Source organism: Chrysemys picta, chromosome 6, assembly GCF_011386835.1.
Source record: "Chrysemys picta bellii isolate R12L10 chromosome 6, ASM1138683v2, whole genome shotgun sequence".
In the NCBI taxonomy this organism is placed as follows: Eukaryota; Metazoa; Chordata; order Testudines; family Emydidae; genus Chrysemys; species Chrysemys picta.
In genome coordinates, this window is record NC_088796.1 from 95,928,929 (window position 1) to 96,036,185 (window position 107,257).

Below are 107,257 nucleotides of genomic sequence, written 5' to 3' on the forward strand. Positions count from 1 at the left end.
TAAAACTCAGACTGAACAAAGACTGCTGCCCAAGTTATGACAGTTTGTCATCAACTGCCTATGGCCAGCAACACTGCCCAGGATCTTTGCCGGCAAACATACCATATCCCTGCTTTTGTGAAGGGGGCCTCTGAAAAACAGCCTGCAGATGATCTTCCTCAGAAATCAGTGTCTCCTTTTAGAGTCAGTAGCCAGATAGTTATTTAGTAGATTGAAGTTTTTCAGAACAAAATAAAGAACAGCAAATTGTGTAATATTATTTACTGTTAGTTAACACATCTGAACCAAATCAGTCACAATATTTGATAATACATTTAATTACACAGTAGTCTTGGACAATCACAAAAACAAGCAGAACAAACTACATAAGGCCTTAAAATTAGAAGCACAGTGTGTATTTTGTTGGAATATTACTATGTTTACAAATTAGGCTACATATAATTAAGTTTCTCATTATTTTTCATAGTTTTTATTCAAGCAAAACTCATTCAAGGGAAAGGCAACTTACAAAATTTATTTCACTATGAGTTAATACAAAAAAGTGTCAACATTCTCTTTCTTCACTGTTCAGGAGCAGATTAGTAAAATTCTCATACAGTAATAAAAACAATAGGTTGCACACTAATAAAACACCCAAAAGTAAACCTGAACTGACAACTGCAAGCTTGCATTTGTTCATTACAAAGTTAGACAAACTTCCAGGATTTTTTCTATCCATATACTGCATCTCTATAGAATTGACATTTAAAACTAGCTCCTAGCTCTAAATACCTTACTGGTTTCAAATAAACCACTAAAATATTTAGTTACACCTCAGTAGTGAGCATATGAATGAAATTTGTTATAACAGTGGTATTTTAGGACTTCATTTTACAGAATAACCTGTTTAGCTAAAGAATAGATGAGTAGGCAGATTTAAACCTCATCTTCCAAGTTACAAAACAAAAACAACAAATTAACCACCAGACATAAGATATAATGCACAGTAGCAAAAAAAAAAAAAAAAAAAAAAAAAAAAAAAAAAGCTTGTTTTGACCCGCTCCCTATAAAACAGGGCCTGGGCCAATTCCAGTGAGTGTCTATGTTTTCATTACATATTTGCTTAAATCTCATGGCTATTGGTATTTTTACAAGTACAGCTGTTTAGAAGTCTGATTTTTAGTGTACACCTGTGCAACAGAATAAGTCACAGTACATTTTGAGATGTTTAAAAAATATTTATAAATTTGTTTCTGATATGCTAAAGCATTTGGCAACACTTTTACAGCATCTGATTTTACATAATTAAAATTTCATACAGTACTCCTTGTGATATTTTGTACATCTAAAAAGAAAACTCACACATAGTATATGAACTACAGAAGCTGAACTGCATGATCATGTTATTCCAGTTCATAATACTGGTATTAAAACCTTCATTAATTATGTTCACAAATCATTACCTGTACATTTATGAAGGCAACTGACATGATTTGAAAACAAAACCTTCAGGTTTTATGTTAGTATTTATCAAAGTGTGCAGTTCTGCAGTGAAATGAAAAAGCATGTAAATATATAAAGTACTTTACAAATTCACCAGTTCCTGTGATACAAACTGTTTTAATCGTTCAAGGTACTGTCCATAAAGCTCCACATCATTATGGCCTGCTCCTTCTACCCACAGTGGCTCTACAGGTCTCTGGCAACGCTCAAATAATGCTAAGCCATGCGAAAAGTCAATTACTTCATCTTCAGTCCCATGGATTATTAACACTGGCGATGTTATTTTAGAAATTTTGTCAATGCTGCAAGAAAAGAGATACAAACATGAACACAGAACAGTCAACTTTACACACGTAACCTTCAAGAATAAGAGACTCTTAGGCTATGTCTACACTTAAACAGGTACAGCAGAGCTGTAGCGCTTCAGTGTAACCTCCTGCTATAGCAAGGGGAAGAGTTCTCCCATTGCTGTAGTTAATCCACCACCAAGCAGTAGCTAGGTTGATACAAGAATTATTCCATTGACCTAGTGCTGTCTACATCAAGGGTTAGGTCAGCTTAACTATGTTGCTCAGGGGTGTGGATTTTTCACAACTCTGAATGACATAGCTGGGCCAACTTAACTTGTTAGTTTAGACCTGTCCTTAGGCTATGGCTGCGCTATGAACTAGAGGTACGATTCCTTTGCTTATGTACACATGCTCATTCTAATTCTCATCAAGCTAGCACAAGTATAAATAGCAGCGTAGCTACAGTAGCAAGGGCACAGTTTTTCCCAGTCCTTGCTGGTCTGAGCAACAGACTCAAAAAGACACTTTATTCAGAGCCATCAATACACCGGCCAGGACCACCCACTAGTTATATTTGGGACAGTTATATTTATCCCCTTACCTTTTAACCCAAAAGACACCTATAAAACTGATTAGCAATATAAAACATTCACAAATGTGTGAATCAAGCATTATAAAAACATTTTTAATTTTATAAATTACTGTTAATCTTTTTTCATTTATTCGGTCTTGATTCACTCTTTGTACATAAGAATGGCCATACTGAGTCAGACCAAAGGTCCATCTAACCCAGTGTCCTGTCTTCCAACAGTGGCCAATGCCAAGTGCCCCAGAGGGAATGAAGAGCACAGGTAATCATCAAGTGATCCATTTCCTGTTGCTCATTCCCAGCTTCTGGCAAACAAATTATGTAATGAGAGGATATTAGCATTTTTTAATATTACCTTAAAGGACAACTGCAAAGAATTTGCAAGATTACTTTCTTCCCTATTCGGAGAATGTTAGTGTGACGTCGCACTCTATAGGATTTTATAAATATATGCTGAGTGAATATAATGTAATTGGAATATGCTTCATGCAAAAGGTCTCTTGTAAGGTATCATTAACAAAGTTTATAATCTACTGAATGTGATCATCCTATTTGTATAAATGTACCACTCTTGTATCTGAAACTAGAAATATGAAATATAACTCTGAGGGCCTATTGTAATTATGCAAAGTGTGGGCCATTAATGGTGGTTTGGAATCTTGATGGTTCCCATCAACCAGGACAACTGACCGTGGATGGCTCTGTTTGCAGGGAAGCCTTCCTGCGAGTCAGGCTAGGAGGATTGAAGTCTTACAGTGACATGATCATGTCACCTGAACTGGAATCCATCTTTAACCTGGTGTCTTTCCATTGAGAAGGAGGGGGTGGGAACCCAGAGAGGGACAAAGGATTCCCACCCTATGCAAAAAGATATACAAATGGGTGGAACAGAACAAAGGGAGAGCCATCAAGAAGAATCACCTAGCTATTACCTGAGCTAGAACAAGAGCTGTACCAGGGGAAAGAATTGTGCCCAGGCCTGGAAGATGTCCAGTCTGAGGAAAAAACTTACTGAAGCATCTTTAAGGGCAAGATTATCTGTATTCAGTTTGATTAGACATTGATTTGCGTGTTTTATTTTATTTTGCTTGGTAACTTACTTTGTCTGTCACTACTTGGAACCACGTAAGTCCTACTTTTTGTATTTAATAAAAATCACTTTTTACTTATTAATTGACCCAGAGTATGTATTCATACCTGGGGGAGCAAACAGCTGTGCATACCTCTCTATCAGTATTATAGAGGGCTAACAACTCATGAGTTTATCCCGTATAAGCGTATACAGGTTAAAATGGATTTATTTGGGTTTAGACCCCACTGGGAGTTGGGCATCTGAGTGTTAAAGACAAAAACACTTCCGTTAGCTGCTTTCAGTTAAGTCTGCAGTTTTGGGGCAAGTAATTCAGACCCTGGGTCTTTGTTGGAGCAGATGGGAGTGTCTGGCTCAGCAAGACAGGGTGCTCGGGTCCCGAGCTGGAAGGGAAAGCAGGAGCAATGGTAGTCTTGGCTCATCAGTTGGCAGCTCCCAAGGGTGGGGGTTCTGTGATCTAACCCGTCACAGTAAGTAGCAACTTACTTTGGGAATGCATCAAAGCAGTAGGTCTTCTTCGTATCAGGAAAGGCTACTCGCATTCCCGAGGTCAAAGGAGAATGAAGAATTACAGCAGCACTCTCATACCGAGCAGCAAGATCCACAGAGGGTACCGTTCCTATACTTTGGCCATATATAATCACATTTTCAGGGCGGATTCCGTACCTACAAAATTAAGAGAGTGTTAAAAACTGGTATACACTAAAATAAATTGAATCGGTTTTGTTATACGAATTAGGCAGAAAAATGATATTTGTGGATCAAAATTTACGAAGTAGGATGAACAAAAGTGACTAGTAAGAGAACCAGATATTGTAGTTGTAATATTGCTTTCCCGTACTTCAATCTTCCACTTTTGTCTGACTTAAAATTTTGACAGTAAAGCTTTTCTACTACCAGTTTTGTATTTGGCAAATATTTGTCTTCTGTCTGGAAAGATACTGAAATATGGGTTTTTGTGTTTTTTGTTTAAACGATACATGTATGCAATAGCACCATGGATAAAGTCAGGAGAACTCTGGAATCAAGTCCACTAGTTATCCTGCTACAGAAAACAGAAGTGTTTGTTGTATTCCAAGATGACAAGGTATTTTTAAATCAAGGCAGCTTTCTACATCAGAGTTAACTAAGTTACGGACAGGCCAAATTTGGGACAATTTTTTTTTTTTTTTTTTTTAAACAAAGAACTTAAATATGTTTAACAATAAAGCCCAGTGACAACAAAAAAGGCTCATGCTGCTGTCACAGTCCATTTTCTTCCCCATTATACTTAAGTTATGGATAGGCCCCTACCAAATTCACGGTCCATTTTGGTCAATTTCATGGCCATGGGATTTAAAAAATAAATTTCATGATTTCAGCAATTTATGGTGTTGTAACTGTAGGGGTCCTGACCCAAAAAGGAGGGGTGTGTGTGTCCTCAAAGTTATTATAGAGGGGGTTCTGGTACTGCTAGCTACCCTTACTTCTGTGCTGCTGCTGGCGCTGCCATCAGAGCTGGGCAGCTAGACAGTGGCAACTGCTGGCTGGCATCCCAGCTTTGAAAGCAGAGCCGCCACCAGCAGTAGCGCAGACGTACGAGTGGCATGGTATGGTATTGCCTCCCTTACTTTTGTACTGCTGCTGGTGGGGCACTGCCTTCAGGGCTGGGCAGCCGAAGAAGGCAGTGAAGAAGTAAGGATGGCAATACTGTGACACCCCCCAAATAACCTTGCAACTCCCTTTTGAGTCAGGACCCCCAATTTGAGAAACACTGGTCTCCCCTGTGAAATCTGTATAGTATAGGGTAAAAGCACACAAAAGACCAGATTTAACAGGAAGAGACCAATTTCATGGGCCGTGACACGTTTTTTATGGCTTTGAATTTGGTAGGGCCCTAGTTATGGATAATGTCATCTTTTATTGGTGTAAACTTTATAGACACCTGATACGGACTTCAAAAATTTAGTAAATAATCTACTTGTTAAATGGTTGTATAGTCCTTTCCCACCCCTTTTATAAAATACCAAGGTAGAAGTTTCATTAAACGCTATTCCATTTGCCACAAACTTGTGTAATAAACACTGTACAAAAGAGCTGTTAATACTTGATATGTAGCAAACATGGGACGCTAAAGAAGACTGTCAGTTACAACATTACTCAGCCACTCTTAATTTTTAAAAATTTACTTACAAGTAAAATGAAGCATCACCTTGGTTAAACCACAAACCCAACTCTCAAATAAAATTCTCCTATATAGAGGCAATGTCAAATTTCAGCTCATCCAAATTAGTACCACAAAATTTTAAACTCGAGGAAAAAAAGGGCTTGTTAATTAGGACTTAAATTTTTTTTTACCAGATACCAACCAGCCAAAAAACAGTGAAAAATTATTCACGTTCCCTCAGGTCAGATCAAGAAACAAAGCCCTGGAGAGGTGCCCAGGACCCTCCCTGTTCGAAAAGAGGTTGGTGCTACAATTGCAAAATGGGTGCTGTTTCTGGATCCTGCTCAGTCCTATCTTCCATATTGGCTTTCCAGTCTCTCACCCGGACCATCATCAACCTCGGTCACTCCCGCTGGAAGAGAGAAAGCATTCTCTCTGCTATCCAAGAGCTTCTTCACTCAGTTTAGAATACAACCCATTTTATGGAATGACATGTTCAACTCTGGGTCACCCGGTCTCAAAAATATGTAGCAGAAATAGAAATGGTTCAGAGCCAGATGATGAAACAGTGGAATGGAAAACATTTCACATGGAGAGATGGCAAATACTGGAACTGTTCAGTTTAGAGAACAAATAATGGAGGGATATGATAGCTATATAAATAATGAATGGTACAGAGAAAGTGGACTTGGTACTCCTATTTAGCTGTTCTCATAATGCAACAATAATGAGACATTCAATGAAACTGACAGGCAACAAATTTAAAACTGATGCCAGGAAGTATTTTTGCAAACCACACTATTAGTCTGTTAATTCATCCTCATCAGATTCCACTGAGGCCAAGAGCTTAGCAAGATTAAAAAAAACACTGCAAGTTTATATGAATAGTAAGAACATCCAGCTATGTTAGATCGGATTTTAGAAAAACCTTAACATTTGGAAGGCATATAAAACCTTCATGCTTCATTCAAGGAATAAGCTAACCATTAACTGACTTCCTGTATGGACTGGTTACTCCATAATTGTTCAATTTGGGGTTTCTTGCATCTCTCTCTTTGAGAGATTAGGTAACTGGTCAGAGGCCGGATACGGTAACAGATTAACTACTGATCTAGAGAAGGAAGAGCTTGGATGCTTATTAAGGGGTTCCATCCTTCATACTGTCTCTGGTGTACACACACTCACAAAAATAAAGCCCCCCTCACTGAACCCTATTTAGCTGCTCTAAAGTAGAAGATCCTCCCTTTCTGTTCCTCCCATGCATCCCAGAGCCTCCTAGCCACTGTGATGAGAGTCCGTGTCTCAGCTACTCTATTTCGTGGTGGCTGTGAGCTGGTATCTCCATTTTAAGTTCTGTTCCCCAGTAAACTGCTTTAGTGTCTGCCTCTGCTGCAGCTCAGTTTTCCCTATGCAGAGTGGGGAAATTTTTGAGAGTTTCACTTCTGCATAACAAAACTGGCAAGACTAATTAGTTTTCACTCTGCTGCAGCTTTGCAAAGCTGTGAGCAGCAGCAGCAGGGGCACTGGAGCTTAGGAAGAAAGCACAGCATTTGTTTATGCTAGTTGCTACTAGCATACTCAACGGAGTGACAACCAGCTACTCTTGTTATATAGGGATGCGATAAATTATTCCTGTCGCCATCTTCTAGGAGCAAGAAGATGCCCATTTGTCTGTGATGACCAAAATCAGTGTGAGCTGGGCTCTGCTCATCCATAGATTTTTAAGCCCAGAAGTGACCATTATGATAATCTAATCTGTCAAACTGCATAATACACTATACAATTTCGTGCAATAGTTCATTTGACCAGAAATAAAGGCTTGATTAAACTGGAGATTATCTTTTATAGGAAGACATCTATTTTGATTCAAAGACTTGAAGTGATTGAGAATCTACTTTTGGTAAGTATAACACCCATTTTTCAAATGGGGAACAAGGGAAAAAGATTCAATGACCTGTCCAAAGCCACACAGGCAGACTGAAACAGAGCCAGAAACCAGATTTCTGCTGCCCAAACCAGAAGGCGTCCGGTGCAACAACCTTCTTCTACATCACTCACCTCCCATAAGAGCATGGCCACAGAAAAGCAATTAATGAACGGGTGCTTCGAAGCCTTAAAGGGGAAAGAACCAAATGAGCACTAATTGCCATGATCAGTACTCCTGCCATCCTCTGCCAGAGGTACATAGCTCTTTACAGTCTGACTGCTAGGAAGTTCATTGAAGAAACATCAGGACTTGGTAGAGAGAGAACATGTCAAACTGAAGAAAGGGGTTAACTGAAGCAGAATTAGAACAGATGGGTACAGAGCACAGAAGAAGCTAGTGGGAATAGATGGGAAGTAGTAGACAAAGTAATGGAGAAAAGGGAAATAAAAAAAATGGATTTGAAAATGAGAGTTGCCCTTTAGAAGAGAGGATGAGCAAATGTGCACAGGAAAAAGCTAAAGAGACGAACACAAAATAAAACCAAACAGCATAAATGGGGGAGGGTGGGGAGAAGAGGGAGTAGGACAAACAGAAGCTTTAAAGTAGTGAAATATTTTAGAATATATCAGAAGAAAACAAACGGTGAGAAAAAAATAGCTAAGGGTTTTTTTTTAAATAAAGGTTTTAATAAAACAGTATTTCACCATTTAATGCAATTTATGAAAAGCAGGGTCATTTTTACAACATGTTGAAATAGTGGTATCACATGTTTAGACATCCCTCCCACATTGTGTAACATTAATACGTTGAGAAAAATGCCTGCCAGTATGTTTTAAAGTAGTCCTGTCTGCCTTAGAAAAATAAAACTCAGAGCTCCTCTTGAAGATATGAGAAGCTGCGCCTTTAGGAACTCAGCTTTAATTTTTGTAACTAATACAGTAGTATGGTGTACATTTGCACTGGTATTTGTAAAACATTTTTATCATACCAATTCAATACATATGAAAGTTAGGCTAAGTATACATGACAAACTTTTGTCAGCATAGCTATGCTGGTCAGAAGTCTTTAGCCTAGCATAAATGCAGTAATACTGGCAAAACTGCTCTTTTAGTTGTATAGCTTATTTTATGGGGAAGGTGACAAGGGGGCTGTGTTTGCTGGTATAAAACTGTGTCCACACGAGGACCACTTTGCTGGTATAGTATACCAGCAAAGTGCTTCTAAAGGTAGACCTGGCCTTACTATCAGGCACTTGTGAACATATACCTAGCCAGATACTTTGGGGAGCTTATCTGGGAAGACAGGTATTTAAAGTAGAAGGTGAAGATACAGAGACAGATTCTCTATTACATTCAAGATCAACTTAGCACAGCAAAGAAAGGACATGCAGGTAGCTTGTTTTGGCTCCTTGATTCTGTCTAGGTTGATCCCAGTGTCAGCCAGAACAGCACAGGGACAACTTGAACATATGCCAACTGGCAACTTTCCTAAAAAGGACAGTCTACCAGCTGAGAAGAGCTGAAGCACTGGCCATGCCCCGCTCATACATTTATTTGGCCTATGGGGGAAGTAGAGGCATAGAAGCCTGCTACACTAGCTTTACACCAGCTGAGAACACTCATACCAGAGGAGTTCTCAGCTGAACAGACACAACTAGACTCACCCTTTTGTATCACTGAAGCCATCTATGCAAAGGGATCAGAAAGGGAAGGGAAGAATCTGGTCCATATTATACAAAATATGGCTAAAGAATTGTATGACGACTGGCTGGTATATGCAGTGATAGAATACTTAGTGTCAAAATCCATCCTGTATTAACAAACACACACTAGGAAACCTAAGTACTTCAAACATCGAGTGCCTTAAACAATTTCCCAATTATCCAAGCCAGAAAACATTGCATTTAAATACAGAAGCTAGTAGTCAAAATATAAAACAGAAAGCTAGCAAAATGGGTACAGAGCAACCAGGTATCAATTTAAAAATGACTACACATTGTAAAAATGAAACAGATTTCATCCGACTCCTCAGACTTCAGAAATTAGGGTGTAAATCCACTGTTCACAGCTGGCCATGTCAAAGAGGGAGTATATAAAGTATTGCCCTACTACAGCAAAGTATTGGCTAGAAATTCACCAAAAAATTAAAACATTAAGATACTGGGAAAATGCATCCTTAGAGCTCATCTATGTTTTTGATTATTCTGAACTGTGACCTCACAGGGAAATAGTAGTTACGATTATAGCCACATGTGTAATTTTTAAACACTGGGAAGAATAAGACACCTAGACATAAGGAATGGCTGAAGGACAAATCCATCCAGCTATAAAACAAAATGAGGAAATACATCCTGGAATCACTTCCCAAACGTCCATCATGCAGACAATACACAATTATGTATTTTGATGCACCAGTACAATTTATGCACACTAAAGACCCACCCTGTTATTTCTGTGTATATACGTGAACATCTAAGCACCTACCCATAATTTTCTCATTTCCTTATTCTGCAATTACATAATTGTTTAGATGTAAGGTAAGGCAATCTCAAAACCCCTGCCAACGTTTATTGCATCATTTGCCTGACATATGCTATACCAGTGGTTCTCAAACTTTTGTACTGGTGATCCCTTTCACACAGCAAGCCTCCGAGTGCAACCCACTTATAAATTAAAAACAAACACAATTATACATGCTGGAGGCAAAGCAGGGTTTGGGGTGAAGGTTGACAGCTCACAACCCTCCCATGTAATAACCTGAGGGGTTCTGAACCCAAGTTTGAGAACCCCTGTGCTATACAAACTCTCAAAGAACATATGGAATCCTCAAACAAATAACATGGACTGTGTTTAATTTATTGCATTCGGAAATTTCTCAAAATTATCTATTTTTGAAAAATGCAGGTCCTTCTACAAAAATTTAAATGAAAGCTCAAATTATTATACAGAATTCAATACTTTTTTGTGGGTAAATTCCCCACTTTTCCCTTGCTGTTCAAGTTTTTAACAATCCTTTCCTTCAGCCAAGGGATTTGGCCACAACTATAAGCTGGGAAAAGTAGTTCAAGAATAGTACAAAGTAATCTTTTCTCTGCAATGACTGGATGTAATGAAGTGGGACTATTAATGTTCTCTGACTATTGTGTGGGTGCCTCAGTTTCCCCCATGCATTTCTTAAGTATCTAGTTGGTGGGATAAGGGTGTGTGATTGTTGCAGAGCCTTAGAGCAGGGGTCTCCAAACTTTATGAGACGAGGGCCATATTAGATTTTTGAAGGGGCTTCGTGGGCCGAAGCGACTGTGAAAGAAATTAAATATTGCAAATATATGCAAAATTGTTAAAAAACACTACTCTACTGTGTCAGTGTTGCATTAAGTTCTAGATCAGGTATAAAAGTTAATTGATGCAGGTACTGTGAAATCACAAAATATTTGTCAATACATTAAAAATCATTTCACTTTTTTTATTTTATTTCTAAAAACCTCACATTTGTATCATACAAATACTGTTTGGTTCCATTAGTGATGTAGTTAAAATTTAATCATTATGAAACTGTTAATTTCCATCTTCTTTACTCCATTTATTGGAGATGTAATTAAGCATCTGGCTTGTATTTTTTACTCAAGGCAGGGGTCCATGCCTGTGCTCGGCTGCAGCAACCAGGGCCAGCTCTGGCTCTTTTGCTGCCCCAAGCAAAAACAAAAACAAAAACCACCTGTGGTGCGGCCGGAGCGGCAAAGCAGGGGAAAAAAAACAAAAAACGCCACCTCGCGGGCGGCCGGCGCCAGAGTGCAGGGGGACTCCCTGCGCTGCAGATGTGCCCCGGCTAGTGGGGAAGAGAGAGAGAGAGAGAGAGAAGGGGGCGGCCAGGGCTTCAGCGGGGCGCTCGCCGGCTGGGGTAGACTGAGCATGCAGCCCGCTTCCAGCAGGGCGCTCCCCTCCTCTGCGCCGCCGCCCCCTACAGGATGGCCGGATCAGCGAACAAAACAAAACAAAAATAAAGCGGCCGTGCTGCCCTAGGATTGGGCGGAATGCTACCCCGTAGAATCTGCCGCCCCAAGCATGAGCTTGCTTGGCTTGTGCCTGGAGCCGGCCCTGGCAGCAACGACTCTCCCTTAAGTTGGCTCCCCTTTTGGGGGGATACTGGCTCCCAGAAACACTCACCCTTCTGCACAGCTCAGCTGAGCTACCCAGCACCCTCCGCGCAAGCTGCTGCCGGCAGCCCCTCCCCCTGCCTGCTCGGAATGCCTACACAGCTGCCTACACCCTGCCTGTTTGCTTTTCCCTGTACCTGCTTTGCTGCAGCAGTGACTCTCCCGTAAGTTGGCTCCCAGAGGCACTCACCCCTCTGCACAACTCAGCTGTGCTGCTGCCCCGTGTGAGTTGCTGCCAGCGGCCCCTCCCCATCCCTGCTGTGCCTACTCAGCTGTTTGCTTCTCCCCTGTTGGTTGGAGGGTCAGACAAATGGAAGCCCCGGGCCGAATCCGGCCTGTGGGCCGTAGTTTGGAGACCCCCGTCTTAGAGGGCCAGTGCGAGGCTGTCTGGATAGAGAATGGCCGACACCCTGTCTCCTGGCAACTGATGGCCTGGGCCCCTCTTCTGCAAAGGTGCCAGCTGAAGGTGTTGAGAACAAAGATCAGGTTGCCTCTTGGCCCGGGAAAGAGACAAAGGCCAGAGGAGGGTCTGGAGAGTTTCAGTTTGGAGCTGGCTGGGGAAAGAGAGGGAGGCGCAGACCCGGAGTCTGGTCTCCCTGCCATCAAGGTGGACCTGACTTAAGGGTCCTGTTTCTGTACCTACAAGCTCTGTTTTAGACTGTGTTCCTATTGTCTAATAAACCTTCAGTTTTACTGGCTGGCTGAGAGTCACGTCTGACTGTGGAACTGGGGTGCAGGACCCTCTGGCTTCCCCAGGAGCCCCGCCTGTGCGGACTCACTTCCCACAGCGCACGGTGTGAGAAGGGGATGCTGAATGCTCCAAGGTCAGACCCCGTGTAAGCTTCTTGCCCTGGAGACAGTATGCTCATAGAGAGGAGGCATGTTTCCCTAGAGTCCTGACTGACTTCGTATGGAGTAGTTCCAGAGCATTGTCCGGTCACGCTGTGACACTGAACATACTGCTTCCTCAGCGTTCTCAGCTGCTACTGGCCTCAAAGTTTGCAAACTGAAATAGAGAAGCTACTAATCAGTAAGGTTAGCTCAAGAGCATTGCTGCCAGTGCACATTCCCACAGGTGATAAATGGGACAGACAAGCATGGAATTATACAAGCAGTGTCAGTTGGGGCCACATTTCCTTTCTACCTTCTCTTCTTGCTGTCCTTCAATGGCAATACTTAACACCAGACTCCAAAGATTTGAAGAGACTGTGGGTAGCGGACATAAACACTCTACCACAACTACAGTTACTGTAAGTAACTTTCTTCTTCAAGGTGGCCTCTACTTGCTCTGTTCCCACTTGTGGGCATTTAGTAAGCAGTACAATCTCCACTGAGGTTGGTGGAGAAGTTCTAGTTTAACAGAGTACAGAAATATCCTCCCAAATAGTGCATCAGTTTTGAGTGTCAAGTTGAGAGAGTAAGAAATGACTAATACTGTTCTCCCAAACTGGGTCTCAGATTTAGAGACCAAGTTGAGGGAAACATTGCCACTTAAAGAGCATACAGAGTTTCAATTAGCAGCTCTGAAAAATACTAAGATGATGACAGAGCAAGAACACACTATAGGAATTGCCATGTGTCTAGTTCTGCATAAACAGATATCTCCAAGAGGTTGAATACCTGCAACATCACAAGAGTAATACACAGTGTCAAACATTTGGACAACCTTTGGGCTGCGATTGACAGACCCCTGGTCTTCCCTCATCTGCCTGAGAAGCATGGGGAAACTAGAAGATAAATTGTCTATTTAGGATCAAACTTTGGGCCCTCCAAACATTTAGAGTACAGAGTTTGAGCTCCTTTAAATATCAATGAGGTTGGGGGGAAGATATAAACAAGCTAACTGCCCCATTTAAATGGAAATCAGGGGTCACCTTAGACAAGAATTATGAATAAAGACACAGAAACACCTTATTCTTGTGGAACACAACATTGGAGAAATAGAATCATATCACAAAACTTTGGGCTGGTGTGATGGCTATGAAGATTACTGTCCTCAAAGATAGATGGTACAGAGAACAGTTTGACTAAGGTTTGAACAGAGGCTGCGTCAGCTTTGTGAGAACAAGATTCAAGCCAATGGTGCAGGTGGTTCAATACTTTCATCCACATGGGGTTACTGTAGAGTGAGGGAATACTGTCAACCCTTGCAGGAGTCTGAAAAACAGATAGCAGTAAAGTGCATCCTGATTCTTTTGGGGATGGCCTAGGAGCAACATGGAATAAGGCTTTGATTTTGAAGAACAGGGACAGGTTCATTTTCACCCATTCATAGAAAAATCTAGGATAGCTACCTGCATTCCCTGACGCCTCCTCGGGCAGAAATTTGGGCTGTACGATTTTTTTAAATGAGTTGAGAGAGACCATACTTGCAATACCATCCACCCACGTTAGCATTGTTTGTGAAGGCATGCAAGGGCACTTAGGGTGTCAGATGACAGTTTTCTTTGGTTATTTACTTATTCCTGTAGGCCTGATGCCCTCGATAGTTTTCATGCCTGAAGGAAGGGGCTGAGGTAAAGCCTGCCTGGACTTCACTATATAGGCCCTTCACAGGCAATGAAAAGGCCACTCTTTCTGGTAAAAATATCTTCCCGTTAGATGCTACAAGTCCTTGACCACCAAGTAAAAAGGCATATTTATCTTCACTAGTGACATTAGGATAAATTTTGACTAGTGCACACCAACGCATCTTCTGACATTATAGAATGGAGACCACGGAATGTGTGGGGTAGAAGAAACACTCCTCCCCGCATAGGGTGGGGAAGAGCAAGCTGCCACTTGCTAGTCCCAGGGCTGCTGTTGTCATCTGTGCCAGGCCTGAGGGATTTTGCTAGTGAGGTGCTGCCTCTATTTCCTGGGGGCTCGCCTGTTTGAAGGAGGGCGTCTTCTGGAAACACTGCCCTTGTCTGAGCACTTGAGGAACCTGGGTCTCCACAGACCAAGCAGAGATCTCCATGCAGGTATTAATCAGCAGAACAGGTGCAGGCGACAATGCAGGTTTTTCCTCTTAGCCTTCTCTGCCATGCTTCAGTCTGCATGGGTGAGCAGGGAATGCAGAGAGTTTCAGCAACTGAGAAGAAAGGGAATCCTTTCTGCCAATAAAGGAAGATGCGATAGCGTAAAATCTCCAGGCTTTCTTTCTTCTTTAAATTTGCTCTGCAGTAGGGATGACCTGGTCTGCCTGCCTGCAACTGGAGAGGGAGACAAACACTGGGGGTTCTGAGATGTGGAGACACACTTCCCCTACCTCTGATTGACAGATTTCATCTGCCTCCAAGTGGAGTACACAATATCATGGATTTGTGGACCTCATTACAAACAAGAAAGCTTGTAGTGGTTTCTTAGCTACTAGTATCCATACTGTAATTTTATATTAAGATACAGAATTCTAATACTTTAAATAGCTATTTACTTAAACTTAATTTTCCAAAAATAGGCTGGAGAGAAGATTCCCTATCAGGCAACCAGCAAAGGGTGCCAAAAAGATCTTAAAAAGACTGCTTGTCACACTATGGGATGAAGCACCCACTTTTTTGGGGGGCGGGAGGGGCGGCAGCTAAGGAATGTGGAAGTCACTATTCACAACTCAAACACACCTAAACTTGGTCTCCTTTAAAGGGAGATTATCCATGAAAGGTTTCAGGTGGAAAGGAACTTTTCAGAAAGTTGTTGGGGCGGGGAAATCAAGCCTACACAGTATACTGTTTTCATAGTTCTTTGGTCATTGCATTTATAAACTCAGCATATGTTTCATAGTTTCCACTGAACACTATATACACCATACTACTAACTTAGGCCTTCCTGGACTCCCAGAATCTTAAATTTCACATGTTTCCAAGCACATTTTAAATGTAATTCTGTGCATTAGTTCCCATTAATGGGAAATGTATAAAACAAATCAGACTAAAATATTCAAAACATGCATGTTAAAAACAAGCCTTTGTTTTACAAACACTTCCACTTTTGAGAAACCCTATCTCTTTAGAGTACTTTACAGTGAAATAACTGCCCCCTCTGGCTAAAAATCAGACGAGGTAGTCTGAACAGAAAAAAATAAGAATTTTTTACCCCAGAAATTAACAAGATGTGGGGGAGAAAACCTTGAAGGAAACCTCTCAATCTTAGCTATGAAGTCCTTGTTAATTCCATCAAAAATATTATAAGAATTCAAATTGTACAGTGAAGCACCCAAAAAGGTTGAAATGTCAAAGTTAAAGTTGCCTGTGTAATTTTAACTCCTCTCCCTAAGGCATTATAGTAGCTGGGGTTTTCCAGGGCTACTGGAATCCCTGGGTATGCTCCTTATGCTGGCCAGAGCTAGGTAGCAGTTTGTAAGTCATAAAAAGGGAAATAAGGACAACCAGAGCGGGAAACTACAGACCAGTCAGCTTAACTTCTGTATCCGGAAAGATAATGGAGCAAATAATTAAGCAATCAATTTGCAAACACTTAGAAGATAATAAGGTGATAAGTAACAGTCAGCATGGATTTGTCAAGAACAAATAGCTGATAGCTTTCTTTGACAGAGTAACAAGCCTTGTGAAGGGCGGGGGGGGGGGGGGGGGGGGGGGGGGGGGAAGAAAAGAAGCGGTACATGTGGTATATCTTGATTTTAGTAAGGCTTTTGATACTGTCTCGCATGATCTTCTCATAAACAAACTAGGGAAATACAACCTAGATGGAGCTACTACAAGGTGTGCGCATAACTATGTAACCCCTTTGAGGTTTAGAGAGCCTGGCCCTTTAAAACTTCTTCCTGGGAGTGGGAGCAGGGAGAGAAAGGAGGGAAACTCGGGGGGTGTGGCTCTGGAGGAGAGCCCACAGGCCCTCACAAAGTGAAGCAGCAAAGAACCTGCCTAAAGCCTGGAAAGGACAGGACAGCCAATCGGGGACACCCCAGGACAGGAGCCAGGAGGAGCACTGTGCAAGGGAGGAATCGCTCAAGGAGGACAGGCTGGAGCTGGACCCAGTATCACTGCTGCCTAGAGCTGCATGGGGCTGTGAGTACTGGGGCTTCTGACTCTGCACTGGGAATAAGGAGGGAGGCTGCTAGCTAGTTAAGTGGGGAGGTAGTCGCTCTATGTGGCTTTGCAAAGAGCGGCAGAAGAGAGCACCAGAGGGGGTTGTTGGGGAAAGTTCACTGGCGCTGAAGATGACCAGGAGCACCCAAGACTCACCACTGGACGGGAACTTTGCTCAGGACTCCTGAACTCTGTGTGCAGACACATAGCACAGTCTGGAAGGGCAGACACTGAGGAACCACTGGGCCTGTGGGGCCTTGGTTTGGATGAAACCCTGTTCTACTGCTCCCCTTATATTTTCCCTTGTTGTTTTTCTCCTCTCATCCCTCTGTAAATACACCTCTACCTCGATATAACACTGTCCTCGGGAGCCCAAAAAACCCCTTACTGCATTATAGGTGAAACCGCATTATACTGAACTTGCTTTGATCCACTGGAGTGCTCAGCCCCGCCCCCCGGAGCGCTGCTTTACCGCGTTATATCCGAATTCGTGTTATATCGGGTCGCGTTATATTGAAATAGAGGTGTAAATATCTCCCTTTGTTATATCCATTGTACTTTTCCTGTGGGTGTGTGTGTTCACTCTGAGGGGCTTGGAACAGGTGCCCCTGGGGTGGAGGGGATTTTTCCTGTTGCATTCCTGCGCGCGCCATCTCTGGGCCAGAGCTGCCTGCAGAGCAGACTGTCTTGGTCACTAGGGCGCTAAATTTACAATTGGTTGGAAAATCATTCCCAGAGAGTAGTTATCAGTGGTTCACAGTCACGCTGGAAGGGCATAACGAGTTGGATCCCACAGGGATCGGTTCTGGTTCTGTTCAATATCTTCATCAATGATTTAGATAATGGCATGGAGAGTACACTTATAAAGTTTGCGGACGATATCAAGCTGGGAGGGGTTGCAAGCGCTTTGGAGGAGAGGATTAAAATTCAAAATGATCTGGATAAACTGGAGAAATGGTCTGAAGTAAATTAGGATGAAATTCAATAAGGACAAATACAAAGTACTCCACTTAGGAAGGAACAATCAGTTGAACACATACAAAAATGGGAAATGACTGCCGAGGAAGGAGTACTGCAGAAAGGGATCTGGGGGTCATAGTGGATCAAAAGCTAAATATGAGTCAACAGTGTAACACTGTTGCAAAAAAAGCAAACATCATTCTGGGATTTATTAGCAGGAATATTGTAAGCAAGACACGAGAAGTAATTCTTCCGCTCCACTCCGTGCTGATTAGGCCTCAACTGGAGTATTGTATCCAGTTTGGGCACCACATTTAAGGAAAGATATGGACAAAATGGAGAAAGTCCAGAGAAGAGCAACAAAAATTAAAGGTCTAGAAAGCATGACCTATGAGGGAAGGGAAAAATTGGATTTGTTTAGTCTGGAGAAGAGAAGATTGAGAGGGGACATGATAACAGTTTTCAAGTACATAAAAGGTTGTTACAAGGGAGGAGGGAGAAATTTTTTCTCCTTAATCTATGAGGATAGGAAACGAAGCAATGGACTTAAATTGCAGTAAGGGCGGTTTAGGTTGGACATTAGGAAAAACTTCCTGTCAGAGTGGTTAAGCACTGGAATAAATTTCCTAGGGAGATCTTGGAAATTCCAAGAATAGGTTGGACAAACATCGGGGATGGTCTAGATAATACTTAGTCCAGCCTTTAGTGCAGGGTACAGACTAGAGGACCTCTCAAGGTCCCTTTCAGTTCTATGATTCTACGACAGTGATACCACACCATCAGACGATCTCCTCATACAGCAGGCTATATTGGATTTAAGACTAGCTTTGCTCTGGGAGAGCACTGCAAAACACACCAAACCCAGGAGAAAATCTGACTAGTGTTTAAAACAATCACATACTATTTCTCAAGCACAATGCACTTTCTACAGTTTAGATGCACAACTAGCAATTTATACTATTCTGTTCTGTCTATGCAAGACAGAGTATTTTAAAAAACAAACATATGGACTAACACATACAAGATATAATTTACAAGGTTTTAGAAAAGGTTGTGCATGCCCCAAGGGGCAAAGTGCTCCCAATCTGCGTGCCCCAATCATTCAGTGACAGGGCCCTTCCTCCCCTCCCCCACAACATCAGGGTACCTCACAAGCCCCTTAAGCTACTTGTTCCTTGTTGCTGAAGCTACAGGTCTGAAGTGGATGAGATGGGAAAAGGACACTGCTGCAGGTTACCAGCATACCAACAAAGAACATTACAAGGAAAACAGCAGACAGCTTTCTCAGATCAAATGTGAGATCACTCCAGGAGCAGTGGGCTCGGTTGACATTGGTATCTGTTAATTCTCCAATGGAAGCGGGATACACACAGATTAGTTAAGTGGACTTCTCCAAAAGTATCTGCCTTTGGGCACTAGAATTTCAAGCCATCTATAATCATTTATGCCCTGATCCTGCAAGCTGATCCAATTTGCAGAACTGGAGCCTAGACAGATTTAACATATAGCAGAAATTTTGTAAGCAATTCACTTGAAATGTGGCAGTCTCACCACCCAGATCTGATATGAATCAGATAATTCTAGGATACAGTATTTTAAGATGGGAATAGACTCAATCTATGCTAGCATGAAGTAAACTTTTGTAAAGCACAGCAAAAAACAATTTGCAATTAACTCCTTCCTTACCTTGTCCTAAGAGCCACCCAAGCAGCATCAATGTCAGCATACAGGTTCTTCTCTGTTGGTTTCCCAGAACTTGCGCCATATCCAGAATAATCATATGAGAATATGTTGCAGTTAATCCGTGAACCCAGTCCTATGTAAAAACTGCTCATCTGACCTAGGTCAACAGCATTTCCATGTGAGAAGAGCAAAGTATATTTGGCGTTAGGCGAGCAACGCACAAACATACAGGCAATCCTGTTACCTTTGCTGGTTCTAGTCATGAAACACTCAATGGCATCTTTTTCTCTAGAGGAGTACTGCCAGTCTGCTCGTTCTGAAAGATGTAGAGTCCAGCGACTACCACTCTCATCACACATCAGTGTGTAAGTAGGATCTGGAGGTAAAAATGCCAGTTTGGAAGCAATTTTCCCTGGGCATGGTGGACAACAGAACAGGCAACAAAGTTCACTAAAGGAAAGATTATTCATCTTCTATTCTGAAATAGGAAAAGAGAAAAATATTAATTTCTAATTACAATTCCATACAAGAACATGGAGTAAAATTCACATCATTGTAATTATAGAATACGGGAGAACGTTGGAAGAACGTTTTACAAAGGTTAATCTTAAATTTAAAACTAAGGCTATAGAGAGTATCAACTTGTAACTAAGAAAATGTGTTTACAATGATTTTTAACATCTTAAAATATTTTAAATATAACTTTAGATCATTATTAGAGATGAAATTTGAAAACCAATAGAGGAAAATATATTCTTAATATGTCATTAATGAGACTTTATTTTTATTAAAAGAATAAAGATTATATTCCTTAAGACAAGTACAAAAATTTTGAAGTTGGAAATCAACAATTCATATGACTTATTTTGGCCCAGAAAGCATAGTACTGCTCCTTCCAAAAACTTCAAGTTAAAATGACAAGCACTGAAAAGCCAACAACATTAAACAGTACATCTCCAGTGCACTAAAGGAATAACGATCTCATTAGCCAAGAATCACTACCGTGTTGTCAACCGTTTCAAATTTATCATGAGTAACGTGATTTTGGCCCCTATTGCAGGGAATCTTGTGATGTGAAAAGTTCCAGCCTTCAGACTATTTTAAGGATGCAAAACTAGAGACAGGCTTCTCATACAGAGAGCACTGTAGCTTACCAGAAGTTACAAGTAAACTGTAAGCCCAGAGTTCCACCCTTAGAGATGTTCCTATAAGCTTCTTTCACAGACTAGACTCCTTCCTAGTATGGGCCCAATCCTTTTCCCTGGTCAGTCCTTGTCAGTTCCAGCGTAGGTGGTAACTAGGGGATTCCTCATGACTGGCCACCCCATTGTTCTGTTCCACCCTCTTTTATATCTTTGGCACAAGGTGAGAATCCTTTGTCTCTCTCTGGGTTCCCATCCTTCCTTCTAAATGGAAAAGTACCAGGATTAAGATGGATTTCAGTATTATGTGACACGTTCACATGTCCTGTGAGACTTCATTACCCATTGGCTGGCACACAGGTATACAAGAAGGCTTACAAGTAAACAGAGCCATTTACCACCAATTGTTCTAGTTAATGGGAGTCATCAAGATTCCAAGCCACCATTAATGGCCCACACCTTGCATAGTTACAATAGGACTGCAGAGTAATACTTCATATTTCTAGCTTCAGATACAAGAATGATGCATTCATACAAATAGGATGAACACACTGTAGATTTTAAGCTTTGTAATGATACCTTACAAGAGACCTTTTGCATAAAGCATATTCTAGTTACATTATATTTACATAACATATTGAGTGCATCATCACACCATTAATTTGTGCCCTTTACAAACTTTATTAGCAGCAAAGGCTTCATACCTTGTGCAGTGATAACTGTCAGATAAAATAAAAATGATAGTTTGCATGTGTCACTTCAGACAGAGTTAGGAACAGAACCAATCTACTCTGCCACAAAGACTTTCAACAGGAACATGACAAGTCAGATGCTTGTGTAACCCCCCCACTAACTCGGGTAACATATAGAGGGTTATGACATCGATGGTACTGCCATGCTAAGAGATTTGGTTCTTTAGCTCAAGCGATATACACCTTTAAAAACAAGCCAAACTCTGGGGTCCTGGGTTCAAACCCCTCAAATGACACAAACAGGAGCACTGTTGCAGTTTTCTATGCTATTTGTAACTAGACCACAATCTAATGACAGAGCCAGGAATAGAAAATAAGAATCCTGATACCCATCATTCCCATTGCTGTCTCACAAATACTTGTGTAACCCACTGGCAGTGTCCAAATTTACTTCTAAATATAATGCTTTGCAGTATAAAATTATTTCAACAGTTACTCCAGAATACTTACACTATCCATTATACATGTACATAGTTCTCACTCCCACAAAGGTTGTCAGTGGGATATCACTTCCCTCACCCCACTTTTGTAAAGCTTTAGATGTGACCACTGTAAGTGTGGTTGAATCCAATATACTAACCAGGTACCCTCATCTTGGACATGCGTATTCCCCACTCCAGGTCAAATATTTAGTGATGTATGTTACCACAAAACGTGTTGAAGGAGGTATCCTTCTCCTCAGGTGATCAATACAGGTGCCTTTAAAGCAGGTTGGGAGCACCACTATCAGTATCCAATAGTTTTTTCAGTATGTACTCCTGGGGTAATTCTGCTCCAAAATATTAAAAATTCTACAAACAGTATTTAAAATTCTGCATATTTTATCTGTCATAACACAGTATAATCATGCCAGTTTCAATTATCTTAGTAATTTATTTCAAAATACCTGTCAGAAAGTATGTCTGTATCAATACAGGCAACAAAAAAGATTCAGGAATTGTTTTATGACAAATAGATTCCTTACTAGGCATATTAATACAGAATTCTGAATAATAATTCATTTAAATTACAATACAAAAACGTATTTCCCACACCCCTCACAAGTAGTGCAAACACTTGGGGGAGTAAGAGGTAACAGAGGAGCGGAGAGAGAGGGAAGTAATTGCTGGGAAGAAGCCTGGGAGTGAACATGGAAGGTTGTTGGGTGTGGGAAGTATAGAACAGTTGGGGGGGGGGGGGGTTGGAGGGTGAGAGAGAGAGGGATTGTTAGTGAGTTGGGGAGCCTCCCCCATGCAGACCCTGGCTGACCCCCAACCTCTCCCATTCAGTCAGACACATCTACTGCTGTAACCATGTGTTCCTGTATTCCCGGTCCTGATTCTGTCAGGTATAGCTGCACATGTCCCCATGTGACCCTGCACCCCAACTCAGCTACCCCCTCCCCACGTCTCTGCATCCCACTCTTCCTCATCCCCATGTGGCCTGCACCCCCACTCCCATTCAGCCCCAGGCTCAAAGTCACCCCACTAGCTCCTCTGCCTCTCCCCCCTACTAGCCCTTCTGAACTCCAGTTTGTGTGACCCCAGCAGTCCTGTGTGACTCTCCATATCCCATGCCTCCTCACCTGTCTCTGCAGGCAGGGTGCTGTGAGGAAGGCAGCCTCTGCCCCCTCCCTCTCTGCAGCTGGCTGCTCCAGCTCATGAGCCAGCTACCCTCTCTTCTGGAACCTCATCAGTGCCTGGTGAACAAAAGGTGTAATTGCAATGTGACCCCTCTTACCTTCCCTTCACCTCCCAGTCAGAATAAATTATTCTGTGGGGGGTGGAAGATGTAAAAAAATCTGTGGGGGACATTGATTTTGTGCTTGCGCAGTGGCGCAGAATTCCCCCAGGAGTAAGTATGGATATTTAGCACAGGAGAAGCATTGTACTTGTCACAGGCAAGTTAAGATACAGAGCTCAAGGAAGTTCAACAAGGTACAAATACGTTTGCACTGTCAGCATTTCCATTTCTAAGATATGTGCTCAAAGTTCAGAGCAATAAGAAACAAAATATATTTAAAAATGAGAAAAATCTAAGATTTATGTTTCTTATTACAAAGTAGAAAAATTCTGAAGTATAGTTTAAAACTTCACTGCATAAGCTTGTATTATTGCACCAGGATAGGCTCAGAATCATAGAACCAACAATCCAATAGTTAAAATCCCTTTCTAGTTACATAATGCATTACTGTGGAACAAAAATATATGAATAAACATCCTTAAACTAATTTTACAAGAAAGGGGATAAGATATTTCAAAATGTAGTGAGAAATAACTATAGGAAATTAGTGCCTAATTAAAAAGATAAAGGACATTAGATCAACAGAGCTATAAAGAATGAACGAACACAATGGATCCAGAGAAGAACATGGAGGAAGAATGAAAACTAAAGTTAAAAATAAACAAATAAAATAAACAAAAAAATTATATATTATACACACACACAGTAGTTATTCTGTTATTTTCAAGTACTTCTGGAAGATATGAACAGCCTACACTAAAACTGATCACTATAAAGGATTAGACTAATTTTTTTTTTAACCTTTAAATAGAAGTATTCATGGAAAACTATTTAGTATCATCATAGCTAAAGAAGCACTCAAGGAAGACAAGGCCACTGTGAAGCTAAATGAATTATTTGTATCAGTCTTCACTGCAGAGAATGTGGGTAGATTCCCACACCTGAGCCATTCTCTTTAGGTGAAGAATCTGAGGAACTGTTCCAGATTGAAGTGTCAGTAGAGGTTTTGGAACAAATGATAAATTAACCACTAATAAGTCACTAGATGGTATTCACCCAAGTGTTCGGAAGGAAGTCAAATATGAAATTGCAGAACTATTAACTCTGGTATAAAATCTATCACTTAAATCAGCCTCCATACCAGATGAATTGCGGATAGCTAATATAACTCTGATTTTTTTTAAAAAAGGCTCCAGAGGCGAGTCAGGCAATTACATATCAGTGAGCCTAACTTCAGTACCAGGAAAATTGGTTGAAATTGTAGTAGAGAACAGAATGATCAGACACAGATATGAACATGGTATGTTGGGGAAGAGTCAACATAACTTTTGTAAACAGAAACCATGCCTACCAATTAGGATTATTTGAGGGAGTCAACAGCTGATGGACAATGAACCTTGGTATTAGGAAAGGGATAGATAAGACCGAATACATCATAGTATCACTATATAAATCCCTGGTGCGACCATACCTTGAATACTGCATATGGTTCTGGTCGCTCCATCTCAAAAAGATATTAGAATTGGAAAAGGTACAGGAAGGGCAACAAGAGAGACAGCTTCCATATAAAGGAGAGATTTAAAAGATTTAGAGAAAAAAAAATGACTAAGATGGAGGTATGTTAGGGGTCTATAAAATCATAAATGGCATGGAGAAAGTGTATAAGGAGGTATTATTTATGCCTTCACATAACACAAGAACTGGTGTCACCCAATGAAATGAATAGGCAGAAGTTTTAAAACTAACACAAAGAAGTACCTCTTCACACAACACACAGTCAACCTGTAGAACTCATTGCCAGGGAAGGCTGTAAAGGCTAAAACTTTAACTGGGCTTGAAACAGAATTAGATAAATTCATGAAGGACAGGTCCACCAACAGCTATGAGCCAAGATGGTCAGAGACACAACCACACACTCTGGGTGTCCCTAAAACTGTGACTGTCAGAAACTAGGATTGATCACTGGATAACTGCCCTGTTCTGTTCATTCCCCTCTGAAGCATCTGGCATTGGCCTGTAAGAATATAGGGGGCTAGATGGGCCTTTGGTTTGACCCAGTATGACCATTCTTATGTTCTTGTTGCTGTATGGTTTTACTATACTCACTAATATTAAAAAGTATTAGAAAAAGGCTAATAAAGAATTCCCTAACTGGCAGCAGCAGCCACTCTTGCTAGATATTTCATATGTTTTAAACAGCTCTAGGGGGTCTATTTTGAGGGGGGGAGGGGAGGAGAAAGAGTCAGAGGAAACAATAGACAGGAAAAAAAACCAGAAAAACAATCCCCAGAAGATCCCAGATATACACAAATGTGGGATTAAGTCAGATTACATAATGTTTGTGTTCTGTAAGCAAGACACTGCACTATAGTATTCTTCTACTTAAAACAATCTGCACATTGACTGCCACTGAAGTACTGCATTGTTGGTGATTCAGTGACTCAAACTGGTACCTCATTACACCATTTAAGGCACAAATAATAAAGAAAAATATAAATTTAAACACAAATCAGTTTTAAATAGTTATATTTTTTAAATATCATTCTGAAAGTAACTGAAATCTGTCTGCAAGATGGGTTATTTTGCCACAATTCTGTCCATACTAGTTTCCAAGCTAAAAACTGGTCAAATCAGGACAACCAAAAAGTGATCTTACATTTTCCAAACATCCAATTATTCGTTACTCCATAAAAACAGAAGACGACTTATATATACAAAAAGCTATTTGAACCTACTAAAAGACAAAAATCAGATATGCATTTTATGGTCATTCTCCCAATTCACGGATTTTAAAAATAAAGTATTTGACTTCTCTCCACGCATAGTAGCACGTTTCATAGCTCAATTTACTTAGAAATAAGGTACTAAAACAATACAGTACCCCCATCCCAAAACAGACACAGTTTAGAAATACCTCGCCCTGTGTTAGCTACATTTCATTCCCCCACCCACGAGCGTATGAGATAAGCAGCAGCTGCGATTCAAATATTGATTTAGAATCTTTCCGCATAACTGTCGGAGCTGCGGCTCACGCCAGAGGGTGGAGGCAGTCGGCTCCCCAGTTCCGCCGGCCAAAGAGAAGAAAGGGGGAGGTTGGGCCCCTTTGGATCGGCTCCATCCGCCCCCGGGGCCGCAGAGAGGAGACAACAGCCCGTGGAGCACCTAGGGATCGCATAGAGCTGCAAAGCCGGGCCCCCCTTCACCCTCGCCCGGGGCCTCTGCACCTCCCCGCAGAGCCCCATTCACCGTTCCCCCGAGACCCCCCGGCCGCAGGGAGACGAAACCAACTCGCCCACTCTACCGCCCGGCACGGGGCGCTAGCGACGCGCCACCAGCCCACCCCTTCGCTGTGCCCCGGCGGTGAGCCCGCTGCCCCACTTAGCCCAGAGACCAAACTCCCCCGCGGACACGGACCGCCCAGCCCGAGCCCCGCGCACAGAGCTCCCCCACCGCAGGGACCTGGGCCCCGCACTGCGGGAGCGATCAGTGAGTGGGGTCGGAGCACGCACCTGCCTCCGTCTCACGCTGGTCCCGAAGCGTGGCCGCGTCCGGCTCCCTCTGGGGGCTGCGGCCCCGTCAGGCCTCCCCCCAACCGCCGCCGTTCGAACGCCGGGGACGTGCTGAGTAACGGCTCCGCTTGGCTCTATCAGCGCGGCGGCCTGCAGCAGCGCGCGGAGCCCGAGTCGCTCGCACCCCCGGCGGGACACTAAGAGGACGAGGGCCGGGCTTCTAAGCGGCCCTCGCCAGATTCCGTCCCCTCCGCCTCCCTGACTGGACTGAATTAATCTAGATTTGGGCAGAGCAGAGGGCGGTTCAGCGGCCAAGGGGCGGTAGGCTGGGGACAGGCCCTCATTGACCGGCAGCCGGCCACAACGCACCAATGAGATTGCAGCCCGACTAGGGCCAATGAGGAAGCACAAGAAATCCAGAGGGGAGCAAATCCCGGCATACAAAGCAGCCGATTGACATTGAGCCCCGGCCAATGGGAGAGCTCGATAGCCTTTGGCACCGCAGCCAATCGGGATACGAGGACGGCAGTGGGGTGGGGCGAGAGGTTCCGGGTCAGGGGGCGGGCCAGGGAGCCACGTGCGGCGCCGTTGACTCCCGGTGCGGAAGGATGAGTTCCCAGAGGGGGAATGTTGCCCGCTCACGGCCCCAGAGACATCAGAACTCGCGAGTCTTCAAAAATGACAAGTATGACACAAGCGCCCAGCGCAAGGTACGGAGCGGCCCGGCCCGGCCCGGCCGGGCCGGGGGGAGGGGGCCGCTGCCAGAACCCCTGCGCCGAGGGCTTCCCCCGACAGAGCGCTGAAGTGCTGCGAGCAGCCGGACCTAGGGCCTCCGTGTGCCCGGGTCGTCTGCAGAGCCAGCCCCTGCGGGAGCTGTCGGGCCGGGCGGAAGTGGGGAACTTGAGCAGGGGTGCACGTGAGGTGCCGCGGTAAGCCCGTCACGTGCCCTGTCACTGGCCCGTGCTGAGCAATCGTCGTTAACGTGCGATAAACAGCAGTTAAACCTCTAACCTGAGCAGGGCGCGATCGGGGTGAGCGGGGAAGCGCGTGTTTGTGCTGGCCGGCTGGGAGCCCCTGAGCTGGGTAATGGGGGGCCGGGGAGGTGGCGCACTGTTTGTACAAGGGAGGTTTGGGTTATGGGGCAGCTGCCTGACAAGCTGAAATGACTAATAACCTCAACTGGCATCATTGAAAACCAGGCATGGAAGCCACATCTGGGGATGAACGCTCTCTCCAGCCCGCTAATGGGAGAAAGGGAGGGTAGCTTCTGCTCCCAGCCTGTTGGCTCTTTGTAAACCTGCCTAAACTGGAATGTAAAGGGACCCTTTGTCAGCCTCGCTTAGGCTAAAAATGTAGGATTTGTGTAATAATACTGTTATAGTCTAAGGTCTCAGCAGTTTAGTAACATATGCCTTAATTTATTAACACCACCCCTGGAAGCTAGGTAAATATCCCCATTTTACAGCTGGGAAATCTTTGCCATTGAATCATTTACTGGTTTGTTACAGCCGCAAACCAAAGTCTTTGAATGGTTTATGAACTTTGCGAGTGGCTCTGGCTGACTTAAGTCTAATAAAACCATGCAGGATTCACAGGTTTGCTTAATGCTGAACTGACAAACTTCCTTTTTGGGATTTACTTTCAGTTTTAGGATTAATTCAAAACAAAAACTCCTGGTGTGTGTACACCTCTGAGACACAAAACTGAAACAAACATTTAGATGGACCCTGATCATTATAACCTGACAGTTTCACATAGCTCTAGTTCACCACCCTGCAATAAATGTTTAAATACTTATAACTAACTTCACTAAAATGTATATAGAAATTGGTCTCTCTTTTTTTGTAGTTACCAGTTATATACACATGTAATATTTCAATTGTTTATAGTAATTTTTAAGTTGTACAACACTGAGCACCTTAACTAGGACTGTTTATTATGATGATGATCTTCTGGATAAGGCATAGACTGAGAATCAACACTCTGAATTCTGGTCTTGACTCTGTCATTAACTTGTTTGTGCTAGTGCATCACAACCAAAATATGCTGGCTCAAAAACAAAACTGGCTACTGTAATTCTTTCTCTAAACCAGCAGTTCTCAGACTATGGGGTGGACCTCCTTAGAGAGACAAACTGTGCTTTTTTTTTTTTTTTTAAAGAGCTCTGGCTGTTAGCCCCAGATGGTTGTGGCTTGTGCAGAAAGGCTGTGCAAACCTGGGAGGCAGGGATAAAGGGGACAGCTGGAGCCCTGCCACCCCTGGCTCTTGTCCCTCCCAATCTCTCGCTGGAAGGCAGCCTGGGATCAGGCTTTCCTTCCCCTCACACTCATCCTTTGCCTGGAGGCAGGGGACTCCAGCTGTTAGCCCCAGGGTGGCAGCAGCAGCGTAGAAGAAGGATGGCAATGGGGTGCCAAGTTTGCTGTGAAAAGTGATATAGACAAATATCACTCTTCAAATTGCCACCCTTACTTCTGTGCTACTGCTGGCATTTTGCTGCCTTCAGAGCTGGGTGCCCAGCGAGCAGCTGCTGCTCTCCACTCTGCTTTCAGAGCTCTGTGGTGGTACTTTTGTGAGGAGAGGGGTGTAAATGACTACAGACACAAAGGGGGGGGCAGGCTGATCTAATAAGTTTGAGAACCACTGCTCTAAACTGAAGTTAATATAGAGTTGTAAAAAAAATCATGTTACTAATTTCTGGTGGCATTAAGAACAAAGGATTTATATTTCTTGTCAATATCTCTAAGGGTATGTCTACATTACAAAATTAGGTCTATTTAATAGAAGTCGATTTTTTAGAAATTGATTTGATACAGTCGATTGTGTGTTGTCCCCGTCCCCCCCCCACTAAGCGCATTAAGTCGGCAGAGTGCGTTCACAGTACCGAGGCTAGCATCGACTTTCGGAGTGTTGCAATGTGGTAGCTGTCCCACAGTTCCTGCAGTCTCCGCCACCCATTGGAATTTTGGGTTGAGCTCCCAATGCGTGATGGGGCAAAAACATAGTCATGGGTGGTTCTGGGTACATGTCATCAGCACCACACACCCCAAAGTGAGAGCAACGGCTGAGAATCTTTTCGCGCCTTTTTTACACGCAGACACCATACCACACAAGCATGGAGCCCGCTCAGATCGCCAGGGCAGTTATGAGCACTGTAAACACCACGCGCATTATCCTGCAGTGTATGCAACACCAGAACCTGCAAAAGCAGGCGAGGAGGCGACGGCAGCATGGTGACGAAAGTGATGAGGACATGGACACAGACTTCTCTCAAAGCGCACATGGGCCCTGGCAATTTGGACATCATGGTGGTAATGGGGCAGGTTTGTGCCGTGGAACGCTGATTCTGGGCCCGGGAAACAAGCACAGACTGTTGGGACCGCATAGTGTTGCAGGTCTGGGATGATTCTCAGTGGCTGCGAAACTTTTGCATGCGTAAGGGCACTTTCATGGAACTTTGTGACTTGCTTTCCCCTGCCCTGATGCGCAAGAATACTAAGATGAGATCAGCCTTCACAGTTTACAAGCGAGTGGCGATAGCCCTCTGGAAGCTTGCAACGCCAGACAGCTACCGGTCAGTCGGGAATCAGTTTGGAGTGGGCAATTCTACTGTGGGAGCTGCTGTGATCCAAGTAGCCAACGCGATCATTGAGCTGCTATCATCAAGGGTAGTGTCTCTGGGAAATGCTGCAATGGGATTCCCTAACTGTGGTGGGGCGATAGACGGAACGCATATCCCTATCTTGGGACCGGAGCACCAAGGCAGCCAGTAAATAAACCGAAAGGGGTACTTTTCAGTGGTGCCGCAAGCACTGGTGGATCACAAAGGACGTTTCACCAACATCAGCGTGGGATGGCCGGGAAAAGTACATGACACTCGCATTTTTAGGAACTCTGGTCTGTGTGGTCTACCCCTTAATGCCATGGCTCATGAAGCCATATACAGGCACCCTGGACAGTAGTCAGGAGCTGTTCAACTATAGGCTGAGCAAGTGCAGAATGGTGGTAGAATGTGCCTTTGGATGTTTAAAAATTCAGCGAAACCAATGTTCCCATTGTTATTACTGTTTGCTCCACAATATCTGTGAGTGTAAGGGGGAAGACATTTATGGCGGGGTGGGAGGTTGAGGCAAATCGCCTGGCTGCTGATTACGTATAGCCAGACACCAGGGCGGTTAGAAGAGCACAGCAGGGCACGCTGCGCATCAGAGAAGCTTTGAAAACCAGTTTCATGACTGGCCAGGCTATGGTGTGAAAGTCCTGTTTGTTTATCCTTGATGAAAACCCACCCCCTTGGTTCACTCTACTTCCCTGTAAGCCAACCGTCCTCCCCTCCTCCCTTTGATCACCGCTTGCAGAGGCAATAAAGTCATTGTTTTTTCAAATTCATGCATTCTTTATTACTTCATCACACAAATGGGGGGATAACTGCCAAGGTAGCCCAGGAGGGGTGGGGGAGAAGGGAAGGACAAGGCCACACTGCACTTCAGAACTTATTGAATGCCAGCCTTTTGTTGCTTAGCAGTCCTTTGGGGTGGAGTGGTTGGGTGCCCGGAGGCCCCCCCACCGCATTCTTGGGCGTCTGGGCGAGGAGGCTATGGAACTTGGGGAGGAGGGCAGTTCGTTACACAGGGGCTGCAGCGGCGCTCTGTGCTCCTGCTGCCTTTCCTGCAACTCAACAATACGCCAGAGAATATCAGTTTGATCTTCTCGTAGCCTCAGCATTGCATCCTGCCTCCTCTCATCCCGCTGATGCCACCTATCATCTTGATCCTGACACATGTCCTCGCGTTCATTTAGTGCTTTCCTGCACTCTGACAGTGTCTGCCTCCATGCATTCTGCTGGGCTCTTTCAGTGTGGGAGGACTGCATGAGCTCAGAGAACATTTCATCACGAGTGCGGTTTTTTCGCCTTCTAATCTTTGCTAGCCTCTGGGACACAGATGATACAGGGAGCATTGAAACATTTGCAGCTGCAGGAGGAAAAAAAGGGAGAGTAGTATTTAAAAAGACACATTTTAGAGAAGAATGGGTAGACTCTTTCACGGTGAACCAAGCTGTTAACATTATATGGTTTCAAAGAGCAGCGCCCTCATTTCCCATACCAAGCACCCGTTGGGTTGGCCATTTAAAAGGAGGGGCTGCGATTTTCAGGTTAATATGCAGCACAAACCCAACAAACCCCCTCCCCCCCCCACACCCTATTCTCTCCCTATTCTCTGGGATGATCGCTTCACCCCTCTTCTCTCCCTCCCCCACGTGGTGCACAGCGGAGATGATTTCTGTTCAGCCACAGGCAAACAGCCCAGCAGGAATGGCTGCCTCTGAATGTCCCCTTAATAAAATTCCCCTATTTCAACCAGGTGACCATAAATTGTATCACTCTCCTGAGGATAACACAGAGAGATAAAGAACGGATGTTGCTTGAATGCCAGCAAACACCGGGACCATACGCAGCCATGCTTTGTTATGCAATGATTCCAGACTACGTGCTACTGGCCTGGCGTGGTAAAGTGTCCTACTATGGAGGATGGAATAAGGCCGCCCTCCCCAGAAACCTTTTGCAAAGGCTTTGGAAGTACATTCAGGAGAGCTTCATTGAGATGTGGAGGATTTATGCTCCATCCCTATACACATTAACAGACTTTTCCAGTAGCTGTACTGGCCGCGAATGCATCCCAAATTTTCAGGACAAATTAATCATTACACGTGCTTGCTTTTAAACCATGTACAATATTTACAAAGGTATACTCACCCGAGGTCCCTTCTCCGCCTTCAAGGTCCGTGATCCCGCCTTGGGTGGGTTGGGAGGGTACTGGGTCCATGGTGATAAACAGTTCCTGGCTGTCAGGGAAAATGTTTTCTCTGCTTGCATGCTATGTGCTATCATCTTCCTCATCCCCAAAATCTGCATCCCTGTTGCATGAGAATCCATTGGAGTCCACGAAGGGGGTGGGATAATTGTAGGGGCACCCCCTAGAATGGCATGCAGCTCATCATAGAAGTGGCATGTCTGGGGCTCTGACCCGGAGTGGCTGTTTGCCTCTCTGGTTCTTTGGTAGGCTTGCCTGAGCTCCTTAAGTTTCACAAGGCACTGCTGTGGGTCCCTGTTATAGCCTCTGTCCTTCATGCCCTTGGACTTTTTTTTTCAAATATTTGGGTATTTTGTCTTTTGGAACAGAGTTCTGATAGCACGGATTCGTCTCCCCGTACAGCGATCAGATCCAGTACCTCCCGTTCAGTCCATGCTGGAGCTCTTTTGCGAGTCTGGGACTCCATGGTCACCTGTGCTGATCAGCTTGCCATGCTGGCCAAATAGGAAATGAAATTTAAAAGTTTGCGGGGCTTTTCCTGTCTACCTGGCCAGTGCATCAGAGTTCAGAGTGCTGTCCAGAGCGGTCATAATGGAGCAGTCTGGGATAGCTCCCGGAGGCCAATACCGTCGAATTGCAACTACCCCAAATTCGACCCAGCAAGGTCAATTTCAGCACTAATCCCCTCATCGGGGAGGAGTACCAAAATCAATTTTAAGAGCCCTTTAAGTCGACAAAAATGTCTTTGTCGTGTGGATGGGTGCAGGGTTAAATCGATCTAACGCTGCTAAATTCGACCTAAAACTTGTAGTGTAGACCAGGGCTAAGCCTACTTAAGTGAATGGATTTTGGAAAGGAAATAATTAAGAAAGGGAGAGAATTAAATTAATACAGAGGTGTTAGGTGTAGTAGGTTATAGAGAAAGCTCTCCTGGCGGATCAGGTGACTTTCTGGAGCATCCAACAGTTCTATGATGATTGTTGTGGGAGGGCGGGGGTCACTGCAGGAGTTGGGTGTACATTTTCCAGTTTGTCTAGGACACCAAAAATTCTAGACAGCCACGTGCAATGATGCTGGTTCTGGCGGGACCCAACTGAGAATGCCAATTTAGGACAAATTGCTTAAAACAGGGCCGTTACAGCCCAAGGCTGGGGTTTTTCCACCTCTAAGGCAAACCAAACCAGCAGACAAAGAGGACTTTGGTCTCACCCCACTGGCTAACCACAAGTCACACAAGCAATTCCCTTAGACACTCCAGTTTCCCAGTATCACCACCAGTCCCACTAGCTATGGGGGGAAATGGTTATGAAAACCAATACCCCAGTAAAAGAAAAATAGTTCTCTCGATCCCAAAGGACCAAGCCCCAGACCCAGGTCAATATACAAATCAGATCTTATCCACAAATCACTCTGTTGCCAATCCTTCAGAATCTAAAATCATACAGTAATGGCAAAGTTCTTGGTTCAGGATTGTAGCAGTGATGGAATAAACTGCAGGTTCAAATCAAGTCTCGGGAGTACATCCACAGCTGGGATGGGTCATTAGTGTAGAGCTTCCATTTGTAGCAAAGTCCCTCCAGCGATAAGAAGCAGGATTGAGGACAAGATGGAGATGAGGCCTTTTATAGTCTTTTCCAGGTGTAAGAACACCTCTTTGTTCTTACTGTGGAAACTTACAGCAAAATGGAGTCTGGAGTCACATGGGCAAGTTCCTGCATAGTTTGCTGAGTTACAAGGCGTATCTGCCTTCTCTCAATGGGTCAGTTGTATAGCTGATGGTCCTTAATGGGCCATCAAGCAGGCTAGGCAGAGCTGACATGAACTTGTCTGGTGTGTCACCCAGAAGCATAGCATAAGTTTGAAATACAGACAGTATAGAGCCAATATTCATAACTTCAACTACAAAAATGATACACACATATAGACAGCATAATCATAACTAGCAAACCATAACCTTGTCGTAGACACCTTATTTGACCCCCTTTATAAAAGATTTGGTGCCGCTACAAGACCTTGGTTGCAACAATGATCTATACGATACCAGTTCATGTCAATAACGTCACACCAGGCTTCAAGGAGTTCTGCAGTAAACACAGTTCTAGGATCATTAGGAAAATTTTCAATCAATGAAATATTCACTAAAGTTTGCTATGATACGATTAGGGATTATTTATTAACCTTCTTTCCTCTGCTAATTAACATAGTAGAAACATGACATGCATCTAGAATTGGCTACACAACACTACATATTCTTGAAAAGTTTGTTGATTGTGCCTATTGCTGAGTTCCAACTTGGGCATTCAGGTTATCTAAGTTGTAATACAAGCATTCCCACTTCTACTCTCCATTACTGCAGAGCACTTTTCCCCCCAGGCTTTTGGGGAGAAATTGCTGTATTGTTTTTATTAATAGTGTTTGAATGTATGTCAGACATCTTTTTAATGTTTTCTAAAATTAAACCATATTTTATTAATTTGGTAGGTTACCCTCATCACCAAAATCCCATTAACAAGGACTCACTCTTTCCAAAAACTTTTTTAAAAAATTGGGTTCTTATTCCTGTCCCATACAACCTCTGAGTCGTTCCTTAATCATGTAAATTTAGCCTATTATTATAGAACATTCATGTATTGCAATAATAATTAGGCTCTAGAATTGCTAAAGTCTTCTGAATAAAGCACATTTTTCAGATCTGATTAATGTTCCATTAATCATTTCTTGCTTCACCTTCCTTTGTTTTAGTGACAGAGGCCCCAATCCTACAATTTACAATGCATTGGTAGGTTTTCATGCCTGCATAGAGCCCTACTGAAGTCTTTGGGGGCGCTGCATACGAGTCAGTACATTGTGAATTGCAGGATTAGAGCTCTAGTTTAATTGCATAACTATTCTTAATCATTCTTAATAATAATATATTCCTTTAAAAGTCTTGTTTTGGGGAGAGGGTTTTCTAGGGATGACAGCTAGAGGTCTGCGGTCCATCCCTAATAGGAGCAATGCGCTATCATCAGGTTGGGGGGGGGGGTAGGGGGAAGGAAAATAACAGGAAGAAATGGTGGAGATATCAGCCCTCGTAGTCAAGGGAGTGGACCAGCTACTTTTTATTTATATAAAAAAAAAAAAAAAACCCAATTTGGGGATCAGTTGGATGCTCAGCTGAAGGCAAGACCATTTTTTTTTTCTAATCGGTGTGTGGTGAGAAGAGCCAGATTTTTTCTGATGGGGGCTCTGTTACAGTTATTCTGATCTTTTCACGTTGACCATTATAATGTGTTGTATATGGAACCGCATCTTAGAAGCATTTGGTAATTGAAGCTGTTGTGCAGTGCGACTGCCAATTAAGTCATGCTTCTTTCTTTCAACCGCTCCTTATCCCCCGTCCACACGTCTTCAGCATATACTGCATGGCCCATCTGTCCTATTAGTATGTGATTGAAGGTGGGATGTTACCTTGCTGTGTACTTATATTTTAGGAACTGAGGTTGATTTGAAATGGACAAGTGTGACATTACCCAGGGTACAATGTAGACTGATGGACAGCTGTCACCCCTCAATTTTCCAGCCTGGGGTGCCTTTTACACTGTGGCCTGCTCACACACAGCCTCTAGTTTGTAAATTACTCCCAGTTACAGCATAGGAGTACCGTAGCCAGCCACTCTTTAATTATATTGCAGAGTAACACCAGCAGGTTCCCAATCTCACGTTTGTCCCCAGAAATGTGGGTCTTACTGCACAGGACCCCTCCTGGACAACACAAGCTCATAGTTTGTCATTTCATTAATAGAAAATGATATGCACAAACCTTATCTCAAATGGAGCTTCCCAAACACTTCAATCCAAATGCACACTGAGTTAAATAAAATAATAAAACAAGTTTATTAATTACGGAAGATAAATTTTAAGTGTTAAGTAATGAGGCATGAAAGTCAGAATTGGTTACAAAGAAATAAAAAGGTAAAATGCAAATTAATGCCTAACTTAACAAGCTAAGTGAATTCAAAGCTAAAAGGTTTCTCACCCCACACTGCTTACAGCAGTCTGGCTGGATCCTGTCAGCCAGGACCCTTCCCCAAGTTCAGTGATGCTTTTTTTTGTCTTTCTCCCCTCATCTCGACTCATGGCATCGACAAATCACCTCTCAAATGCTGTTTGTCCTCTGTTCTCCCTTTTTATAGCATTTCTCTTCTTATATAAGAACATAATGGCCATATTGGATCAGACCAAAGGTCCATCTAGCCCAGTATCCCGTCTTCCGACAGTGGCCAATGCCAGCTGCCTCAGAGGGAATGAACAGAACAGGTAAACATCAAGTGATCCATGCCCTGTCGCCCATTCCTAGCTTCTGGCAAACAGAGGCCAGGGACACCGTCCCTGTCCATCCTGGCTAATAGCCATTGATGGACCTATTCTCCATGAATTTATCTAGTTCTTTTTTGAACCATTATAGTCTTGGCTTTCGCAGTGTCCTCTGGCAAAGAGTTCCACAGGTTGACTGCATTGTGTGAAGAAATTTCCTTTTGTTTTATACCGTCTGCCCATTAATTTTCATTTGGTGGCTGCTAGTTCTTGTGTTATGAGAAGGAGTAAATAACACTTCCTTATTTATTTTCTCCCAGTCATGATTTTGTAGACTTCAATCATATCCCCCATTTTAGTAGTCTTCTTCAAGCTGAAAAGTCCCAGTCTTATTAATCTCTTCTCATATGGCAGCCGTTCCATACCCCTAATCATTTTTGTTGCCCTTTTGTGAACCTTTTCCAACTCCAATATATCTTTTTTGAGATGGGGCGACAACATCTGCACGCCGTATTCAAGATGTGGGTGTACCATGGATTTATATAGAGGCAATACAATATTTTCTGTCTTATTATCTATCCCTTTCTTAATGAGTCCCAACATTCTGTTCACTTTTTTGACTGCTGCTGCACATTGAGTGGATGTTTTCAGAGAACTGTCCACAATGACTCCAAGTTCTCTTTCTTGAGTGGTAATAGCTAATTTAGACCCCATCATTTTATACGTACAGTTGGGATTGTGTTTTCCAATGTGCATTACTTTGCATTTATCAATATTGCATTTCATCTGCCATTTTGTTGCCCAGTCATCCAGTTTTGAGAGATCCTTTTATAGCTCTTTGCAGTGCCAACTTTGAGTAGTTTTCTCTGTAAATTTTGCCAACTCACTCTTTACCCCTTTGTCCAGATCATTTATGAATATGTTGAATAGGACTGGTCCCACTACAGACCTCTGGGAGACACCACTATTTACCTCTCTCCATACTGAAAACGGACCATTTATTCCTACCCTTTGTTTCCTGTCTTTTAACCAATTACCAATCCATGAGATGACCTGACTACAAAAGACATTAAGAATTGCCCTAGTGGAAGAAACGGAGCATTATACATTGGCAGGGAGGGAATTGCGGGCTTTTTTCTTGGGAATGTGGAATTAAATGGTGGGGTAGGTTTATCCTAGGGGCTGCAAACTGTGCTTATGGGCAAGTACCTTCAGAATGCATTGGCCTCCCTAATTGGCTTCCAGCTGATGAATACCAAAAACGCCTTGCTGCTACAAACATTACCCCCAACTAGCCCCTCGACCCTTGCCACCACCACTGTAATTTACCCAGATGCAGGGAATACTATATATTCTAATGAAACCCATTGGTCAAGGCCTTCACATCTTAGTGATTTATTGAAATTTTGTTCAAAAAGATTATTCTTTAAGGTTCAGAATAGTTCGTATGAGTGAACAGTTGAGTGGAAAACAAATGGGTCGGTAGAGATAGAAATATATTACTACAAATGAACCCCAAGAATCTGTAATTGAAATTGATGGGTTCTATAGCGAAGTAGATATGATGGCTGTTCCTGGAGTTTGCAATGTGTTAGATGAAAGAGACCCTTCTTGTTATTTGTTCACCCAATTAGTGAATAATCAAACAAATACCCAAAGAGTTTGTTCTGCCACCAGAAATTTTACCTATATTGAAGTTATTCCAGTAACTAATAATGTAACCTGTACTCTATTGCAATATACCCACTCTTATGCCATTAATGTTAATGCCTCTCGGAAGGCATATAGAGGTGTATAACCAACAGATGTGATATAGTACTACACCCAAGAGAGATGCATTAGGATATCGATGGACTGTGATTAATACTACACTAGGGACTGTCAAATTTACATTGCCCTTATCCAGTTTCCAGATCACCTCTACATACCCAAATTGCTCACGGGGGCGCTGCCATTAGATTAGCACAGCAGAGGGCCTGGGTTATTTCCTCTAGAAAGAAGAGGAACGTGGCCAGATCCCTATGGGAGGGTGCCAATAGTGTAGCAGCAATTTGAAATATTTTTAAAAGCCAAGAACATGACGAGAAATTAGGACAAGTAACCCAAGTACAGGCTGGAGTTGGTGAGTTACATGCTATTTCCGCCCTTAGTTCTATGACCCAGAAGCTGTTGACAGAGATGGTATTGAATATCACTGAGGCTGGGAAGGCATTGCAGTGGGATTTGGCATGTTCAGAAATTCAAGATTTCCTGAATGACCGGCTAATGGCCATTCGGAGTGATCTCGAGTACCAGGTGTGGCCCACTGCCCTTACAGACACTTCAGGAGTACCATCTGATCTGTGACCATGGAGACATACTTGGAGATCTTCTGGGTGGAAGCGCGGACGTTCACAGTGCTCCTTCCAAGCATATGGACCGGTTAGTGGGGTGTGGGCTCCCGCATACCGAATCCTGCCAGGTCTGTGGGGAGGATGCATGTGGGATTGGGTAGTTCACTGAGAAATTTGGGAAATTAGACTACCTGGTATGCCTAATCTATTTCTAGTCAGTGCTCTTGGAATAACCCGACATTTGGATGGGGTTAGGGAGTCAATGGACATTTTGGCCGTTAGAACCTCCACAGCTTCAGTGTATACATAAACTGAAGCCAGGGGAAGTTGTCACTGTTCATGACAATGTTTGCTGGGAGGGTAGGGGACAAGGAACTACCCTGACAGGACACCTACTTTTCCAAGCTAATGATAACTGTGTGTATGTTGAAGCCACCATGTTGCGAGATATACATTTTAATCTCACTACTGCTGCAGGCAATCATATTATTTACTGGCCTGTGGATAGGGTTTTACGAGAAGCCCTTAGGTTTCAGGTACCCTTTGATTGGACTAGTTTAGTACCTGATCGGTTTCAAAATTTGCTTTCACTATTACCAGAGGTTCAAAGAATCTCTGAATTACAAGGGCAAATTCATATGCTTCAAAATATATATCAAGTTGAAAAGAATGCCTTTCATACAGCTTATAGAGTGTCTACTTTATGTACTAAGTATGATGTATTGTGCTTTGTGACTAAAACTGTACAATAACCCCATCATATTATTGCCATGGGAATGTTACTGCTTGTATTGTTATTTAGTTTAGGATTGTTGTTGTTGTAAAGGATGTAATAATAGTAATACCTTTCATGTCCATGCTAATCATGCGTTGTCATTGCATCCAGTCAAAACCCTTAAGGTTGAAGCATTTGATATAGAATATGAAATCCAAGGCTTGATGCAAATGGAGGTTTAAGGGTGTTAGTTGTGCTAGAAGCACAAAAGGGGAGGTGTTTGGAAGTAGAGAAAGAACCGACAAGGATTTGAAGGGGATTTCAATGCAAACAGTCCCCTCTGTGAGCAAGAGTCAGGAGTTAGCTGTAACCCTAATAATGCGAGTTTTGTAGAAGTGAGGATTGTGAGGTAAGTGGGAAAGAACTGCGTAAGAAGTTGTTGCGATCTTGTGTTAGATAAGTATGGAATGTAGACTATAGTCTAAATAGAGGTGAGAAAAATAAGATATCAGGATGACCTATGTATAAAGAAAATGCAGCTGTTGCTTATTCAGAGTGTAGGAGGGGGCTCAGGGCTGGGGCAGAGGGTTGGGGAGCGGGGAGGGGTGAGGGCTCTGGGGCAGGGCCAAGGATGGGAGTTTAGGGTGGAGGCTGCCCTGGGGCTGGGGGAGAGGCACCTCTGCTCCTGCTGCTCCAGCCTGCACCGCTTCCCACAGCTCCCATTGGCCGGGAACGGCAAACCACGGCCACTGGGAGCTAATCAGAATAGATAAGCAAACATAGTTCATTTGGGACCTCACAGTTTGAGCAAAAATCCCTTATCAGAACCCCAAATGCAACTGCCCTGCTTTGTGCAGTTGTATACTTGTGGTATTTTGAAGTACACCACTACCTTGATATAACACGACCCAATATAACACAAATTCGGATATAATGTGGTAAAGCAGTGCTCCGGGGCGGGGCTGTGCATTCCAGTGGATCAAAGCAAGTTCAATATAACGCGGTTTCACCTATAACATGGTAAGATTTTTTGGTTCCCGAGGACAGCGTTATATCGAGGTAGAGGTGTATAAGGTCAGAACCTTTGAATTGCTTTGTATTTATATTCTGGAATTGGTATAATTTTTTTTGCAAGATGGGATTAGGAAATGTCTTCAACATACACAATCTCACTTCCATCTCTGTTTTTTTTTGATGTCCGGGTGGTTCATCTCTGGAGTTGACATTGCATCTATGCAAACACTATTCTACTGATGTGGTTCCAAGGATAGAATTCTGTGCTTCATATATTGTATCAATCACACAAAATTAAACACTTCATGCAACCATTGCTAGGACCTTTTGAAATATTGTATCTTGCTTTTGAATATCTTAATGCTAGCTTGATAGAGATTTTATGAGCTGAGTCAGTAAATAAGTGTACTACGTGTATTTGTAGCTGGATGACAATATTGATTACATGACTATTACTGAGGTCACCATTTCTAGTAACTCATTTGACTTTATAGGAATTTGTATGGATGTAATGTTCATTTAACATGTACTTAAAAGTTTTCCCATAAAACTTGCAGATGCTAGATAATATATTTTAGGATATGTTTGTGAAAAATAATGCTATTGGCATTACCTGTTTAATTATATTAATTATTATAATTATATATTTTCTATTGGGTGCTAAATAAAACCCCATCTATTCAACTGCCAGTGGGGCCAGAAGTTTGCCTGCATGGAGCCAATTGCAGGATCAGGACCCAAATCTTGCCTGTCATTTTATAAAGAATTGTGCTCTCACTAGATGTGATCTGATTTGGTGCCCTTTATTGTCTGTTATTAGTACCTTACTTTGACATGGGACCTGTTTGCACTTGGACAACTGCCACCTGTAACGCTGACAAGTAAGAAGTTATTTTAACTGGAGTAGTTTATATAGCGTATACAGTCACATTCTGTTTTTACATATTGAGAGTTTGTCACTGCTGTACAATTTTTGTTGTTGTGAACTGACTTTATCCTGAGTCTGCAGGTTTTGTAGTGAAATTTCAGTTTTGTGTGTGTGTGTGTGTCTATCTTTATATAGAAGACCTTTATTTATAGCTGTCACATGTATTTTAATTATGAAGGGCAGGGCGGTTAGTGTGCCTTTTGTGAGTTTTAGTAGAGTACAGGATGTTAGTTTGAAGTTATTGGTTACAGTGTGGCATAGGAGAGAGAGGCTTGGGAATAAGTTGTGGTCTCTGTTGTGATATCAACTTCTGTTATGTATCATGGGAACCACTGCCAGATGTAAAAACAAAAGGTTAAACTGAATTTTGCATAGCAATGAGTACATTACCTCTCATAATGCATACCTGACATGTCAAACAGCTACCTGAGATTAATGCACACTGACAATGTTCCTTGCCACTGCATCCAATCTCAGATCAGCATTTTGTAGTGCACTTCAAGAATCCCTGCCCCCAACAACTTTCAGTTCTACTCTTTAGAATGAAGAGCAACGTCCTTAAAGTTTAAAAGGGTATCCCCAGAATATCTACTTGCTATAATAAAATAAGGAGTGTACCCCAAAGAGGGCTATAATTTTAGTGTCTCCACACTTTTTCCAAGGAGATGTGCCTGTGTTAATCCACTCTTCCTCCTCCTCTTGATGTTTCTTCTCTCTCTCTCTCCCCCCCCCCCCCCCTTTCATAATGTCCACATTGAGTCAGTGTGGAAGGTAATAGATAATGTTTTCACCCCGGGGAAGGCCTTATCAAAAGATTGTTTTGTTTGAACACAGTTATGGGTGGGATCAGTCTAATCACCTCCGCCAGAGCGTTCTTTAGCTGGTGACTACTACATTGCAAATGTTGTTTCCTGCTCTGAGAAACTGACACGGACCAGTTAGCTATACTCACAGGGCCACTGCAACCTGTCTTTCTGGTTCATGAATGTGTATGAAGCCATTGGGAGTTTTAGTCCATTACAAGCTCCACTGGCTGCCTATAAGATTATTAAAGTACGAAACGATGTTCATTCCTGCCTTTGTTGATCAATAAACATTGCACAAATTTGAATTGCATTCAACCTCGTTTTAATAGAATAACTGAGTAAACAAACAATTGAAAATGGAAGAAGTTATTCCATGCTCACTGCTTCTCTGCATTGATGAAGGCCAGCATGAGTCAGATGCCCTCAGTGGACAGACAGCAAGGTTACAGCTCCAGAATTTTTTGTTTTTAGCAGCATCACTTAGGTCTTCACCTGGATTATGTTTTTAGCCAAAAAAGACCCCTTAATAGAAAAAACTAAAAATATTCCCATGTTACAGTCTAGATGTAAAAAAAATAAAATAAAACCCCCCACTTGACAATGTGGTAATTTTTGGCTGATTAAATTCTTATACATTGACTATAACTGGGGCTTCTGATTTTTGGTTGTAGCTGATAAAAACCCTCCATACAAACAAAAAATTGATAAACACCAGAAATGGTTATGTGTAGACAAGCTCTAGATACAAGTAATGTGTAGAGTCATAACATGGACTAGAGATGTGATTTCTAAAGCACACTAAATGTGTTGCATATTACTTGGTCTCTGTAGACCCTGCTGGTGCACAGTAGAGATTCCCAAATACACTTCAGCATAGTGCTGTTTTAACATTACTACTGTTTCAAGCACACAAGAGGACATTACAAAGACATTACTCAATACAGTATACAAAAGAGCTCCAAAGCGCTCTGATTTTTGGACATCTACAGAAAACTTCAAAATTGCTAAAAAAAAAAATAACCCCCCAAAAGTGAAACTAACAAACCTGGAAAGCCAGAAGCCCTATAAATAACACATACAATAGCTGGCAGCTACTCCCACATGTTTAGCTCTCTTGTGGTTCCACCCAACCCAGCCCTCTGATTACTACATTTCACTTTGTCTGCTGCACAAACACCACAGGTTGGAATGGCATAGGAAATGCTGGCAAGGCATCAGAGGACAGGGGACAGACAGGCTTACAGGCATTCTGCAACAGCCTCTGTTGCAGAGGAGCAGGCAAACTGCTATTCTCTTCCATTTCTGTATCTGATTTGAAATTGCCCTTTTGGTTTTCAAAGCTCTGGATTGTTTCTCCCTTCCACTGACTGCAAATCCAGCTACATATCTGTGGGCTCATTTTGGTTTTACAATACAGGTCTCTTCTCTTTATTCATGTGTTTCACTATAGGTCTGGTAGGGATTTCCACTTGCACTGCTCGGTCTGTTTAAAACATTTTCCTGCCCCTATTCCTACTCTTTAAATCTGCTCTACTCTCTTTAAAAAAAAATTAAATTGTGGTATTGTGTTTTTGGGACCCAAGATGATAAAATTGCTTTCTTGTTTAGGCATCATGCATTTATTTCCATAGCATTTTATCATAAGTTGACTAAAAATATTTATTTGAAAATTGTTAATGGTTATTGAAAGGTCAGTTTTTCTAATTTTTTTTTTAAGCTTTGAATTTGAATGCCAATCTTAAATCCAAAAGAAAAAGGAATATTCAAATATAACTCAATACTAATTATGCCAATGAAGACAAGGTAATTAGACAAATGTTAATTATACTTTAGCTATTAAGAAATTGGACTAGTTCTTCAAATTGTAAAGTGATTTGCTGCGAAACAAAATTCAATTGCATAACCTTTATTAAAGGTTCTCACGTGTACTGTTCATTTTAAATAAAAGTCACTGGTACTACTCAGTGCATGGTTTTGTGGGAGAGGACCTCAGATGGGAGCTCTGTAGTTTCATATTATTCAAGCACATGTTGCTGGAAATGTAGAAGACTGGGCATATGAGTCATAGCTTTTTTGTCATGTGAGCCAGTCACCTGATCTTAACTTAAGGTGAACTTTGGAGTTTCAGTGTAAAAAGGAAAAGTTAAACTATGACTAATATGGGCAGGGCTGGGCACCAACTAAGGAAGTAGAGGGATTGGGTAGGATGGGGGGGAAAAAAGAGCATTTATCTTTAATTGATGTACCTGTGATGCTTGTTTAAAACTAACATACCTCAGAACTGAAAAATATACAATATGCTGATTGCTTTCATTGCTGTATGCCAGTTGGTTTCTGCAGGAACAGGGCTAGTACAGGAAACCTACTGCCAACAGGAAATGAGCATCATTCTTTTGTCTGATAATTATAGTGTTCAGAGCTTTATGTCTCCATTAAAATGAACTCAGGATTTCTCATAGCTTCACAAACAGGTATTTATCTATCAAGTATGAATTATTTCCAACTAGTACTTGGAAAAGTATGTGTTCTTCAGCATTATTACATGCATTGCAATTCTCTTGGGTATGGCCCCTTGCATTCCGAGTACATTACACATTGCTGATCCTATCTTGGTCATCGCTCCAGTAATAAATGTTTCCTTCTCCAGTACCAGTCACAGTGTATCATTGGAAATTAGTGAAGTATCTGTAAGGGAAGCTGACTCCTTTGTAAAAAGTACACTGCTTAACAATAATGAGCTTCCTTCAAGTGTAGTGTTGTACCTCCCGTAACCTGTTAAAAAGGCTAATGATACTAAAATGCTCTTAGGAATACAAATTACTGCATATTGCTTCAGCAGTATGTTGAGGGTGGGGGGAAGGAGGGGGGAGAAGAGAAACTAGTATGCACTGGTTTGCAGGGCTTTAAATTTTAACTCAGACTACAGTACTAAGTTTTGCAATTCATTTATCCTAAACGAGTATGGTTGAGAGAACAGGAAAAGGTGTCTTAGCTGAAAACAAAATCTGTCATTTTCAGAATGGTCTGTTTTAAAGGGAAGGGTCCATATTTTAGTACTTTATCCCAGAGTGCTGTTTTTTGGTTTTTTTTTAAATTATCACACTGTAAATTAGCATACAGAAAAGGCACATACCTAAAGGTGCCTTTAAAAGCATGGTGGCTAAAGTAAAGTTTTCTTCACAAATCCAGAAGGGTGCTAGGATGTTTATGCTGTGGTGATACCTGGAATATCTGATTACATTATAAAAAGTGTTAAAGGAATATTAGGTTTGCAAGGCCAAGCACTCAACAGTTAGGAAAAACCAAAATTAAGGCTGCCTATGCAATTTCAATTTATCTTCCTTCTACATATGTACTATTATGACAGTCACATGATACATTTTCCCCCTCTGCAGTTGAATCTTCCTCCTTCTCCATGCTGCCTGGGCACCAGCAGGAGCATTAAGAGCACAGGCGGGACAGTATCAGTGCTCTCAGTTTCAGTGCCTGGTACCATGCTGGCCCCCAGCAGCCAGGAGCTGCAATTGCAGGGCCTGAGAAGGATTTTCCCTGTGGCTCTGAGATGGAGCATGCTCAGTCACTGTGTGGGGATGGTGCACGCACTGTGCGGTTGGCACACAGCTCCAGTGAAGAGATGGAGTGTTCTCATGGCAGCTAGAATCTTCAGAGAATTTAACTGCCAAATTCTAACAAGTGTCTGCTGAGCACTTGTGAACAGAGATTTTTCAAAGGTTTATCACTTGGCAAAATTTGGACAACTTTTCATAAGGATAGGAAAAGTCATCCCTGACAGCAGGGCAACCCCCTGCCAAATTTTGTTTACATGCTCCAAGGAATGAAGGCACTACAGCTTCTCAATGAAATGGGTTGGCAATAAAAAACATGGATTGAATATTGTTTTTCCCTAATATTATATAGAAATGGCTGAACTCTTAGTTGAAACTTTTCCAAAAAAGATTCTACCTTAGGCAGACGCTCAGCATAGAAAACAGCAGACTTGTCAGTTTGTTTGGCAAAGTTGTAAGCACTGAAAGCTAGATCTTATAATGCAAAGTTTCAGGCAAACTTGACTCTAGGTGGTGCTGCCTGCACCACCTATAATAATTAGTTTAGAATAAAAACCCACTCTATTTTGAGACCAAGTTTTTATGTTTACCTGTACTAAGGTGGAAAGTTAAGTAATTGTAGAATGAAGATAGATAAACTGCTTCTTCAGAAATCTAGATTTTAAAAGTCATTGTATAGACTATATACTTAAATACAAATATATTCCATGTTAAGAAAATAAGGGTTAGTTGCAGTTGTATTAAAGAGAATGGTGAAACTGCTGTTGACATAAGTTGAGCAGGATCAGGTCTGAAAAGCTTTTTGTTCATCAAACACGACAACTAGATGAATTGCTTAGATATGTCCATTCTCCAATCATTTTATGCTGCAGTAGTTATTTGCATAATGATAATTAAAGCCTGCAGTATTTAAGTGTTTCTGAACAGTCCCTTCTAACTCCATGATATTTTTTTCAGCTGTAATGGCAGATCCTGGGGGAAAGACTGGGTTTAAGAATGTCCTTCATGCGAGACAAATGTCTAAGGGTATACTATACATAATGTCTTTGATGCATTAGTGAGGAGCATTTACTTAACAGATGTTCAATCTGCCTGAAGTTCACCACTTGGGCCTGCAAGGATCACAAGTAACCTCCAGTCTGTGAAGACTGAAGAAACTTAAAGCTTCCATGGTGGAGTTGGAGTGGCTCCAGTCCCTTTAAGTCCTGCTTTGGAGCATGTTAAAATCCAGTTCTGAGAGGTTTTTGTTTTGTTTGCAGGTGGTAGGAGGAGCATGGTCTGGGAAGTCAAGGAGCTTTGGACTTGGCACAGAAAAGTTTTTCCTAAAAAAATAAAAAAATAAAAAAAAATTAAAATTGAAAAGTAGAGGAAGTGGCGTTGCCGCCACTACTCCAAGTCCCACTTTTAAGAGGTTTAGAGGTAGCAATTTAGGAAGGAATCAGCACTGAAGACTGAGAATAGTTCGATATCAGGGTTGAAAGTTTGTGTCTGAGGCTGCCTGAAGCCAAGGGAAACAAAAATGTTTCTCAGGGCATGGCTGCACTTGCAGATGTAGAGCACTGTGAGTTAAACCCACCTTTGGAGAGCACAGTAGGGAAAGCACTGCAGTCTGTCCACACTGACAGCTGCTTGCGCACTGGCGTGGCTACATTTGCAGCAGTTGCAGTGGCATTGGGAGTGGTGCATTATGGGCAGCTATCCCAGCATGCAAGTGACTGCAACATACTTTTCAAATGGGGTGGGGTGGAGTGTGACAGGGAGTGTGTTGTGTGTTTGTGGGGGGAGAGTGGGGTTTTGGGGGGATGAGAGCATGTCAGCATGCTGTCTTGTAAGTTCAGACAGCAGCACACTCCTCTTTGGAATTCCTCTCTTTGGAATTGAGGATTCAAATCTAAGGGCTCTGCAAATGAGTCTTTAAAAACAAAAACAAAAAGAAGCAAGCAGCCTTTCCAAACAAGTATGGTACTTGTAACATTGTTTTTATTGCAGAGTTTCTGGGGTTTTTTGGGTGGTGGGGAATCAAACAACCAGCGCAACAAAAACTCGTATCCCAAGCAGAATTTTTCACACACAGGCCCACCAAAAGGTGGGCGAGCCACAGGATCCATGAAGCCCATTAGCAACTTCACTATTGCGGTTGACCAAATGGAGAAGATGCTTAGATACTATGGAGATGGTTGACAGTATAAAACTTTAAAATAGATAGAAACAGTTATTTTTTAAAGGTGAGCTAGTATTTTCAAAGGAACCGATTTAAAAAAAAAAAAAAAAAGTTTGGACATGTAATTGCCTTAAGCTCCTTTGGAAATCCCAGCCTTAGTTTTTGAATGTGTATTTATTATAGTAAAAAATACATGCTTGTTTATATGTAGTGTAACTAATTACTGCAGTTTTCCTTTAAGACTACAATTAGTTTTGTTATTAATTAGTAAATCTTCTTGATGTGTACTAGTAGGCCACTTCAGATTTTTAAACATCTCTCAACACTAAGAGATCTATTCAGACAATTTGAGTAATTTTTAGTCTGCAGAATCTCTCTAACACACTTTTTTATAGTCCCCCCGCCCCCCCAAAAAACCCACCACACACACACACACACACACACACACACACACTTTGCTCCAGTTAAGATTGTTTTAACACTTGCAAATGAAAATGCTAGTGGTTTTTTATACTGAAAAAAGTATTTGCACTTATTGATCTAATTTTTTACTACACTTTTATGTAAGCATCTCTATTGATGCAGTCAACACTCATCAGTTATGCTGTTTTTTTAATGTCTTGTACTATGCCTCTTTGTAATTAGTTATACCCGTAGAAAGTATGCCAAAAAATCTGTTAATATCACTGCTTTTTTCCTTATTTTACTGTGAGATTTTTAGGCTTAGTTACTTCACACATCTTAAATCCAACTATTGTACGTTTTGTAGATGAATTCTCACAGGATTCATTGCTGTGATCAGATAATATTTGGATGTCTGAAATGGCTATAATTATTAATGATCCTCCATTTTGTTTTCTGAAGCAGTTCTGGCTTTCCAGGTTTGGTTTCTTTTTAACTTTTGGCTCTACTCTAAACCTAGTTTAAAAAAAAAGCAGGGGGTGGGGGTCTTGTCCAACTAGAAGTACGTATTCCATCGCCAGTTCATAGCAATTGGAAGAAGCATTACCTTTCTTAATGACTCCTAGAAGTCAAACCTCATATGTTCTGTTTAATAAATTAAAAAAATAAATAAGAATAAGTATTCTTGACAAAGAAAATGCTTTGTACAACTTGTGATGCCAGTAAAACATGGTGACAGGTTTTTGGGTTTTTTTAATAAAGGGGGTAGGTACTAGAAGCTCTTCAAGGAACAAAGGTGGGAAAAGAACTTGCTGGCCCAGATTTGATTTCTCTCCTTAATCCCACATCTGGTAGATAAGTCCCCTTTGGTCAGATACTTTTATTTAAATTTTAAGTTTAAATAAGAATCCTTTCCCTTTTTGTTTTTTTCTGTACCAGCAAGAAAAGCAACCTCTTTTATGCAGCTGCAAAGTACTTGTGAAGCTTCAGTAGCTTGGTAGCTTCCCCTCCCACTAATGATAGGTTTTCCTTGAAAAGGTCTGTATGGCTGATTACCAGAGGGATTCTAAGACAACTTTCAGGGAGCCTCCACCCTGGAAAACTTAGGGTGGTTTTTTTGTTGTGTTTTGAGGGGGCATGAGTAGCAATAGATATTCTTCAGTGGTGCAGAGTAGGATTAGATGTCATGGTGACTAAAAGCATTAGCTTCTTGTCTACATTTGTTTCCTTTACTTTTACTGCTGGTGGAGCTGTCCCAGTCCAAAACAATCACCATGTGCACAAATTTCCCAAAGTAAATAAGGCCTCAGGCAAAAGAGGAGATGATGAAGGTAAGGGTAGGGTCTCTAGGTCACATCTGTGATGTGGGGGGGGAGCCAAGGATTGTACCCATCAGAGGAGATATGAGTAGTAATAGAATACTCCTCCCCAAAAATCTACTCTCCAGTTTTTGTCATTTGCAACAGAAGGTCGACGGGAAATAGCGGTCAGTCTTATTTCTCAACTTGTCTGTAGGACTGTGGGGAAAATGGTCACTAAAGAGGTAGGGGTTGTTATAGTGTAGAATATTTGCAAAAATATTCTAAACTGCTACGTAAATTGATTGGGCTTAAATCAGGTGGGAAGGAACGCAAGCTTCTTGTATTCAGGTAGAATAAAAATGGCTAAGGTGGTCAGAGAAATTAGAGTTGGTATTCCTGAAAGTTTGAAGATTCAGTAGATAAAATGGACATGCACTCAGCCTGAGGCTTATTAAAAGATTTAAGAACCTATACTAAGGAAACTACTTTTTTGCACTCTTAACAAATTACATCTATCTTAAGTAGGTAGGTATGGAAGATTGTCATTGTTTTGGATATGCCCTTTGAAAGCTCTGTTTGACAGCTAGCATGCTTCTCTGAGACAAAGCAACCATTACTGTGAAATGCTTGGGGGGGGGGGGGGGGGAAAGAGGAGGTCTGCTGCTGTCTGAACTTACAAGACAGCATGCAGACATGCTCTCAGCCCCCCAAAAAACCCCTTTCCCCCCACATACACACAACACACTCCCTGTCATACTCCACCCATTTGAAAAGCACGTTGCAGACACAATGCGCAGCTCTCTGTGGCGGTTGCAAGAGCTGCTAATGTCGCCACACAATCAGTGTGGACAGACTACAGCGCTTTCCCTACTGTGCTCTACGAAGGCTGGTTTAACTCAAAGCGCTGTACATCTGCAAGTGTAGCTATGCCCGAAGAAAGGAGGGTTGTTTAAGGAAGCCAAGGTTCCCTATTCCCTGGATAACTAGTTTCTAGTGCAACTAGAGATTTTTCTCATGTGTACTGTATTCTCATCTAATTCAGTGAATAGGAGGACTTTTGGGGGCGGGGGGGGGGGGCAAAATGTACTTATACTAAGCTTTCCCTCATCATGGAAACACTTCTCTAGTTCAACTGATCATATTTTCTCTTTCTTTAAAAAGAAGTTGAGGGAAAGCAGAAGGAACTTAGTTCATGGTATGGAAGACATAGGTGTCCTTCTCATGGTATAAGATGTGGCACTTCCATTTCCTCTGTGCTTTTAGAAAAGTCCAAGGCTACCCACTTAATATACATCATCATTGCTAAAGCCCAATATATTGTAAATTATAGGTATTAAACTTGTAACCCGTCTTCAGTGAGCAAAGCTGCTGTCTCAAAATCCATTTCTGTACTAAACAAACATGCATTTCACTCTTTGAATGGATGTAGTCTGGCAACGCTTACTTTGTACGGATTTTTAGGAATGCTTGGAAGTGTTCAGTATCTTTATTACTAACATAAGAACAGGTAGAGAAACAGATGAACTCATTGTTCTTGCACTGCCATTAGAATACATCTTTCCCCCAGTACTCTAGCTGCAGGATATCAAAAGATCATGGAATTACTTCATAAGAAGTGCGCTTTTTTTTTTTTTTTTTAAACTAAACTGATGAATAGTTGCTAATTGGTTGATTTATAAAAGATGACACTTCAAGCACCCTTTTTTTTTTTATAAAGAAAATCAATGCAAAGCTTCATGATGGAGTGTGTCAGCACTGTAAGGAGGTCTTGGAGTGGCGTGTAAAATTCAGCAAATACAAACCACTATCAAAACCGAAGAAATGGTGAGTCAACAATTACTTCACAGCTAATCACTGTATAATTTGTGAACCTCTTTTGGGGTGTGTATTACCATTTTTGGAAATTTCATTTTGATGTGTAGAAAAGGTGTAATCCCTATTGTATTGAGTTCTAAATTCAGTAGGCTGAAGTTCCAACAAAGCTTACAATGTTGGATTTACTTTATTAAAAACTGTTGTTCTCTTAAATGCAAACCATTGGGGTTTTTTGATGTTTTTTCCCCCACTACATATATAGCACCTTTCATTAAAATACCTAAACATCCTTATGCATCACAGTGCTTGTGAGGAACCTAATTATCATAATCCTCTAAATAGACAAACCTGAGGCACAGAAACAAATGATTGTCCCAAGATTGCAAAGTCAGTCAGACAGGGAAATTTCTCTATTTTTACAGTACACAAGATTGACTGGGAGGGGGAAAAGGGGTGGAATTTTTAACCAGGTGAATTTATGTTTCAATCTTGGAGCCTGTCAAACCTCATTCAGTATCACCAAACGAATAACTGAATAGGCATCTAACAGAGCTATTAGACAGGGGCCTAAAGAAACCCTTTTAGGGCTTAATTATACTTTTTTTAATGCAGGCAGAACTTCCTTGTCTGTAATTGGGCTTCAAAATAAAGTGTTTTGTTTCATAGGAATATATTGTATAAAATATGAATGGCCTCCATGCAGGTGATAGTTTTCATCAGTAGATTTTTCTTGTCATTCATGGAGATGGAAGACCATTAAATCAAATCAATTTTACTTTAAAAAATTCTCTTCAGTAGCTGAGATAGAATAGATGATTCTGGCAGTTATCAAATCTTCCTTAGTCTCAACATATACAAATAAAGGCCGCCACTAATACAAACTGCTCCTTATAAATGGACATCACTGGAGCTCAGTGAGGGTGCAGAGCTCAGCCTATGCAGATCTAATTGCAGGATCAGGCCAAAATATGTAATTTTAGGTAATAGAATGCTTACTGATGTGCGGTCACATTAAACAGATTTAAAAAAAATAAAGGAATGTTTTAAAAATATTTTTGGTGGAGTTGCACTGTTTTGTGTTACTGTGGGGGAACATTTAAGATTTCAGTAACTGGGGGGAAGCGGAGAAGAAAGGAGCATGAGGTGATACTTTTGATAGAAATGATTGCCTATTGTGCCTTTCAGGGTCAACCACGGAAATGTCTGGAATCTTGTATTTATACTTTGCAACAACAGTATAAACTCAACTTTAAATTTAAATAGTGATTAGTATTTAGAAATCTAGTTATGAAGGAATTATGAAAAATTCAGATTTAACCCAGTCTCATCTGGAGATTACCATCTTCAGTTGCAACTACTTCATACAATTAATTATATACTGGTGTACACGGTTCTACACTTAAGTTGTTGAAAAACATTACTCTGTAAAAAAAGTACACACATACACTTGCTGATTTTGCAGTTCCCATATGTCTGCTGAAGGTATTGACTTCATTGCAGATTTTGGCAACTTGTACCATTTAATTTATTGTGGATGTTACTTGTAGATTTCAGAATTATGAATAGTGTCCTCCTAGAGCTCCAAATACTAAAACCAGAGTGAAAAATATCAATTGCTTCACAGTAACTTGAGTAACAAGGGCTACTTCATGGGTTACTATGGGTGTGTGGTATGTTTGATCAATTTGGGAAAGCAAACAAAAACAGAGAAGGTCAGTTTGCCTTCAGAGTTTAACTTTACTTTTAGAAAATTCCTAAATGTATCTCAAAAGACTTAAATATTCTTGCTTAGGGCCCCCAGTGGATTAGCACCAGCTCTGTTCTGTGAGGTGAAGAAAAGATCACCTTTCAGGCCATAAGTGGTAAAGAGGGAGAGGTCTAGGTTTTAAAGGGCTATTAAGGTGCTAATTAATCTCTAAATTTCTCAAAATAATTTAGTATTCCGAAACCGCTTTTTATTTTAAACAGCAACTTGACTGGACAGATTTTTTTGTACAGCTTTTCCATCTTGTTCATGCTATCTTGGCTGCTGGAAATTATTAAGTGATCTAGTGTTATGTGACATTCCATCAGTCATAACTCACTGATGCTTGCCAGAAACTGGATGCAGAAGACATTTATAAAATGTAAGCAACATCCCATGAAGCTTACATGGTTCCATTCCAGACTTGAAACTCAGACCAGGTTCTTCATCTTTGCTAAGTTGATAGTTCCTGATTTGAGCCATAGTTTCAAAGCCACATGAGATTTAGGATTGCTTAATTTTGAAGCAGCATTTCAAATAAAAAAAATGCAGAGTGTCATCTGAGGTACAGTAGAACCTCCAAATTAAACACCAGAGTTACAAACTGACTGGTCAGCCACACATCTCACTTGGAACCAGAAATAGGCGATCAGGCATCAGAGACTTCCCCCCCTCCCCGAAAAAGCACAAATGCAGTACAGTACTGTTAAACCACTTTAAAAAAGAGTAAGTTTAAAAAAAAATTTGACAAGGTAAGGAAATGGTTTCTGTGCTTTTATAATTTAATATGGTTAGCAGCATTTTTCTTCTGCATAGTAGTTTCAAAGCTGTATTAAGTTGATGTTCAGTTATAAACTTTTGGGAAAAAAACCATAATGTTTTGTTCAGAGTTATGAACAACTTCCATTCCCAAGCTGTTCATAACTGAGGTTCTACTGTAGTTTGGAAACCATGCAAATGGAAACCAAAGAAAATATTCCCACAAATATTTGTTTGGTTTGTTGTGTGCTTGCTTGCAGTTTATAGTGTGGTCTGTTTGGGGTGCTGTTGGTCAAGCAGCCTGGTAGGCAATATTGAGAGCTTCCTACAAGGCTCTAGCCTGCCATCCTTTTATCCCTAATCCCTCTAAAATCCCTTATCAAGGGGGCCAGGCTAACTCAGGGAGTATAGGTGGACAGAGGTCACTCACTGACAACATGAAGCATAATGGGCTGAAGGTGTTGAGAGTTTGTGTAATGACAAAAGTATTTAAAAAATCTTGAAAATTAAGTCATAAGATTTATTCTGTGGCTAGTTCCATAAGGTCCACTCCTAGAAAAACTGAGCTCTTTTAACAGGGATGGGATATGCAGTCCTCATGGCCAAAAGAGAAAAGGCCTGTTGCACCTTCTGTCTAAATCTGGCTACTGATAAATCTGAATGGAAGGCAAGTAGTGGACATATTCCACTTCTGCCCTCATCAGGGGTAGGCATACTCTGAAGAGCCAGTTCAGGATTCAGTGAAGACTATTTCAGTTGACCTTCTACTTGCTTTGTTACTGAATTGAGTCAGTGAGAGCAGCTCCCCTTGCAAACCTAAAAGTATCCCAGTAGGGGTTGCTCTTGACACTTGAATCACATTATTAGTTCCCAAAGCTTTCTTATGGCTTTCCTGGCTTCAGGGGAAGTTGAATTTTAAATTTATTTTCATTTTGTAAAGGAATATTCAGTGCTATGACTAATTTTTAAATGAAAATAGCCAGCTTGGTCAAAAAGTGACATTTTCATGAAAAAAATGGAAGTTTTAATTTGAGTTCAGATCAGATCCATTTTTTAACATTACATTTAATCATGCTAGTTACTGAAACTAAAGCGCTCCGTGACAGTACGTGAAGGGCTTATATTCTCAGAGATTTATCCTACCATGATTCCTGTGCACTTCAATGTTCTGAGGAGTCGGACATCCATGAATCACTATCTTTGAAGCACAGTGTAGTCTACAGTAAGGGGAGACAGATTGGAGCCCAAGGAAGCGAGTTGTGGTAGAAACCAGATAGTACTGAATACTGTAAAAGTGCACAAATTACGTACTTTATGTTCTCCTTGAACCTTTTTGCATGAATGACATGTCTTTGGCTGGAAACTTTGCAGGGTCTGAGTGAGTACACCTTAGAAACCTTGCTGCTACAGGCTGAGCTTTACATATCCTCTTCCAGAACGTTACCACAGAAGATTTTAGAGCAGTTTATCCTGTGGTACTGTACATTCACGCTCCATGAGATCTGGTGCCCTGCAATGTAAGGTATTAAAGGGTATGTCTACACTGAAATGTAAGCCCAGGGTTAGCTCAAGTCCTTGGACCCTGGGTCTGAAAGCCCCAACTATTCTCAGGGCTCCTATGAGTGTGGATGCTAAAGATCTTTGCCCTAAGCACCACACCTGTGCTCTAGTGTCCACTTCCTCGGTCCTCTTTTCACCAGCCTTTCCTCAGGTTGATAATAGCACTAGTCTTTAAGGAAAGCTTATTGGTGTTTAAGTTAAAATGGTTAGTTTTGCTTAGTCTTCTTTTTAATCCTTTCCCCCCCCCCTCAATCTTTGAAACTAGCGCAACAGATTGTGACTGAAAGTTGTGGTTTAAAAAAAGTAGTCCTCTTGCCCCAATAAGATGTTAATTACTAGCCCACCTGGTCCTTCCAAGAACTCGAAGAGTATCTGATGACTTGGTATCCAGCCTCTTTTGCTTCCTCTGCAAGACCCACTGCGAAAGCAGCTGTGTGCTTGAATCCTTGGAGTGCTTCAGGGTTGAGAAGGGCTGGCTTTCAGGCTGGTGTTTTGGGTCTGACTAGATTACATCAGAAATATCTTCTCGGTTTTTGTCCAAAGAGAAGACCTTTGATATATCATGAATGTTTGAGTCATTCAAATTTTAAGGCAGTTTAACCTTCAGGCCAGAGGTCCTCTATCATTTTTATTTTGACAATAGCAACCAAAGCCTCTAAATGTTTGGAATAGTACACTGCTTCTTGTGGGTTTCGACTCAAGTTATCTTTTGTACATTGAGAAATGCAAAGGTATATAATGTATTTTCTCTGCATCTGTAGTTTGCATTTATAAATTGCACATATGTCTTAGTACTATATTCTGCTTGGACTACTCTTGTCTGAGCCAAAGAAATAGGAAAAGTTGTACAGCTTTTAAAGAAATAGGCAGTGTTAGTGAACCAAACAGCCTGCTCAAATAAGTGGAGACAGATCTGTGTTCTATCATTTTGATCATTAAAAAAAATTCTTCCCTCTTTTGTTCTAATTTTCCAAAACGGACATAAGTTAAAGGAGAAAAGAAATAGGATAGTACAGTCAATTTGTTAACATTTCTTTAACATTAAGTAATATTTCATATGAGATTGGCATATACATAGGACTTTATTATTACAGAAAGTAGTCTTCTCCCACTTTGGGAGGGAGGGGGTGTCTATAAAACTTTCCAATAATAAGTCTAGTTGTTTCAAGAATTAGTTGAACATTCCAATTTGCTAACTAGCCACAATCACTCTAATATTGTTTTCCTTCTTAATAGTGTGAAGTGCCTCCAAAAGACTGTAAAGGATTCTTACCATATTATTTGTAGATCTTGTGCTTGTGAATTAGAAGTATGTGCTAAATGTGGAAAGAGAGAAGAAATTGTAGTTCCGTAAGTACTGCTCTGAAAGTTTGATTACCTGCCCTAGTTGTAGCTCATGCATTCTCTTAGCAAAACACGTTTGAAATTTCCAATGTTAGTATGCACTTTAAGTAACCGTGACGGGATTCAGTAGAAGACAGCAACCTCAGTCCTACAGAAAATCAGGGGTGAAACTCCCATTGTCGTTGGCGGGAATGAGATCAGACCCAATAAGACTATTTTAGTTGCAAAGGGTAAATTGCATCTACTTTGGAATGAAGCCCTCTAAAATGGATTAAGAAGTTAAGTACCATAAAATATGCACGAGTTAATTTACTGTTTGAATTTAATTTGTCATCTGATTATTCAGAATTACATTAAGCAGAAAAAAGAAACCAAACAAGGGTTGCTGTAGAGCATAGCAACTATGCTATTTAGTGTTTTTATTGCTCTTGTGCCAGCAGTTTCTCTTTACTGAGCATCATGCATTAATTTGCTGGTATGTGGCTTATGGCCAGCAACAGTTTGATATGTTGAACTATTCATGGATTCTCTTCAGGGATGTCTCTCTCTACTATTTCATTAGTTTTTCCATTCAGCAGAAGTAGAGTTGTTTGTTTTTAAAATAAAAGTTCCCCCTGCTCCATTCCCAGTTTAATAATTAGATCCTGAAAGCCTGGCAAATAATACTTGTATGTTTCTTTTTAGGATCAGTAAAGGACCAGAGAAGATGGAGAATGAGACTACTGGAAATTGCCAAAGAAGGATCAGTAGAAGAGAGGAGTCAGAGGAAAGTGATGAACTGGATTTTGACATTGACTTAGATGGCATGGATGAGAAGAATCCTGACATGCTTGAGGAACATTTTAAAAACATGAAGTTTGAAAGGACAGAAGTCTGAAACTGTTCCTGTAGAATCTTATATGAAAGGCTAAAGTTCTAGTCGGGAGACTGTACAACTGAAGAAAAAAGTCAAAGTGATACTTACCTAGTATTTCCACTAGGACAGTTCAGTCTGACATTTGAGTGCTTAACACACTGCTAATATAAATGTTCCATTTATATTAGAATTGTCTCTCAAAAAGCTTTATGCAAGAGGGATTCCACAATAAAAAAAACGTATGTCAATTTCTGGTATACAGGGAGTTATGGAGCCTTTCCACTTCCAGGTCATTGGTTTTAAAAATCATCCTGATTGGAAGTGTCTGTAGCTCACTGTCATGTGGTGACTATTCTGTTTGTGCAAAGTGAGTTACAGATCTCAGGCCAAAGTATTATGGACAAATGGCCGTATCACAGGAAGGAAAGTTAAACTGTCAAAAATAGCGCTAATGAACAATTCTAGAGACTAAGCTACTTTCTTAGTCATGCTAATGCTCCAGAACAGAGTTCTGCCACTACCCCCAAGCTTGCTGCTCATCTCTTGTTTGTAAATAGAAGATCTGAATGCTGTTATGGTACCTCTCATAAGCAACAGTACTTCAATTGAAGTCATGTCATTAACATTTTAAATGTTAATGACATGACTAAGATTCCCAGTGTGGAAAGACCACAAGCCTACTGTTTTTGGTTAGTATATAGTTTGTTTCACACAGCTGATCTTTCCTTTGTGAGCTGTATTTCTAATTCAGTTTGCCTTATGATATGAGAAATAAATAGTGTCCTCTAGTGACAGTCACGTATAACTGCATTTATTTTTCAGCTGCAATATTGCCAGGTTTGATCTCTAATCTAGTTCATGTGTGTTTTTGTAGGAACAGCCTTTCTGAAATTAAAGCAAATCAGTTTTCTGCATTAAGGAGAACTAACTATAAAATATGGACTAGAACATCTTAATGGGGAAGGCTTAACTAAGTTTATTGGAATAGAATAACCCTTTTATTACTTGAATTCAGTAGCACCTCTTGGTTGTGTGCTTTGCAACCTGAAATACTGCTGGAATTAGCAAGTGTTTCATCTGCTATAGCAATAGATTCCAAGGCCAGAGGGGACCAAAAGTATTAAACAAAATTTTTACAAGAGACTATTTAAATTAACCACATATGGTTCATCATAGAATTGCCCAGTTCTGAGGGACCTTGCTCAGTGTACACAGCTGACCTACCAAACAAAGTGCCATCTTGGATGCCCTGTCCAATTACAGCAGCAGTGAGCCACGGAGGTTGAACTTCCTCACACCCCACTTGGAAAGTGGGGAAATGTGGGTGGTTTTTTTAGCCCATGTAAGGCAATAAGGGTTGGTTCCCAGTAGGTGGGAACTGCTACACCATGGATCTTTTTTTATCCAAGCAATTTGAGCAATTGCCAGGGAATCTAAATCATGAAAGAAATTGCATGCAGGCTGCCACGGAGTGTTGAGTATACAAAGGTGGCGGATATTGAGCCAAAAATGAGGAATAAAGTGAGAGTTCTTTTGCATAAAGAGCAGCAGTATTCAGAAACAACTTGTTGTGTGTGACCAGCCACATTATACTGCATGGAAATATTTCCCAGCCTTGTAGAATGTTCTCTTTCCTAACTTTAAGATTCTGTTTAAATGGACGTTTAAATTTGCATTTAAAAAAAAGCAAGAGGAAGTAGTAGTATAAAGAGGGAAATACTTTTAAAAGCCAAGAGTGCTTTGGAGACTGCATTCTTATGCTCTGTAAGGAAGTGAGACTTACTGATTGGATAGCAACTTCTGATGAGCTAGTCAGTGTGTCCATGACACCTTAAGGGGGGGCAGGGAGGGGAGAAATGAGAGGACAGAGTAAAAGCAGGTATTTTAGTTGGCTCTATAAACAAAGTACATAGTCCCTCTATACCTGTGCTGGAGTCAGAAGACAGGATACTGACACTAAAGCATGTAGTGTGGGGTGTTGGTAAGGAGGAGGTTATTGTAGTTATTACCCAGCTTTGATGCAGAAACTAATTACAAAACTTGCAATTATTAAATTGGAGAAGGAAATGAGGTTTTTTTGTTTGTTTTTTAAATACACAGACCTCCATGCTGGATTCCAAAAAATGTTTTGAGAAAACTAGGAGAATTGCATGGAAAAGGAGAAAAGTTGGGAGAGGCATGAAAAACCTTTCACGCAAGGAGAGTTTGAAAGGATTAGGGGATGATAGATATCACAATGCAAAATGACAAAGTGGTTTGGAGAAAGTAAACAACACAACACAAGTCTGACAGTCCTAGGCAAACAAATGGAATGATTCATGTGACACTCTTAAAGAAGGGTAATGTAATTACTGTCAATCATCATGGATTTGTGGGAAATAGATCTTGTAATCTCATACAAAAGTTAGAGGATTCAAAGAAAAGCCAGGAGAACGATTAAAGGATTGGAAGATATACTCTCTCTCATGAGTGAGCTCCTTGAGTCTATTTAGCTTAGCAAACAGTTATGGGAGTGACAGGATCGCTCTATAAGTACCTTTATAGGGAACAGAAATTTGATGAAGGCTATTTTCTGATCATTTGAAGATAGTCCAGTGGCTAGAAGTTGAAGCTAGACAGACATTTTAGACTGGAAATAAGGTGCAGAATTTTAACACCAAGGGTAATTAACCATTGCAGCAACTTGCAAAGGATTGTGATGGATTCTCCATCACTCAAAATTCTTAAATCAAGACTCGATGTTGAAGATGTGCCTACCTGAATCACACCTACTAAACTAGAAGCAGGAAACTCCTATGGCCTGTGTTGTGCAGGTGGTGAAACTAGGCTATCACTTCTGGTTTTAAAGTCTGATCCTAGCCACTCAGAATATGAAACTAGATGATTATCTGGTCTGTTCCAGTAAGATAGTTCCTTTTCTTACAGTATACATGAATATTTGCAGGAATATTGGGTTTCTCTATTGTTTTGTATAGATATGTATGGGGTTTTAAACTTTGCCTTGACCACAGAGGAAAAACTTTGATGCTGGACAATTTTTTTATTGCACTTTGCACAAGCACCACTGCTAACAATCACAGGACTGATTGCCTCATGCAAAAGATCACTTGGGGCCTGATCCTGAGTTGTGCTGAGTTCAGGAGCCAGGCTCATTTGATGGTTAGCATCAGGTCTGGATAAAGTAGTGTGAGAATTGATCATACAATCTGACCATTAACTACAGGGCATCTTCTGAAGATGCCCCGTAGATAATTTGTCTGCAATAAAAAAAAACATGTTTTTAGACGCAGTTACATAAAGTTGTCTTTAAGATTATATTGTCGGGGGGAGGCATTTGAAAATCTGGAGGTCCTAGTCATGCCAAAACATGCAATTAACCCCCATTGACTTTATATATCTTAAAGCACCTAGGACATTAAAATACAAGGTATTCTCTGGGGTTAATAAACTTTAGAGTGCCTGTTTCAGATACATGTAAAGTATGAGCTCTTTGATTCTGAATTTAGTCAAGAACACATTTCTCTTTTCATACTGGTAGCATAGGCAAGTCCATTGCCATGAATGGAATTATCAGTCTGAGACCACGAAAAGTGAGCTGAATGAGGCTCTGTGGGAGAGGTTCTGAGTCAGGACTCAGTCCAGGGAATGAAGGGCTAAGACTGCGTTAAGCCACTTTGCACCCTCTGAACCTGGGCTTCTTCCAGAACTGGAGAGACCCAGGGCCTGCCTAAGTTATGCTGGGGGCATCTAAGATACAACAGCCTTCTCAAGCCTTATGGATTGCAGGCTGGCATATGTGTTATACTATATCATCACGTGTCCCCACTCCTTATGTGCCCCTCCCTCTGCCACCCTGGTATACCCCCTATACCAGGTGTATTATGGAAGTCTTCGCAGTGCACACACTAGGGGAATATTCCCTATGGTTTTTAAGGGCCCTTTATGCTGTTCTGATGCATTTACCCAGCATAATGGGACCAGACTGAGGGTGAGAATCTTTCACTGAACTTCATATACATAGTGGGCAAGTATCAGAAAATGAAGCTGTACCTACTATCAGTAACCTTAAAAAAATATAAAAATAAAAAAAGTGTGTATCAAAAGGTCTGAAAATAGGTTTCAAAGCCAGGGCACTAATACTTAGTTTTCTGTTCCATTAGAGCTCTTTCATGTAATGGTTTTATAAATAAACTACAAACTGTAGTTTAAGAAAAATATTCAGCACACTGATATTTGAAGGCTGTGTGTTTGAAGAACCACCCAGCTAGTGATGTTGCAGAGCACTGGGCTGCTGAGTGGCAGAAGTGGAAAACAGATTTGAAACTTTTGATGTACAGTCTAATGGGAAATGAGTAGATGGTATTTGAACCCTGGGTTATAGGTCAAGTCACACTGTTGTCAGAGGACGTCCCTCCATTGACAGCACTGATGTCTGCTTCAGTGTGACACTGCCTTCCTTCCTGCTCGCTGACGGCAATACAGATACAGAGAAAACAAGGATATGAAAACTAGGGGGTTTTCATAGGTAATTTGGAATTAATTTCAGAATAGGGCTTTTTGAAATGGAAACAAGGAAGTTCATTGGGTATGAAATTCACTTGGGAGAGAGATTTAAGTATGACAAAACATCCTTTCAGTAAGCAACAGTATTGCTGGAAAAAACTCACTAATGGTCTGACCCTTTAGCCTAAGGTGAGAGGAAATCCTGAAGTTGTAGGAAAGTACGTCATGGAACTGGCAGTCTCCACAAGATCTGAGAATTAGTGGAAGGTTTCTGCTCTTGTGGTGACAGCCTGTCAATGCTGGGGACAAGCCCTGATGAGCAAATGGGTGATTAACAGGGCAAAACAGGAATACAAAAAGAGGACTTGTTCTTTAGTCCTACTTCTTTCAATCATTTAACTGATTTATGGTTGGGAATCTACATTTGACTCTTACCTAGGCCATACTGTCTGACATACATTGTTACACTAAGGCCTTTTCTACACCATTGCTAACACAATCACTATTTAGACAGCTTTGGCAACCATTTTCCATGCCTTGTTGATTAGACTTGCCTAGAATGGGGGTTTATCGACATGTTGGTTGTGACCGTTGTTTTCAACACCGGTCACAACCAACACTATCATACTTCAGTTCCCAAAATTGCTATCCACAGTATAAAAATGCCTTATAGCAGACATGATCTGAAAAGTTACACTTCACTCTAGGCAGGAGGGAAGAGACTAACAGGACAGATACATTTACATCAAAATTGTCATTTCAAAGTCTTGTAAAGAAAAAGTAAACCGAACTAATTGCCATTTAAGTCTAGTCTTACAGTATGAATTGAACACATTGAAGCAAGAGTCTCTAAAAGTTCATTCAGTTTTCCTAAATGTTAAAGAGTTTGATTCTTTGTAAAGAAATTGTTTAGTTGAAGGGAGGGAGGTGACTGGTTACCTGGAAAAGTCATGTCCAGGTATAGGGCTGCAAGTGAACGTTTACTTTAGACAATGATGCAAAAGAATACAAAGACAGGGAGAAATACACTTCAAAGTCTTGTGCTAGACCTCTGAAGTGACTATATTAGGATTACAAAAAGAAGGGAGAGTCCAGATTTCTCCCCCATGGCAGTTGTGTCTAGGTACCTACATGTAGATAATTTTGTGATGGCAGCCGTGCCTCACATAAATTTATACTCATGTCATGAATCCATAGGATCTGTGCCACACACTACATTTTAAATAGTCCCTTGGAGGAACTCCTTCTGTGTAGCAGACTCCCCCGCAGGGTAGGCCATGTGGCCTCAATGGTTCCAAGACAGCCTCTGGGCACCAGCACTGCTGTTTCACACAGTGAGCTCTATCCAGCAGGTCCTGCTGAGCTAGACTCCTGGTCAGAGACTTTTGCCCTTGGCCAGTGCATCTCACTAAGTATTTGCAGTGACATCAGGCAGCCTTCTCAAGACAGACCAGGATTTATTAGTCAACTGAAACATTGTCAGAAAGTCCTTACATTCGCATAGAGAAAAAGGTTAAAGCCAAGCCAGTGTTCCACCCAGTCATGGAATCCCTTTCTGGTTCTGCCTCTCAATTTCTGTCAGTCCCAGCTAATTTGCTACAAACGCCAACTCTTATCCTAGTACCGATACCTTTTGCTCCATTGTTTTTGAGCTGGGACCTTTGCTTCTCTGGTGAGGAGTGCGGGAGAAATCTCTTTCCTTTTTGTTGCTGCTACCTACGTGTAAGTGTCCTGGCAATTGATAGGACAGTCTCAGTCAATCTTTTAGTGACCTATTCATTCCATCCCAGACAACATGACAACACCTCCTGTCTCCAGTTCTGCCCCAAGAGCAGCTTTAAACCTTTTGTATCCACTGGGTACCAATGCAAAGTCCAGAGGTAAATGGATGCACATGTAGCAAAAGTGTCCCAGAAGGTTCTCACTTCATCACAGCTTGCTACTCTTGTGAGGAGGAAATAGTATCCCAATTTTTCAGATGGGAAAATGGGGATACACCAAGTGAATTGCCCAAAGTGATGAGTTAGGAATCTGCAGCAGATCCAGGAACTGAACCTAGATCTTGTGAGTCCAAGTCCAGTGCATTACTCATAAATACATATTTTTCTTCCTTAACAATTAATATGAAAAATTGGAGTGCTATGGTACTGCAGACAATTGAATTCCTGTAACCTGATATTTGAACAGTAGGTTAGTTTTATCAATTTCTTGACTAGACAGAGCACTATGAAGAGCGTCTCCTAAAATGATAGGTCAGAAGTCTGGCATGCAGGGTGACTCTCCCTTCCACAATAGGATAATTTATGGAGACAGCAGTGATTCACATCAGTTAGTCTGTTGACTTGAATAAACTAAAAATCAAATGTGAAAGGGAATTTTTCGAAGAGAATCAATTATGGATTCACTGCTTGTAGCCAGGGTCAGGGCTGGCTCCAGGGATTTTGGCCGCCCCAAGCAGCCAAAAAAAAAAAAAAAAAAAAAAAAAAAGGAAGAGCCGCGATCCCAATCGCAATCTGCGGTGGCAATTCAGCAGGAGGTCCTTCGCTCTGAGCCGGAGTGAGGGACCGTCCGCCGAATTGCCACCGAATAGCTGGACCTGCCGCCCCTCTCCGGAGTGGCCGCCCCAAGCACCTGCTTGTCAAGCTGGTGCCTGGAGCCAGCCCTGGCCAGGGTACTTCTCTCAAACTGTGGAGGATAGCTGCCTAACTACCTTCAGAGCTGTAAGTGCAAAAGCACAAATAGGCTTTGGTATCTCAATGTTGAAGCATCATGCCAACTGCACTACAGTCAGCTGTAATGGGGATTCGAAAATTAAATACACTGAAGAGTCAGGTAGTTGATTCACCTGTTAAAGGCTGTAGATAGTCCTACTTCCACTGAAATAAATGGCAAAGTTCTTATTGATAGCCCTGGGAAGAAGATCCAGAATCCAGTGCATGAAGAAAGACCTGGATTGGAGGATGTCAGAACTTTGATCAAAGTACTCATATCCTTGGTGCTTGAAGACTACACTAAATCTGTAGGCACCTAAATAAGTGTCCTGATTTTCAGCGGTGCTCTGCACCTGTAACTTCACTTACTTAGATATGGATTTTGGTACCTAACTTTAGGCACAAAGGTAAAAAACTGGGGCATAAATGACTTACCTGCAGTCCAGAACAGAATCAAAAAAGTCATCAAGTTCTGTGCTTTAGACACATGATTATTCATTATAACTAGAATACATTAAAAACAGACTATTGTAAGCAGATCTCAACCATGCTGATAGCACTAGCACAATAGGGCTGGAGTTTCCAGGTACTGCTGCAATATACATCATAATCATAATATATGCCCCAGTGTCCTTGACATAATCTGCCTGGAAACAAACTAGCATCTATTGCCCCCTAGCAGATTTTACAAGCATTGGAAGCAAGCTCCAGGAATTTTTTTTTTTTTTTTTTAAAAGCTACTGTTTTCAGAGAGGATCAACTAAGAGAAGCGATTCACTAGCTAGTGGTTCTTTTGCTGGACAGTGATCTTGGGTGGAGGTGGGGGGGGGATGGAGAGAATAAAGATTAACAGATTATTCCATTGAGTGAGAACGCTGATCTTAAGTTAAATCGTCCAGGTGACAGTGTTCAGCGTTACTTCTAGGTCATCAGACTGGCTCAACAGGTTTAGTTTTTTAAATTCCACCCATGCTGAACCATAGTTGTCGCATTATCCAACAAAACTCAGTTCTAAGAAAGTAATTGCTTTAACAGCCCCATAGAGTCATGTTATAATTGTACAACTGGGACTGCTTTGCACTTTGCCAAAGGTAAAATACTTTAAAATATAACTATATTTACTCATCTAGGGGAGAGTTACAGGAGTTGTTAACTGGCTCTTCTATCACTGATGTAAGATCAAGAGATTCCAGCAAGATTTTTTCCTTAAGCTTGTCTCCGGTTTTCAACTTCACTGATTAAATTAAAAAAAAAAAAAGTGTGACGAACTACCACTGCTATTATTTGTATTACAGTAATTGGTTGAGGTCCCAACCAAGGTAAGAGTCCCATTGTATTAGACACTGTACAAACCTAGGGAGAAACAGTCACTGCCCCAAGGAGTTCACTATTTGCATAGACACAAATAACGGGAGAAGACATGTGGCTTGCCCAATTGTCGGTCCACAGGTCAGCAGCTTCATCCACTAGACTTCACTGCCTTTCTATGATTTTGTACTGTATTAACATTGCTATTGAATATTACTATGCCAGACAAACAAAAGGAAGACTGGCTGGGTTAAGGGAGGCCTCTTTTCCATTTAAGGGGAATAGGAAATAATATGTTGGGGAACAAAGAAAAAACAAAACAAAAATGGTTCAATTTAAAGTATTGTACATATATTTGCTTAGAGTTTTGTGGCGTATTGCTGGGAGGCTATGGTTGCTCAGAATGAGAATTCTTTACTGTGCTTACATGTTAAAAAAGTCAAAACAGTCCGCAAGACCTTGTTGGTTTTGCATTTATCCTCACTTATACCAGTGACTTCCACAGAAATTCGTTTAGGACACTAGGTGTCGCTAAAACAAAGAAGAGTTTGCAATAAAGATGGCTCTAGAGCAGGGGTCGGCAACCTTTCAGAAGTGGTGTGCCGAGTCTTCATTTATTCACTCTAATTTAAGGTTTCACGTGCCAGTAATACATTTTAACGTTTTTAGAAGATCTTTCTGTAAGTCTATAATATATAACTCAACTATTGTTATATGTAAAGTAAATAATGTTTTTAAAATTTTAAGAAGCTTCATTTAAAATTAAATTAAAATGCAGAGCCCTCCGGACCGGTGGCCAGGACCCGGGCAGCGTGAGTGCCACTGAAAATCAACTCACGTGCCATAGGTTGCCTACCCCTCCTCTAGAATGACTACTGATTTGGGGTGTCTCAGTTGTTGGGTTTCAGACTGGAGACATCTTAAAGGAACCTGATTCTCATAGGGTGGATGTTCAGCACTTTCTGAAGAGTCAGGCCCTTTAAAGGGGTCTCACTTTAAGTACCCAAGAAAGTGGAGACATCCAACAATTAATTTAGAGACTTTTAACACATACCCTCATATCATAATTGTTGTGCTTTATATTGTTTTACAGTTTGAAAAGATAGATTAAAAACAAGCAAAAGTATCTCTTTAAAGCTAACTAGTTATATTTGATTTTGAAGTGACAAAATACTCAGATCTGTAGGACAACTCATAACTCATACTCTGCTCTCCCTACAAATATACAGCTTCACATGTCAGGAAAGCAGACTATTGGATTTTTTTTTTAATGCAACTACAAATACCCTGCCCATGCTCTGGCCACTTATCTCCTAAATTAAAAATAATCACAGCACGAACTTTATGTCCATGCTCTTCAGGCTCTAAGACAAATCACAGGGTAAATTCAAGCAGGGTACAAAAGTCCACAGAGTTTATTGAGGAAGTTCCCCACCTCCTTGGTCAGGGTTATCCATACAGTCTCATTAGACCAGAACCAGGTAGCACAGAAAACCCCACTAGTCTTTTGAAACAACAAACACAATACTCCTATGGCAAGCCTGCCTACCTTCCTTCTGACAGTCTCAGGAGCAGACCCTCAAGGAGCAAAGGATAGGAAACCTGCACTCAACCCCACCTGAGCTGCCCTTTTCCATTTATAACCACCTCCTCATCACCTAACAGTGAGTGCAGGTGTAACAGGGCAGGGCTGAGTGGGCCCATAGCAGCTCATTAACCCTTGCAGGCCCAAACAAAGGACTGCCCATGAATATACCCACTTCAGCCTATACCCTCAAGTGCCTTTGTCACGTGCCCAGCTGGTAGTGAATTTGGGCTCTGGCAAAGCAACTGTGGTGAGCAAGTTCCAAAAGACCTCCCAGAGAACACGATGTCAGCAGCTCCTCATGTATACAGTACTGAGGGAGCTCTAGTTGAGCTACCTCTGCTGCTCTCAGCTGTGGCAATACATCACAGGGAGAGAGAGATGATGTCTCAGGTAACTGGGTCTCCAGCCATTTTAGGCTCTACAGGTTAAAACTGTAGGAACTTTATGATGAGCAGAGTGGTGTCAAGATAAACCCTTTTATTATGAACAGAACTATATACAGCAATGGGGAGACTACTCGTCCGGTTTTGAACTGGGACACTCCTCTTTTTGGGCGATTTGTCCCCCTCCTTCCGGTACTGAAACAAAACAAGACATAGTTTTGTTTGGCATCCGATGGGGGATGCCCTTTATAAAAAGTGATTTTTACTGTGCGTGTGAGATCACTGGCAGGGGTGAGGTCACACCAGCGGAGGCAGGCACACTCTACTCCTGGAAATACCAGAATGTCCAGTATTCTGGAAATGTGTGAGAGGCTACCCTATCCAACAGTGAGGTAACAAACTTCCTACTGCTCTGTGTAGCTGCAGCCTGTGACTCCCGTATCCTGGGCTTCTTTGTTTCTGGTCCCAGCAGGGAGGGTCACAGGGAAAACAAAAACAGCATCTACAGTGTACAGGAAGTGTGGCATCTTTGCACTACCTACATGATTTACTCTATAGCACATCTTCCCTTTTTTAGATCCTTTTACTGAACTAAAACACTATTAAATTAAGCTAATCACCTATGACGAATATAATAACTAACTTAGCAGCCCTGCAAGTTGCTTTCACACAACATAACATATCTCAATCAGACTCTCAGGGCATTTCAGCAATCTTTCCAATATGCTGCATTGCAAATCCTCATCAGACAAGTCCTTGTCTGTAACAGACTGTTCAGTCTCATGGTCAAAAACAGTATCTGGCTGTCATCATATTTTCACTTTTCAAAAGTAGTCACTGTATCCTAGGTGTTTTTTTCTGCTTTGAGCCTATGACCAAAGAGGAAGTCATAAAATCTTGTACAGCCACACACTATACTTAGTGTCTCCTTTTCAATTTGTGCATACAATTTCTCTGCAGTTATCATATCCCGAGATGCATGTGAGACTGGCAACCAATCAGTTCCCTGACACTGTGATAGTACTGCTCCCAGCTCTCCTTTCAAGACATCTGTAAAGAGCTTGATATCTTTCAGTGGCTTCTCACATGTGTATTTTTGAGGGAGATTGGATTGAAAGCATGGTCATTTTCTGCATGAGCAGTGGGATTTACATTCACAGATACCTATGTGTAGAAATGTAGAAGGTGTTAATTTACAGGCCACTTTTTGAAAATTTGGTACTTTGCTTATTTTGCTCCCTTCACTTGGTTGTTTTATGCTATGGTCTGTGATCAATGGAGGTAACTACTTACCCAAGCTGAATCTGTATTATGAGCCTGTTCATAGAATCATAGAATATTAGGATTGGAAGAGATCTCATGAGGTCATCTAGTCCAATCCCCTGCTCAAAGCAGGACCAACACCAATTAAATCATCCCAGCCAGGGCTTTGTCAAGCCAGGCCTTAAAAACCTCTAAGGATGGAGATTCCACCACCTCCCTAGGTAATCCATTCCAGTGCTTCATCACCCTCCTAGTGAAATAGTGTTTCCTAATAGCCAACCTAGACCTCCCCTACTGCAACTTGAGACCATTGCTTCTTGTTCTGTCATCTGCCACCACTGAGAACAGCCTAGCTCCATCCTCTTTGGAACCCCCCTTCAGGTAGTTGAAGGCTGCTATCAGATCCCCCCTCACTCTTCTCTTCTGAGACTAAATAACCCCAGTTCCCTCAGCCTCTCCTCATAAGTCATCTGCCCCAGCCCCCTAATAATTTTTGTTGCCCTCCGCTGGACTCTCTCCAATTTGCCCACATCCCTTCTGTAGTGGGGGGACCAAAACTGGACTCAATACTCCAGGTGTGGCCTCACCAGCGCCGAATAGAGGGGAATAATCACTTCCCTCGATCTGTTGGCAATGCTCCTACTAATACAGCCCAATATGCCATTGGCCTTCTTGGCAACAAGGGCACACTGCTGACTCATATCCAGCTTCTCATCCACTGTAATCCCCAGGTCCTTTTCTGCAGAACTGCAGATTCACTGGCATGTTCACTTATTTTTTTAAAGTAAATATTTGTACTTGATAGAACAGCACAGTGCTGACTCTGGGAAGGAACGTGACTGTTTTCTCAGAATTACTGAGCTGTTCATCTTGGGTCAAATCCAGGTCACACAATGGGAATTTTGCCACAGAATTCCATGGGCCTTGGATTTGGCAACGCTATTTATGCTGTGTTTATGTTTATTCCTGACTATGTTGTCCTATGCTATTGTAAATATTTAGAGTGGCATTGTGCAAGCCTTACTCAAATTGGGGAGAACTTATTCAGCTGACCAGCCCCACTGAAGTCAATGGGCTGACTCATGAGAGTAACTCACACTGAGCATAAGGAGTTCACAATCTGGCCTAAATAATCAAAGTACTAAAATAGAAGATGTTTGTAAGGACTTCCTCCCCTCCCCCCACCACCACACATTTATATTTTTCAGAATATAAATGCTTGGGGTGAAGTTTTGTTGGGAGCAGGAGTCATTGTAATACAGAGGGTCTCAAACTTTCACACTGTAGACTGCTTGTTGGGTAAAATTCACTCCTGTGCAGAGGACCAGCACAAGACCTATGCCCCACTAATTTTCTATGGGCCAGATCCTTAGGTTTGTCTAAGCTGTGCTTGGTGCAAGATCCAGGGGTTGAGGTACAGGTGGCTATAAATATCCTTTCCATTTCCCCAGTGCTGTGGCCAGTTTTCCCCCCCGTGTAAATTAAGCCCCACGGGCACCTCCTGCTGGCACAGGTTAAGCAGAGCACACTGTCCTCTAGCCATGCCCCTCCCACTCTTGACCACACCCCCAGATGCTCCCTTTACTGGAAGGTATGCCAGCTTTAGGCAACTGGTGATTTTCTTATGACAAGGGGGATCTCCACCTGTCCTAATAGGGCAGCTTTGCAGTGCCAAGTCTGAGCTTGGGCTCGTTGTCACCACAGGGGTGAGTTTCATCCTTTCAAAACAAGATGGTCACATGGATTCCCCCTTCTCCCAATATCCCAATCACAATTCTTGCTGTGATCTCACACCATCCCTATGGCAACAATAGCACAGTATTTCTGTATTTATAACAGTCTCCAATTTGATGGGAGACTCTAATGCAATGCATTTATCTGATATCAGAAATTTGTAAATGAACAATTATGTGAAAATCTAAGATATTGCTTTTTCAAACAAATGATACGTTTATTAGCATTCAGATCTCTGGTGAAGTTATACCACCCAAAAAGTAACCACTGTACAAAATTCAGCACATGCCTTGACTTCAGCGAATTTTGTGGAGTGGGTATTATAGCAGAAGTTCAGCTATCAGAAGCACTATTCCTTTACGTTATGGAACGTGCAGAGGTGTCCAGATCAGATGTCCAATCATCAGAGATGACGATGTCATTACGCTTGTGCATGTGAATTAAGAAATAAACACATTTTCATAAATTAAAAAGCAATAAACAGCATACATGAGGATAGACAAGTTAAGTTTACAAACAGATTTTAAATTAAAGACTCCATGGCATTATTAGTACCTAAAGAAAATACATAAATATTTCAGTTATCACAGTGTAAATCTTAATAGTGTATCTTTAAATAGGTAAGTGATGTGCTTAATGATTTTTAAAAATTTGATTATGCAATGTCCTGGATTGAGTATATTGCATGTGATTATTCCTTTGTTAAACACTGAAAGAGCGTTTCCTTTTCAGGATCACTGACTTTGACTTTCTAGTGTAATGTCAACAACGCTTATGATCCTTTGAGATACCTTTCTGGCAGTTGACATTGAGGAGTTATGTAAGATAAAAATTGCATGTTTTTACAAGCTAAGTCTAATTTATGATCAGACAGAAAGGGCTAGAAAATAACACCTCAGAATGCGAGAAATAGTATTGGACATCACCTTGGTGTAGAGTGTGTAGAACAAAATAACATTTGGGGTTTTACCTCATTGCATAAGAACTGGCCAACACTTTTAAAAAATGTGTCTTTTCACATTTTAAAAAGGGCCATTGAATGAAGATTGAAATTAATTTGGACTTCAGGTATTGTATGTACCGTTAAAGTGATGATTAAAAAGAAAGTAGGGATGGGTGAATTGGCTTGGGAAATGTCCCAAAGAGTCTAAACCAGGGGTAGGCAACCTATGGCACGCGTGCAGAAGGCGGCACGTGAGCTGATTTTCAGTGGCACTCACACTGCCCGGGTCCTGACCACTGGTCCGAGGGTCTCTGCATTTTAATTTAATTTTAAATGAAGCTTCTTAAACATTTTAAAAACCTTATTTACTTTACATACAACAATAGTTTAGTTATATATTATAGACTTATAGAGACCTTCTAAAAACATTAAAATGTATTACTGGCACGCAAAACCTTAAATTAGAGTGAATAAATGAAGACTCGGCACACCACTTCTGAAAGGTTGCCGACCCCTGGTCTAAACCATGCCCTCTTTATCATAGAATCATAGAATTACAGGGTTGGAAGGGACCTCAGGAGGTCATCTAGTCCAACCCCCTGCTCAAAGCAGGACCAATCCCCAACTAAATCATCTCAGCCAGGGCTTTGTTAAGCCTGACCTTAAAAAACTCCAAGGAAGTGTGTGTGTGCCTGTCTTCCGTAACTGTACCATGGGTTTCAAACTTCCACCAGTCTGCTGTGCTATTGCTCTGCCCCTCAATGGTTTCCTTGGCACATGTGAGCGAACAGGAAATAGCAGAAGTCTGGTTCCTGTCTAAATCTCTCTTTGCTTATGTAAGAGAACATACGACAGAGGGGCCATTTTGGATGGACAGATGTTTGTAATAGCATTTAGCATAGCAAAATAGTAGACAGGCCAGATCACAGAGTCGGCCGGGAGAATTTTGCTACTTCTACAGATTAGTGGCAAACTTGCTGTACAAATACATTAATTAGGTTTTAAACTATATCTGTTTTTTCCAAAGCATCAACTAGCTTCTATGCAGACGCACAAGAACTTTCAAAGCTCAAACTGAGTTAGAATGGAAGAAAATTGCTTTCTAAGAGCCATAAAGATGAAATGTTCTACTGTTATGATGGGAATATTTCTCAGCTCTCACACTCTGGTTGCAAGATTCAAGGCTGTCTGTGAAAGGGGCACTGTCAAGTACTTTTTGTGTCTGTATAGTTTACACTTATAGTTTGTTTTTTGGATTTCCCCCCCGTCTGCTGTTTTTAAGAATTGCTTTTTAAAAGCTTGAGATTAACTGCTTTGTGTCCATAGTGCTTTGTGTCCTTCCCCCTTGTAATCCACTGGCAAGTCTCCTGTCTTTCTTACTTAGAACAGTCATTTATTCAGTGCATTTAGTACTCGGTTATTCTAGGTACTTGCATTTTACCCTGATCCAGCAAAGCATGGTAAGCATCTATTTAATTTTAGACTTCTGAGTAGCCCTATTCAAGGGAACTACTTTGGGATCCTTGCAGGACTGAGTCTTTAGAAAATATTCATCAAACGCATCTAGAGCAGTGCCGTAAAAATGAAGCACAAAATATCACAAATGAGTCAGAACTAACCAGCCCATGTACATATTCAAACGAGAGAGAGCGAGGACTCTGGCACCAAAGGAAAACCAATAGACAAAGTCCAACCACTCTATCTGAAATAGGGCTCAGTCCTCAAATTATTATAAATCAAGGGGAAAAGCAGGGAAGGGGGCAGTATATAGGACAGTTCAACCAAACCAGATGGATCTCGTCATGTGCTTTAAAGGCAGCCAAATGGGGGATTCAAGAGGACCTCTCCCAGGAGGTGTTCACAGTTATGGACCCTTAGCCATGGAGGCCTGCTCTTTGCTTAGTCCTAGGCATCAAGAGCAGACCTCAGTCAACCACATCTGCCAGGAAGGGATTATAAGGCAGACACAATACTCGATCATGTCAGAGCTCTTTCTTTAGAAACTATGCAATCTGGAACTCTCAAGGCCTAGGATTGTACTATTTCAGGAGTGACAAGGGATCAGCTAATATGTTGCAATATGGTTATGAGCTGGGAACAACCTAAAGGCTTTGATTTTGCAAAAGTCATCTGTTCCTTAATATAACAGCAGTTACTTCTCTAAAGCTGCCACATAATAGACAAGGATCAGGAATGAATTTGAGAAAGACTTCTATTCCCAGGCTAATGGATTATGGATGCTTTAAGAGTGAGGAAACACATTCCCAGTGGAGTCAATGGGTATTTTACTTTGTACTTCAATCGCTGTATATACTCAAATGGTAACTGCGTTAGAGAGAATAGTGTTTATACAGGGACAAAGGTCAGGACACACTGCCTCACTGCAGAAAGGGAAAGGAAAAATAAACCAGGAACACAGATGAGAGGGGGTTGATTAAAAATCAGGTAAATTGGAAACACGAATAGGAGCATCAGAATCCACTACACACTGATCTGCCTCCACAGCTTCCTTTTTCTGTATCGTCAGAAGGCTTTTAAGTCTCTTCATTAACCAATCCATGCATGTTTAAGTGGGATTAAAATAACTACATTAATTCAAAGACTGGTGAACTCTTTGTTTAAAGGTATTGATTTTCTTCTCTGAGCCCGTGTTGCCCAGGCAATGCAAAGAAAAATAAAAAGTCTCTTCTCTTGAAAGTAGCTATTACTTTGTTTCTCAGAAATGATTGTAGCTTTCTTCCTAATGGAACAAAAAGAGATGAGTCAAACATACATTTCTTTTCTATGTCAGAATCATCAAACACCTTCTGGCTAGAGGCAAATATGTAAAGAGCTTTAACCACTTTTTTGATTATAAGGAAAGGCTCAAAATTATTTTGAGAAATAGTTTCCAATAGAAATGGTAAATAATTGGTGTAGTCAGGAGGCAGCCATGTTGGCTTGTTCTTTATTATTCAGCATTTGCAGAACACAACATGTAAAATAACACTGTCACCACCAAAAGCTCTTCTTTCTTTTACTAACACATTTGAACAAAGGAGTTCCCTTTCCAATTCAGACCAATGGTCTATCTTATTTGGTGCTGTCTCAGACAGTCCTCAGTTCCAGAGACTTCAGAGGAAGGTTTTAGCTGGCGTGTTGAAATAGACAAATATGCAGTAACATGCCTATGGGGAAGTTTCTTCTTAACCCAGGGCAGTTTGGGAGTGTCTTTAATCCTGAAGGATGAGGGTTTAATTTATACCACTTAAAAATTGTATCCCAGCTAGTGTAATTGTAGATCTACTTTTTTAGGCTGCTTCTCATTATATGTGTAAAATCTAGGCAGCCTGATATGGGCCTACACCCATCAACACTATTCATCACCATAGTGTCTGAACCTGGCCACTAGTGCAGTTCTCATGCACATCTGGAGTCCCATTAGTCAACTGCAATGCAGGGTCAGGGCTTTATACAGTCTCTCAGAAAATAGCTTCTGTTTTTGTTTTTGTTTTTAAAGGGTGAGCTATGCAAATGCCAAAAAAAGAGGGAAGCCTTAAATTCCATGCTAACTTTGCACTCAAATTCAGCAGCCATTTAAAAAAGCCCTCTCTCCTTGGTTTTAAACTATAGTGGATTTTTTTGTGAACGTACTAGAAACTCTTGCAAAATAGTGTTTTATAATGAAAACACTGCCACATCTCTAACTTAACCCTGCTCTCTTACTCTTAAAAAAATTCTAAATAGGATTATTAAAAACATAGAAGGCTTTCAAAATATTATTCTGGAGAAAATGGTGTTTGCATTCTGCCCTTTTAATCACACTTTCTCTCATAGACTTTAAGGTCAGAAGGGACCATTATGATCATCTAGTCTGACCTCCCTCTTGACAGTGCTCTTTAAGGGGAAAGAGACTTTCAGCTCCAGTAATTGCAGGTAGTGAAGAAATGACCATGTAGAGGTGAATTTTAAAGTATCCTTTGCATTTACAAGAGGTGTAAAAGTCACAGTTGCAGGAGAGGGGGCACTTTCCCATCAGTTGATTTCAAACATCATAATGATGTTAAGAAATACTGAACCAGCTGGAACATTCATTTCACTGAGTCTGTAGACTGACCCACGCAATTTGATTAATCTGGGACTGGTGCCATTGTAATCAGCTCATAAAGAGTTCCTGTTGTGTAAATAACAGCCCTTCAGTTACTGTAGGAAACAGGGCCATTTAATGGGAATCTGTATTAATAAGTACCGGAGCAGCCTAGGAGAATGAACGGGGTGTGGAACCTCCTGGGCAGCTATTAGGGACTGGCTCAGCAAAGAGTTGTGCACTGTTGGGGGGAAGACTGTTACCCAGCCATATGTCCAGCAGAGGCCCAAGCTCCAGTCAGGGAATTCAGTTTGAGAGTGCCCAGGCTCTGGAGGGGCAAGACATGAGACTGAATGTTAGGAACCATTAAGAAAGGGATAGACAATAAAACAGAAAATATCTATGCCACTATAAAAATCCATGATAGGCCCATACCTTGAATACTGTGTGCAGTTCTGGTCACCCCATCTCAAAAAATGTATATTAGAATTGGAAAAGTTACAAAGAAGGGCAACAAAAATGATTAAGGATAGGAAACAGTTTCCAAATGAGGAGACTTCTCAGCTTGGAAAAGAGACGACTAAGAGAGGAAATGATACAGGTTGGTAAATCGTGAATGATGTGAAGAAAGTGAAGAGGGAAGTGTTATTTACTCCTTCACATAACACAAGAACCAGGGGTCACCCAGTGAAATTAATAGTCAACAAGTTAAAAACAAACATCAGGAAGTACTTCTTCACACAACACAAAGTCAACATGTGGAGCTCATTGCAAAGGGATGTTGTGAAGGCTAACACTATAATAATGTTCAAAAAAAGAATTCAATATGTTCTTGGAGGATAGGTCCATCAATGGCTATTAGCCAAGATGTTCAAGGGTGCCCTTGGCCTCTGATTGCCAGAAGATGGGAATGGATGACAGCAGGGCCGCCCAGAGGATTCAGGGGGCCTGGGGCAAAGCAATTTCAGGGGACCCTTCCATAAAAAAAGTTGCAATACTATAGAATACTATATTCTCGTGGGGGCCCCTGTGGGGCCCAGGGCCTGGGGCAAATTGCCCCACTTGCCCCCCCCCACTCTGGGCAGCCCTGGATGACAGGGGATGGATCACTCAATGATTGCCTGTTCTGTTCATTCCCTCTGAAGCACCTGGCACTGACCTCTGTCAGAAGACAGGATACTGGGCTAGAAGGACCATTGGCCTGACCCAATATGGTTGTTCTTATAACCCATAGGTGGAGAGTTTCTGGTGAAGTAGCTGACTGAAGGTTTCTTTGTCTTTTTCTGTTAAATACATAAGATCCTCCAAAGGGGACACGCTTTAATACTAGGAAGTCTGCTTGTACTAGTTTATACTTGAGGTAAGGGGAAACTGGGGAAGTGGCTCACCTGTAGCACCACACCTGACCACAGTGGGCACACCAGGGTGACCTCCAGACCATTACAAGCTCCCATTCCTGTGTAGTACCTTGCCATCTACCCATGCTACCTGTGTTCTGATCCCTAACTGGGAGTGGTCTACCTTCATATCCTCCAGCTCAGTATCCTCAGTCCTACCCTGCTTGCAGTTTCTCCAGCCTCACCCATTCCTAGTGTTTGAACCAACAGAGCAATGGCCCGTAAGAAGCCTGTGTATCACTGTGCAGGCACCCAGTCATATGAATACATCTTTGGGCTGAAGTGAGCAAAACTCATGAATTTAACAAAGAGGAACATCCAGCCGTATGAAGGTATATCTATGCAGCTGCTGACCAATCATGGATTGAGTAGACCAGACAGCAGTGCAGGGAGAAGATTAAGCGACTCAAGGTGATCTACTGGAAGGCCAGCAATAAGGATAACAGATTCAGTGATGCCTCAACAACCTGTCGGTTTTACAGTGAATTGGACCATATTCTGAGCACACAACCTCATTTCAGAATGGAGGCATGTGTTTGGGATAGGTGTGTGTTTGGAACCTGGATGTCTGCAAAGACATGACCCCATCCCCACAGTCAGACTGCAAGGAGAGAAAGAGGAAGAGGGGAGTGGTCATAGGCTCGGAGAGGAGCTTGTCAATGCACTATGCAACAGCCCCATTATTCTGCCCAAGTATAGTCGCCATGCAGCTCAAATATGTGAGCAGAAACGGCATCGCTTACAGCCTTTGCTGTAGCAGACCTTGCAGCCATAACGGGTTCTTTTGTTGGTTGTCTTTAATTACATGCCAATTCAAATGACGAGGAATCCACTCCAGCCCAAAGTACTTGCCCGTAAACTGACAAATATTGTGAAGCATACAAAATGCCCCAATCACATGCATGGTGTTCAACATACCGCAAGGCAGACGAGTCAGTGAACTGTGTCATCTTGCCTTTAGTCAGCCAAGGCACATTCCACCACAATCCTGCACTTCCTCATGCCGTAGTTGAACTGCATCTTGTCCTGTTGGCTCAGCTTCATCAACCAGGGCTCTAAAGGATATGTTGCCGCAATCAGCTGTTTCACGGCATGCAGGAGGAAGGGCATGCTCAGGGGAGGTGGCGGAACTGGGTGGGAAGAGGCGGGGTGAGGATGGGGCCTTGGGAGATGGGGTGGGTGGGGGCAGAGCAGGCACGGGAAGAGGCAGGATGGGGGGGTGGGGTTGGGGAAAGGGGTCGGGTGAGGGCGGGCCCTGGGGCAGAGCGGGGGATTGAGCACTCCCTGGGCCCAGAGGAAGCCAGCGCCTATGGCCTTTCCTCATGGAAAGTTCTGGGGCCACTGCTGGTCCCACAGTGTGTGCTTGTGTTCCTGGCCTAAGAGTGGCATGAGGGTCATCTGCCATTAAAAACATCTTCAGCTCAGTCCACACCTCCACATTCACAAAGTCCTAGTCAGTAACTGTTATGCCTCTCTGAGCAGTAAGTCACCATCCCTGTCTTTGCAGGCCTTAAAACAGCTTCTGGAACCCCCCCAGCCCCAGCCACTGTTTTCTGGCAAAAGGCACGAAAAAAGACACTTCCTCCTAAAAAAGCAGCAGCTCTCAGTCCTGGTAATTAAGGATAGGAGGAGCCATAACATCAGCATGTAGCAGTGTATCACCATACCAGCTGGGTCTCTGCCAGGAAATGAATTTTGCTGGCTTAGATCATTTCTTCCCATAATCCCAAGAGTGAACAGACAAAAACAACATGTTGTGAATGTGAGAATAGAGTGTGAACATGGAATTGTGGCAATAAGAATCTCAGGCTATCAGCCCAGATAGCTGTACTGCTTGTCATGCCCACATACAGTGTTAACAAGGTGGGGACGAGTAATGGCAGAATAGGTTAGTACAGTACTGGGGTAGGCTACCACGCATTGACAAGCACGATTACTTACCCCATGGTTAGTATGCAGTGTAGACAAAGCCATGGCTGAGCAGGAGAGTGTTTTCTCCTTTTGGGTTAAGGAGGCAGCGTGGTTGTGAGTGCTGGCAATTGTAGAGTTTTCACTGTAATCTTCGTATGCAGAAGTAGCGCTACTGCAATCACCATGGTTACCTATTCCCACAGCCAAAAATAGGGAATGCAACCCAACGCTGGAGTATAATTGGCCTGTCCCAGTGATATTGTACGTTACACTTGTGCTTGACAACATTATGATTCCAATTGCTTTATTGCATAGGTCTGGTTTTAGATGTGGAAAAACAGAGAAACTAATCAAATCTTTCCTGACCTGCAGACAGAAATAATGAAATAGAAGAAACCAAGTCCCTAAGCACCACTTATGCCCTTAATGTAGGTCTCAAGTGGTGCACAGAGCATTCTGCAAGCCCTCTGCACTGGAGTGAATTTCACCCTATAGCCATATTTTGTAATACAAAATAATTGTTAGACCACTGGTGAGGTAGTCCAGGCTCTTATCTCGGATACTGGCCAGCACAAGATCTTTCAGGAGCAAAGGGCAAGAAAACTCATGATGGAATAACGTGTACCAATTAAAAGGATCCAGAACACAAGCAATGCATCCCCATTAGTAGTCACTGCCTGCGATTAGCAGCTGCATGATTAAGAAACTATCTGGAAGGACACTAAGGATGCAGAATGGTGAGGAAGAGGGAAAGTGTGAGAAAAGAGCATATGTTTGTTGTTTTCTTTTTTCTATCACCCAGCCAGAGGGATGCCTTTTCCCCCTCTTTTTCTTTCCTCTCCCTATAATTCTGTTTTCTCCTCTGAAAACCAACCTGTGACTAAGAGGGAGTCAAAGACAGTAACTCATAATCCATTAGCCTGGGAATAGAAGTCTTTCTCAAATTCATTCCTGATCCTTGTCTATTATGTGGCAGCTTTAGAGAAGTAACTGCTGTTATATTAAGGAACAGATGACTTTTGCAAAATCAAAGCCTTTAGGTTGTTCCCAGCTCATAACCATATTGCAACATATTAGCTGATCCCTTGTCACTCCTGAAATAGTACAATCCTAGGCCTTGAGAGTTCCAGATTGCATAGTTTCTAAAGAAAGAGCTCTGACATGATCGAGTATTGTGTCTGCCTTATAATCCCTTCCTGGCAGATGTGGTTGACTGAGGTCTGCTCTTGATGCCTAGGACTAAGCAAAGAGCAGGCCTCCATGGCTAAGGGTCCATAACTGTGAACACCTCCTGGGAGAGGTCCTCTTGAATCCCCCATTTGGCTGCCTTTAAAGCACATGACGAGATCCATCTGGTTTGGTTGAACTGTCCTATATACTGCCCCCTTCCCTGCTTTTCCCCTTGATTTATAATAATTTGAGGACTGAGCCCTATTTCAGATAGAGTGGTTGGACTTTGTCTATTGGTTTTCCTTTGGTGCCAGAGTCCTCGCTCTCTCTCGTTTGAATATGTACATGGGCTGGTTAGTTCTGACTCATTTGTGATATTTTGTGCTTCATTTTTACGGCACTGCTCTAGATGCGTTTGATGAATATTTTCTAAAGACTCAGTCCTGCAAGGATCCCAAAGTAGTTCCCTTGAATAGGGCTACTCAGAAGTCTAAAATTAAATAGATGCTTACCATGCTTTGCTGGATCAGGGTAAAATGCAAGTACCTAGAATAACCGAGTACTAAATGCACTGAATAAATGACTGTTCTCAGTAAGAAAGACAGGAGACTTGCCAGTGGATTACAAGGGGGAAGGACACAAAGCACTATGGACACAAAGCAGTTAATCTCAAGCTTTTAAAAAGCAATTCTTAAAAACAGCAGACGGGGGGAAAATCCAAAAAACAAACTATAAGTGTAAACTATACAGACACAAAAAGTACTTGACAGTGCCCCTTTCACAGACAGCCTTGAATCTTGCAACCAGAGTGTGAGAGCTGAGAAATATTCCCATCATAACAGTAAAACATTTCATATTTATGGCTCCTATCTGAAATCACCTTCTAGGTCCCTCCGGCAACAACAGAACAGAAAACACTAAATCATCTATAGATAAAACAAAACAAGATAGAATGACATACTACTAAAACTAATACATAGAACAACTTTATGCCCACAGGATAGGTACCATAGGCATAAAAGTAGTGATGTGTGAATAGGTGAATATTAATATTTGGGAGAATTTGATAGCCGGAGTCCTACTATTCAGGTATCAGGACCCCCAAATAAGAATATAATGCACATCTGAGTACCAAATTGGCATTTGCAACATATGCAGCAAAATATTTGGGGGTAGCTGAGTTAAGAATTGGAATTTTTTAATTTTATGTTAGCTTAGGCTGGAAGAGGAAGACTAGTGGTCTTTTATCTCCTTCCCCTCTGATGTCTTCAAAAGTACCCAAGCTTTTCCTTTTTTCCTTGTCGGAGAGTCCAGTTAGCATAAACTCCCCTCCTGCGTCTTAGGGATCCATCATTGGGCCCTCCTCTCCCACTCTAAGTCATGTCAGTAGATATCTTCACAGGGCGGGCACCTTGCCCACTCACCTTCTTACAGCACCGGGAATTAGAACATTCCTGCAATACTAGCCTTTTAACTCACTAAAGTAAAGACACCCAAGAGTGCACTGTACCATGGGGCAGGGTTTCCCAATATTCCAGTCTACTCTGGGGTATGTCTAGTTGAGAGTTTTAAAGGGCATGTGCAACAAAGCCAAAGAACGTGTTTCCTGGTCCTGATGCTTGGATGATGGGAAAGAAAAATAAGCAGTCTCCTTACATCTCTTCTGAAGATAGTTACTGGGGGGATTTAGGGCATATGGACCTACTGACTGGCTCCCTAGAGTAACTGAATGGAAAAGAGGGACTGCTAATCACTGAAGATCCAGAAGGGAACCAGTCGGACACCCTATGAAGACACTGGGCATGAAGGGAAGGCCATCAGACCACCTTCTGTCCAGAATTCACCCTATAGTTAGGAAGCCTAAGTCCTAATAGGGGAAAGAGGTCCTGCAAAAAGGGAATAACCCTGCCCAGCCAACATATTTCTTCTGTGGGCAGGCTGTAGTGACATACACCCAAACACCCCATTTGGGCAAAGGGAAATGAACACTAAGGCCTGGTCTACAGTGTGTGTGTGGGGGGGTCGATCTAAGTTACGCAACTTCAGCTATGTGAATAGCATATCTGAAGTAGATGTACTTAGATCTACTTACTGCGGTGTCTTCGCTGCGGTAAGTCAACTGCTGACGCTCCCCCGTCGACTCTGCTTGTGCCTCTCGCTCCGGTGAAGTACCGGAGTTGACAGGAGAGCGCTTGGTGGTAGATTTATCGCGTCTTCACTAGACACGATAAATTGACCCCTGCTGGATCAATCACTCCAGAGGTAAGTGTAGACATGCCCTAAGAAGACATCTTCTCAGTATTTGGGCCAGGGCAAGAGAGACAAAGCATGGGGATGAATCTCATTTTCAGAACTGGTTATAGCTAGCAATACTACACAGTTTGAGTCAAAGAGAGGGTTACTCACTTTGTGCAGTAACTGAGATGTGTGTTCCTGTGGGTGCTCCACTTCAGGTGTCAGCGCATCCCAGCGCCATTGATCGGAGATTTATGGTAGCAGTGTCTGCACGGGTCACGCGTGCGCAGTAGGTGTCTCGCGGTGCTGTTGGTGCTGGGTGTAGTGTGCGCACCACCCAAGCCCTCCAGTTCCTTCTCTACCGCAGCGTCCTAGTGGCGAACTCCGAAGTAGATGGGAGGAGGGCGGGTAGTGGAGCACCCACAGGGACACACATCTCGAAGTACCTGAGTTACTGCACAAGGTGAGTAACCCTCTCTTCTTCTTCAAGTGCTGTCCCTGTGCGTACTCCACTTCAGGTGACTGTACAGCAGTGCCCCTCAGAAGGCAGGAGGGACTTTGGGTTCATTTGAGTCATAGTGGTAAGTACAGTTAGGCCCACTATGGCATAAGCCTTGGAGTCTTGAGTGATTGCATACTGCTCAGTGAATGTGTGGACAGAGGCCTAAGTGACCACCCTACAAATCTCTAGTATCGAAACATTATTTAGGAACACTATAGAGGTTGAAACTGATCATGTGGAGTGCGCTCTGATGTGCATAGGCGAGTCCGTGTTCCGAATATGATAGCAATATTGAATGCATGCAGAGATCCATTTAGACAGTCCCTGAGTGGAGATTGCGCAGCCTTTCGAACGTTAGGTAGTAGAAACAAAAAGTCTAGAAGATTTCCGGAAAGGTTTGGTCCTTTCCATGTAAAACACTAACACATGCCTGATTGCTATTTTTTTCAAAGGTTTGGCAAGAGTGATGAACACTGCCCCTGAGCTCCGTTTTCAGCCGAGGACAGATGAGAAGAAACTGGAGGGCTCAGGTCATGCGCATGCTGGATGCGGCACCAACAGCACCACAAGATGGCTACTGTGCATGCGCGACACTGCTACCATAAATCTCTGATCGGCGGTGCCGGGACGCACCAACAGCTGAAGTGGAGCACCCACAGGGACAGCACTAGAAGAAGAATGTATTGTTTTTAAGAGGTTAGAGGAGGGACATTCTCAACCTGATTCTGATCTCATATATTAGCATCAGTTGCTCCATATCTTGTAAGATCAGCTGATCTTTTTCAATAACATATGTTTTCAGGGACAGCATCTGAGACAGGAATAGATTTTGTGTACCTCTGGTTTTGGGTGAAACACTTTGTGTCTGATTTTCAGAGAGGCTGAAGTTATATAGCTGCCAAGGAGGGTCATCAGCACCTCTGAAAATCAGGCACAAGGAGTTTCAAAGTTGGGCACCCAAATACCTGGGGCACAGAAAATCAGTGAAGGCTTGTGAACTTGTGGCCACTGTTCGGTGTGTCTTACTTCCATGTTGCTTTATCTTACTCTGCTGGATGAGGCTATAGAGCTGTAAATAATTACATTATTATTACTGAAAATGCTTTCAGTTCTCTTTGGCTTTATTGGGGAACAGAGTGCTTTTCCTTGGTGTTGTCCCTTTTGTTCTCTGTCACTTATTTTTGTTTAACTGAGGTTGTTAAATATAGTGTAAATTAGCTAGAGCTTTCAAAGGTAACTTGGAAATTTTTGCTGAACATACAAGGATTTTATGAGGAACTACATAAGAGATTTAAGAGAAATTGAAATGGAGATATGTGTGGTTCTGTTGTATTGTCTTCATTCTCAACAAGTAGGTTGGTGGAGAAAATTACAAAAATGTCTGTTGTGAATGGCAGAGCAGCAATGCCATGCAATGTGTGCCCTTTTAAATTAAAATGTACATTCTTTTTTGAATACTTGATCTTACTGTGACTAAAATATTAGATGCAGAAATGTTTCCTAGAGTGTAATCCAGCAGAAGCTAATAAACTTAATTATTTGCTGAAGAGAAAACTTCAGATAAGAATCCATATGACATAAAAATGAGTTAGTTATCTCATAATACCTTGTAAATCAGTGGTGCCAAACACTGGATCTAGTCTACTTAAAGTACTGATCCGACCTTCATGAAGCATTCAGATGCAGCAGAATACAATACTTCATTTTTTTAAAATAAAAATCTCTAGCCCTTTCTGTTGCAAAGAAAACTTGCCAAATGTGAGCCAAGTATAATTGATATAAAATCAATGAAGAGTTGTCTGAGTCTGTAGAGAGCATCAAACAAAAGCTCCAAGAAATGTGAACTGGACTTATTCATCTCAGTGGATTGTTGACTTGAAAGCCTTATAATGGCACTTAATGATCTGTATTTTAAATATTTTAGGAATGCAGTAGTGCACCCTAATTTGTACATTTACCAGAACTTCTTGTGCAAATTGGGTAATTGCATGTGCAAATGACCAAGTAAACACAGGGCAGACATAGCAATGGTTCTAAAAGTACTTTGCCTTATTTTTCCCCAGTGAGAGATGCTGATTGCAACAGTAACTTTGCTAACTAACTAAAGTCATATCTAGGAACAGAAAATGTAGGCCATACCTATAAAATGCAGAGACTGAAAAAGATGTAGGGGTCATAATGGACAAATAACTCAACGGGAGGCGGGAGCTCCCAGCGTGATGCTGTGACAAAAATGGCTAGTGTGATCAATGGATGTATAAACAGGGTAGTAGTGAGCAGGAGTAGGGAGATTATTTTACCTCCCTATAGGGCATGGTGAGACCAGTATTAGAATACAGTGTACAATTCTGGTGTCTATATTTTATAAAGGATGTTGAACAATTTGAAAGCAGGACTGTAGTGTAAAAGCAGGACTGTAGTGTTACATAGGTGCCATATTCTACTCAATCTTTGTGCAAACCTGTTTGATTGAAAGTGGGAAGATTGCTATGGATTACGGGTAGCTTTACAGACCCAGCCAAAAATCTTTGTTAAAATATAGCCCCTTCTTCACACAATGAGGATCACGACCAGGACGTGGGTGGTCAGACATAATGGTCAGAGCAGGATCTGGAGGATGTCAGGTACTAGAAGATCAGAGGGCAAACCAAGAGTCAGGCAGAGTCAGAGTATGGGGTCTCTTCACTCACACACACTCACTCACACACACACACACACGCAGGCTGAAGCAGAGGAAGAGAGAGAGGCAGGCAGTCTCTTGTTGCTCAGACAGCTCCCCATCATAGCTTCCCAGTTTAAGTACTGGTATCAGCCAATCAGTGGGCTGCTAGGAGGTGCCACTCTCAGGTCCTGCTGGGTGGTACTTCCTGCTGAGCCCAGCCTCAGACAGTCCTCCTGCAAGAACCCAGCCTAAGCTTTGGAGGGGGCTGTGGAGACTTCAGCAGTTGAGAACCCCCCATGATCCCAGGTTCTAGCCATGCAGGCTCTTACAATGAGTTTGATATGCCTTTCTATAAACCCCTATATGCCTTTCTTCTTGTGATGATTTTCTCTAAGAGTCTGATGAAATCTGCTATCCAAACACCAACAAATAGAGGTACTATTCAAATATCACTTAGATTTGGACATTACAAACAATAGAAATACTGGGATTCATTGCTGGCTCTCCAGGGTGCTGTCTGTGTTTGTGTAAAAGATAGAAAAGCCCAAGCCTGAGATTTTCACATGCAATGGAAGCTGGACACCCAACTACATTTGCTCTTTTGAAAATTCCATCCCATCTAAAATATATATATTTAAATATTTAGACTGTAAGCTCTTTGGGAAGAGAATGTCCACCTATGACAATGGGGTCCCGGTCCTTGGTTGGGGCTCCTAGTCTGTAGAGTAATACAAATCATAAATAATAGGAAACTTAACTGGGAAACTTAATGTATTGGGCTTATAAGTAGTTGAAGTTCTTTGGTTTGTGTTATACAGGAGGTCACACTAGATGATTCAGTGGTCCATTCCAGCCTTAAGATCGACCAATCTATATATTGATGAATTTATGCCCTAAATATTAAGTGTAATGTATAGATTTAGTCACCAGATGGCATCGCTATGTGCATTTAAACCTATCAATGCTATATCAAGAATAGGCATTGACTACTGTAGGCTTTATGGATCAATAAGCTGATATCACTTTTCTCTCATTTTTCCCATCTGTAAAATGGGGATAATAATACTTCCCCTACATCCCATGAAAGCAAAAGCCTCTTAAAACCTAAAGTGTTTATTAATGTGCCATAGAGGAAACAAGCTCAATCAGGAAAAGTTTGTTCCATTAACTTGTTCATACCTTTGAAAAAATGTCACTCCAGGAGCTAAGGCCATCTGGCATATGGTGTTATATAAATCCAAACCTGTGTACAATCTGTTTTTTTCCTGTTGCTTGTCACTCTCTCCCTATTTCACAGCTACGCTAACCAAGATCACAGAAGTACTGAGCCTTGCTGAGTTCACCTGTAACATTGTTCTCAGTAACTTTTCTCTTGGTATTTGTTGCATTACAGGCAGATTTATGAATAGTGCCACCACCAAATTCAAGGGAATTAGAAGGGGAAAGTGAGCCAGGCAAGTTATCTCCAAGATGTAAAGTCTGAATCTTAATAAAAGGTCTTGTTCTTGTTCTGCTATTTGTAGGACGAATAAAGGTTTAGGAGACCAGTTCTTATTTTAGATTTAATCAAGGACAAGCTCATGGTCTAAACCAGTTCACCCATCCTTACGTTGAGATCAGATGAGGAATGTCTCAGGAAAATACACCGTTTCAGATCAACATATACTTTCCCATAATTCAACAGACCTATTTTAACATATAAGTAGACACCTCTCATTATGTAAATGAACAAAAGTCATCAAAATAGTGAGTGCCTCAAGCATTATGTTTTTTAAAAATGTATATTTGGGATTGAAATAGAAAACCCAATCTCTTTTTTTGTGTAATAAAAAGTTGAGGGAGGAGAATGGCAGAAATGGCATGCTGACAAATTATCCATGTGAAATGTGTCTTTTACTCAGTTCTTCATTAAACATGGGTAATTATCTTAGCAACTGCCATATCACTTCAAACCCTCTAGCAAATGTGAAGTACAGAGCACTTTCCTAAACAAACTTAGCCATGAGATTTAATTACGGGAAATGACGCATTTTTCAGAACGTTCTTGGGGAGGGAAAACTTATTTCAAGCTGGAAATGTGTGTATGCTTTTTTAAAAAATGTTATTAATACATGTTTTCCCTAAACATTGTAAATGGCTGTTGTGGAGGTCCCCCTCCTCTTTTTTCTTATTCTAAAATTATTGGTTTGAAAATCTGAGTCACTCTACATAAGAAAAAGGAACACACACACACACACACACACACACACACACACACAGAGGCAGCTGGATTCTCCTCTCCCTTGCAACACAGTAAGTCTAGACTAACTCCACTGAAAATATGATTCTTTAAGATATGATTAAGGTTGCGAGTCTATCACTGAGGTCATGGAAGTCAGATTCTGTGACTTTCTGGGACCTCCGGGACTTCTGCAGTAGCCAGTGCAGCTGACCCTAGGGCTGCCCGAGCAGCTTCGGTGCCTCGGGGGCAGCGGCTGCTGATCGGGTGGTCCAGGCAGCTGGCCCCAGAGGCTGCCAGAGCAGCAGCGGTCCCTGGCGTGGCCCTGGAGCACCCTGGGCCAGCCATCCCCAGTGGAGCAGCAGCGGTGCCCTGGGCCGTGCCCCTGTCCAGTAGTAGAAGCAGTAGCATCCCGGTCCTTCCACCTCCCCCCCCCCCCCGGAGCAGCAGTGGCGCCTCAGAGCCTCTTCACTTAAGCAGCAGCACCCCCTGGAGCCTCCCCCCTAAGCAGCAGCGGCACCCCAGAGCCCCCCAGAGCACCTACGATTTAGTCAGGGGTATTTATAGTACAAGTCACGGACAGATCACGGGCCATGAATTTTTGTTTATTCCCTGTGACTTTTATTGTCCATGACTTTTACTAAAAATACCCATGACTAAAATGTAGCCTTAGATATGATGTATGTGCAGTTGCTGGACAGGCTTTTAAAAACTGGCTCTCTTGCATGTATAACATAGTAGCATATTTTCCCAAAATGTTGGGAGAAGAAGTTTTCATGTGTTCATTTGCACACTGATCAGTACATTCTGGTCATTATTATTATTATTTTTATTGTGTTAGCACCTAGAGGCCCCAACCAAGATCCGGCTCCCTTTGTGCTCAGCCCTGCACAAACATATAGTGAGGCTACGTCTTCACTAAAGATTTAACTGGTTGTGAATCACAAGCTTTCTGGTTAACATACTTTGTGTTCAGATACAAACACCTTCAGTCATGCCATCTCTGTGCCATGCAGCGGCCACCACACTCTGAGATCTAGACAGGGGTGGATTAATAAATTTGCCACCCCTAGGCCGTCAAAAAATTGCCGCTTCCCTCCGCCCCCCCCGCCACCTCACCTCCACTCCCCCACGGCAAGCCAGGGAGGGAGAGGGGAGAAGGGGAGTTGTGGCGCGCTCGGGGGATGGCGGCAGCGGAGCAGGGGTGAGCTGGGGCAGGGAGTGGTTCCCTGCCCCCCCACCCAAGAGTTACTCCCGTGCCCGCCGGCCCCAGCTCACTTCCGCTATCCCCCGAACACGCCGCTACTCGCTTCTCCTCCCTCCCTCCCAGCGCTTTCGCGCGGCAAGCCTGGGAGGGAGGGGGGAGAAGGGGAGTTGCGGCGTGCTCGTGGGGATGGCGGCGGCGGTGGAGCAGAGGTGACCTGGGGCGGGCCGGGGAGCGGTTCCCGGCCCCCTGTTACTCCCCGCACCCACGGGCCCTAGCTCACCTCTGCTCCGCCTCCTCCGAGCGCGCTGCAACTCGCTTCTCCCTCCCTCCCAGCGCGGCAAGCCTGGGAGGGAGGTGGAAGGAGGGAAGTGCGGCGCGCCTGGGGGAGGAGGCAGGTCGGGGCTTTGGGGAAGGGGCAAGAGCAAATTTGCCGCCCCGGCAAATTTGCCGCCCTAGGCCTAGGCCTTGTTGGCCTAGGCGATAATACACCGCTGGATCTAGGGCAAGCCAAAAGTTACCTTGAATTACTACAAAGCCAGACAAGCTATCTGCACAGCCACAACCAGTCACAACAATCAAGAGATGAAGGTCCACCAATCCCTTCCCACATTATTATTTTTGTTATTATAAAGAATATTACAAAATATGTGGGTGGGTTTTAGCCTTAGCCTCAACATTGGAAAGGAACAGCTTATAGGAGCTGATCGCAGTAGCTTTGAAACCCCATCCATTCAAATCCTACAATTATTTGGGGGATATTTCCCAATGTAACCACCCAGTGTTGCAGTAGAGCAATAATGGCCTTGCAAACCTTCATGACCACTGTGCCAACAGTGGATTTGCCAACAACAGATCCCTAACAATCAGTTTCCACAGGGTAATAGCAACATTCTGGACCATTATTGCCTCTCTCTCATAACCAGAGGTTCTGGTACTCCGACAAGCTCCTCTCACAGCTACAGCAATGTGGCCTTCCTCATGTAAAAGTTCTGAGCCCACTACTGGTCATCTCATATTTTCATCATTATGTAGTCCTCCCACACTTGTGGTCCTAATCCAGGGGCAGCAGTTTGAATAGGGTGGGGGAGGTCTGCCATGGAAGACAGCATCAACTGGACCCATGACTATGTGGTGCTGACCTTGTCTCCCTTGGTTTGTAACAGCAAGCTGCTACCATCTTCTCTGCCAAAAAGCCACCTCAGAAACACCCAGCAATACATCTTGATGACAGCCCCTGCAGAGGCATGCTAAAGAAACACTGCCTCCATAAAAGCCAGCAGGGATCAGTCCCAGTTGTTAAGGTGAGTGGGATCCGTACCTTACAGTACAAGGAGGTACCAGCACATTAGCTTCGGTCTGGCCAGGAAATGAACTTCTCAGGTCTACACCATTTCTGCCCACAATTCCCCATTGCAGGTGGCCACAGCACCATTGGACACATTCCTCCATCCTCCCCTCCCCCCTTCCTTCAGCCCGGGCCAATCATTTTTTAGTATCACAGTGAGCAGTTCATCTGAGATCAGAAGTTCAGTTGCCAAGTGAAGACATCAGCTGAGTAAAAGTAGCTGAAAGTGTTCTCTCTCCTGCTTTGGACAAGGATTAAATCAACAGATGTTTCCCATCAAAAGAGGAACTGAACTTTAGGAGTTGAGCAAGTTCCTAGCAGGGCTGCTGTTTTACAATAACAAGCTAAGACCAAAATTTGCAAACATGGATGCCTAAAATTAGGCTCCCCAAAATGTACTTAAATGTGGATTTAGGAAAATGCTGACCTAAGTCTTTTAATACATGTAAAAAATAGGGACTTGGGGTTTTTTTTAGAAGTGCTGAGCACCTGTAGCCCACACTGAAGTGAGGGGGAGATGGCAATGCTCAGCACCACTGAAAACTAGTATTTATATATCTAAAACACTCATGAAATAAAAGAAACCAAATGGTCTCCAATGTGTGGTTAAAAGAAACCACTCAGTAATGAAGTACAGGAGAGAACTGGGTGAAGTATATATAATAAAATAGGGAGATTGAATCAAAATTCTTGCTTTCCAATCTGGAAAATGTTTGTGAAATTGAAACAACTTTGTTTGTATGTTGATAATTCATTTGGTTTATTAGGTTCTATTTTTCCCGTCAAGATCACTGTGGAAATGTTGCGGCAAGTGTTCACCTCACTAATTACTTATACAGTCACATCATGGCATGAAATGACTTCTTTATCCTTCAGTAATTACTTCAACTACTTTTGCAACTGCATGAAAATACCATCTTTATTTTGCTTTGGTGCAGAACTCAGACATGGAGATTACTCTGTGGTCTTGTGTATGGCTCAAATCGATCATGTGGTAATTCAGAGATGTGTCAGAGTCTACAGGCCCCAGGGCAGGGAGTAAAGCAATATTGGGCTACGGAGGCCCTGCCCCTCAACCGGTGCAGGGCATGTTCTGAGTGGAGGAGCAGTTTAAAAGGACCTGGGTAGCCCAAGAGAGAGGGGCAATGAGCTGCATATGGCACCATGAAGCAAGGCTGATGCTGAGCTGTGCAGAGCGCAGCAATAGTGTTGTGAAGGCTGCTCTAGCAGCAGGGACTTTGGTTCCTTCCTCCACTTTTGGGGGGTGGGGGGAGGTGTTGAAAGCCCTGAGAGACTGGCTAACTGAACTGGACACTGAGAGACTGAGCAGTCTGCTCAGCTGATACCATGCCCCAAACTGAGATGTTTCAGGTTGGTAGGAAGTGACCAGAGGGCAACAAAATTTTGGATAGCTCAGTAATTGGGCTGGACATTTCTAACATCTCAAATTACAATCAGGAAACTTGCTTTCATGCTGAAAATCTGTATCTTTCTCTGAGACACAATGCAGCTCAGGTATACATAGACGGAATAGATACAGAGACTTTGCTGTCTCCACACTGTCACACTCAAAGGAAGCCAAATTATTTATTTGTGGATGACTTTTTTGGATGCCCTTGTCCACATATGTCTGATAGGAAAAATGTTTATTTCTCACCCTGACAAACAGCCTCTCTCACATGCTGGCAAAAATTTGAAAAGCAATATTCTTGGTTGTGTGGAATTGACTAGCTAATGATTTTCCTCTAGTATGGATGAGTCTGCTGTTCATAGCTCCCAGCAAACTGCTTGATCTATTCAAGCTGCCCTGCAAAGTGCTCTCACCCCTGGTTCTGTCACAAACGTTAACTGTAACCACTTTTCATATGCAAGCATCCAGCCAGCACTCTAGGAGGAAGTACCAGGCACCTCACACAGTGTTGTTTCTTTGTCAGACAGGTTTCTACAAAGAGGACAAAATGTACACAACAGTAAATGACAGGAGTATTGACCCTTTAGTCTCTGTAGCTGAGCAAGAAATACACAAAGATTGCCAGAAGCTGGGTGTGGACAACAGGGGACGGATCACTCAATGATTGCCCTGTTCTGTTCATTCCCTCTGAAGCACCTGGCACTGGCCACTGTCAGAAGACGGGATACTGGGCTAGATGGACCATTGGTCTCATGCAATATGGCCATTCTTATCTAAGAAGCAGTGATCACCCAGATTCATCTCTCCTGCTCTGAACAGGGCCTCACTAAACAGCAGAGAGAATGGGTCTGCCTTCTTCTTCCCCTGCACCATATGGCCTAACCAGTTAACCCTTGTTGGGGTGAATCGATGACAAGCCCATTCTCCAACCCCCAGCAGTGCTTAGACCCAGAAAACCAGCACTTAAGTTGCACATAGCTATAGCATGCACAAGTCGCTGGGACAATGTAAACAAGTGATTAGGGGTATTAAACACAAGTGTTATATAGGAATTGCCAAACCAGACCAAATTAGTGGTCCATATAGTCTGGTACTCTGTCTCTGACAGTGTCCAGTGCAAGATATTTCAAAAGCAGGAGTAAAAAATCCAGTAATGGACAATTATGGAATAACCTGCCCGTGGCCTATCTGGATCCTAAGTCCTTTCAGTTCCTTCTGTTTGACACCAACAGAAAGAAAAATTGTAGGCACACTAACAAATCAGCTGTCCTAGGGGAGTCGAGAGACACAGGAGTCAGCAGTTCATTTATGAGAGTTACAAGTAGATAGTCATGAAATGGGCTATCACCCTGAAAGCTAATGGGACAGAATATAATTTTTACAGAGGATGGATATGTTTGGGAATGCATTGGGCACTCAACCAAAAACCTGTGATAGTGTGTGTAACTATCTGTACAACGTAAAGTTGTTTAATTAAGGGTGATTAATAAACCTTGGCTTTTGTCCACTTGCAACCAGGATGGGAATACTTGTAAGAGTAAGGAGGTTTCAGATGTAGCAATAAAATTTATAACTTTGTATTTGTCCTATACCTGGGCTGCTCATCAAACAAAATGCCGGCACATTATCTGGATTTCTATTTTTTTAGGCCTATAATAGCAAAACAGGTCTTTTTAACTGCTGAACAGAGAAAAGGAGGAGCTGGTAATGTCCCTGCGGCCAATACACAGTACCTGCATGGGACGCAAGCATAAAGCAGACTTTCTGAGGGCCTGTTTCATGTCTGTCATGTGTTTGTGGACACAATATTCTGCCTATGAAGGCATCGGCTTAAAACAGGACTACTACAATACCTAAGTATAGGCTCTGTAGTATTGGGAACTGTATCTTAAAGTATTTTAGCTTCCCAGACAGGAGGTCTGGGAGAGGGACACTGCAGAAGCCCATGTTCTCTTATGTTGAGGCAGTTGCAACTGTGTCACTGAATATAGGATCACTTTTGAGCACCTTGGGCCAAGCATGATTGCCGAACAACAATTTATTTTGTGCTTCCAGGCCTAATGTTTTCTAGCTACCTAATTTATCTGTGTTTGATATGGTTTTCTTGCTTTAGAATGCCTCTCAAGTATTTACAAAGAAATAACAAAACAACATCTCCGTCATTTCCTTCCAGCACATGAAAGTCAGTTCCCTGATCTGATGATCCAGGATTTTTTTTTAAAGTTATTATTAATGTTGTGTGTGAGAGAAGAACTTATTGATAGGAAACTAAGTTGAATAAATAAGTTTTGCAGTTAGTACTGAACACTGTAAAGCCTGTCCAGCAGTCATTTTTAGTTCTGGTGCTCACAAGTCTCCTGCAGGAGTAGTCGCAACACAATGTGCCCAACTGATATCTCACCTTGTTCTGGTCTTTCCTGGAGGCAAAGCATATAGCGTCCATGCATTCAGTTCTTGGCCCCTCTGTGGAGACTGTCAGCAGGGTTGCCAGTTTCAATGGTGGTGATTTCTGGGAAGATCTGGAAGGAGACCACAAATTCTTTTTCCCGGGCCACCATACCACCATCAAAGAATAAAAAAATCGGTGAGCAGCCTGGAACTGAATTACTGATCTAGGGTGAAAGACTGTAACCTGTTACCACTTCTCTGAGGCATTCACATCTTCTCTGCTGTTGTTCCGTTAATAATAGTGTGTGTTGTTGTTTTTGATAAATGTGTGTGTTGTGATACAGTTTTAAAATGTAAACATTTATAAAAAGTAAGCAATTCCAATAACTAAGACACCTAATTCCAGAGGCAGTGCTACAGGAATAAAATAAAGGAGAGTAAATTAAATCCCTTATTTAGAATTAATTGTCCAGCAGAATCGATCTGATCTCAAAATTGCCATTGAATAATGTTTCAAACCTGTATTTGAAGACTCAAATATTAGCTATAAATCACGAGAGTGCAGCTCAGCTAATCTATACAAGGCAATAATCCTTTAAACAATTATAGGATTTCATCCAGGATCACGTTATTATTATGTGTATTAGGCAGAAATTGTTTCTCATCTAAAGAAATCTTGGGAGAAAATACAATTCTCAGTTCATTGGCAATGTAACGGGTGACACGGTGAGGTGCAACAACTGAGATGTTGGCAATCCCCTTAGTCAGAGGCAGACTGCAGGCTAGAAAAGGGCCATGGCTCGTGTAGGTGCCAATGAATCCAGTCTTTCTGGCAGTTGCATTTGTAGCATAAGTGTGATGACTAACGCGTGTTAAATTAGCCCTGCCCACACTAAACCCAGTTTAACTCTGACATCACAGTGGCTTTCAGGCAGTATTCAGTGTATGAAATAGTTCAGAAACCCAGATTTGCAGCCAGCTACCATGGAAAGTTGGTCTCTAAACAGCCACTACACAGAAGCATATTATTGCTGCCCCTTTTCGACCCAAGTGGTTAGCCAATATTTGAGGTCTTGCAAGTTGTTTCCAATAGTAGGAGAAATTGATGTTGTCAGGTATTTCTTTGATGCCATCATGTTTATTTACAAAGAATGTACACGAAGTCCTGTTTTCGTGAACAAAATAGGAAGCAAACAATATGAGACAGTTTCTTTGCTCTCAGTTTCAGCCAGCACTGTAGCCAAACATTCTCTGTCTAGGCTTTATTTCAGGGCCATGCTCCCAGTACTTATTCTGCTGTCTCCTTGGCTTTCTGTCTCCTTCACTGTGCCTGCTCTGGCTCTGTGGTGTTTCTTGCTGCTTTTCTCTCTCCCTCACACACCTCCACAAATCAATGCCCTGGCCTCTGCCTTTGCTATATCAGTCTCCAAGGAAACCCTTGGGCCACATGGTTCAGCTTCTACTCAAGCCTAGCCATGTGTCTGTGTTTTGGGTGGTACTCCTATTGTTTCAGCTATCTGTTTCCATAAAGAACTCAATTGCTTTTTTACACTTATGCTGAATGGAAAGCGATTGTTACATCCACCAGCTTCAGTGAGATTTAACCCAACCCATAATATTATCTTCAAAAAAAAAAAATCTTAAAGTGAATTGGCAATATGTTGTTAGGCAGAACTCCACTGCAGTCCACTGTGGAGATCAACAATATCAATCAGGTGTCTTTCATAAATCCTTTTATTCCTCATCATCAGCCTAACAAGTGAAACTCTTCTGCACCCTTGCATAACAGAATGATCAGGAATGATCCCTAAGTGCGATATTGCTATGTGCACTCATTACATAAATCAAGTCCCTCCCACCCATGTGTGCACAGGTACTGCATCTTTCTGATTTTACACTCACAGCAATGAATACCAGTTGCCGTATAGCTGTCTAATTTATGCACAGATGTGCACTCTGGTTGTAGATTGAATCAATCCCCGCACATTATATTTGTCTGTATTTTCACTGGGTTTGTGCTTGCTGCCATAGAGAAAGAAGCATTGATAAAACCTTCAATACAAGAATTGCATGTAATACAATAAACTGAAGATTCTATTAAAATAGATCTATAGTCACATCAGCCTTGAAAACCTGGCTTTCATACTGAACACTGGCATGTAGGCCAATCCAATTATTGTGGCTCTCCAGACTAGATAAAAGATCAGGTGACTCTTTGCCAATTCAATACAAATACATATTATTTTATTTAGTTAGTTTTTCCTTTATATTCTTCTTTATGCAGGTTGTGCTGAGTGGGCTGCTTAAGTACACACATAATGTATTGTACAAGTGCTTTTAGTACATATTCTGCAGAACGCCTCTCTAATTTCTTTCTACTGCATTTCCCTAGATACAATAATGAGCATTCTCCAGAGCAGTCGATACATACCATTCTAACAGTACTAAACTCTCATTTTCAGACACTCATAGACAATAAAAAGCAAAGTGGTTTTTAATTACTTCTTCATGCTGAACAGGAGCTGAAAACATCTGATTTAATAAAATACACTGGATTGTTCAGAGAGGAGAAGGAAGTCAGGATCCATAGTGAGGGAACTCTAATGATCTTTTAGATTTCTGGCTATCCCTGTATATTTTACACAGCTGATTAGAAATATACGGCCAAATCCTCAGCAGGTGTAAATCAGCTCCATTGACTACTACGCCACATGCTGGCTTATGGATATTAGCGTAACATAATTGCATGCTGATGTTGAGATGCAATTTTGAGCATCTATCAAAAGTTGGGAAATTCAAATATGGCCAGGAGGATTCTCCTTTTTTGTGGATCTGATATAAACCATAAGCAAAGACAGTGAAGAATTAACCTTTTCTATTTTCCTAGGCTGAGACTAATATGTTGTCTGACATCCCTAAGCAGAGGAAGTAAATAACTTACCCCAACCACACATAGGCTGTCTATGGTACAGGGGACAATTTAAACAAATGGACAAAACCTCAAGCGTAAACAAAAATACATTGGATGTTGCATCAAATGGGTTGTAATGAAACACACAGCTGAGTCAAATTGAAGCAAAAGGCAAAAATATTATGAAAACGTTCATTGATATGTCCCTTTTCTATTTCTTTCTGACAGCTGGATGTTGCCCCTTATTTACTGTTGCCCTTGTAATGCATCTTGATTCATAGATGACTATTTCACCAAGTATAGGCATTTGAGGAAGTGGCTAGGTATATATTTCAGTGTTCAGCATCATTACAAATGCTGTTGTTTGAAGTCTCAAGGACTCAAATTTGAAGTCTTACTGCTGTTGAAAAAATAGGGAATCTCTTTAGCATTAATTGGTATGTAATGAGATAATTTCACTTTATTTTGCTCAGGGTCACTACTGACTTATTCAGTATGCCTGATTTTTTTCCAGGAGAATTGCTTATTTGGTCCTTTTCACTCTATGTGCAGTGGGTCAGTCCCAGCTCTTATAAATATAGCATTGACCAAACTACAGTCAGTACTCTGGCTGGTAGAATACCAAGTCTGTGTGTTGTAGATAAAAGAGCTCCATTATGCCCTTTTCTCATCTAAGTTTCATGAAAACCCAAGTGACTTGCCAAGTAAGTGACATGAGACTAGGTCCCCAAAGAGCTTTTTTTTTTAAAAAAAAGTGAATGAAGACCAAATTAAGAATGTAATCATCTTAGTCTAGTGTGCTTCCGAACTGCATGCTGTAAAGTTCTGGATTAGGGAACTGAGATGAAAAGGTTCTTAGCAAGCAGACACATGGGCTCAATCTTCAGATGAGTATAAACTGGTATAGCTCCACTGACTTCAATGGAGTCATGTTGATTTGCACCAACTGAAGGGGTGATTCAAAGATAGTGGTTCAAAGGTGGTTCAAACCACTATTTTCAAATGCACAAGCTTAGTTACATCCTGAGGAGATATGTTGCTAGCAGATACACTTGCACAGTAAAAGTATATACAGTAATGTATTTATCATTCCAAGTCAGTATTTAAACTGGTACATCTGAGTGTGATTTAAAGGAATTGGACGTGTGCAGTGTGGGTGGATGTACGTGGGCAGTGAATGGAAGTTTGTTATGGAGGTGAAGAGTCTGTGAATGCTTGTGGGTGTTGAGGCACGTGAATTGAAGTTACTGTGAATATTAAGATGGCTTTAAACTGGTGATTTCCTTGATTTGTATCAATTATGCTGATTGGAAATGTAGCTGATCAACCTTAACTCTAAGTTAATTAAGTTTTTGTAAGGGAATAGAAATAAAAGTTCACTCTTCCATAAATAAATCCTCTATACAAAATTATTCCATCATAAAACCATCCATCATAATACATCACTACCTGGTACCATCTCCTCCAGAAATCTCTGCAGCATACAAATAAAGAGATCTTGATCATCAAAATGTGTTACACTTCTGCTTTATGCCCAGTTCCTCACCATCAGTGTGGCTGTGTGCATAAAGCATTTCTGATTTTTTCAGCCTACTAGCTGTATGAACAGATTCAGGTGAATCTGCCAGCTGTATATAGATAGATGCCAGTCTGGTTTCCTGGGCAGTCTAGTCTACACTGAAAACCTCACTTGTTCTTTCACATATGTTAAGCTGAATGCAGGAGGCATACATGAGAATCACTACCTTCATCACTAAACATTTATTGTGATTCAGAGTTCATCTTGCTTTAGGTCTCCCAAGTGTAAACTCTACTCATGTTCTACAGGTGAATGTACAATTGAATCTGCACATGTCTAGCTGTGTTTAATCAGGAAGAGGTTTCATTAGCAATGGCCAAAGAGGCATACCAGGTCACCCAGAATCACAATGTGGACAGAAACACCACTCAGGTCAATGTTGTTCAGTGAGAATAGAATTCCCCCTTTAAAAGTTCAGAAGTTTCAGAAATTCTCGCACCATGCACTTTGCCTGGCCAATGAACACTTTATGATGATCCACTAAGTCCTAGATAAACCCTTTCTGTTTAATATACTCCATACAGGGTATGTTGGTGAGAGGCACCATAGTGGACACCTGGGTTTGATCAGTGGCTCCTACATAATCCAGGAGCCCCTTACTGCTTAATCAGTGTTCCCAGACACACTTGCTACCTTGTTCATATGCCACTACACTACACTATGCATTGTCCTCAAAACCTCTATCCCAACACAACAGTACTTACTGCAGATCTCCCAACCCCAAAATGTGACTAACAGGCTGTTAACTACTGGGGACAGCCAGTTCCCTTTGGGACATCTGCCATTCTCTTTTTCACAGTGAGGATGGCTCTCATCCTTATGGTCTGATGGTGCAGTTTTGGAGCCAGCTAACCAGAGCTACAGAAAACTCTCCATCTTCACCATGAATGGCTGCTCTTTCCAGATCTCAAGTACAGTTTGGTCGCACCAGTCTATGGTTGTGGTCTGGACCCAGAAGCAGCCCTCCACCCAAGGAACATCATCTTTGAGTACATGCAGCTATCTACTTGGAAGGTGCAAGACAGTTGCAAATAGCTCTGTGAGATACTCGCCTTGGTCTCTGGCTCTCCACAGGCACACCAGCTTCCACTGCCTGACTGCAGCTGCCTGCTTGTCTGAAGTTCCTGCAGAAACCTTTCCTGATGAGCAAGGAACAAACACTGAGCATTCACCCTGGCCTCCATTTTGAGAAAAGGACCAGGAAATGGTGCCAGCTTCAGGGAACTTATGGAACTTCAGGGAACTTCAGGGAACTCCTCTCTTTTCTCTCAATTCCCCTCTCCAAAATTACCTCAGAAGGTCTTCCCACTACTTCAGGGAGCTGGGAATTGGGGATACATATTCAGAGGGCAGTTTAACTGCACCAGTGTAAAATGTGGGTCTCAGGGCAAAAATGCAATGGTCCTAAGCCTAAAGCAGCATGTGGATATGCTGCACTGTTGGTATTTACACTGGTGCTATCCCAGTGGTTTCGCAAGGATGTGGCCATGGTGCAACAGCTTTAAGTATTGTTCATATGCTGTTCATTGCCACCCAAGCAATTATATTCATTATGAAGCATTCCCAGAGACCCTGTGCAGGTGCAATGCTGGCTGTGCAAGTGACTGGGAAACAAGAGCTACATCCATTTTATTTGTATAAGATAATTCCTCAGTGCATCCTTTGTATCTGATCCAAAACACACAAAGTACAGCACTTTCACACAGGGAGTCTGTGAATGAGTGTGACATGCCTGAGAATAGAGTTCTCAAAGAGAATAAGCCAATTTCCTGCTTCTTCTGCCTTTCTGCTAGAGCTTACTATTTAGAGCTCACAACCTACATATCAAAGGGCCTATGAGTCATGTCAATAACCATGAGTCACAGAAACAACCTTCCTTAACAACTCTGTTCTGTAATTTTTTTAACCCAATACTGACGGCATGGTTGAAGTGACATTTATGTATTAGTATGACCTCACCGAGCTAGTGCAAGTGGGTGTTCTCAAGCAACAAGCACACTGTTGTTCTCCAGAAATACCGAAGGGAGCGGCGAGAGTAAAGAAATGAAGAGGTCTCATTTCCCCACCATTTTTTAAAATCAGGATTTCCATTGCTACGGTGAAATGAAATGTTTAAACAGGAGAAGAAGAAAAAAAGGCGCCTCACTTCCACAGTGACGCCCAACGCCAAAATAAAGTCCATTTGATACCAAGACGCAGTGGGGCAGATTCACTGTTGGGCAGCACAAAGGGAGCAGAGACTGACGGCAACCTCCTAGCTGGGAATTCCCCTGCCCTGGGGGAGTCCCCAGTGGCCTCAGAGCCAGCACCTGTGCCACTCTTCTTTCAGCCCTGAACAGAGGGGGCATGTTGAGGGTGTGGCTAGAGTGCAATGTGCTCCAGCAATCCCCAGCTGACAGACAGTCCTTTGGGGACCATTGACACTTGGTGTGAGTGAAGGTAGCCCCATGGCTGTTCTAATCCGTGCCTGGGGTCTGGAAGTGAATCAGGAAGCCATATTCAGATCCCCGACAGTATGCCCTTTGCCCCACAGCTGGACCCAGGAGATGCTGGATGCAGCAGAGAGTCTGGCCCAACGTTTCCTAGTGGTCAGAGCAGGGGTTGCCCATCCTGGTGCTCTATAGCATACACTTCTGGCTGCCCCTTTCCCAGGTGTTATCAGAGTGCATATGTGATACAGAAATCATTCCCCCTCCTGAGGTCCAGTCTCCATTCCATGCAGATGGCCAGATTATCCAGGAAATATGGGATCTCAAATACTGCCAGATTAGTTACCCTGATACTGCCATTCCCAGTGAATCGGATAGTGAGGTGATGGGTGTGGTACAAAAACCTAGATGGAGATAGACAGATACACACAAGTAGTGGCACGGCACACTTCACCTCCACTTTCTTGCCACAGCTGCTCACTGCAGTCTTATTTTGTAAAGCTTCACTTCTTCTGCTCCTAAACCTCCCTCCTTTCCTTTCTACCTTCTAATCAACAAAGAGTTTTTATAATGCAGAATTTCTGATATAACATTTCTGGCAAAATCTAATTTGTATTAAAGTTTTCAAAACTTTTGCCATCTGTGGATGTTGTTATAAATGAACCAGTAGTCATACAAATAGTGGCAAAAAAACAAATAGGATGACCCCAGTAACAGTGAGCTGAACCCAAATGTTCTCACCTTTTTTTATAATTGTTTGCACTGCTCTAGCTGTGTGTGTGAAGGGAACAGCATAGACATGCCTTTTAGTCAGAGCACTGTAAGCCCCTTGAGCAGGGTGTGTTTTAGCTTAAAGTGGGAACCCTTGATGACATCTCTAAATGTCATTATTCTAGTAAACTGAAAAGTATAGCTCCTCTAAAGGTGAAGTTTAGCATTCTTAGTAAGATTTTAAGAGCATCAGAAAGACATTATATGAGCCATAACATCCCTAAATGCTGCAATGCCACTTTTCTGAAATATCAAACAACTTTGGAAGCAAACCTAAAGCAGAATCCAACACAATCTGCAGAAAAGCTGTAATATAAATAGATGCTAGATAAAAATAGAACTGAAATAACACATGAAAGAAAGCAGGTAGTTACCTCTCTAACTGAAAAACAAAGATGAAGGAAAAAACAACGAAGCAGTCACCACACGAGGAAACAGTGTCCCAGGTAGTACAGGACAATACTCAGCTGCAAAGAATACTGCTCCAATGCCACCATTCTGACAGCCTCCTAGCTAACTATGCATTTATAATGCACATGCCAAAATGGTGTCTGGGCACCTTCGCTGGTGGTGTTTCCAGCAAAGTAAACAGAGATATTTAGCCTCTGGCACTGACTTTGGAACATGCCTTCTCCTCCTTCAGTAAACTCCATCAGCCTACTCTCCTGGAGGCTTCAACAGCAGCACCTACCATAGGTTAGTCTCACATGACTATCACTTTGAGATCTATAGATAGCAAGCACTATATAAAAGTGCAAAGTATTACTGTTATTATTTTTATCTCAGTAGATAAGGAATGGCCTCCACATACTTCAGAAATAGTCTAATAACGTGTGTTCCAACACTGCATAGATCTATGGTACCCAATGATGCTTCACAGGACTATCACTGAATGCCTGAGCATCAACACGCAAGATGAAAATAGCAACACTAGGAAAAACAAACAAATGGCAAACAAGTTGCTAGTAACTAGAAATAAGAAAAAGGACACGGGAAAGACCTAGGTCCACCAGTGCCCACCCTTTTGCAATTACAAGAAATCCACCATGTTTTTGATAAACACTCATGATGCTGTCAGATGATGCATGACCAATATTCTAGATCAGCATTTCTCAGCCAGTGGGTTGCTTACCCTGGGAGGGGTGGGGGAGTCAGGAAAAGCAATCAGGAGGGTCACAAGGTATTGACAATCTAAAATGAAAAATATGTGGCTCTCCCCTACTCTCCATGTATCTTTACCTTTACAGGTCAAGTTTGCCCTGTCAACCTCTCAAAACACACACACAAATTCTATAGTCTTATAATCGATACATTTTTTATTCTTACTTTTATAGCAAATGTAAGGGGGTCATGAAAATTTTTGACTTTGAGTAAGGTGCTGCCAACCTGAAAAGGTTGAGAAACACTGCTCCAGATGAGAAAACAAGCCTGCTGCCAATAAGGCATAGGAAAAATTCCTTCTTGTCTCCAAATCTGGTCATCAGTTCAACCATGTACATGAGAGCAAGATTCACTATAGCTAACTATTTATTCCTGTTTATATACCAGCAAAATATAATTAATTAATAGGCAAAAATCTGCTCTCCATGTAAGTTTTATAAGTGCATGGGATCATGTACCTTGCAGCCCCTGCTTGATCCTGGTCTTGCTCATCCACAACAAGCCTCTGTGACAAAGTCACACAACAACTGTTCTACACTACTGCTTCTAATGTGGGTAGGGGTGGGGGGTTAAACCGGGTCACTGATTCACCCGAGGTATCTGGCAGGATTGAAAAGTGTGTGTGCCAAAGGCCTCAATGCTGAGGTCATACCCTCACTGTTCTACTTGATGTACATGATATGTTTTATTCATCACCTGTGTAGTTGACTCCAGCAAGCTTTGTGAGAACTCCTTTGGCACAGTCATTCAACCTATCAATGAAGGCTCACTCAGGTCCACGATCAACTTATGAAACAGTAAACACTTTATTAACTAGAACCAGAGTGACAGGTCAATTCAATAGCTCAACTGGAGCAAAACTCTTTGTGCCTGAATCTGGACTCTTCTATCAGCAGGATGCATTGAGATGCTGGCCCCACACCCTGGATTTTAAAGTAGTAATGCACAACACCACATCTCTCTCTTACATTTCAACAAAACACTTCTCTCCTCTACCCCATTTCCAATAAGTGACAGTATATCAACAATCAGCGTCTCTGGCATCACACTTGATCCATGAAAGTCTTAATAGTTGTGGGTCAGAAGTTACTAGCACTTAATCAACTGGATTTCAGCCTTTACTGCTGATGCAATATAAAGTATTTATAAGTGCACGATAGCTATAGCTAATACCCTCTTCAGGTGAATTTATGTCAGTGATATTTGATGTGGCTGACATGCCCTCTGGTGAGAGGGTTACAGTATGATAACAGGATGTTTTGCAATGGTTCATGACACTATTCAGGTGGCTATTCAGATACAGTTGGCAGGCTGTGTTTCTCTTACTGGTAATGTATGCCCCGCTCATATGTGCCTTCTAATGTGTCTTTAACTCCCACTTGTAGATGTGTCAATGTACTATGACCATGGCTGTAGACTCATGACTCTCTGTGTTCCACACTGCCAGCTCTGTACTGTAATTCACACTGGATCCCCATGACAGAAAACAGGCAGTAGCCTGGCCATTTGGTCATAGTATCTTACACTTTTTTCCCTGTCACAGTCTTAGTTTTGCATTAACTCTTTGCAGTGTTCTGGATTGTAGCACCATATATCAGAAACTATTTCAGCATTTTGTCCATCAATACCTCTTGCTGGAAAGTGCTTCAAGACAGTCACATTTCTAATCTCTTCCTTGCCTGATATAATTATTTTGTGAAACACTGATTTAACTAATTCTCTCAGCCCTTATTTTAGATTGTGCTTACCCTGGGCTGGAATGGCCGAGCTGCATACCCCACATTACACATTTCTATGCTCGCAAAAGGAACAGTGGCACCTAATAGTTTTCCAGGTGTGGCATGCCTTTCAAACAAGGCTTTTCATTTTGTAATCACAGTATTGGCTGATTTGTATGGTAAACAAAGGACTTCTGGATACTTGGAGAAATAATCTATTAGAAGTAGACACTGTTGAAATATTTACCACTATCCAGGGCTCCATGTCTAGTTGGCAGCTGGTATCAAACAGAGTGCCCCAAGGGTCGGTTCTGGGGCCAGTTTTATTCAATATCTTCCGAAATGATCTGGAGGATGGCGTGGACTGCACCCTTAGCAAATTTGCAGATAACACTAAACTGGGAGGAGTGGTAGATACGCTGGAGGGTAGGGATAGGATACAGAGGGACCTAGACAAATTAGAGGATTGGGCCAAAAGAAATCTGATGAGGTTCAACAAGGACAAGTGCAGAGTCTTAGGATGGAAGAATCCCATGCACTGCTACAGACTAGGGACCGGGTGGCCAGGCAGCAGCTCTGCAGAAAATGACCTAGGGGTTACAGTGGATGAGAAGCTAGCTATGAGTCAACAGTGTGCCCTTGTTGCCGAGAAGGCTAACGGCATTTTGGGCTGTATAAGTAGGAGCATTGCCAGCAGATTGAGGGATGTGATCATTTCCCCTCTATTCGGCATTGGTGAGGCCTCATCTGGAGTACTGTGTCCAGTTTTGGGCCCCACACTACAAAAAGGATGTGGAAAAATTGGTAAGAGTCCAGCAGAGGGCAACAAAAATGATTAGGGGGCTGGAGCACATGACTTATGAGGAGACGTTGAGGGAACTGGGATTGTTTAGTCTCCAGAAGAGAAGAGTGAGGGGGGATTTGATAGCTGCTTTCAACTACCTGAAAGGGGGTTCCAAAGAGGATGGATCTAGACTGTTCTTAGTGGTGGCAGATGACAGAACAAGGAGCAATGGTCTCAAGTTGCAGTGGGGGAGGTTTAGGTTGGATATTAGGAAAAACTATTTCACTAGGAGGTAAAGCACTGGAATGGGTTACCTAGGGAGGCGGTGGAATCTCCTTCCATAGAGGTTTTTAAGGCCCGGCTTGACAAAGCCCTGGCTGGGATGATTTAGTTGGTGTTGGTCCTGCTTTGAGCAGGGGGTTGGGCTAGATGACCTCCTGAGGTCTCTTCCAACCCTGGTATTCTATGATCCTGTGCAGAGCCGGGGGGTAGGGCGAGTTGGGGCGACCGCCTGGGCCCCGTGCTTTGGGCGACCCGGCACTTTGATAAAATCAGGACTGTCCCAATATTTAGCCCTTTGTCCCGTGGCCCGACCGATGTATGATCAGGACGCCATTTGCCCCGATATTCAGGCGAGGAGGTGGGCGGGGAAGTGAGGCGGGCGGACGGTGAAGAAGAGAGCGGCAGTCAGACGGGGGGGGCGCACCGGACAGACAGTGAGGAGACTAGCAGGGAGGCGAGCGGTGGGCAGGTGGGTGAGGGGGCCAGCAGCAGGTAGGAGGGGGGTGAGGAGGCGAGCGGTGGGTAAGGAGGTGAGCGGCAGGCAGGTGCACCAGGCAGACGGCAGATGAGGATGGAGGTAATGTAGGTAGCTCACAGCAGCAAGGAAGCGGAGAAACCAGTTTCCCCCACAGCCAGGATATGTTTGTCACCCTGGACCTGGAACCAGTAACCCCCGAACTCACCCAAGACCCTGAGGGCACACAGGGGACCTCTGGTGAGTGTACCTTTGTAAATATTACACATGGTTTAAAAGCAAGTGTGTTTAATGATTAATGATTAATTTGCCCTGGCAATCGC

At 42.2% G+C, this 107,257-nt stretch overlaps 2 protein-coding genes and 2 long non-coding RNA genes across 8 annotated transcripts; 1 reads left to right on the top strand and 3 right to left on the bottom strand.

The window, feature by feature from the left end:
* Positions 1–246: 246 nt before the first annotated feature.
* ABHD17B (abhydrolase domain containing 17B, depalmitoylase) lies at positions 247–26,856 on the bottom strand. 3 transcript variants are annotated; one of them, XM_042850593.2, is made up of 5 exons: positions 26,470–26,856; positions 20,499–20,750; positions 19,348–19,822; positions 3,938–4,117; positions 247–1,784 (listed from the first exon to the last, which is right to left on the bottom strand). In XM_042850593.2, the coding sequence occupies exons 3-5, from the start codon at positions 19,812–19,814 to the stop codon at positions 1,565–1,567; spliced, it is 867 nt and encodes a 288-aa protein (XP_042706527.1). In that variant the 5' UTR covers positions 19,815–19,822; positions 20,499–20,750; positions 26,470–26,856; the 3' UTR covers positions 247–1,564. The 3 variants fall into 3 exon arrangements, with proteins under 3 accessions (XP_042706527.1, XP_023961189.1, XP_005297813.1); XM_024105421.3 differs by lacking the exon at positions 20,499–20,750 and having other exon boundaries at positions 26,474–26,856; XM_005297756.5 differs by lacking the exon at positions 20,499–20,750 and having other exon boundaries at positions 26,470–26,853.
* Positions 26,857–26,991: 135 nt separating this feature from the next.
* On the top strand, positions 26,992–59,950 carry C6H9orf85 (chromosome 6 C9orf85 homolog). 3 transcript variants are annotated; one of them, XR_006174486.2, is made up of 4 exons: positions 26,992–27,179; positions 51,519–51,625; positions 52,802–55,651; positions 56,916–57,029. XR_006174486.2 is itself a non-coding variant. In XM_005297755.4 (4 exons), exons 1-4 carry the CDS (start codon positions 27,078–27,080, stop codon positions 57,898–57,900), a joined length of 516 nt encoding a protein of 171 aa, XP_005297812.1. In that variant the 5' UTR covers positions 26,993–27,077; the 3' UTR covers positions 57,901–59,950. The 3 variants fall into 3 exon arrangements, 2 of the variants coding, with proteins under 2 accessions (XP_005297812.1, XP_042706528.1); XM_005297755.4 differs by lacking the exon at positions 52,802–55,651 and adding an exon at positions 57,708–59,950 and having other exon boundaries at positions 26,993–27,179; XM_042850594.2 differs by lacking the exons at positions 52,802–55,651; positions 56,916–57,029 and adding an exon at positions 57,708–59,950 and having other exon boundaries at positions 26,995–27,179.
* Positions 43,712–68,009, bottom strand: LOC135972228 (uncharacterized). Its single transcript, XR_010588639.1, has 2 exons — positions 67,951–68,009; positions 43,712–47,259 (listed from the first exon to the last, which is right to left on the bottom strand). It is a non-coding gene; the product is annotated as an uncharacterized LOC135972228 (long non-coding RNA).
* Positions 68,010–71,561: 3,552 nt separating this feature from the next.
* On the bottom strand, positions 71,562–80,544 carry LOC101934523 (uncharacterized). Its single transcript, XR_256032.4, has 3 exons — positions 79,717–80,544; positions 78,694–78,830; positions 71,562–75,052 (listed from the first exon to the last, which is right to left on the bottom strand). It is a non-coding gene; the product is annotated as an uncharacterized LOC101934523 (long non-coding RNA).
* Positions 80,545–107,257: the final 26,713 nt, after the last annotated feature.

Coding starts and splice junctions, on each gene's coding strand:
- ABHD17B (XM_024105421.3), bottom strand. CDS start 19,814: ATGAATAATCTTTCCTTTAGTGAACTTTGTTGCCTGTTCTGTTGTCCA. Junction 4,118..19,347: donor TGGGTGGCTCTTAGGACAAG/GTAAGGAAGGAG, acceptor TTAATTTTGTAG/GTACGGAATCCGCCCTGAAA. Junction 1,785..3,937: donor TGCTTTGATGCATTCCCAAA/GTAAGTTGCTAC, acceptor CTTTTCTTGCAG/CATTGACAAAATTTCTAAAA.
- C6H9orf85 (XM_005297755.4), top strand. CDS start 27,078: ATGAGTTCCCAGAGGGGGAATGTTGCCCGCTCACGGCCCCAGAGACAT. Junction 27,180..51,518: donor ACACAAGCGCCCAGCGCAAG/GTACGGAGCGGC, acceptor TTTTTTATAAAG/AAAATCAATGCAAAGCTTCA. Junction 57,030..57,707: donor AGAGAAGAAATTGTAGTTCC/GTAAGTACTGCT, acceptor GTTTCTTTTTAG/GATCAGTAAAGGACCAGAGA.